The sequence below is a fragment of the Culex quinquefasciatus genome, chromosome 3, assembly GCF_015732765.1.
Source record: "Culex quinquefasciatus strain JHB chromosome 3, VPISU_Cqui_1.0_pri_paternal, whole genome shotgun sequence".
Classification (NCBI taxonomy): Eukaryota; Metazoa; Arthropoda; class Insecta; order Diptera; family Culicidae; genus Culex; species Culex quinquefasciatus.
In genome coordinates, this window is record NC_051863.1 from 126395268 (window position 1) to 126505171 (window position 109904).

Consider the following 109904-nt stretch of genomic DNA (forward strand, 5'->3'; position numbering starts at 1 on the left):
TCTCGACTCGAGACGAAATACGTATCTGTCAAGATATTAAAAATATATAGCGGAATTAAAAGGAACAACTCGTCTCTTTGTATTCACAGTTCCAAATGGGATATCACAGCAACCAACGCAGCCCATTGTAGATACTCGCAGGAAAGTCTGCGTATTTATAACGCAAATTGTTCACATCTGTCATCGCGGTGCAGCGTAGGATCGCAGCAGTTTCCCGATGTAGATCAGGCATAAAGAACGTCACGCTCTAGGGGGGTTTGTCCGTCCGTGTGGATCAATCGTACCGCGCAATGGACTCACCATCCAAAGGTCGCCGGTTCGAATCTCGCGGCGGACGCTCTAAAATTCTTTGTGTAAATATGGGTATTCAGCGCCCTCGCTCCGTGCCATATTTTTATACACTTAGGAGCCCAGAGCGGGGAAGTCCTTATAGACAAAAGGAAGAAACTAGTGGTTGGTACTAGCAATGGTGGCCGACCGCTATAAAGTCAACTTCGTTTCTATTCCAGCCCTTGATTCTAGCTTCCTTTTTTAAGATACAACACAGAAAAAAATCAATTCTCGAAACCGTGAAGTCAGTTAACGATTATGAGAACCACGAAGGAATATATTCACGTTTATGGTGCAAATGCACCATACTCATGAATAAATTCCTTCGTGGATCTCACATTCGTGAACTTAATTCACGATTACGGGAATTGATTTTTTACTGTGAACCTCAAAGCTCTGCTGAAAAAAAAATTCGCACTCGTATCAGGTAAAAAAAATACCGCGAGCGATGAGCAATTGCGCTCATAAAATATATGAGCAAACATGAGCACGAGGAAACGTGAGCTAGCTCGCGTAGCACTACTTCTCACTGCGCTTATGGCTTATTTACCGTCTGAGCAGTTCTCTACGAAATCGGTCTTTTTTTAGAATTTTAATTTTTTGTATTTTTTAATCCGGCTGAAACTTTTTTGGAGCCTTCGGTATGCCCAAAGAAGCCATTTTGCATCATTAGCTTGTCCATATAATTTTCCATACAAATTTGGCAGCTGTCCATACAAAAATGATATGTAAAGTAAATCTTTCCCAGTTCCTGAGGGGAACACCCTTGAAGAGTATCGGGGCCGGCATTTACAAAGCGGATTCAGTGGCAGTTTCTTTCTCAACTTAATGTTAACATGGTAAGGTTAATGTTAACATTCCATAGGTCGCCTCCCTAAGGTGTCGTGATAAGGTCCAGTGATATGTGTGTGAAGATTCAAAAATCTGCATCTTTTGAAGTAATTTTTTGATCGATTTAACTTTTTCTTACAAAACTTGATTTGCAAAAAAACTATTTTTAATTGAGGCATAAGCATAAGCATAGGTGCCCACCCGCAGTTGCTACTCCGTTATTGACCAGGACCTCCAGAAGTTACATCCACGAGCCGTGGAAGATAAGTGGGAGCTATCTTTCCTCGCTTCGCAACTTTTCAAAGGCCCCTATCATGCTGATCAATACCAGCGCCGGCCACGACCAGTGGTAGGGTCACGGGGAAGTGGATGGGAATGTTAGTCCGATACTTGAGTGATAGAGACCGCCCAATCGACTGCATCTCCGACAAAGTATCACATGAGTTTTGAGGGGGTTAGTAGATGGGTATGAGGTCAGGATTCACAAGTGGCAGTGATGTGACCATGAGCATTTTGTTTATCGGTTGAAAATGTCAAATCTTAGGCAGCCGGCTGCGGAAAGATAGATAATTGATTATTTAAAAAGTTTTTTTTTTATCGAACGCGTGCCAGCCGAGCAGTAGTGCTATGGGCTGGACTTATCAGTATATTTTTACTGTTTTTACAATTTAGAAAACGCGAGCAAATTTCAAAAATAGTAAATAAATGACGCTTTACTCTTCATAAAATCGATAGTTTGATGAGTTAATAACTGCCGGTTGGAATAAATTTTTACGATCATTTACGACGAAAATTATCGCGAAAAAACAGGACTGCGCATTCCCAGAAGCACTGCACTTATGATGTCATTATTCAATTATAATAACCAATCACCCCATGCACACAAACAGCGACACAAAAGAAATGAAAATAAGCATGCAAAAACAAGACAGCGCGTCCCCGTGGGCAGCGCACTAATCATTTGCAAAAAAACTATTTTTATTTTTTTTATTTTTTTATGTGTTTTAGAGGACATCAAATGGCAACTTTTCAGAAATTTCGAGAATGGGCAAAAAATCTGTGACCGAGTTATGTTTTTTTGAATCAATACAATTTTTTGGTAACTTTTTTCAATTTTTCTCAAAATAGTCGCAGTTATTGATTTTTTAAAAATAGTGCCCATGTTTGCCCACTTTTGAAAAAAATATTTGTGAAAAGCTGAGAATATTCTCTATATTTTGCTTATTCGGATTTTGTCGATACGACCCTTAGTTGCTGAGATATTGCCATGCAAAGGGTCAAAAACAAGAAAATTGATGATTTCTAAGTCTCACCCAAACAACCCACCATTTTCTAATGTCGATATCTCAGCAACTAATGGTCCGATTTACAATGTTAAAATATAAAACATTTGTGAAATTTTCCGTTCTTTTCCAAAAAATATTTTCAGGAATCAATCAAAAGGGCGTAAAATTGCATGTTTGGTCCTTTTGAAATGTTAGTCTTGATTTAAAATTTTAAATTAAAAATAAAAAAATCACCAATTTTTTTATTACCGTGTATCATTTTTTCAATGTAGTCTTTATCCATACTTGCAACTTTGCCGAAGACACCAAATCGATCAAAAACTTCCTTCAAAAGATACAGATTTTTGAATTTTCATACAGCATTTTTGTATGGACAGCTGCCAAATTTGTATGGAAAATTATATGGACAAACTAATGATGCAAAATGGCTTCTTTGGGCATACCGAAGGCACCAAAAAAGTTTCATCCGGATTAAAAAGTACGAAAAAATCTAATGATCGAAATTTTCAGAGAATTGCTCTGCCAAACAGAGAACTTTTTAAGTAGGGTAAAGTAGTCATCAATGAGACACTTTTGGTTTTTAACTTTCAACGATTTTTTATTTTTTTCATCATCATGTTTTAATGAGCTTTTTGTAGCATTTTCTTTCTATTAATGTGTTTTAACATTTACCAAAACATGAGATCGATCTGACGTCTACAGCCAGAGTTATTCTACTGTCTCATTGTAGACGCAGTTGACAGGAACAATGAGACAGCTGGGGAACAATGAGACACACTTCAAAAATCAATACTTTTCTAGTGAAACATCATGTTTTTATATTGCTCCATTGCAGGTGACTTTCTTTGACCATTTTCAAGCAATTTTGTCAATATTAAACAACTAACAAAAGTTATACTAAAAAGTATTTAAATTTCGTAAACTCCATATATTTTACCAAATAACTTTTATATTTTTGGTAAAATGAAGTTCAAACTCAATAATTATGCCACTTCCAATGCATATTTTAAAAGATTTTAATAGATTTTGAAAAGTTTAATGAAGAAAAATCAAAGTGACTCATTGTTACCCATGGGCCGAAAAGAGTGGGGAACACTGAGACAGCCCTGGATTCTGGGTATATTCTAAATTTTGGTCAAACCTAATAAAAGGAAATTGAAGACCCACTTATGCCCTGAAATTTGGAGAAATATTAGTTTTTGTGTTAATGGTAGCCTATGAGCAAAAATATGATTTTTAGTCAAAATTTACTTTTACACCCCAGAATCAAACATGTATGAATAACTTTGCAAGGGAGCGTCCATAACCAAAGTCACTATTATGGCAGACGTGTATCTAGTAGACACACCTTTCCCCCAAATATGAGCCTGATTGGTTGAAACTACGTCTTGTGAGATCCATTTTATCATTGTTCCCCGTGTCTCATTAATGACTACTCTACCCTATAGGCGTTTTTTTTTAAACATGCTTTGGAAAACTTGAGTTGGGGCTTCGTATTTTCGCAATTACAAACTCCTGATCAACTTAACATGATATCTGAACTCGACACTTTGCTCGTATTCAACAATACACAATAAGAATACTTTCACGTTACAGCATTTTATATTCAAACTGCTTTTTAAAACTCGAGTCGTGGAATGAATATGGCGGACCTTCCCGTGTCGCATTAGAAAAGTTAAAAATACATTTTGCTTCATTAACTGCGTTTGACGAAAAGTTTCCGCCAACTGCTGTTGTACTGTGAAGGTTTCTTTTACACATGATTTAAAAAAAAAATGCGATAACGTCAAGCAAGCACGACCACAACGTCAACTTCACGAAAAACGATGCCAACAATGTTTATCTCCTATGACTTTGAAGTGTTTTTCGTCGCTGTTGAATGGATGAATCAGAAGCTGTTTCTTTTGCTGCCACTACTACTCATTAGATAATTCCACCACCATCGAAATCTACTAAATTCGGGCATTTTTTTTGTTCACCACTTGTCTCTCTAACGCCTCGAGTCCTTCTCGCTGGTTGAGGTGAGTCGATCGCGGTCAGTTCGCGGCCAGCATTTGACCGCAAGTGTCGTCTACTAAGTCGGTCTAAGTCGTCCACCCAAAACGATGTTCCTCCAAAGTGTGCAAAGTTTGGCCTTGCTGGCGGCACTCGTTCTGGTGTGTTGTAGTGTTCTAGTTGTGGACGGTCGACCCCAGGAGAAGACATCGGCGACCTCGGATCAGATCGAACGGAGGCAGGACAATGAAGAGTTGACCCGAGCGACCAAGATTGGTGATTCGATGGTAAGGGGGCCGGTGCACTGATCGGCGTGTGGGCCAAAGAAGTGTGGCAAGTGCAACGAATGCAATTAAGGTTTTGAGGTGTATCAAAATAGAGATCAAACAGCGTGAACTGGCTAGCTACTCGGTTATGAGATTCGATGTTGCAATGTGTGCGTCGACAATAGAAAACGTTTTGGACAATCGGATTGAGATAATAGTTAAAAGAAAGTTTTTAAATAATGTAAATATAAAAAATAATGTTTGCTATAAGCATAAGAATAAAAGCCCACAATTGAAAAATAATGTTTGCCATACTAGGCAAACTTTTCATGCATCAAGCGTATTTACAGTATGCTTAGTACATGATTACTTGATAGAAGGTATTTATCACATTTCATTTAGCATTAAAAAAACATCAAGGGCAACCAAAATGTGATTTTGCGAAAAGCGTCGAAAAACGTTATTTTTTAGACCACCGTATTTCGGATAGCATCAGCCTAATCGCCAAGCAAACGAAAAAGCGAGTCTGAATTTTTTGGCCTTTCATGTTAAATGTGAGCTAATTTTGAGCACTTTTGACTGTTTGACATGGAATGGCAGTATAAACCTAGTCAAACAATTTATTAAGTCTTCATTTACATATTCGCCTAATATTGATTAGAATAAATCAGAAAGAAAAAGTTTCACTCTTAAAATTTAACTCTTTTAAAATTACCTTTTATACAAAATTAAAATTTCGCAAATTCATTTTTTTTTCAATTATTGCTTTGTTTGATTTCTTTTGAGCTGTTGATGAAAAAGAGTAGGGTCTGAGGTTATGAGGTTTGCATTTTTTTAAATTTTGTAATAATGTTTTGTTAATATTTCACAATTTGGAGGCCGTAACATGAAGTTGTTTTTGAGATATTGTCATGCAAGAGAATGTCGGTCAAATTTTTTTCTTTCCTATAGAAACACTCAAAACATAATCTTTTTAATTTGACCTCCTAGACCCAACATCATTTACAGACATGCCTCGGTTTTGATTCGTTCTGCTGCCTCGGTTAAACACGGTCCAGTGCTTGACTGAAGCACAGAGCTAGGGGTTTCCAGCATCGTTTCAGACTGGTCACTAATCCGGGATTAGGGTAGGGTAGTCATCAATGAGACACTTTTGGTTTTCAACTTTCAAAGATTTTTCTCATTTTTTCATCAGCATGTTTTAATGAGCTTTTTGTTGCATTTTCTTTCTTTTAATGTGTTCTAACATTGACCAAAATATGAGATCGATCCGACATCTACAGCCAGAGTTATTCAACTGTCTCATTGTAGACGCACTTGGCAGGAACAATGAGACAGCTGGGGAACAATGAGACACAATACGAAAATCAAGATTTTTCTAGTAAAACATCATGTTTTTGTATTGTTCCATTGCAGGTAACTTGCCTTGAACATTTTAGAGCAATTTTGCCATCATGAAACTTTAATTAACAAAAGTTATACTAAAAAGTATTTAAATTTTGTAAAATTCGTATATTTATACCAAATAACTTTGTATTTTTGGTTAAATGAAGTTGAAACTCTATAAATATGCCAAAAATCACTTTTAATTCATGTTTTGAAAGATTTCCATAGATATTGAAAAGTTTAATGAAGAAAAATCAAAGTGTCTCATTGTTACCCATGAGCTGAAATGAGTGGGGAACAATGAGACAGTCCTGGATACTGGGTATATTCTAAGTTTTGGCCAAACCTAATGAAAGGACATTGTAGCCCAACTCAATCCCTATGGGACGTCGAAAAAAATTTGAAGAAATATTAGTTTTGGTGTTAATGGCAGCCTACGAGCGAAAAAGTAATTTTTGTCCATAATTTACTTTTACACCCCAGAATCAAACATTTATGAATAACTGTTCAAGGGAGCGTCCATAACCAGAGCCACTATAATGGCAGACGTGTATCCAGTAGACACACCTTTCCCCCAAATATGAGCCTGATTGGTTGAAACTACGACTTGTGAGAGCCATTTTATCATTGTTCCCCGTGTCTCATTGATGACTACTCTACCCTACTTGGAATTTGAGCAAGTAATTCTTTAATTCCGCATTTACTGAGTAATTCCAGAGTAATCCTGGTAATTCCTAATAATCCCAGTAATCCTGGTAATTCCATGATTTTTTCTGTGAAAACATACTTCGGAAAATAATAAAATAATAGAAAATTACTGTTAAAAAGATAATTTCGATAAAACTTTTATGATTCTATTTAATGCCTATTAATTTTCATGTAAGAAACCATAGTTATAGCTAGTACATGATTATTCGGATTGTGAGTAAGTAATTCAGTAATTCCAGAATTACTTCTCAATTCTGCAGTAATTCCTTTAATTCTGGAATTACCTAGTAATTCCGTAGTAATTCGTGTAATTCCATAGTTACTCAAACGTCAAAATCAGTTGTTAAACTGATGTTGATATTTACCTCATTTTTCGATGATTTCCAAGTAGGGTGTCCAATTTTCCCGGGTTTTAAGTTTCCCGGAAAACGGAAAAAAAATATTCCCGGGAATTTTTTGAAAAAGTCATAAAATCTTTTCTTTATATTTATTATGTTTTTTATGCTTTAAATCATACTATTAGCTCAGTACTATTAATATCAATTTAAACAAGGATAGCACTTTTAGATAGCTGTAGTGATTTTTTGTTTGTTCTTTGATGTGCTTTTAATTTTAAATGCACTCAAACGCCAAAATCTGTTGTCAAACTGATGTTGATGTTTACCCAATTGTTCGATAATTTCCAAGCAGGACGTCAAATTTTCCCAGGTTTTGAGTTTCCGGGAAAACGGGAAAAATATTTATATATTCCTGGGAAGTTTTTGAAAAAGTCATAAAATCTATGTTTTCTTTATATTTGCTTTGTTTTTCAAGCTTCAAATGTATAGAATTAGCTCAATACTGATAATATCAATCTAAACAAGGGTAACATTTTTTAGATAGCTTATACAAATTTTTGTTGTGCTTTGAATTTTATATGCACCAAATTTCTAATTCAAATCAAATAAGTATCTTATACATATTTTTTTTATTTATTATTATATGACATGACTAAAACAGTTTAAAAATTAATTCAAGATGTCTATAAAAATGACAGCAAATAAAATGGTACCATTTTACGTAAAATTTTAGAAAATTTTAAACTTATAAATTGTAATACTAATGTTATTTCTAGGCCAAATAAAGATTTTTTGTTTTATTCCGGGAATTCCCTTAAAACATATAAAAATTCCGGGAATTTTGTGCCGGGAATTCTCGGGTTGGACGCAGTATTGCCAAGCACGTGGTTTTGTGCATTTGACAGCTGTCATTCGATCCAATTCCAAAGACTCAATATGCGGGAAACTAGACAGTAATTCCAAGTTATTTTTATAAATTTGAGCAATTCTGCGTGGTTTCTGTAAATCCCAAGTAATTCTGGGAAATCATAGTAATACGTGACATGTTGCCAGTAATCCTTGTAATTCCATTTAGACTGGCCAGTAATCCTTGATGCTGGAAACCCCTTGGCACAGAGCTTATGGGTTTTTGGCTATATGGGAGACATTGGTTTTTATCGTATGAAAAATTATGCAAAAATCAAAAAATTATAGTGTTTTGGAATCGAGATTATGTCAGCTATCCATTAAAATTATAATTTCATGAAAATTTTAACAACGTATTTTTCCTGTATTTTGAAAATGCAATGTTTCTCGAAAACATACTCAAAATTATTGTTATTGCAATATGGGTATCAAATGATTGGAATTTTTTCATACATTTCGAATGTAAAATAATTTTTTTGAAAACACTCAAAATTTTCACAAAACTACGTATTTTCGAAAAAAAAATTACTCAAAATTTTTATTTTTACAATATGGGTATCAAATGATCGGGATTTTTTCATACATTTCGAATGTAAAAAAAAAAAAAAATGATGAGCATTTTGGACAAAATTAAGTCAAGAACGCCATTTTGTGCAATCCTGAGATAACGTCATGATTCGAATTCCCGGACGCTTCGAATCCCGGACACTTCATCTTGTTTTATCAATTATTTGGATATAAGTTCGCATTATGAATGTCAAAACGGTGTTATTTGAACTTTCATTTAAAGTTTGTTTGAACGCTGTAGTTAATGCCAAAACAATTAAATACAATAAAATTATAAGTTTACCAAAAATGCGAAACATTTCACTCGAAATATTTCATAGGCGTTCGAAGCACGGGGAAGGCAAGTAGAAATTTATGGTTTCGATTTCCATAAATTCTGGCAAATTTTTATATAAGGCTGGTACAAATATTTTTAAAAGTTTTTGTCACCCCCCTTCAAAATTGTCCCGGAAAATCAGGGGGCAAAAAAATATTTTTACAATTAACTTCAAAATGAAATTTCAAGTGCAACCAACTGAAATCAAATTAAAATACATTCTCCTGCGTTTAAAATCATTTATGGCATGTTTGGGTTTATCAAAAAATCTTGAGATTTTTTGAAAATTTTCGATGCAAAATCTTTTTTTTTTGATACAATTTTTGTTTTTGTCAGATCTTAGATTTTTTGAAAACTAATGATTGCAAAACAACTGAACTAGTGTAAAATGCATTTTAAAACACTTTTTTCATTTAAATGTGAAGACTATGGCTCGTTATTAAAATTTTTATATTTTATTTATGGCTCGTTATTAAAATTTTTATATATTTTTATATATTTTTTATTTTTTTGCCCCCCCCCCTTGACCTCGGTCAAGGCTGAGGGACAAAAACTTTTTAAAATATTTGCATCGACCTAAACTATCGATTATTTTGATGTTAACAGCTTATTTGAGACCTAAAGAACGCCATGCACTAACATTTCAGTCCAAATTTGTGCGATTCATAAGTAAAATTGTGTCCGGAATTCGAAGGAAAAGTGTCCGGATTTCGAATCAGCTTTTATCAGTGTCCGGGATTCGAAGCACAACAAATCATTTTAATTTTAAAATTCTGATGAAAAGTTGTAAGAAAATATATATTTTGCATGCATTTTCTTGAAACTGACTGTTTATACTACATCCTGATGGTGTTCCTACATTTCCAACTTATTACATGATTTTTTGCCAGCTATAACAAAAATGATATGCTACTAAGTGTCCGGATTTCGAATCATGACGTTATTCGATAGACCAGAAAAAAACTCCGTGCATTGTTGTCACTCCCCTTATGAAAGAAGTATCAATCTTGTCGTGCTATCATGACACACTGTGGAAAGTGGTGTAGGTGCGACAACTTGCCAAAGGGATTACAGGTCAGAACACGTTTGACATACGTACATGCCCGACTACAGTAAATATTTGTAATTATAGCTCAGGACTTCGGCAACAAAGTTCAACCGAACTTCGGGACAATGCACATAATGACCAACCGAACAAAACGTTTTTTTTTTGTTTACATTGCGTGCTCTCGTTTTTGTTTATTCAAGTTAAAAAACATTAAGACGCATTTTTTTCGAAACGTCAAAAAGTGACGTGCGACAAAATAGCACGACAACGTCGGAATGGCCGAATCAGATCGACACAAAAGAAAAGCTGTGTAGAGGGTTGAGGGTAGAGGGTAGTGATCAGTACAATATCATTCCTTGCTTGTTAAAAATTGTTTCCGGATAGATTAATCATACGAACTATATTTGATCAAATGTGAGAAAGGCACAAACCACGTTAACGAATACTTTATGATTCAAGAGTCGATTGCGCGCAGCGGGGCCACGCAGTTGCTTGGCAGGAACGATCCTGTTTTCGACTTCCTTTTATCTCGTTAGCAGTGAGGAAATCAGTCCTATCTTTATCATCGTTGATTGAGAGGCACGCTTACGGTTTAGCTCGTTGAAGTTATTGTTTGAAAAAATAACTTGTAAATTTCAATGGATTGCGAGCAGTGAGCCACGTGGTCTTTTTTCGAGTGAATAAAGTTGAACTCGTGCAGCACAGCCACGCGGTTGCTTAGCAGGTTTAATTTTAAATTTAATCGTGATTCCGGGCTTACATTTTGTTTTATTTCTCCGGCATCATCAGACGAACGCAAGCAGCGGGTCGTGCAGTCGACTTGCATGTTTTTTTGATGATTTATAGGTTATTTATGTTTAAAAAGTTTTCGATAGAATGAGCCGAATTTGTTGAGACAAGCAAGTCGTTTTGCTCGATTAAGTCCTGCCTACTTCATCGATGATCGGGAGGCACGCCGACTAGTATGTGTTATCAAACTTAGCAAAATTTTGAGAAAGTGTTGGTGAGCTATTTAAGAACATTTTCCTATATTTTTTTATGAAATTTAAATTGTTTTTGATTCTTAAAAATAGCGAGAGGTGTAGACCCATAGTCACCCCTACTGACGATCCACTTTATAGTGTTTGTTAATCTTTTAACACTGGAACGCTCAACGCATGTTCAACTTACTTACAACTTAAATCAAATCGAGTTCTGCTAAGTTCTACAATCATCTAGACATCCTTACAAATCACTTTAAAAAAGAATCGTCCCGAGTATCAGCGAGTTGAAGTTACCATTCCAGCTCTTTTTCTTGTACAAATAAAACAAAACATTGCCCTTGTCTCAAGCGTGAAGTTAATTCTACCATTCCACTACTAATGATATTTATGGTTAACCCTTTAGTGCCAAAATTGAATAAATCATTATGCTTACTCAATGACTTCCAGGTGTACGGTTTAATCAACAACGATTCAGAAGACAAGGACGCCAAGCAGGAGAAGGAAGACTTTGACTCGAAAGTTCTGACACTTTTCGAGAACATTCAGCAGAAGATCGTCAAGGCGTTAAACGTAAGTGGTATCAAAAGAGAGAAAGATGACGAAAGTGGGTAATTAACACTGAAACTATCTACTTTTTATCTTGCAGCCCGGTGCAATCGTGGACAAGGCCACCCCAGAGGATTACGAGAAAAATCCCATCGAAGACTACGAGGCGTTCCGGCTGGGCATCGTCAGTGGGGTCGACTTTCTGGCCAAACAGTTGAACGCAGCGTTAGATGTGAGTGGGGTTTGATTGATTCTGGGGCAGTTCATGTGTGACGAAACGGTTTGTTTCCCGTTTTAGGTACCAAAGAAGATTGTTAAAAAGACGAACAAAACGTTCACGAAAGCGCTCAACGACATTGGTGCGAAGCTAGTTGGACTTGAATAAAAAAAACAACATTATTTATTTATTTAGTACTTTATATCGATGTTTTATTTTCACTGGTGTAAATACAACTGCTACTTTGGAATGTTGCTACGTTGGAATGGAACATTCCAGCTTTGATTTGGGAAGGGTAGCGCAGACGCTCTTGTTTTCATAAATAACTTAAAATTTGTTGCTTACGCACTAAAACTTGAAAGCACGATCTTCGATTCCACATCACTATTGCTTAATTTGGTGCTTATGTTGTTCGTTTTTTGTTGATCTCACCTTAAACTTATTTCGTATTTTGTATTTCATCAATTTTCTAACGAGTACGGATTTTAAAATTATCAATTATTGTGAATTAGTTTTTGGCACAGCTTCTCCTTAATCTAAGGATTCGATTTCATCACCATTTACAGTAAATTTTCACTACTTTTCTTGTAGTCAGCGTGGAAGATTCTTGAGTATTCCTACAACAAATTCAATATTCGTGGGTGCGTCTTGTTTTTCATCGTAGAACCCGAAACCCGGATATGCAGCTAATATCAATCGTCCAGATACGTCCCCGTGCTGTTTCGGTTCAGGGTCGTATCCACCGAAGGCGAGTAAGACTTGTACGTTTTCGATGATTTTCGTTTGTGCTTGACGGTGCAGAATATCAGCATCGAGGATATCAGACCAAATAGCTGAAAGGAGTTTAAAGTTGCATTATAGCATGATATGAACTTGTTCCGGGTAGCTGATTCGCTACAAACCTGTAGAAATGCTATGACTAGACCGACGATACCAACGACGTGTAGTCGCTGGATGAACCACATTTGGAGAATTTGGCCGCAACTTTTGTCCCACAGCAGCGAAGGATCACCGGATCTGGAAAGTAACGGTCGGTCAAATTGTCCTCCACGAAAAATTTGGGATTATAGACTTACTTGCGGCAATCGCCACCCGCCAGATCATCGCCGGAACCTTCCGTGTATACTGAACCGTACCGTGGGCGGCAGCATGATCGGGGAACCCAACGTTCGCCAGGCCAAGCACTAATGTCGTACCAGTCCTCGTACGAGCTCACTCCGCAGCATTGCAACTAAAATGAGGTAAATTCTTAAACGAAAATTGGCAACAATACTAGGGAAATAAAATGTTAAAGTTAATGTTTGTTTAGACTTGTTTCGAGCAGTAGTTTAGATACAACGGGTTGCATTTAGATTATTGGTACAAACTTTGTACTACAAAGCCAACCTCTCTGCTCAGCAATTCGTACTTTTCAAGTGACCTGGTGACCAAGACCCGGTTAAAGAACGAATCATTACGTTGTCCACCTTGGTGTGGTAGTTTCCCTAGAACGACTAAGGGGACTTCCATTATTGACCTCCGCGCACGTGTGTATAATGTGTATATTATTATTACTAAAATATTCATTGGTGATGGGAGGCTCGTGCAGGTTTACACAATTTTTTTTATAAATATTACCCCGGCGCGTATCAAAACAAACATAAGAATAAATAAGTGTGCTAAAATATATTTTTTATCCCTCACGTGCAGAGATTGTTTACCCAAGCCATGTAAACGGTTAACGGTTAAAACCAAAGTGATTCTTCAGTCAGACTGGCAAAATGACCTCACCAAGGTGGACAATAACGACGATCACGATCACAATCTACATCGCTGATTTGGTCGGATGTTCAAATCACAGCAACTTGATCATCTCCACAATCGAAAAGTTGGCTGCGCGGGAACCTGGCGTTCCGGAGCTTGTATTGTACGAGTTGGCTCTTAAAAAACGCTTCGAGGGTATATTCGGTGATATACTGCGCTCTTCAACACTGAAGCTCATCCCAAAATATGTCATCGACAGAAAAATTATGCTGAAGTATGGAGAAATACCAAGCGAACCGTTGATACTGTTGATTAATGCCAAAGATGTGCCATATACTGACAACAGCATTTTGCAGACTCTAAGGGCTTTCAATCCAAACACTAAAGTTGTAGTGGTAACTAAATTAGAGACTAGAAATTACGCTTACATAAAACGTATCTTGGAGTTGCTGTCGTTCTACAAAGTTACATTTCTAAACTGTGGACCACAAAACAACAATCAGCTGCTTGCATCGAACGTAGAAAGTTTGTTCTACAATTACATCAGACGGAAAATGGATGGGAAACCAATCAGATATTCCAGTAGAGATGAACTGGATCCTTTGAGGACTGAGTTACGATGGATTCAGGAAACTGCAATTTATTTAAACACAACATTGCAACAATCCAATCATTCGTGTTCAGCAAGCCATTATGAGTTGCAGGACGAATGCTATTTTTATCAGTTTGAAAGTAACAATGTGGACATTGATTGTTCTACCTACTCAATGTTAACATTAGACGCGAGTAATTTTTACTGTCTCTTATCGAATGTACCAGCCGTTAAAGTAATTGTGGTGCCCAGATTGCAACGAAATGTGGTCGAATTGTTATTGTTACCTTTCAACTTTGAGGTTTGGATATTGTTGGTAGTAATCTTCACAGCAGTGGAAGTTTTGGCTTTTCTTAGACCTACATATTTTCAAAATGATCCTATTCTACTCTCCATTTGTGGATTTGAAAGACGGAGTCTGCACCAGGTTAACCTCAGGGAAAGGACGATATTAATCACATTGATTCTGTTGATGTTCATCATGTCTTGCGCTTACGAGGCCAAGCTCCTTTCAATGCTAGTGTACAGACCAGTGAGACCAAAGATCAATTCGTTACAGAGCCTTGTAAAGTCTGGCATCAAGATCAAAACAAATACTCTTATGTGCCCAGATAACATAAGAGACAACATACTAGAAGGAATAGTAACAGCCAGTAATGTTACAATGTTTGGAATAGACATGGAGCACGCCTACATTTTTGATAAAGAAATCTCAAAAGTAATTATTTCAATGTACTACGACCCTAAAAAACGTATTCAAAGATACAGTGTAATGGACGAAACCCTTGGATCCTATGTTACAGCATATGTATTGTCACCAAGAAGTCCACTGATGGACGCATTCCGCCATACTCACAACACGTTTGTTGAGAGTGGTATCTGGAATGTTTGGGAATCGAAATTTTTATTTCATAACATAACTGCTTATAATTTTATTACTGACGAGATACTTTCTTTTTGGGACATGGTTCCAGCATGGCTAGCCTTTGGATTTGGATGTGCTCTAAGCTTACTGGCGTTACTTTATGAATTTATATTTGTTTATTTATTTAAAAAAAATGTTTCAACAACTAAACAACAAAGCACCAGCAAATCCGAATGGAAGGCTTTCTGAAATCTAAAAATATCTTAAAACCTGGGTGATGAATAGAGAGAATGCGTAACGTGATTTTCGAATGATCCCACTTTGTTTACATCTACAAAATAGGAGGCTGTTCAAGCACAAGCATGACTTTTTTCTTACTGGTAAATGAGCTGTTTTAAAATCAGTAGTATGTGTTTTATTTTGTCTAGTTTTAGACATTTTTTCCTAAGAAATTGTGTGTGTGTGTGTGTGAGCAATTAGAAGAGGTTTTTCTTTTTTATGGATGACGAAGAACTGCGGCGAGAGTGTCATTCTGCGATGTCGCAGATAAATTCCCTGGCTGATTTTGAAATCCTGCAGCCCTTTCTGTGCCAGCAAAAAAAAATGCTAATTCTCGCGAAGCTGATCCAACAAACAGAGAAAATTTTTCACTAAACCAGTAGCTTTTCAAACGGAATCAAACAATAATTTTAGACAGCTTCTGGATGGATACAACCGCATCGACTCCATAAAAATCTTCCATTCATAATTTAAAAAATGACTATCTAGCTTTTAAATTTCTTTAGATTTCTTGACTTCAACTCCATGTCTTCTAAAGCCACACATTTTTCAATCTTGCAAAAATAAAACAATTTTTAATTATCGATAACAATACTCTCTACTTTTGGCGAACAGTAAATTGGTTCCACTTTGACAGTTTGAAATTGAGGCCGTTTTGTGAACCACTATTCAGTAGGGTAGGTTAGTCATCAATGAGACACTTTTGGTTTTAAATTTTCAAATATTTTTCTCATTTTTTCATCAGCATGTTTGAATGAGCTTTTCGTTGCCTTTTCTTTCTTTTAATGTGTTCTAACATTGACCAAAATATGAGATCGATCCGACATCTACAGCCAGAGTTATTCAACTGTCTCATTGTAGACTTGGCACTTGGCAGGAACAATGAGACAGCTGGGGAACAATGAGACACAACAAAAATCAAGATTTTTCTAGTAAAACATCATGTTTTTGTATTGTTCCATTGCAGGTGACTTGCCTTGAACATTTTAGAGCGATTTGGCCAACATGAAACTTTAATTAACAAAAGTTATACTAAAAAGCATTTAAATTTTGTAAAATCCGTATATTTATACCAAATAACTTTGTATTTTTGGTTAAATGAAGTTAAAACTCTCTAAATATGCCAAAAGTCACCTTTAATTCATGTTTCGAAAGATTTCCATAGATTTTGAAAAGTTTAATGAAGAAAAATCAAAGTGTCTCATTGTTACCCATGAGCTGAAATGAGTGGGGAACAATGAGACAGTCCTGGATTCTGGGTATATTCTAAATTTTGGCCAAACCTAATGAAAGGACATTGTAGCCCAACTCAATCCCTATGGAACGTCGAAAGAAATTTAAATAAATATTAGTTTTGGTGTTAATGGCAGCCTACGAGCGAAAAAGTAATTTTTGTCCATAATTTACTTTTACACCCCAGAATCAAACATTTATGAATAACTTTTCAAGGGAGCGTCCATAACCAAAGCTAGTATAATGGCAGACGTGTAACCAGTAGACACACCTTTCCCCCAAATATGAACCTGATTGGCTGAAACTACGATTTGTGAGAGCCATTTTATCATTGTTCCCCGTGTCTCATTGATGACTACTCTACCCTAACTGAGTATTCTGCAACCTGCTGTAACCCAAATTTAAGAGATGTAACCTAGGAAGTAACAAAATCATTCATTTTTGTAGGGTGTACATGGCATGATCTCCTAGGTGTACTTTACACAAATACCACTGTGGAGTTTGAGTTACGACAAAGGCACATTCACGTGCTGAAGTGAAGTCAAAACTATATTAAATTTGAACCAAGTTTTTACCACATTCTGGTTAAAGCCACCTTAATAAGCAACAATCTTCCAGTAAACACATTAATAATTAATATTTCGACGCAGTCGTGCTAACTTGTCGCACGTGCATTTTGGGCCAAATTGAGTTAAGAACGCCATTTTGTTTAGACCTTCAAAGATCCCATGAATTCAATGTCAATCTTGAAATATTCAATAAAAATTTAAAAAGCTCTGTGCATTACTGTCACATTTCATATGAAAGAATTTTCAATCTTGTCATGTTTTCTTGACACATCCTTGAATTTGCTATAAGTGCGACAACTGGCCAAAGGGATTTCATGTCAGAACGCGTTTGACACACGTACGAGCTCGACTACCGTAAACAGTTGTAATTATAACTCGGGACTTCAGCAACCAAATTCAACTAAACTTCAGTGGTCAACCAAACGTGTTTGTTATTGTTGACATCTCGTTTTTGTTCATTAAAGGTCAAACATTAAAACGCGTTATTCTCGGAACGTCAAAAAGCGACGCACGACAGCGTTGATCTCTGAAAAAAAATCATCCTGAGGAGTGGTTTATCCTGGAGTATGGGTCATTCTGGGGAATGGAATTCTGTAATCTATATGTTATCGAATTTGTAAATATTTAAATGTTTCCAAAATCATCAACATTCTTTTTTCTTACGGATGTAAAGAAAAATCGACAAAAATATTTTCAAAATCGAAATTTTTTTTTGACGATTTTTAAAACAATTTAATTTGGAAACATATATTTACCGGATTGGCTTACAGGATTTATATTTTTGTATAGAACCATGAGTTGTTTTATAAACCACATAGAAATTACATCCCATAAACTAATTAGGTTCGTGGGAAAATCGTTGTACCCGATGTTTGTCAACCTGCTGCACGTGAGCTCCATTACCAAGAATTGTTTGCAATTGTTATCAATGGAAATTCCAAGAACCGTACGTTCAATTACCCACGTAAACCTACCTCTACCTGCAGCTTGTCCCAGATGGACGCGACCGACGGTGCCAGGATGCCTCCCCGGTCGGTCACGTTGTAGTGCTTCTCGATGCCGTACTTTAGCTCGTGCACCAACATCCGGCCGATTCCACCGCGGAATACGAACGCGAGTGAACCCAGCAGGAATTCACTGAGGAACAGCATCACCACCAGCATGAAGTACTAAAAAAACAAGCAGGTCATTTTAGAACGCGTGTCGAAAATTTAATTCAGTTGATGATACGACGTACTATGATGAGGAAACACCTGGACTCGAACCAGGAACCGCAACAGCCGAAGAAAGCGATGACAAAACTAATGGCACCAATGGCCATGAACACGTAGTCCGCACTGAGCCCGGCATGGTCCGGAAGCAACGTGGCATAGCCCGGGGCCGCGAATCGCAGCCACACGCCGATCGCCAGAAAGCCACCGCCGCAAATCTGTGGGAGGAGCAGAGGTAGAGCGATGAAAATGGGTCAAGTTCAGCGAACTAACGAGCGATATTTACCCATATCAGTACGTTAAACGAGCAAAACATCCGCCGTATGCACGTGTAGCCGGAATTTCCCATGGTTCTGGAAAGAGGACAAAGACAAAAATGTTTACTTGAAATCAGTCATACAAACTACAAAATGCAGTCTGATAAAATAACCAATTCTCTCGAAAATGATTTCGCCACCCTGTACTTGACCGAAAGATTAAAGGCTGCTGAAGGATGTTATCACCCCCAAATTCAAATTCGCTTGTTCACAAGTTTGATGCCAAAATAAATCCACGTCTGGAGAAGTCAACCCAGCATTAGTGTGGCGCTGGAGTGTTTCCAGTGTGTGGTTTGCGTCGGGCAAATAATGCCCCGTAATGATAACATCCGTTTCGTGGTCGTTTGACAAAGACGAAGTGAGATTATATGTTTATAGCCGAATTCTACCCTCGCTAAAAAAAAATCTTCATGAAAAATGGGAATTTCCATTCAAAATCGAATCAAATTTCATTGAAATTGTGAACCAAAAAGTTTTTGTGGCACCCCATAGATTTTTTTCACGTTTTGACAAACGTCGCCTTTTTAAATTAAATTAAGTGAAATCAAAATTATCAAAAACAAGTTTTTTGTGTGGAAATTGACCACGAGGGGGTAAAAAATAATCATTAAATACATTTTCTGAAGCCGATCAATAATTTTCAAAGAAAAAATATCATCACTCTAAACTGCATTGTTTTTAGTTTAATTTTATGAGTTTCTGCACCAAAACTTATCACCATAATATTATGTTGAATTCTTCTAGAAGGTACTGAAGAAACTCTTGATCTAAATTTATATAATTTTGTAGTCAACTGTACAACGAGGGAAAATCCGTTACCAAAAAAAATCAACACATGTGGGGAGTAACTTTATGAATCGTCGAGCAAAAACTCTTGGCAATGATGGTAGTCGCCACTTTAATTTTCTCCTGAAATTGAATTTAAATTATTAACCCTCTACAACCTAACCCCTCCTTTAGACGGGCTTCGATCTGAAAAAATAACAAAAATCAATTTTTCAACCAGCTTCTGATCTTCAAAAAGCATTGGAAAAAAGGAACTCTTAAATTTTTAGAAAATTTCAGGTTTGGAAGTTTAACTAGTTTAATGTGACTTTACCAATGTTTTTAAAAATGTCATATTTTCAGGGCTCAACTTTGGCTGTGTTTTCTACTAACATTTCCTATATTTTCAGTAAAAAGAAATATGTAGTAATATTTGTAGTGTCCCGGACTATGTCTCTAAGCATTTTTACAGTTTAAAAGATGATGGTGCCATTCTATAGCAGAACATGTGAAAAAACAAGCAAAAAATTGAAAAAGTTACTTTGAAACGTGAAAAAAATAGATAGGCAAAATGTAGTTGTATTAGGTGGTAGAATAGGCCAAACACTACTAAAATCAAACATAAACTAAACCAGATAAATGCAAATTAAAATATCTAAAAATAAAACGAAAAAAAACATAAACAAGAGAAGTAAAGTTTTTCGAAGAAGAGCAATTCTCTACGGAATCGTTCTTTTTTCTTTAATATTAATTTTTGTATTTTTTTAATTCGGCTGAAACTTTTTTGGTGCCTTCGGTATGCCCAAAGAAGCCATTTTGCATCATTAGTTTGTCCATATAATTTTTTATACAAATTTGGCAGCTGTTCATACAAAAATGATATGTGAAAATTAAAAAATCTGTATCTTTTGAATGAATTTTATGATCGATTTGGTGTCTTCGGGAAAGTTGTAGGTATGGATATGGACTACACTGAAAAAAAAGTATTACAAGATTAAATTTTTTTTGGTGATTTTTAATTTCACTTTTTGTCACTAAAACTTGATTTGCATAAAAAATTGTTTTGCGACCAATATTTCGATTTTTGAAAAAAATGTATTGATTCAAAAATTTATTACTCGGTCAAAGATTTTTAGCCCATTCTGGAAATTTATGAAAAAATGGCATTTGATGTCCTCTAAAACATATAAAAAAATAAAAAAATTAAAAATAGTTTTTTTTTTGCAAATCAAGTTTTAGTGACAAAAAGTGAAATTAAAAATCACCAATAATTTTTTTACCGTGTATATTTTTTTTCAGTGTAATCCAACTTTGCCTTTGCCTACAACTTTGCCGAAGACATCAAATCGATCAAAAATTCCTTCAAAAGATACAGATTTTTGAATTTTTACTTACATTTTTGCATGGACAGCTGCCAAATTTGTATGGAAAATTATATGGACAATCTAATGATGCAAAATGGCTTCATGGGGCATACCGAAGGCACCAAAAAAGTTTCAGCCGGATAAAAAAACAGAAAAAATCGAATGACCGAAATTTCAGAGAATTGCTCAGAACAAAAGTTGCTCAAAATGACCACACACACCACAATACGAAAAAAAAATCGAAAAAAAAATGTGGGCAGTAGAGGGTTAAATCACATAGTTACTCTGTGGAAAAATCCTGTAATACAACCCAAAACAGCAAAAATCTAACAAAATCCTGCAGTTTTTTTGATTCACAAAAATATCAGATATGGAAATTTTAATTGTTTATGTAACTTGCCAAAGTTATGAAAAAAAAAAAACATTTAAGTAGGGGTCGACTTTGGCTGTGTTTTATTAGAGCTGTTTCCCCATTTTGGAAAAAAAGATATCAGATTTGTATTAAGAAGATGCCATCTTTTGAGCTAGGGAGCGTTCTTTTATTACGCAACGCAAAATTTGGGATTTTTGACCCCCCCCCCCTCCCTCCCCCCCTTTGTAACAAATCGTAACAGATAAGCGATCCCCCATACCCCCCTATAACGAGAAAATTTTGCGATACGTAACAGAACTTTTCGTCACGTAATAAAAGAACGCTCCCCTACGCACAAGTTGGTAAAAAATCATTCGGCAGTGTTGTCTATTTTCCAAAAAAATGTATATTTTTTTAAAGCGTGGTAAAGAAGTTAATGTTTTTTTTTCTCCAATAAAATTTACAAATTCTCAAATTAAAAAAAATCCGAACATTCCGAATATGTAAAAATTTAGCCCAAAAATTGCCGTCTTGTTGGCCTACAGGGCAAAAGTAAGCGATGCTGAACTGCCCACCATTGAAAAAACGGCTAATATCCACTTTTGGCAAAAACGAGATATTAGCACCAGGTGGTAGAGGATGTTCCAACGCATCTTCTGGAACTTGAATTTTACTGAAATAGTGCTTAGACTTGACTGCCGATGCGAAAAACCAAACGGCTAATATGCCACTCTTATGAGAAATTGCCTTGACGGAGATTTTGCCACAAACACTAAAACGCGTTTTTCTCGGAATACTTGATTTGGCATAATAGCCGAATTTTCAATTATGGGCAGTGAAGTTTGTTATAGAAAAATCGTTAAATTATGAGAAAAACTGTGATTGGCCAACAAAATTTAAAGATAAATTATCATCAACACCAATAACTGCGAACAATTCAATTCGTTTAATTTGTCCTTTCTACCTGGTCCAGTTATCGCCCTAAGAAATAAGACATTTTCCATTCTTACATAGGTACCTCTACACAGCTCACTTTTCCCCCTTCTCCTCAAATAACGGACCCAAGAGGGGTCGTCCACTAGCACCTCTACATTGCGCGAGCATCACTTGGTCTCTTTTATTTTGTTTCAATTTTGTTTTATGCTGGCTGGGTGCCATTAAAATTTGATGTTGCTTCGTGGCATCTTTTCTCCCGGTCTAAATTACTTCTCTCAGTTTTACGAAGAACTACAGCGCAGCAATAAAACATGCTTTTAAGCTGAATTGAGCGAGTATTTAGGCATTTTTTTACGCGTTCAATTTTCATATGATGCGGTACTGCTTTTTTCACACCAGCCAGCAGAGCGGGTGCTGAAACTGGGCTGTGAATGGGTGGGAAAAGTGGGGTACGAGAAAAAAAAGTGTAAATAAAAGGGAAAACAAAAATGTATGCGTTTGTTCTCACACCTTTTGATTGAAAGATGCCGCTGCTGTGATGGGTGCAATATGATGATGATGAATGGAACGAGGAGTTTTCCCCCCCTTGGGGGTAAGTGTTTCACAAGTTTGAACTTTCTGAATGATGTAACGGCTAAGAAACAGCTGAATCACTGTTGGCTTTTAATTATTCTGGCGTCGCGACGTTACATATGGCCTCATCTCGTCATTATTATCTAGCCTAGGAACCGTTAAGTTTCACTTTTATTTGATTGTATCAGCGCAACATAAGTCAGCGATTTTCCTTGTGATTTTTGTTTCTTTAAAAATATGTAGGGGAGAGTGGGGAGACTTGATCCCCTTTTTTGTATCGCATATAACTCTGTCAATTTCTCACAAAACTATGATCTTTTTGCATGAATTGAAAGCTTAAACATTCAACTATGTTTGGCTAATAAGGGTATTTCATGAGATAAACTCTTCGAATCATGCCAAGCGATTTAAAAAAATATTTTAAACCGGCATTTTTAAAATGTTGGGGGTAATTTGATCCCCTTTCAACATTTTGAAGAAATCTTAAGCAAAATGTTTCTTATTCATCCAAACTTTTAATTTCCTATAAGTTACAGCAATTTCACATTGAACCTGTACGTTTGTGTTCAAAATATACCAAGTTTAACCTGCAAAAAATTAAAAACTTTAAATTTTCTTTTTTAGACTAAAATTGAGCATGTTTACAAAAGCTGGTAATTTTTATTTACAAAACTTTTGAAAAATGGTTCAAACTGCAGTAAGTTATGTACAACTATACTAAAGGAAACTATGTACAGTATGTAAAAAAAGTATTTACACCCCTTGGGCACTATGCACATTTTGTGATGAAACATGTAAAAAATTTAAAGTTTGACAGGAACCTAGTACTACGTTTTGTTCAGAAACTCATGCCAAACATTTTGCTATAAAAAGCTCATGAAAAGATGATTTCTATAAAAAGTTATATAACAAATGGGTAATTCTCCGCCAACTCACACAGCAGTTGCCCCGACCCCTCTTCGATTTGCGTGAAACTTTGTCCTAAGGGGTAACTTTTGTCCCTGATCACGAATCTGAGGTCCATTTTTTGATATCTCGTGACGGAGGGGCGGTACGACCCCTTCCATTTTTGCACATGCGAAAAAAGAGGTGTTTTTCAATAATTTGCAGCCTGAAACGGTGATGAGATAGAAATTTGGTGTCAAAGGGACTTTTATGTAAAATTAGACGCTCGATTTGATGGCGTACTCAGAATTCCGAAAAAACGTATTTTTCATCGAAAAAAACACTAAAAAAGTGTTAAAAATTCTCCCATTTTCCGTTACTCGACTGTAAAAAATTTTGGAACATGTCATTTTATGGGAAATTTAATGTACTTTTCGAATCTACATTGTCCCAGAAGGGTCATTTTTTCATTTAGAACAAAATTTTTCATTTTAAAATTTCGTGTTTTTTCTAACTTTGCAGGGTTATTTTTTAGAGTGTAACAGTGTTCTACAAAGTTGTAGAGCAGACAATTACAAAAATTTTGATATATATACATAAGGGGTTTGCTTATAAACATCACAAGTTATCACGATTTTACGAAAACCCGATTTAATCCCACCAGGGGTAAGATAGAGCCTTTCTTACTAAAGAATATAACATCTCTCAATTCACAACATCGACTTGATTCAAAAAATCTTATGATGAAAGCAAGGTATTATTAATGATGTGTTTTCTAAAAGAAATTGAAAACACAATTTTCACCTATCGAATATTTTTAATCGTACAAATTCTTAGCTTCCAATGCGCAAGTGACGACACACACCGCGGTTTTGGTTTTCTAGTTTTGGTACGAGCCCAAAAACCGAACAAAGCAGGCGCAAAGCAAAACCGAGTAAACCGCACAGTGGGAAGCTTGCCATTCAGCGTCTACGAAAGTGAGAGAGTCAGAGATAGATATTTTTACAACCGCACCACTACACACTCAATCGCAATACCTTAGGTAGATAGCCATTGGCGTAGCGAGCATTGAAAACTTTGAAAACGATATAAAGCTTAGAAGCTTCGAAAGCTCCTATTGGAATCCAATGAACTCTGTTTAATAAAACGACACGACAAATGAAGCCTACTTAAAGGCGATTTTAGGAGCACACGGAAACAAATTGATTGTACCCGGATGAATGTCCTATAAAAAAAGTTTTTGCATTAACATTGGACAGTAATGCAAAAACTGACAGAGCAAAAGAAACCGAAAAGCTACGATATCTTACATGTTGAAGGAAACATCGGTAGACAAGCTACTACGAACGAGTATAAGTCGAGCCGAAACATATGCGCCAGCATTCTCGCGCCAGTATTCGAAGCTCAACTTGACAACTTGTCGACTTGGCGACGAAGCGTCGAAGCGTCGAAGCGTCGAAGCGTCGAAGCGTCGAAAATCAATGCAGTGTGATTTTTTAGCGATTTTTCGGTTTAAAATTCATGCTGAATCGACATATTTACGAAGCTGGAAATGACGTCCTGGCTTAAAGTAAAACCTATACCTTTCTTTAGTAAGAAAGGCAAAAAGTAAATCGTTCTAAAAATTGATCGGGATTGCCGATCGATGTCAAATTTGTTTCAGATGCTCACTCATGGTCTGTACTATGAATGTAGCAAGAAATTTCGAATAAAATCAGAAATGAAAAATGTTGGCGAAGATCACCAGGTGGGCTTTTACCTTTTTAGGGATTTTGTTTCTTATGGTAGGTCAATCAAACGGCTCTAACTCCAGAACCATATTATGAATCTGGATGAAAATTTGGGAGGTTGTAGAGCTCGAAAAATGCAATTTTTGAGATAAATAAAAGATAAGAAAATGAAAAAATTGGACCATATTTTCATTTGGAAACTGTGTATTTTCTGGAAAAGTCTGGACACATCCAAAAACAGATGGATAATTCGAAATTTGCGCGGCAACTCGCCCAGGTTCAGCACACTAGCTTTCATCTGCATTTAGGAGAATCGAAATCGGATTTATGGGAGCTGAGAACGGCGCGACACAAAATTTTGCAAAATTTTACCACATACGAACATCACTCGACCTCCATGGAATTTATTTTCTCAAAATTCGAGGGTTCGAGATAGACGAGTTCTATCAAGGTGAATCGATAGAGCGTCAAAAATCGATGCAGTGTGATTTTTAGCGATTTTTCGGTTTAAAATTCATGCTGAATCGACATATTTACGAAGCTGGAAATGACGTCCTGGCTTAAAGTAAAACCTATACCTTTCTTTAGTAAGAAAGGCAAAAAGTTTTAAAAAGTTGGTCGTCATCGATCATGGCCGTTCATGGTCACCCGCGACAGACACGGACGACGAAACAAAGAGAAACGCAAAAAGTAACTTTTTCAAAACTTTTTTTCGTAAAATCGCGATAACTTGTGATGTTTATAAGCAAACCCCTTATGTCTATATATCAAAATTTTTGTAATTGTCTGTTCTACAACTTTGTAGAACATTGTTACACTCTAAAAAATAACCCTGCAAAGTTAGAAAAAACACGAAATTTTAAAATGAAAAATTTTGTTCTAAATGAAAAAATGACCCTTCTGGGACAATGTAGATTCGAAAAGTACATTAAATTTCCCATAAAATGACATGTTCCAAAATTTTTTACAGTCGAGTAACGGAAAATGGGAGAATTTTTAAAACTTTTTTAGTGTTTTTTTCGATGAAAAATACGTTTTTCGGAATTCTGAGTACGCCATCAAATCGGGCGTCTAATTTTACATAAAAGTCCCTTTGACACCAAATTTCTATCTCATCACCGTTTCAGGCTGCAAATTATTGAAAAACACCTCTTTTTTCGCATGTTCAAAAATGGAAGGGGTCGTACCGCCCCTCCGTCACGAGATATCAAAAAACGGACCTCGGATTCGTGATCAGGGACAAAAGTTACCCCTTAGGACAAAGTTTCACGCAAATCGAAGAGGGGTCGGGGCAACTTTTCCCGATTTCGTGTGAGTTGGTAGAGAATTACCCAAATACTATTACGAAAATAAAAAAGGTGCAAAAAAAGTTTGTACACCTTTCGAAAAATTAACATAAATAATGTTATTTGTTGACAAATCACCATTAATCCAGTCTCCCAACTCCAAATAGGCATCCTTGACTGATTTAAAAACTAATTTGGATTGAATATTAAGTTTACTAACTACTTAGTATAAAAGTTTATATAACTCTGGAAATTCTATATAAAACTTATCTAAACTTAATTTTGCAAACTTTTAATTCAACTAAGTGTCAATATATTACCATAGAATTGCTAAATAAACATTTTGGAGTGGGTATAACACCGTTTTGGGGGTATTTGTATCGATAGAATAGATTTTTCGTTGGAATTTCGTACCAACCCGGAATTACGTCGTCGGAAAATCCGCCGGCATCTGAACCGGTCCACAATTCACAAGTCGACCTATGTGGCATCAAAAAGGGCATAAAATTTCCGATCTTTTGATACCCATACATCCAGGTTTTCTATAAAACCCACGTTTTTAAATACCTAAGCAAAAACGTTGTTATGGTTTCGTTTGAGCAACCTGCCAAAAATGTATGGAATTTCGTAATTTTTGTTCTCGTGGATCAAACTTACTTTTTGCCCAGGTATTTAAAAACGTAGGTTTTAAAGAAAACCTAGATGTTTGGGTATCAAAAGATCGGAAATTTTATGCCCTTTCCGATTCCACATAGGTTGACTTGTGAATTGTGGACCGGTTCAGATGCCGGCGGATTTTCCGACGACCGGGTTGGTACGAAATTCCAACGAAAAATCTATTCTATCGATACAAATACTCCCAAAACGGTGTTATACCCACTCCAAAATGTTTATTTAGCAATTCTATGGTAATATATTGACATTTAGTTGAATTAAAAGTTTGCTAAATTAAGTTTAGATAAGTTTTATTTAGAATTTCCAGAGTTATATAAACTTTTATACTAAGTAGTTAGTAAACTTAATATTCAATCCAAATTATTTTTTTAATCAGTCAAGGATGCCTATTTGGAGTTGGGAGACTGGATTTATGGTGATTTGTCAACAAATAACATTATTTATGTTAATTTTTCGAAAGGTGTACAAACTTTTTTTGCCCCTTTTTTATTTTCGTAATAGTATTTGTTATATAACTTTTTATAGAAATAATCTTTTCATGAGCTTTTTGTAGCAAAATGTTTGGCATGAGTTTCTGAACAAAACGTAGTACTAGGTTCCTGTCAAACTTTACATTTTTACATGTTTCATCACAAAATGTGCATAGTGCCCAAGGGGTGTAAATACTTTTTTTACATACTGTACGAAAACCCAGCCCAATTATTTAATCTTGAGGCTGATTCCAGTGACTGTAAAAATGCAGGGATCAAGTCTCCCTAAACGCACTTTTTTAAACAATTGATTGTAAAAATAGTATGACGATAAATTTAACGTCAAATGCGTAAGGGTTTTGCAGTTGATATGTTTATCAAACAATGCATGCATACAAAATATTTTTTTGAATAATTTTTGAGTGTTTTCTATACTTATCAAACCAAAGAAAAAAGATTTCTTGGAAGTTTTTTGCAGCACTTCATAGAAAAATGTGTTTAACTCAATCTAACCATTTTTTAATTTTTTTCTTTGTTTTCTACAATGAGTTTTAGTCAATTTCGCACAACTTTCTAGAACAAAGCTAATTGTTTTACCCATATGCTGACGAGATACAGGCTTGGGATCAAGTCTCCCCGGGGATCAAGTCTCCCCACTCTCCCCTACTCTACCCCGCACGAAAACGCGGGAGCTCTTTTGCACTACATATTTTTGTCTAATACCAAAAAAATCGAAAATGAACCAACACCAAGAAGAATTTATTATTGTTGCTGCAGCTGCAAAAATCCGGCCTCCTGAGCCATTATACGGTTCAGCTTCCAACGCCAAATTGTTGGGGGAGGAAATAATTGAGACCGGAAGCGCGCCAGCCAAAACTTGGCGATCTTTGTGAGGTCACGAAATCTGGTGAGAATTCGTCTTAAACTAAATTCCATAAAACATTTAATACAGTATGAACCATACAATTATTTATTTTTTATATAATATTAATATGAATGCGTACAGTGTTTTAGGGACCATCCATAAACCACGTGGAAATTGGGGGGGGGGGGGATTGGAGGGTATGACGATTGTCCACGATCCATGCAAAAAAGTTTTTCCACGAGGGAGGGGGGAGTAACAGATTCTGAAAAAAGTGTCCACGTGGTTTATGGGTGGTCCCTTACTACAAATACCAATTTGTTTTAAATTTGCTACAGCCAAACGATGCGTAAACGTTACAAACCGTTCCAACTGTTTCATGCCTGTAACATTGGGAGCGTGGAACGATTGAGAGTGAAATGATTTGATTTTTGTTTTGCCTTCTCGGCACTTATGGCCCGGCCTCTTGGCAGCTGCTTTGTTTTTATTTTCATTGCCTATTTACTGCGTGCGTTGAGCGGGGATAATCAGCTTCGTCTTGCATAATAAACCGTTGCGCCGTACTAATTTCAAAACAAAAAATCCCAAAATAATGAATTTAACAGATTCCGAAACGAGATTGTTGCGGTGGTGACTGGCTATTTTTGCATGTTGTTTCTAAGCTGATCGGAACTTGTCTTGTTTCAGATTTATAACTCCAACACCTCAAACTAACTTGAAATTTCCCGAGGATTCCAAATATGTTAAAATTGAGACCAAAAAGTTTCGTCTTGTTGGCTTACAGGACAAAAGTTAACGTTGGTAAAGGTTTGTTATAGAAAAATCGTAAACCTATGATAAAAACTGCGCTTGGTCAAAAAGTTGAAACTGTATGCTTATAGTCCATAGATTTTTCTAACTTTTGACCTGTAAGAGTACGGATGTTGAAGGCTGTTGCAAAAAGATATTAAGGTTTTTTTTTAAATCCGTTTTTAACAATGATTTGCAAAAGCTATGAGAAAAATTCAAACCAACCAATGTTTATGGCACATTTTGATGTGCTTCATTATACCTTTCGAATGCAACTAAGAGAGTTGGAATTGATGAATTACGCAAATGCGAACAATTTCAAGATTTTTCGTAAATAATTTAAAGCTGCATCTTCAAAAGGAATTTTCTAGTCAATTTGGTATTTTGGACAATATTGTAGGTATTGACTTCCCCAAAATCCGTAGTACTTTGTTTATGAATTTGTGTTGTTTTTGTTTCAAATGGACAAATCCCCGAATCTTTTGAGGTATAGAGAAGTACAGTCACCTCACATATTCGGAAAAGTTTACAGATCGGCAAATGTTCAAAAAATCATAGAAAATCGATTATTAAACATAATGATTCTCGACTGACTTCATGTGAAAGCATTTATTGTGATCTATCGAAGTATGTACCAAATGCAAATTTTAAACGTTTATTTAATTTTTTTGAAGAAATTTTTTTGAACTCTTGAAGTCTACAAATTTGGAACACGTTTTTCTTACAGATGTAAACAAACCTTAGTTCTCTCCAGAAATGCATATTTTCAACAAAGTATTGACTACACAGTAAAAAAATGTGTAAATTTGGTAATTTTTGAAGGTTGAATGTTACCTCTTAAAAGATGTAATTTTTCCTCCATTTAGACTGAAAAATTGACATAACAACTGAAAAGTAAAGTAGATAAAATTACACATTTTTTCTGACATAAAAGATGCACCCCTTCCCGATGTTACATAACCATTAATTTTGTTCTACTGTGAACAAATGCTGCCAATAAATTAACAGGTTAGCTATAGTTTTGTAAATAGAATGATCATGTTTTTGGTGGAATTTCTGATACAATGAGGTGTTGTGGTGCTTTTTTTTCCTCAGGAACAGGCAGTATGGAAACAGTGTTTTGCTGCTCTTGATAAAATAGTCAAAAATACAGTATTCTGTCAACTTTCACTGGTCAAATAAAAGGAAAATGCCCACAAAAAGGTCATTATAATGAAAGGGTCGAAAGAAAAGTTGCATTTGGCATTTTATCGACGAGTTACCGCAAAATAGTTTCGAGTTTGAGGGTGTTCCGAATATGTGGGTTGACTACACAGATAAAAAATTTGCCACCGAGTTATAATTTTTAAAGACATGGAGTTTTTTTTGAAAAAAAAATAATGTTATACTTTTGTGAAGTAAGTTTTTAATGTTAAGTCAAATTTCCAATCTAACAGTTTTTTACAGATGGATTGTCGTAACTGCCATCGCGTCACTTTATTGATTTTTTTCTTCCTTGAGACAATCTCAATATCACGTTCATTAAAAATGTTGGTTTTGATCCAAAAAAATGTTCTCGAAGAGATCAGAAAATTCTGAATAACTTGAAAACGGGAAAAATAAACAAAGAACCATAACTTTACCTAACTTAAGTAACTTTCATGTCATACCCGTAACGGTAAAAACTCAGTTCAACTTCACCCAAACTTCAGCTGCTTTATGGTTCTTTGAACAAACAAGCGCAACTCATTTGCATATGAAGCGATGACGAGAGTCCACATAAAAAAGATGATCCATTTGAAAGCACACGTCTTGCTTTCAAGTGTAAGTCCACACGTACAACTTCCTCACACAACATACCTAAAACGACCCAAGAGAGCTTCTTCCGTCGACGGGGGTAACATTTCGGACGACTCAATAGCCTCAACACACCCCTACATGGTTGTTCAACATGCCGTTAAAATGCAACTTTTTGTAGCCGTGTATGTCACACGAACGGAATGTCAAATGCATGCACAGCCGGGGCAAATCCGGCCATAATAAACCAATTTAGCGGCCGTAAATTCAAGCCACTTCAACTCAACGGAGTGCGTCAACGATCTGCTGCTGCCGTTTGGAGCACGTTTGGATTGAGCTTGATTTAGCTGGATTAAATGATGGCTTAGATACTGAGGTGCACATTTTCCGAGAAATTCAAATCATCTGAGTGTAGTGGTAAGCGTGGTTGCTTCTCACCCCTGTTTGATTGGGTTCGATCCCAGACGGTCCCGGTGGCATTTTTTGAGACGAGATTTGTCTAATCAAGCCTTTCGTCGGACGGGGAAGTAAATGTTGGCCCCGGTCTAACCTAGAGGTTAGGTCGTTAGCTCAGTCCAGGTGAAGAAGTCATCTCCCTGGGCCTGCCTCGGTGAAGTCGCTGGTAGGCAGTAGGACTCACAATCCAAAGGTCGTCAGTTTGAATCCCGGTGTGGATGGAAGTTTAGGTGTAAAAAGAGGTTTTCAATCAACAATCGAGCCTTCGGACACCTAGTTTCGAGTAGGAATCTCGCAATCGAGAACGCCAATAGACGAGAAAATCGTGACGTCAGGAATGAACTCAAATCACTCAAAGTTCATTTTGTGAGTGACTTTAACATTTTGGCCTAGTTTGACAGCTACCTCGTTCCCAAGTTTTCTGTGGGAGAGAAAAGAAGCCAATACTTTATGAAAATCATACCTGTCAAAAGCCTAGCCTCAAAATTTTGTCGCGAGTTGCTTTTCTCCTCTATTTCCCGGGGCTACAAATTTCCCGGGAAACGGGAAATTTTGAACCAATTTCCCGGGAATTCCCGGGAAATTTAAATTTATTGAAAATTGTTTTAATCTTGGTTCTGCTGCAACTAAGTTGTTTAGAACTAGTGCGTCCATCCCGGGACAAAAATCCCGGGATTTTTCCAAAACCGGGAATTCAGGAATCCCGGGTTTTTTTTTATTATTTGTCGCGGGAATTCCCAAAATTGAAAAAAAAATCAAATTTTTTCCCGGAAATATTTTTTTTTTGTAGAAATACATAAATAGTTTAATACATAATTACATACAAGTAGAAAATGCGAAAAAAACTTATTACAGAAAATTTATTAAATCCACTTAAATGATGATCACTCCTGAAAGTTTCATGAAGATATTTCATTATTAAACAGAGTAAGAGACGATTTAAGCACAAAGTTTTGCCATGCGTAAAGCAAACTGTTAAACTTTGTGAACATATTTTTCTCAAGATAGGATGGATCAAATTGGCTGAAATTGGGGAGAAGACTTACAATACCTCCCGTGTGCATGACGATGCCCGATTTTTGAATTTTGCATATTTGAAAAATGCAAGAATCAAAAGTTCTCTAGCTTTTATATGAAAAACATAAAAATATTTTTATCGTATTTAAAAATAAACTTTGTTGAATATCGGATTCGTCTGGCACACAGAACCAGTTAAACGAGTGTTCACCAAAATTATGAGCCGATTTGGTCAAAGCAGTGTTGAGATATCGTGGCACCCATTTTTTAAAATTGTCAACTTCAAATTGTTATATCGACGTCGTCGTGCTATCTTGTCGCACCCGCCATTTCGACGTTCCGAGAAAAACGCGTTTTAATGTTTGACCTTGAATATTCAAAAACGAGAGCACGCAATGTAAACAATAACAAACACGTTTTGTTTGGCTCACCATTCTGTGCATTGTCCCAAAGTTTGGTTGAAGTTGGTTGCTGGGGTCCCGAGTTATAATTACAAATGTTTACGGTAGTCTAGCTTGTACGTGCGACAAACGCATCCGGACTTTCCTGGCCTGAAATCCCTTTGGCCTTTTGTCGCACTTACATCAATTTTCATGGAGTAACAAGATAGCACGACAAGATTGAAACTACTTTCATATGTCAAGTGACAAAAATGCACGGAGTTTTTTCGGTTTTTGTTGAATATCTCAGGATTGAAATCGAATTTTGGGGATCTGTGACGGTCAAAAGGTGAGGCATTGTGAGCTGCACAATATGGCGTTCTTAACTCAATTTGGCCCAAAATGCACGTACGACAAGTTAGCACGATGGCGACGATATCACGGCAATGGTACAAACAAAAGTTTTTTGTGGATAGATGAAAATATATATTTTAATGTCTTGAAAATAGATTTAAAAAAGTTTAAATGTGTTCTCATACCAACCTCTGACATTTATGCCAATTTACATTTATGTAACCCCTTAAGCTATTTAAAAGCTGTCATCCATGTTTAGATTGAAGTGTAGATTATCACCAATTAATATAATTGAGTTGATTGTATGATTTAAAGCTTGAAAATATAACAAATAAAATGAAAATATAGATTTCATGACTATTTAAAAAAATCCGGGATCCCGGGATTTCAAAAATATTTTTCCCGTTTCCCGGGAAATTCAAACCCCGGGAAAATTGGACGCCCTAAAGTTGTTTAGAACAGCAACTGAAAGGCTAAAATAAGTGTGAAGATCAATTAACAGCTTAACTGCATGTAAAAAATCATAAAACTGCAACAAAATGTTATCTTTTTCTTATTTTATAAGCTCCAATAGTACAATAAATCAAAAAATAATGTCATTTATTTTTTCATCAAGGTAATTAGACAGTGAGTAGTGGAGCAGCATCTAATTCCGTCGTACCTCTTATGTTGACAGGTCAGCACTTTGACGTTCAATTACAACTCATTGAAGGCGATATTAACTGTAATAGAGTGATAAATAGCTCAATAAGAAGTGAGCAAGCAAGTAACTTTCAAAAGTTTTGCAAAATTAGTTGTTTAAATAGAAAAAAATAGCAAATTGGATGGAGTTAGGAGCGAGTGCTTAACCTGCGAAACCTACGAGAATTTCCCCTAAAATGAATCCATACTTCACAATCATACAAATTATTTTCTTGCCTCTGTGACCAGTAAAAGAGAGCGTGGTTTGATACAAAAAGTTGGGAAAAAAAACATGCAGAAATTATGTTTTTCATGACAAATAACTTTTCTAAAAAAAGCCATATAGGTTTCAGTTCTTGGACAAAGTGGCAAAGCAAAAATCAAACTTCTCTTGTTTGTTTTACTTCAAACAACTCAATGTTTTCAAATATTTGGAATTAATATCATGTCACAATCAGTCTTACTTGTTATGATATTTAACCTTTTAACAGCCATTGTTACACCAGTGCTCCATTTTTCTTTTACTACATATTATAATTTCTTGTATACACCTGGTATTATTAACGAATTGAAATAATTCTTCTTGCACAAAACTTTTTTAAAAATGTTAAGATACCAATTTGATTTTCAACCCATTAGAAAAATTCTCAATTTAATATATATTTTAAGAAATAACTCCGAATATTCTTGAAAAAGCTTACTTAATTTTCCCGTAGCTTCAAAAAACAATATTATCATATATCAAAGTGTCTGATAATCTGATTAATTGTATATGAGCTATGAAATAAATTTAATTGAACAAAATCATCTTCATTTATTTTTCCCTGACCATCTAAAAAAATGGTTCCAAAAAGTATTGAAAATGTGTACTTTTGCTTAAATTTCGGAAATTCCCAGGAAATATACAAATTCCCCGGGAAACGGGAAATATATTTTTTCGGGAAATCCCGGGAATTCCCGGGAAATTTTTTCCCGGAACGGGAAATTGGACGCTCTAACTTAAACATTTTGGCCTAGTTTGACAGCTACATTGTCCTCAGTTTTTCGGTTAGAGAGAAAAGGAGGCGAATACTTTATGAAAATCATACCTGTAAAAATTCCTAGCCTCAAAATTTTGTCGCGAGTTGCTTTTCTCCTCTATGCTGTAGAACGAGCAATTTGATTTTTTTCTCAGATGCTGTATCTCAGGAATTCTCGGCTTGTTGTTTTTACATATGGGACGGACTAGATTAGAGCGGCAGTACAATGTTAGTGTGGTTTTATTGATGATGAAAACCTGAAATGCGTTTTTCATATGATTGAAAATTAAAAAAAATTGTGGGAAGGATAAACAATAGACAATCTGATAGCAAGAAACCAGTAAAAGGATCAGTTATTTTCCTATAAAACAATGCTTCTCAAATTATTGTACTCTAGGCAAACCAATTCTCCCATGGCTGAGCTTTTTTTTTAAATTAATTCAAGCTTTCATATAATCATTGGAAGATTTTCATTTAAAAATGCTTTTTACTTATCGCTCGTATACAAATATTTTCATTTGAAATTATTATTTTTCAACATTAAAATTCTTAAAATTTAAAAATTCAGCGTTATTTTAGAGATGATGAGGAATCCTCATTTTTTATGTTATTTTCATTCACAGGCTCAGTATCTCAGCCAATCGTCCAATCTTCAATATCTTTGAAGCAAATTTATGGAATTTTCTGATTTTATTATGAAATTTATTTCAAAGATGGTCGAGCTTGGCAAGGACTTTTACAGGTAAAAAATACACGTTATTTATCAACCAAAAATCAATTTTTAATGAGTATAACTCACAAATGGTGCATGAAAATCTAAATCATCTAAATCTAAAAACAAGTCAACATAACTTTTCGATTTTTTCCATGATTTTCAAGAATTATATTTATAAATTGAAAACACTGCCAAATGACCTTTTGCTTTCCTCACTGAGGTAAGGCTATAATCCTGCTCTAAAAATGAACTTCTCACAGAAAACTCGTAGACCCACCTTCATGTACACCTATTGACTCAGAATCGAAAACTTCACAAATGTATGTGTGTGTCTGGATGTATGTTCCAAAAATTGTCTCTCGTTTTTCTCAGCACTTGTAGATCCGATTTTGGTCAAACAGCTCGTATTTGACTTGGAACTTTCGATAAGTAGTTCAGAAGATATGTATACAATTTTTTTTTCGCATAAATCAGAATTTTCGATAAATGACTGAAAATCGTATAAAATATAATTATATTATAAATCGTTTTGAAGGTTTTCCAAACGAGTCCAAAACATTGTAGATCTGGCAACCCTGTCTTAAATGAAAATGGCTTTTTCGAAGCCGAATCTCACTTATCTGTATACAAACATCGTCCCGAATCTTTGTCCGGCCAGATGCTCACCTTTGAAAAAAGTCTAAAAGTTTTAAGATCTGGCAACCCTGTTTCAAGGTAGAACCACTTAAGTGATATTTATATGTTTTTTTTTCGAATCCAGATCTTTTGATTTTAGTTGGTTCCTTACCAAAAACCATGTTTGGATGTCACTTACGTCCTGATATTTTAAGTGACATTTTTTGGTAAGGAGTGAGTAAGGAACTAATAACATAAGTGAAATAAGTCAGTTTTTGTCATAGAAAACATATTCAAAAATTGTAAAAAAAAATCCATCGTTGGCTAAGTAAGATACCTTCATAATAAGACAAACACAACTTTTGCAGTCCGATTTTGCAATATGAGCAATATGAGAAAAGTGGCTTCAATAACGTTTTCTACATAAACATTTATTTTCATTGCGGTCGTCACCTTAAAACATGAAAAATATTGCGTACAAAGTTACTCAAAACGTCAGGTCATAAAAGAAAAGAAAAAAATTAACGTCCAAAAGTGGCCAACCCCACATCGACACAGACAATAAAGATGATAAATCTACGATCAATTGTCGCATTTTTCGATTTCCCACCGTATAAGACAGAGCGCGATAAGTATCTTTCCGGTGCCATCTATTTTGCTTTCCGGAGACCTCTGCAGCTAGCTGGTGAGATCACGTGGACAGGCCACGAACAGAAAATGACCAACGGACAAAAACTCCACTCTCTGGGGTCTCTTGCGAGTCTTTACACGAACGTTTGAATGCATGGGAAAAAAAGTAGAGTAAAGGTTTTTTATTGTTGTTTCGGCGCTATAAATGGCGATGAATGAAACTTTCCGTTTGCTGGAGCGCGCGCTAATCTTCGCTTTCCGTAGGCTGAAAAGTCTGCTGGACTACTTTTTAATGTCAACGGGCGGAGGTGTGATTGTCCGGAGATCCCATTAGGCAAAGGAAAAGTGTATGGTAAACCAAGATTATTTTTTTAATTTATTGGGTAAAATATTGTGTTTGTTTCGTTGTAATAGTTCAACAAACAAACATTGTACAGCAACAATATTTTTAAATTTTTAATTTTTTTTTTGTTGTGATTGTCAGTCAATATACAAATTTGCATTAATCACTGAATAAAAATGAAGAAATCCTCTGAAAACCCACTTATCAACAAGTTAGTTGTATATATTACGAAAATAGCACTTAGTAATTAGAAGTTTACCAAGTAATTGCGAAAAAAATATGTTGCTTCCAACCGATTGGTTTAACAACAGTACAAAAATCTCAAAATCCCACGACAAAGGTGAAGTACAAAAAAAGGCAACAAAACCAAGTGAGTGAGAATTTGCCCAATTGGGGACACTCTCACGCACCAGCACCAGCAGCTCAGTCTCTGAGTCCGCCGGCGAAAGTATAAGCAAGTAGCTTTCCTTTCCACCCGTTAAACCACGTGCCACAAACCGGCACTAGCGCGACGTGAGCACCTGATCCGAGGGTAGAGTCACACGGTCGCTGCGGGACTGTCTGAATGTTTACTCTCCGCGACTCATCCCAGCACAGCACAGTGTGATATACGATTTTGCGGGGTTTTTAAGCGTTAATGTTTGAGCAATGATAGCACTTATCAGTTCAAGGCACTGCGAGATGAGCGCAAACAGGTTAAATTAAACGTTGTGAAATCTGCTAGTACTACTGCAGTAGGAATTAAGTGTTCACATATTGCCCGGTTTATCAGAGAAGGGCAAAAGACTTTCTTCGTCATTACAAATGCAAATTATTTGCATGGCAGAGATGCACGACTCAAGTTCATCTCCAAGCAACTTCTTCAGTTGAGAGAGATCACATCGAACTAGTCTGCAACTGTTTTGAGATTCCTATCGAGCAAGATCAGACGTATTCTTAAGGTTACCACCTACACGCGCTCGCTTCCTTCTTTCTCGTTTCACTCCTGCATTCGTCCATTCTATGCCCACTAATTCATTTTCCGGCTTATTGGTTGAACGCGGCAAAACATAATCAAGATCGGTTTATGCATAGGGGAGAGAAGCCAGCCGCTACTGCACGTGTTTAACAAATTTTATATTTTCTGAAGTTTCCAATGTGCTTTTGATAGGAATAAATTCTTTTCGTACATGAGCAATAGGATGTAACAAAATCACACTTTTGCGGGCATTTCAGGGAATGATCCCCTAGGTGTACTGAGTCAGAATCCTAAATATGAGCCCGATTGGTTGCGACAGGACCTGGCGCTCCGGCTTCAAAGTTTAAATGGGATTTAACCCGTAAAATCCGTGCGTTTTGGTTTTTCAAAAACTTCATGAGCTTATAGTATGTGTTCCAGGGTACAACTTTGCCGAAGACTGCGAAGAGATTTGACATTTAGTACTGCTTGTACAATGATTTGAAAATAAAAAAACTTTTTGCCATTAATTGGTTTGATTAGTATTGGCAACACTTTCTTTGAACGCGCGCATCCTGGGCCAGGCGTCGTAAACTGGGTTGTAACTATAGCAACAAAAAACATCCAGCGTACAACAGTCAAAGTTTGACACATGGAAAGAAAACGCTTTATTTGGATGTTGTGCTTATGTTTTCGATGGTGCCGGAGGATTCGATCACCGGTGCTGCTATTTTAATCTGTCGTAGATTCCGGTATTCTATTTGGCAGTGAATCGCAGGTTTTAGTTTTTGCAAGCCCACCAGGTTCTGCTATTAATATGCCATCGACGCGACCAGTTCTGGTGCTAGGTATAAACTAGGGACATGTTAGCGAACCTATGTCCGAACATAGTGCAGATTGTGTCTAGTGAATTCGCAAACCTAGCCAAAGAACTCTGCTATATAAAAATATTATTTACTTATGATGTCAATTGAATACATTTATTTGTTTATGACCGATTGTATTGCCAAATTTCCATAACCCTTTGATTGATTACAAAGTGAGTGGAAACTCTCGCTAAAATGCGTGTCTCTCGAAATGTCTTCCGGAATGCCGAATATTCAAAATGCAAACAACATCCGAGCGTAAAACAGCAGCAAGGTTTAGAATCGGTTCTGTCTGGACAACCAACTCAACCTGAGGGTCGACCGAAGAGCTTATTGTGGTTCCACAAGAACTTTTGTTCTCAACAGTCATAACAACAAAAACAACAACACGACGCTGGACAAATACAATTTATTGAATACCGACGCGTCGCGACGCACCGTAGCATGCGTTGCATAGTTGGCCGAATGAGGTTTTGCAGCGCGACTGTGTTTCAAATGTAGGTGGCGCCAAAATGAGGTTACTTGCCAAAAATCGTATTCCTATTGAGGTTTTGCAGCGCGACTGTGTTTCAAATGTAGGTGGCGCCAAAATGAGGTTACTTGCCCAGAATCGTATTCCTTTCAGCTGGATTGAAGAACAAAATCGCTTATTTCTCATGATTCCCTGCATCAATCTTAATGAAACTGGTTGCAAAAGACGAGAAAAAAAATTTGCTTTAAAATAATGAACATCAATTTTTGGGCGCGCAAAAATTTGTGAACTTTTTCTTCAAAAAACATGTTTCAGAACACGAAAAAATTAGTTTCCCCATATATATCAAAGAAATAAACAGTAACATGGTTGATAACAGATGTGTTAACGTATATTTAACAATTTTTATTGATTTTTGACAGACTTTGTTGCCAAATAGTTCAAATAACTATCTTTTACTAAATTTACAAATTTCTCATAGAAAAATCAAACAAATAGTGGAAAGTTGTACACCAAATTGTTGGAAATAATTTTTCTCATCCGAATCCGGCATAAGTTTTATAAAAATATTGATTTTGAAGGTAAAAACACATTTTTTCGAAAAATCATAGGTTTACGCTATTTGTTCATAGGTGGCGACATGTGTCTTTTAGCTTTGCTGCAAATTTTCTATCTGCTAGATTGAAGAACAAAATCGCTTATTTCTCATGATTCCCTGCATCAATATTAATGAAACTGGTTGCAAAAGACGAGAAAAAATTTTTGCTTTAAAATAATGAACATCAACTTTTGGGCGTGCAAAAATTTGTGACCTTTTTCTTTAAAAAACTTGTTTTGGAACACGATAAAATGAGTTTCCCTGTATATATCAAGGAAAAAAACAGTTATATAGTTGATAACAGATGTGTTAACGTATATTCAACAATTTTTATTGATTTTTGACAGACTTTCTTGCCAAATAGTCCAAATTACTATCTTTTTCTAAATTTAAAGTTTTCTCATAGAAAAATCAAACAAATATTGGAAAGTTATACACCAAATTGTTGGAAATAATTTTTCTCATCCGAATCCGGCATAAGTTTTATAAAAATGTTGATTATGAAGGAAAAAACACATTTTTTCAAACAATCATAGGTTTACGCAATTTGTTCATAGGTGGCGACACGTGTCTTTTAGCTTTGCTGCAAATTCTCTAAAGCGCGCATCAAAAGCTAGTGTTGCCAGAACATCTTTCACGTTATCAGAAAAACACGAAAAAAGATTTTGTAAATTCTGTACCATTTTTCAGAGCAGTCAAATCTCTTCGCAGTCTTCGGCAAAGTTGTACCCTGGAACACAAACTATAAGCTCATGAGGTTTTTGAAAAATTTAAAAATCGTTGAAGGACTCAAAAATGGCAAAAACCGAAACGCACGGATTTTACGGGTTAAATCCCATTTAAACTTTGAAGCCGGAGCGCCAGGTCCTAGGGGATCATCTCCTGAAATGCCCGCAAAAAAGTGTGATTTTGTTACATCCTACACAGAAAAAAATCAATTCTCGAAACCGTGAAGTCAGTTCACGATTATGAGAACCACGAAGGAATATATTCACGTTTATGGTGCAAATGCACCATACTCATGAATAAATTCCTTCGTGGATCTCACATTCGTGAACTTAATTCACGATTACGGGAATTGTTTTTTTTCTGTGTAATGAGCAACCTCTAATGGCCGATTTCGACCATTTTTATTTGTTTGTATTTTTTGATTTGGCTCAAACTTTGTGGGGGTCTTTCCTATGACCAAAGACGCTATTTTGTGTCATAGGTTCACCCATACAAGTCTCCATACAATTTTGGCAGTTGTCCACACAAATATGGTACGTAAATATTCGAATTTGAATTTACAATCGAAAAGTACATCACAGATTTTTTGATAAAAGGCTCTGTTTTCAAGATATAGCCACCAAAAGTTTGATTTTAGCGAAATATTTTCAGTTTTTCGATTTTTTAAAAATAGTGACCATGAGTGACCATTTCAAAAAATATTTTTTTGAAAAGTTCAGAAAATTTGCTATAAAATTGTCCAAGAGACATTGAAGATTGGACCTCTGGTTGCTGAGATACAGCGGCTTAAACAAAAAGAAACACGATAATTGAAGTTTTCTAGGTCTCACCCAAACAGCCCACCATTTTCTAATTTTGATATCTCAGCAACTAATGGTCCGATTTTCAATGTTAAAACATGAAACATTCGTGAAATTTTCCGATCTCTTCGATTTTTTTAAAATAAATAAATCAAGACTTACATTTTAAATGGGTGTAATATTCAATGTTTTGCCCTTTTAAAATGTTAGTCATCATTTAAAAAATTTCGAAGTTGTTGTTGCATTGAAGGATGAGGCTTCCGTTCAGGTATTGAAGGATGAGGCTTCTGTTCAGGTACTGTAGGTACGACGTACGACTTCGGGATACCTTGAAACCGACCATCAAGATTATCGGCATGCCTGATGAGTTGGAGGAGGACGAACTGCGTGAGACGTTGATGGACCACATTGATTAGTTTGCCAGCCTGAAACACTTCAAACTGTGAAGGACTGTACAAAAATAAGCGTTTAATAATATAATCTCAATAGTTAACCAAATTTTGAAGGAGAAGGGGGACAAATACTTGAAATAAATTTTGCAATGGCCTTTTTGTAAAGAAACAGACTCTTGAAAAACATTCATTATTCATCTGTTATGAAATCATTGATTCAAAAACTTGTGATCCCAAAGTAGAATATGTTTGCATCAATAAACACACATCAGCTGGTAGCAGATTCCACCGCGCAAACCCGCCAAACTCTGAAACAAATGAAAACGGGAAAATTACCGGACACATTGTCATATATTTCTACCGACTTAACGAAGTATTTCCTATATCAAAACGGTGCGCTCTTCGGTCGCGGAATCGTGTTTGATTTGGCCCCGGTCTCTCGCGCTGGGGACTGCCATCGTGACCAGAGAGAGAGTAGCAAAAAAAAAAAAGCAAAATAAAAACTTGGGGGAGGGGATCAAATCCCATTCTGACAACTGTACACGGAGCAACATCTGTGCTGTGTATCTATTCGAGCAGAGACATCTGTAGATTAGAGATGCACAGCATCCATCATCAGCGGTGAACACTGAGTACACAGCCGAGCCGGGGCCAATCTGTGTCATAAAAATCTCGTAAATTATTGCGACTTTCGAGCGCGCGCTAGATTGCTCTCAATTATTATGGTAATTCTCGCCTCGATTTCAGCCGAAGTCAACCGTGCCCGAGCGCGAGCTATTGTTGTTGAACGGGGAACCCGGGAACTCTGAGCTCTCCAGGGGCAAAGCAAAGAGATTAGGGGATAACTTGCTTTAAGCGAAAAGTACAAATTGTACAAAAGTTTAAAACAAAAACGTACATACCAAACATATAAAAGAGAATACTAGTTTATGCAACAAGTTGAATAAAGAAAAAAAATCAGGACGATGATGATTGATTTCTTCAAACTACAAACACTGAACCCCCGATGGTTGATCACTTTTTCGTTTGACACTTTTAGGTTTTTACCCCTTTGGTTTTACAAAGTCAAACCAACAAGTGGTTAACTGTCACTTTTTACTCGGGATTCACACTTCGACGCTGTCGTGCTAACTTATCGTACGTCGCTTTTTGACATTTCGAGAAAAACGCGTTTTAATGTTTGACCTTGAATAAACAAAAACAAGAGCAAGCAATGTAAACAATTACTGACTAATTCTGTGCATTTCCCCGAAGTTTGGTTGAAGGGGAGCGGTCGTGGCTGAATGGTTACGATGTTCGCTTTATAAGCGAATGGTTCTGGGTTCGATACCCATCTGCTCCCAACGAGAAAGTTCTGGACTCATTAGATTTGGAATTAATGAAAAAACTTCAAGCTCACGGCGGGGTTCGATCCCCTGTCCTTAGGATTGGTAAACAAAATGCTTCCCACTTAACCGTGGAGCATTGGTAGCTTGAGGAGGAATCAGACTGGTATAGTTGAATCCAAGAATCGGACTTAGAATCGCATTGAATGCAAGTTGAACATCAGAACTCAAACAAGATTGCATGCAAGATTTGCAAGCGCAGTTGAAATTGAATCTAAAATACCTCGCTATAAATAGCCTGGACGACTGATAGAATTCATCCAATAAGAGATGAGAAGAATTGAAAGCATTCCCATTAGAAATGAGAACACACGAAGAATTCGAACAACAATGCAAACGGTCGTTACCACTCGCCTAGGGTGGCTCCTCAGACCATTCACCTTCCCAAAAACCGTCCAACTCCAAGCGAAACTTACTTGAAGATACCGTGGAGATTTTCCCTTAATACTCTTAAAAAAGTGGAGCATCAACACTTCCCGTCTTCCAATTCCCTTTCCTTGTCCCTGGTGCGCGGTGGAGATGGGAGCGGCCGGCAATGGACGGCTGCCATGGTGGTGAGAATCTGGTTCAGGTGGAATTGGTTCTATTCCCAATTATCGATTCCTAGGCAACTTGGGCTTAGACAATCATCACATCACATGGCGAAAATCCAGTCTGCAATCCGCTAAAATCACCGTCTCCTAGCGAAGCGAAGCATTTCCCCGAAGTTTGGTTGAATCTGGTTGCTAAAGTCCCGAGTTATAATTACAATTGTTTACGGTACACTCAACCCCCGGTGGTTGGTCACTTTTTCGTTTGACACTTTTTTAGTTTGTACCCCGTTGGTTGGTCAAAGTCAAACTAAAAAGTGACGAACTGTCACTTTTTACACGGCGCTCACGCACACTATCAAAACAAACGTTTGGTAGTGTGTGTGAACTCCGTGTAGAAGGGGTGTCAAACTAAAAAGTGACCCCGTTCGTTTGACAACAGTTGGTGTCAAACCATCGGGATTTGAGTGTAGTCGAGCTCGTACTTGTGTCAAACGCGTTCTGACCTGAAATCCTTTTGGCCAATTGTCGCACTTACATCAATTTTCAGGCTATGTCAAGATAGCACGACAACATCGAAACTTCTTTCATATAAAAAGTGACAAAAATGTGCGTAGTTTTTTCGATTTTAAGTTTATATCTCAAGATTGAAATCGATTTTTTGGGATCTGTGAAGGTCAAAAGGTATTGTTGTGAGCTGCACAAAATGGCGTTCTTAACTCAATTTGGTCCAAAATGCACGTGCGACAAGTTAGCATGACAGCGACGGACTTACTATCAAACCAAACATTTGATGGAGTGTGTAAGCTCTGTGTAAAGATAGTGTGAAACTGACAAGTGACCCCGTTCGCTTGACAGCAATTTGTGTCCAACTAATGGGGCTTTTAATAGTAGTTTATGCAACAAGTTGCAAAAAGAGGATTTTTTAGGCACGAGTCGTACATTTATCCAACGAGGTTCACCGAGTTGGATAAATACGAAGAGTGCTGAAAAAATCAAGTTTTGCAACGAGTTCCATACAACATTTTTTGCAATTCCAAAAAACACACACTGAGTGAAATTTTATGTCAAATTTTCATGTATTTTGTCAATAAATCGTTTAAATCAAAAAAAATATTGAAAAGTGTTACTTTTCGAAACAAGTGCTGAAAAGTTCAACTTTTTAGCACCCATTTGAGTGTTGAAAAGTAGAACTTTTCAGCATTTATTTTGAAAAGTGTTGCTATTCGATTCTGTTATTTTTGGTACAGAAAAGTAGGCTATTTCGTCGTTCAAGAATGACAGGAAAAGTAAGTCGTTTCACGACGGAATTGCAAAAAGTACTTTTTGCGATTCCGTTGTGAAACTACTTACTTTTCCTGTCATCCCGAATGATAACGTGGCCTTCGTTTCTCTACTAAAAATAACTAAATTGAAAAATGGGCAGAAAAAGTTCATCCAACTCAAAGAATCTCGTTGGACAAGAGTAGGACTCGTGCTGAAAAAAATTCTTTTTTTTTTTGCATAAACTTCTACAGACCTCTTTTTACGCGATAGCGTTACGCTCTGTATTTGAATACCCATTCGAGTGCTCAAAACATCAACTTTTCAGACAAAATCATTGGTCCGATTAATTGTAGTTTTATGTCTATTAATTTGTTTGTATCTTTAAATTTTATCGTTGACGTTAAACGTACGCGCCAGATAGCACAACGGCGACGATAAGTTTTATTTTCATTGCCAATTTTGGACCGCTTCCTCTCAAATCAATTTCCCTTTTTGGTTTCACCGCTATTTTTAACGCGTTTCGCGCCCATCCCAATCGCGGAATATCTGCATATACTTGAACGGTCAAAACAAAAACCAAACACAAATATCATTCGCCGCTTTCCATGGCGAATTCATTGGCGGCTTGGTCAATATTCGAATTGTGAATCACACACCATACAACTCACTTCTAGTGCCGGCCGTCGCCGCCGGATTTCTTTGCTGGGATGTAATGGGGGGTGGTCGCAAAAATTGGCCACTCTGGAACCTCTGGTTTCAACACTCGCTGAGCCCGCGGTCAACAACTCAACTCGCTGGCCCTCTTTCCGTACAGTTGATGTTGTACGTTCACAATTTCCTCATGATCTTTGCAATCTGGCGCGCGCGCGCTAAGAAGTAGAACACTGAGAGATATTCGTGACTTATGTCAAACTCCGCCAACTCCCTCTTCTGGAACTCTGCCTTTCTTCACCGTCGACAGCTACCCCTCTAATCCATCATAGCGCTAGAATTACGCCGCGCCACGATCACGTCACGTTTTATTTCGCACTTCAACACCACCGCAGCAAGATCGTTCTCAGAACATTGATTCTAGGCCCAGCAATCAATCACAACTTCTGTTGCGTCGTAGTCGTAGATCACAACACTGCACCGCCAACCGGCACACTTCTTGAACACCGTTTCGCACACCTTAATTCCACTTTCTACACATCACCAATGCCATGAACCAACCGATCCAGGCCCCCCGCTCCCAAGTGTGTTGAGTCCGGAGATCAAAGTGGATCAGTCTTCTTCCTCCGCGGAACTTCTCCCAAGAAGGTGAGAGATGATCGACTGGACTGAACCGGACCGCGCTAAGTCCAACACTGCAGTGTTGTGAGCTGATCCGCGAAGTCGGGAAGGTAGCTGGAGCTCGTCGCGACGCCAAAACTGAAATCAACGACGAGAGAGCGAGAGAGTACAGGGAGCACGCGCGCTAAAGAGAGCAGCGGAACGCAGCGGAAAATGGAACAGCACGTGCTGTCGGATGATCGCGGTATCGCAATTGATTTAAATAGAAAGGTTGGTTATTCCTATACACAGCTTTTGTTTTATTTGAAATTCATCTTAAAAATTACAATGCGAAAATCCCCACTTCCACAAATCATCTTTTACTTGCCAGTGCTCAAACACGTACCGAACGAATTCTGCACGCGGTTGATCGAGTCCTGGATGTCGGCTTGGACGAAGGTGGCGCAGCGTTGAACTCTGCTGTAGATCAGCCCAGTTTGTGACCAGCGGGCACTGTCGGCAAACATGACGTAGGTTGGGATCTGGCTCATATCGGAAAGGTACTGCGAAAGATAAAGAATTCATGTTTAACCAAAATGTTCTGTACCGCCCTATGATGAGACCCTTACCGCTTGGATGCACTGAGTTGAAGGAGTGTACGGCGAAGCTCCCGACGTGGTAAGTTGGGCCACCGTTGGGACGGTACAGATGCTGCTCAAGCTGAAGAGCGATTGGGCAAAGGTCGCTGATGAGGCGTACGCACTGGACACGTTCTGGGCAACGATCGCCAGCCGGGCGGTTTCATTCGTCAAACATTCTCCAAAGCGGCTGAGCGAGATTGGCTTCGCTGTAAGAGCGGGACCGTACTTGAGCAAACAGCTGGCAGAGAAGATTCCCAGGGGCTGCGATGTCATGTTTTGCACTGCCATAGTTAACTGGCTGATGGTTTGTTGAGCAGCGCTCTGGACTGTGGAGTTCAAGCTGGACAGCGAAGGATCCGTTGCCAATGGATTGTAGCTGACCGAGCCAAGAGTGCTCAGGACACTGGCAAGTCCGGACGAGCTGAGCGTGGGATAGCTCTGGAATCGGTTCTGGATCGCAACAACACCATTCTTCAAGGCCGAGTTCCAGCTGTTGAAGGCTTGTCTAACCTGAGAATCTCCGGCGGTGAGCGAGGTGTTGAACGTAAGGACGTTGGCGTTGAGCGTGTTGAGCTGAACGGTTATATTTCCGGTCACAAAGTCCAATAATGTGTCAGCAGCCTGGATTCCACTGACCAGACATGCCGTAGCAACGAGTACTGCAATGAACTTCATCTTCTTGAGAGGACACTGTTACGAGAAGGTACCAACTGATGTAGATTGTCTGAGAAGTTGAAGCTTTGGTAAAACCTATTTTTTGAAGATGATTAAACACAAAGCATTGAAAGAAATGGTAAAGGCATTTCCAAAGTTAACCCAGCTGATCAGTTGAGTGAATTGTTGCGAAAGTATGTTCTCACGAGTCCACTAACGATGTACAAATAAACTGGAAAATTTCTTCTTGTCTCGGTGTTGCTTCGTTGACTAGTGGGATAGGTAATGTCTTTGAAATGACATTCAGGACAGTATAAAAGATTTATCCGAAACGCTCTGCAGCATCAGTTGTTTTCTGCAGTTTGAAAACGAAGAACCCGAACGGAATAGCAATGAATCGTTGGCTGACCGTAGTTTTCCTGGTGGCTTCCGTTGGAGGAGCCTTATCGCTGTACACTGCCGTTTCGGTAGGTTCCGGAGGACTAGCCAGCGTAGCTACTAATCTGAAATCGTTGTCTGTCGTACTAAACAACTATTACACCGCCCTCAACACTGGAAGAACATTGGTGAACGCTACTCTGAACGATCTGGGGTATTATGTGGATGTAACCTATGCTGGATTGAACAAAGCCTACGGAGCTAGCCAAATGAGCTTGTCAGGATTTTTGTCGACTGTTCAGTACTTCAACCAGTCCTTGCAAACCGGAGAACAGATGGTCAACATGCAGATATCTACGGACCTGTCCCAACTTACCAGCACGCTCCAGCAGGCAATTGACACGATCATCCAAACCTACTCATCCTCGTTGTACACGCTGAGCTCTTCCATGAACGGAGTGTTCAACATGGACATTTGTGTTGCCAAAAATGTGACTCAGATGATCAACATTCCCAGCTCTATCGGCAAATTGGGTTCATGCCTTCAACAAGAGGTCAACACCGCCAAAGCAATCACCCCAATCATTGTGTCTACCATCAAAATGTTCAAGAATGATCTTAAGGCACTCAATGCTCAGCTGCAAATCTGCCAGCCCACATCCAACTCGTGTATCGATCAGGTTAGTGCTAGTTACCGTTTGTAGCAAACTCAATACAATACTTATCCTTTATTTTTTGCAGTACTTTATGAACATTTACTCGGAAATGAGCACGATTCAGAGTGCTTTGAGCATGGTGCAACAATTTATCAGTTCTGCCCAACAAGACGCTTCAACGCGTAACCGAATCTGCTCTGATCTGGTCACCGGTGACATTCAGGACGCGATTCAGAACATTCAATCGGCGGTGAGCAGCTGTTCATACCCAATGTATTAAATTTGAGGCGCTTGAAATGGAAGATGTTCGTGTTAGTTTTAGATGTTATACTGGCAAAACAATAAAATAAAAATCCTATACACAGTAATTTTGAAGTTTTTATACATTAAAGTGAAAGCGAAAAATTCTCAAAAACCGTTTAGAACTCACGATTTGTTGGTATAAAAATCAAATCATTCGCTCTACAGCATTGCATATGCGTTCTCGTCGATAGAGAGATTTTGATTGTTGAGGCAATTGCAAACCTCTTTTAACACCTTACCTTAGCTTCCATCCACCCCGGGATTTGAACTGACGACCTTTGGATTGTTGATCCAACTGCCTACCAGCGACTCCACCGAGAGAGGACCCAGGGAGACGACTCCTACACCTGGACTGAGCTAACGACCTAACCTTCAGGTTAGACCGGGGCCAACATTTACTTCCCCGTCCGACGGAAGGCGTGATCAGACAAATCTCGTCTCGAAAAATGTCACCGGGACCTCCTGGGATCGAACCCAGGTCGACTGGGTGAGAGGCAACCACGCTTACCCTACACCACGGGTTCCGGTCTGTTTTAATAAAAAAAAATATCATATTTTGTTCTAAAACCTTGCAAAATGCGTTCAAGTTGTCCCGTATTTCACTTTAAATTATAGTTAGGAGTCCTGCCAATAATGTTCAGTATTGCCATAATTAAAAACATGGAAAAATGATTTGTTTTGCCTTAAATTTTATCCAATTTCTCTCAAAAAACCATCTTTAAATTTTTTTGAGTCAAAACCAACCAATGAAAAAATAAAACGTATGTTTATATTTTAAATATAAATGCTATTTCTATCAAAATCTTTATTAAAACAGACCGGAACCCGTGGTGTAGGGTAAGCGTGGTTGCCTCTCACCCAGTCGACCTGGGTTCGATCCCAGGAGGTCCCGGTGACATTTTTTCAAATCCCGGGGTGGATGGAAGCTAAGGTAAGGTGTTAAAAGAGGTTTGCAATTGCCTCAACAATCAAAATCTCTCTATCGACGAGAACGCATATGCAATGCTGTAGAGCGAATGATTTGATTTTTATACCAACAAATCGTGAGTTCTAAACGGTTTTTGAGAATTTTTCGCTTTCACTTTAATGTATAAAAACTTCAAAATTACTGTGTATAGGATTTTTTTATTTTATTGTTTTGCCAGTATAACATCTAAAACTAACACGAACATCTTCCATTTCAAGCGCCTCAAATTTAATACATTGGGTATGAACAGCTGCTCACCGCCGATTGAATGTTCTGAATCGCGTCCTGAATGTCACCGGTGACCAGATCAGAGCAGATTCGGTTACGCGTTGAAGCGTCTTGTTGGGCAGAACTGATAAATTGTTGCACCATGCTCAAAGCACTCTGAATCGTGCTCATTTCCGAGTAAATGTTCATAAAGTACTGCAAAAATAAAGGATAAGTATTGTATTGAGTTTGCTACAAACGGTAACTAGCACTAACCTGATCGATACACGAGTTGGATGTGGGCTGGCAGATTTGCAGCTGAGCATTGAGTGCCTTAAGATCATTCTTGAACATTTTGATGGTAGACACAATGATTGGGGTGATTTCATTGGCGGTGTTGACCTCTTGTTGAAGGCATGAACCCAATTTGCCGATAGAGCTGGGAATGTTGATCATCTGAGTCACATTTTTGGCAACACAAATGTCCATGTTGAACACTCCGTTCATGGAAGAGCTCAGCGTGTACAACGAGGATGAGTAGGTTTGGATGATCGTGTCAATTGCCTGCTGGAGCGTGCTGGTAAGTTGGGACAGGTCCGTAGATATCTGCATGTTGACCATCTGTTCTCCGGTTTGCAAGGACTGGTTGAAGTACTGAACAGTCGACAAAAATCCTGACAAGCTCATTTGGCTAGCTCCGTAGGCTTTGTTCAATCCAGCATAGGTTACATCCACATAATACCCCAGATCGTTCAGAGTAGCGTTCACCAATGTTCTTCCAGTGTTGAGGGCGGTGTAATAGTTGTTTAGTACGACAGACAACGATTTCAGATTAGTAGCTACGCTGGCTAGTCCTCCGGAACCTACCGAAACGGCAGTGTACAGCGATAAGGCTCCTCCAACGGAAGCCACCAGGAAAACTACGGTCAGCCAACGATTCATTGCTATTCCGTTCGGGTTCTTCGTTTTCAAACTGCAGAAAACAACTGATGCTGCAGAGCGTTTCGGATAAATCTTTTATACTGTCCTGAATGTCATTTCAAAGACATTACCTATCCCACTAGTCAACGAAGCAACACCGAGACAAGAAGAAATTTTCCAGTTTATTTGTACATCGTTAGTGGACTCGTGAGAACATACTTTCGCAACAATTCACTCAACTGATCAGCTGGGTTAACTTTGGAAATGCCTTTACCATTTCTTTCAATGCTTTGTGTTTAATCATCTTCAAAAAATAGGTTTTACCAAAATCGATTACAAATTATGCTGTGTGCTACCAGAAAAGAACAGCTGTTCATTACTAAAGCAAAGGAATTATCTACGACTATAAAAGCTTCAACTTCTCAGACAATCTACATCAGTTGGTACCTTCTCGTAACAGTGTCCTCTCAAGAAGATGAAGTTCATTGCAGTACTCGTTGCTACGGCATGTCTGGTCAGTGGAATCCAGGCTGCTGACACATTATTGGACTTTGTGACCGGAAATATAACCGTTCAGCTCAACACGCTCAACGCCAACGTCCTCACGTTCAACACCTCGCTCACCGCCGGAGATTCTCAGGTTAGACAAGCCTTCAACAGCTGGAACTCGGCCTTGAAGAATGGTGTTGTTGCGATCCAGAACCGATTCCAGAGCTATCCCACGCTCAGCTCGTCCGGACTTGCCAGTGTCCTGAGCACTCTTGGCTCGGTCAGCTACAATCCATTGGCAACGGATCCTTCGCTGTCCAGCTTGAACTCCACAGTCCAGAGCGCTGCTCAACAAACCATCAGCCAGTTAACTATGGCAGTGCAAAACATGACATCGCAGCCCCTGGGAATCTTCTCTGCCAGCTGTTTGCTCAAGTACGGTCCCGCTCTTACAGCGAAGCCAATCTCGCTCAGCCGCTTTGGAGAATGTTTGACGAATGAAACCGCCCGGCTGGCGATCGTTGCCCAGAACGTGTCCAGTGCGTACGCCTCATCAGCGACTTTTGCGCAATCGCTCTTCAGCTTGAGCAGCATCTGTACCGTCCCAACGGTGGCCCAACTTACCCCGTCGGGAGCTTCGCCGTACACTCCTTCAACTCAGTGCATCCAAGCGGTAAGGGTCTCATCATAGGGCGGTACAGAACATTTTGGTTAAACATGAATTCTTTATCTTTCGCAGTACCTTTCCGATATGAGCCAGATCCCAACCTACGTCATGTTTGCCGACAGTGCCCGCTGGTCACAAACTGGGCTGATCTACAGCAGAGTTCAACGCTGCGCCACCTTCGTCCAAGCCGACATACAGGACTCGATCAACCGCGTGCAGAATTCTTTCGGTACGTGTTTGACCACTGGCAAGTAGGTTAGGTATTGTTCTGTCGAAAACAGTATTGTTTCGTAGCAATTTATGAACATTTGAAATAAAATTACAACTGTGTAAAGGAACTACGTTTTTTTTCATAAATTTTTATAAAATTATAAGTTGGGAAGGACAAGTTCGTCTGATACTTTATTGTTATACGATGAAGTTTTAGCCTCGGATAATATTAAAGTACGATCACCTGATTAATGCATTGCACAAAAAAACATGCTCGGAACGAAACTGCAGTTCTTCAAGCTCGACCAACAGTGACGGGAGCAGGATTTGCACAGCTGGACACCGCAGACTGCAAGTTGGAAATTGCATCCTGAATATCACTTTTCACCATTTCCGAACAGATTTTGTTCCTTGCGTAGGCATCTTGTTGGGCACTGCTTACATATTGCTGCACCATGTAAAGCGCATTCCAAAGCTGGCCGAAATCGTTTGAGGCCATCGTGAAGAACTGAAATAATCGGATCGATTGTTAACACTTTTGTAGAATGTTGGTGCAGTTAATAATCACCTGATCGAAGCATGAGCTAGATGTTGGTTGGCAGATTTGCAGTAGGTTGATGTACGCCGTCAGATCCTTCTTGAATAGTTGGATAGTTGAAATGATGGTTGGGGTGATAACGTTTGCAGTGTTAACTTCTTGTTGTAGACACGGACCAAGCTTGCTCAACGAGTTGGGTATTTGAGACATTTGGGTCAGGTTTTTGGCAACACAATTATCTTGAACGTACGATTGATCGTATGAGCTCATCGAGTAAAGCGCCATCTGAAAACTCTGGAAGATGTTATCGATTGCTGCCTGAAGGTTCCAGGTCAAGGTGCTCAGATCTGATGTGATTAGAGAGTTGACGTATGATTCTCCATAACCAAGAGATTGATTGAAGTATGATGCAGTTGACACCATCGACGCGAAGCTTGGTTGCGAAGCTCCGTATGTTTTATTCAACGTAGAAACAGTCACATTGACAAAATATCCCAAATCGTTAAGAGATGCGTTCACCAAGACACGGTTAGCGTCGAACGCGGTGTAATAGTTGTTCATCACGACCGACAGCGACTGCAGGTTGACGGCCATGTTTGCGAGGCCCAAGGAGCCAACCGAAATGGCTGAATACAACGAAAATGTTCCTCCGATGGAAGCCCCCAGGAAGACCACTGTTAACCAACGATTCATGGTTCTGTTTAGATGTCACCCGTTCAAACTGCAATGAACAACTGATGGCATAAAGAACCGCTGAGGAATCTTTTATACTAGCTGAATATGTTACAAATAAACAAATAAATTGAAACTATCACATTCATTCATATTTTGAAAATCCAACACGAAGCGCACATGTTACTCTGACAAAAATAAAAACACATAATGCAACTAGTTGAGTCGGTCGCGTGTCCTTCATCGTTTCAGTAGAAACATTCTGTTAATTCACCTGAATACACAATTGCTTAACCAACGTTAATACTTTCCATTCGCTATCATCAAAAACATTATCGATCGTTGGTATCAAGCATTTTTTTTACAAAATGTCCATCCGATAATTCCAAATGTATATAGAAAATTAACTATTATTGCATCAAGCCATCAAATTTTCCAAAAATAAACGATATAAAAATCACCAATTCGAAAATCCACAAATTCACTCGTTGCAAAAAAAAACAACTTGTGTACTGTTGTGTAGGAAGAATTTTATTGAATTCGTTTCATACTAAACTATAACAATATCCAATGACTGCACCATCGACTTGAGCTCTGCATTGTACCATAAATACACTTGAAATTTTTAGATCTGAGGATACGAGCATCTTTGCACGGTTGATTGCAAGTTCATAATTTGATCCTGAATGTCGGCTCTGACCAAGTCTCCACAAACGCGGTTACGGTTAGCGGCATCCATTTGAATATACATGACATATTGCTGCACGGTATACAGTGCAGTTTGTAAGGTACTCCAATCCATCGAGAGATACGTGAAGAACTGCAATAAGTATTATTAATGTTAAGGAGAAATGGTTTATCAAATCTACTGACCTGATCAAGACATGTTTTAGACGTTGGCTGGCAAATTTTCATTAGGCTAAAGTACGCAATCAGATCGTTCTTTACTTGTTTAATAGTTGCCACAATGGTTGGAGTGATGGCGTTTGCAGTGTTGACCTCTTGCTGCAGACACGGACCCAGCTTGCCCACAGAGTTGGGAATTTGAGACATTTGTGTCATGTTTTTGGCAATGCACTTATCTTCAGTATACGACTGATCGTACGAGCTCATCGTGTACAGCGACATTGAGAAGCTCTGGAAAATGCTGTCAATCAGCTGCTGGACATTACTGGACACTTGAGATAAATCTGACGAAATCATGGAATTAACGGTAAGCTCTCCCATTGAAAGAGTTGAGTTGAACATCGGTGCCATCGACATTATCATTGAAAGCGGTGGTTGCGTAGCTCCATAAGTTTTGTTCAACGCAGAAACAGTCACGTTGACATAATATCCCAAATCGTTCAAAGATGCGTTCACCAAAGTCCGGTCAGTGTTGAGGGCGTTGTAGTAGTTGTTCACCACGACCGAGAGCGACTGCAGGTTGGTGGCCATGTTGGCGAGGCCCGTGGAACCAACCGAAATGGCCGAGTATAACGAGAATGCTCCTCCGGCGGAAGCCACCAGGAAGGCCACTGTAAGCCAACGATTCATGGTTTCGGCGTTCGGGTACTTCGTGTTCAAACAGCAGAAAACAACTGATGATTGGGAAGTGCTATTTTGATCATTTTTATATCAATTCGTGAGATGATACCTCGTTTGCAGACTTTTGCGAATTTCCTACAATGGAATTTACTCAAAATATATGAAGAACTCTTTTTGTTTAAAAACCCCATTTGAAATGAGTTGACAACATTATAACATTATAGCTTATCAAAGTGCACCCAAAGGAAAAATATATCTCAAAATCTGCAACAGTGGATTTGTTGCAGAAAATGTCATATTTTATAACATTTTTTGCAGCAAGCCCCTAGATCATTTTTGCCCGCGTGTAAACATTTCAGCGATCTGCAGTTCTCACCAACACATACAGGGTGTTTGGTTCATGGATGCGGATACTTGCTGGTCCCCTAGAGGACCCCGAAACATGAAAAAAAGTCTTCTACGGCATGGTCGAATTCTCATCCTAAACCGAGTTAAATAGAATTTACTGTTTTGAGGAGTTTCTACACTAAAATCGATTTATCTCATGATTGTGATCACGAAAAGCTTCGCTTCTGAATTCATGCGAAAGCTGAGAAAATTTCACGATAAAAATGATTTTGAAATTTTTAAACTTTACTTAAGTCTGCCTACAGAGCCTTTACATTTTTTTCTTGCCCTGGTGTTGTTAGTTTTTTGCATTTATTTTGCGTAAATGGCAGGTAAATGGTTTGTTTTATGTATCAAAACGATGCTCCTAGATCCCCTCTACAAATCTCTCTAAATAACCATTTCCCGATTTCTTTTCCTAAAGCCGCTATTTTAATTTTATTGGTGAAAAAAATCGAAGCCAGAAAACCTGAAATGGTATCTTAATAAATCAAACCGACGCCTGTCAGAGCATCGCGCAAAGCATACTTGATCGACGCGCGCGCCGCATGTTTGCTGGAAGGAGGGTGACAGTAAGAAAACAAACCACGTGTGCCCATTGCATTGTGGAAAAAGTTCGTTTTGAATTGTTTCATTACCGGAGGTATTTTGTCTCGCGTTCTTTTGGCAAACAGGTAAAAACAAAAGTTAAGGGACGACTATTTAAAGGAAAGAAGGTGTTAGTTATTAAAATGAGTTAAGATGCAATAATGGCGGCATATGATCTCGTTGAAGGATTTCACTGTTGTTCAGTGTGCTGATCGTTTGACCCACAATAAATAATTAAGCTGATTAAATCAAACATTTAAAACAAGCCCATTGACAATGCAAGTAAAAGTTTAGTTAGCAGGAAGAAGATACTTTGCTTTTAGAGTTCTACTTTTTTTACATTACAAAAGGATAAGTTGAATTGTTTAAATCCAAGATGTATCTAAGTTATTTCTTGTGTACATAGGATAATAGCATACATTTCCATCAAGCACCAAATGTTGGCATATCAACACCCTTTTGTTTATTTAAAACTTTTGAAAAGCATTTTGATTGAATAGCTCAATCAAGACCTAATTCGGAATGTGATCATAATTTGATAAAAATGTAAAATCAGCCAATTTAATAGAAAGAGTTTCTTACCTCTGTGCTCTAATCATAACATGTTAAAAATCGTTTTATGATGGATTTTTGTTTATTAACGTGAATTGATATTTTCGATCATTTTCAAACATTGCAATTCGTTTTGAAGTACATAAAAAAATGCACGCTTAGAATAACAAAACTTCTTAAGAAACCTGAAAAACTTTTGCTAGAATAAACACTGATTTAGTTATTTAAGGAAGTGTTTATTTATTTAATTTATTCATGATAAACTAGCATGCATGAATTCTTATCGAATTAAAAATTCTTGCACTAAAATCTATTGTATCCAATAGGTGGATTTGAAATGTTTTTGGTAAATAAAAATAAATCTTCCTCGGTTTCCTTGTAGGGAACTCCATTGAAGAATATCAGAGCAGACATTCACAAAAAAACCAACTACCGTCATCTGGGGTGACATCCGAGCATGGGTAAATAAAAAGGAAATGCCTAACTATACCTTTCTCTGTTATCAATACCAAATTTTGGTATTCCTGAATTTTTCTTTAGATCATACAAGAGCACAATTTGGTATCATACCAATTTAAGGTATTGTTTTGATATTGCAAAATTGCAGAATTTTCAATGACCGAAAACCACATTTTGTTATTATTTTGGTATTTACGTATTTTATCAATTTCTTCTGAAAATATGGGAAAATGTTGACCAATTTTGACGTGGTCATTAATTTTGCTTTAAAGATGTCTCAAATCGAAAACCGAAAAAAAAGGAAAATTGCAAACTTGATTTTAAATTTTTTTAGAATACCCCCTAAAGAAATGACCTGAAATTGTGAAAAAAAATTCTTAGTCAGGATACCACATTTTGGTATTATTTTGGTATTACAGATTTTTATCAATTTCTTCAGAAACTATGGAAAAATTTTGATCAATTTTAACAATGTCTAAAGGTGCGCTAACATGACTTGAAAACCAAAATGTTAAAAATGATTTTGAATTTTTGAAGATTGAACCATTTATCAAAATAGAAATCATTGAAATGTATCTAAGTCGGGATAAAAATACTCAACTCAATAATCAACGAGTCAATCGATTTTATTATTGAATTTTGGTGACTGGAATCCAATTTCATTTTAATAACATTCATTAATCAATCTTGTTATTTCTCAGAAGCTTCAAGAGCTTCAAGGATAATCCGTTCATCAATGACAAATGTATTCGATTTGGCGAAGAATATCACTGAGAACAACATGGAATCATCAGGCGAGTAGATTTTGCTGTTGCATGTGGAGCATTTGATATCATTTCCGTTTGCAACTGTTGCACTAAAATTACATGAAAATACCAAATTTTGGTATTACTTTTGCAAATTACAGCGACCAAAATGTGCCCTTGGTAGCCCAGTAATAGATGGTAAAATACCATGAAATCATGTGTGTGAAAGACCACAAGAATACCAAATCTGATGTTCCATGGGCGAGGAATACCAACAATTTTTATTCCAAGTAATACCAAAATTTGGTATTCCTGTGTTATTACCTCTGCTAGAGATGGGTCTGAGGGTGAGATTGGGTCATACAAATTTCTGCATTTTTGTATGATCCAATTCCTTCATCAGACCCAATGTCACCCTGATGACGGAAATGATATCACATTGCTCCACATGCAACAGCAAAATCTTCCCACCTGATGATTCCATGTTTTCTTAGTGATATTCTTCACCACATCGAATACATTTGTCATTGATGAACGGCTTATCCTTGAAGTTCATGAAGCTTCTGAAAATAACAAGTTTGAAAAATAAGTGTTATTAAATGAAACTGAATTCAAGTTCACCAAATTGATAAAAGTATCAATTGACTCGTTAATCAAAAAATGTCTATTCCAAAAATAATAATAAAAGTAAAAATCATAATAATAAAATAAAAATTAATCAAAACAGAAAATAAAAACCCATGCCATTTTTCTATACGCAACTTTACAAAAAAATCACAATTTATCGTGATTTCACAAAATAGTTGCCTCTCCGTCACGAGTTACTGAAAATGTACCTCGGATTCGTGATACCTAAAAGATGATTAAATGATTAAATGATTAAATGATTAAATGATTAAATGATTAAATGATTAAATGATTAAATGATTAAATGATTAAATGATTAAATGATTAAATGATTAAATGATCAAATGATTAAATGATTAAATGATTAAATGATTAAATGATTAAATGATTAAATGATTAAATGATTAAATGATTAAATGATTAAATGATTAAATGATTAAATGATTAAATGATTAAATGATTAAATGATTAAATGATTAAATGATTAAATGATTAAATAATTAAATGATTAAATGATTAAATGATTAAATGATTAAATGATTAAATGATTAAATGATTAAATGATTAAATGATTAAATGATTAAATGATTAAATGATTAAATGATTAAATGATTAAATGATTAAATGATTAAATGATTAAATGATTAAATGATTAAATGATTAAATGATTAAATGATTAAATGATTAAATGATTAAATGATTAAATGATTTAATGATTAAATGATTAAATGATTAAATGATTAAATGATAAAATGATAAAATGATCAAATGATTAAATGATTAAATGATTAAATGATTAAATAATTAAATGATTAAATGATTAAATGATTAAATGATTAAATGATTAAATGATTAAATGAATAAATGCTTAAATGATTAAATGATTAAATGATTAAATGATTAAATGATTAAATGATTAAATGATTAAATGATTAAATGATTAAATGATTAAATGATTAAATTCTTAAATTCTTAAATTCTTAAATTCTTAAATTCTTAAATTCTTTAATTCTTAAATTCTTAAATTCTTAAATTCTTAAATTCTTAAATTCTTAAATTCTTAAATTCTTAAATTCTTAAATTCTTAAATTCTTAAATTCTTAAATTCTTAAATTCTTAAATTCTTAAATTCTTAAATTCTTAAATTCTTAAATTCTTAAATTCTTAAATTCTTAAATTCTTAATTCTTAAATTCTTAAATTCTTAAATTCTTAAATTCTTAAATTCTTAAATTCTTAATTCTTAAATTCTTAAATTCTTAAATTCTTAAATTCTTAAATTCTTAAATTCTTAATTCTTAAATTCTTAAATTAAATTCTTAATTCTTAAATTCTTAAATTCTTAAATTCTTAAATTAAATTCTTAAATTCTTAAATTCTTAATTCTTAAATTCTTAAATTCTTAAATTCTTAAATTCTTAAATTCTTAATTCTTAAATTCTTAAATTCTTAAATTCTTAAATTCTTAAATTCTTAAATTCTTAAATTCTTAAATTCTTAAATTCTTAAATTCTTAAATTCTTAAATTCTTAATTCTTAATTCTTAAATTCTTAAATTCTTAAATTCAAGATTCTAAGAATCTTAAGATTCTTAAGATTCTTAGAATTCTAAGAATCTTAAGAATTCTTAGAATTCTTAAATTCTTAGAATTCTTAGAATTTTAGAATTCTTAGAATTTAAGAATTCTAAGAATTTAAGAATTTAAGAATTTAAGAATTTAAGAATTTAAGAATTTAAGAATTTAAGAATTTAAGAATTTAAAATTTAAGAATTTAAGAATTTAAGAATTTAAGAATTTAAGAATTTAAGAATTTAAGAATTTAAGAATTTAAGAATTTAAGAATTTAAGAATTTAAGAATTTAAGAATTTAAGAATTTAAGAATTTAAGAATTTAAGAATTTAAGAATTTAAGAATTTAAGAATTTAAGAATTTAAGAATTTAGAATTTAAGAATTTAAGAATTTAAGAATTTAAGAATTTAAGAATTTAAGAATTTAAGAATTTAAGAATTTAAGAATTTAAGAATTTAAGAATTTAAGAATTTAAGAATTTAAGAATTTAAGAATTTAAGAATTTAAGAATTTAAGAATTTAAGAATTTAAGAATTTAAGAATTTAAGAATTTAAGAATTTAATCATTTAATCATTTAATCATTTAATCATTTAATCATTTAATCATTTAATCATTTAATCATTTAATCATTTAATCATTTAATCATTTAATCATTTAAGCATTTATTCATTTAATCATTTAATCATTTAATCATTTAATCATTTAATCATTTAATTATTTAATCATTTAATCATTTAATCATTTAATCATTTGATCATTTTATCATTTTATCATTTAATCATTTAATCATTTAATCATTTAATCATTAAATCATTTAATCATTTAATCATTTAATCATTTAATCATTTAATCATTTAATCATTTAATCATTTAATCATTTAATCATTTAATCATTTAATCATTTAATCATTTAATCATTTAATCATTTAATCATTTAATCATTTAATCATTTAATCATTTAATCATTTAATCATTTAATCATTTAATCATTTAATCATTTAATCATTTAATTATTTAATCATTTAATCATTTAATCATTTAATCATTTAATCATTTAATCATTTAATCATTTAATCATTTAATCATTTAATCATTTAATCATTTAATCATTTAATCATTTAATCATTTAATCATTTAATCATTTAATCATTTAATCATTTAATCATTTAATCATTTGATCATTTAATCATTTAATCATTTAATCATTTAATCATTTAATCATTTAATCATTTAATCATTTAATCATTTAATCATTTAATCATTTAATCATTTAATCATTTAATCATTTAATCATCTTTTAGGTATCACGAATCCGAGGTACATTTTCAGTAACTCGTGACGGAGAGGCAACTATTTTTGTGAAATCACGATAAATTGTGATTTTTTTGTAAAGTTGCGTATAGAAAAATGGCATGGGTTTTTATTTTCTGTTTTGATTAATTTTTATTTTTATTATTATGATTTTTACTTTATTATTATTTTTTGGAATAGACATTTTTTTGATTAACGAGTCAATTGATACTTTTATCAATTTGGTGAACTTGAATTCAGTTTCATTTTAATAACACTTATTTTTCAAACTTGTTATTTTCAGAAGCTTCATGAACTTCAAGGATAAGCCGTTCATCAATGACAAATGTATTCGATGTGGTGAAGAATATCACTAAGAAAACATGGAATCATCAGGTGGGAAGATTTTGCTGTTGCATGTGGAGCAATGTGATATCATTTCCGTCATCAGGGGTGACATTGGGTCTGGATGAAGGAATTGGATCATACAAAAATGCAGAAATTTGTATGACCCAATCTCACCCTCAGACCCAATCTCTAGCAGAGGTAAATAACACAGGAATACCAAATTTTGGTATTACTTGGAATAAAAATTGTTGGTATTCCTCGCCCATGGAACATCAGATTTTGGTATTCTTGTGGTCTTTCACACACATGATTTCATGGTATTTTACCATCTATTACTGGGCTACCAAGGGCACATTTTGGTCGCTGTAATTTGCAAAAGTAATACCAAAATTTGGTATTTTCATGTAATTTTAGTGCAACAGTTGCAAACGGAAATGATATCAAATGCTCCACATGCAACAGCAAAATCTACTCGCCTGATGATTCCATGTTGTTCTCAGTGATATTCTTCGCCAAATCGAATACATTTGTCATTGATGAACGGATTATCCTTGAAGCTCTTGAAGCTTCTGAGAAATAACAAGATTGATTAATGAATGTTATTAAAATGAAATTGGATTCCAGTCACCAAAAATTCAATAATAAAATCGATTGACTCGTTGATTATTGAGTTGAGTATTTTTTTTTATCCCGACTTAGATACATTTCAATGATTTCTATTTTGATAAATGGTTCAATCTTCAAAAAATTCAAAAATCATTTTTAACATTTTTGGTTTTCAAGTCATGTTAGCGCACCTTTTAGACATTGTTAAAATTGATCAAAATTTTTCCATAGTTTCTGAAGAAATTGATAAAAATCTGTAATACCAAAATAATACCAAAATGTGGTATCCTGACTAAGAATTTTTTTTCACAATTTCAGGTCATTTCTTTAGGGGGTATTCTAAAAAAAATTAAAATCAAGTTTGCAATTTTCCTTTTTTTTCGGTTTTCGATTTGAGACATCTTTTTAAAGCAAAATTAATGACCACGTCAAAATTGGTCAACATTTTCCCATATTTTCAGAAGAAATTGATAAAATACGTAAATACCAAAATAATAACAAAATGTGGTTTTCGGTCATTGAAAAATTCTGCAATTTTGCAATATCAAAACAATACCTTAAATTGGTATGATACCAAATTGTGCTCTTGTATGATCTAAAGAAAAAAATTCAGGAATACCAAAATTTGGTATTGATAACAGAGAAAGGTATAGTTAGGCATTTCCTTTTTTTATTTACCCATGCTCGGGATGTCACCCCAGATGACGGTAGTTGGTTTTTTTTTGTGAATGTCTGCTCTGATATTCTTCAATGGAGTTCCCTACAAGGAAACCGAGGAAGATTTATTTTTATTTACCAAAAACATTTCAAATCCACCTATTGGATACAATAGATTTTAGTGCAAGAATTTTTAATTCGATAAGAATTCATGCATGCTAGTTTATCATGAATAAATTAAATAAATAAACACTTCCTTAAATAACTAAATCAGTGTTTATTCTAGCAAAAGTTTTTCAGGTTTCTTAAGAAGTTTTGTTATTCTAAGCGTGCATTTTTTTATGTACTTCAAAACGAATTGCAATGTTTGAAAATGATCGAAAATATCAATTCACGTTAATAAACAAAAATCCATCATAAAACGATTTTTAACATGTTATGATTAGAGCACAGAGGTAAGAAACTCTTTCTATTAAATTGGCTGATTTTACATTTTTATCAAATTATGATCACATTCCGAATTAGGTCTTGATTGAGCTATTCAATCAAAAATGCTTTTCAAAAGTTTTAAATAAACAAAAGGGTGTTGATATGCCAACATTTGGTGCTTGATGGAAATGTATGCTATTATCCTATGTACACAAGAAATAACTTAGATACATCTTGGATTTAAACAATTCAACTTATCCTTTTGTAATGTAAAAAAAGTAGAACTCTAAAAAGCAAAGTATCTTCTTCCTGCTAACTAAACTTTTACTTGCATTGTCAATGGGCTTGTTTTAAATGTTTGATTTAATCAGCTTAATTATTTATTGTGGGTCAAACGATCAGCACACTGAACAACAGTGGAAATCCTTCAACGAGATCATATGCCGCCATTATTGCATCTTAACTCATTTTAATAACTAACACCTTCTTTCCTTTAAATAGTCGTCCCTTAACTTTTGTTTTTACCTGTTTGCCAAAAGAACGCGAGACAAAATACCTCCGGTAATGAAACAATTCAAAAACGAACTTTTTCCACAATGCAATGGGCACACGTGGTTTGTTTTCTTACTGTCACCCTCCTTCCAGCAAACATGCGGCGCGCGCGTCGATCAAGTATGCTTTGCGCGATGCTCTGACAGGCGTCGGTTTGATTTATTAAGATACCATTTCAGGTTTTCTGGCTTCGATTTTTTCACCAATAAAATTAAAATAGCGGCTTTAGAAAAGAAATCGGGAAATGGTTATTTAGAGATTTGTAGAGGGGATCTAGGAGCATCGTTTTGATACATAAAACAAACCATTTACCTGCCATTTACGCAAAATAAATGCAAAAACTAACAACACCAGGGCAAGAAAAAATGTAAAGGCTCTGTAGGCAGACTTAAGTAAAGTTTAAAAATTTCAAAATCATTTTTATCGTGAAATTTTCTCAGCTTTCGCATGAATTCAGAAGCGAAGCTTTTCGTGATCACAATCATGAGATAAATCGATTTTAGTGTAGAAACTCCTCAAAACAGTAAATTCTATTTAACTCGGTTTAGGATGAGAATTCGACCATGCCGTAGAAGACTTTTTTTCATGTTTCGGGGTCCTCTAGGGGACCAGCAAGTATCCGCATCCATGAACCAAACACCCTGTATAACGCTAGCCCGTCTCCGAGCAACACTCCAAATAGAAGCATATGTTGGTGATCTTTCACTTACTTTTCATCAAGCGTCCATGGCGCGGTGGTAGCGTGTCGGATCAATAACCAAGAAGTTAGTGGTTCAATCCTCGTTCTGTTAAGGGTTTTTTTTTGAAAAATACAACCAAAAAGCCGTCGGTAATGTCGATAATTGTCGGTAACGGGCAAAAATGTCATACCCCTATATGGCAAAAAATGCATGAGGACAGTTTTCATGCAGATTCTGATATACTTTCATGCCGCCATGCATCACAATCATGCGACTGCCAGTTGGGTGTGTTAATTGTTCTAGAATAGATTCAGAAAATGGATGTGCATGAGGATAAAATTACCTACCGTACACTCAGCAATTCTCTACCAAAACCGGAAATTGATTTTATTTGTAATTTTTGATTTGGCTCAAACTTTGTGGGGGCCTTCCCTATGACCAAAGAAGCCATTTTGCATCATTAGTTTGTCCATACAAATTTGGCAGCTGTTCATACAAAAATGGTACGTAAATATTAGAAAATCTGTAACTTTTGAAGGAATTTTTTGATCAATTTGGTGTCTTCGGCAAAGTTGTAGTTATTGTTAAGGACTATTTAGAAAAAAATAGGTACACGGAAAAAAAATTCCCGATTTTTTTGTTAACTTTTTTTCACAAAAACTCAAATTCCCAAAATACGTATTTTTTGATTTTCGAGATTTTTTGATATGTTTTAGGGGACAAAAATCCGCAACTTTTGAGCTATACAGAAACATGTATGTATGTATGTATGTATGATCCCCATACCCGCAGGCAACTTGGTCCTGGAACACATGTGAGCGCTAGGTGAACAATTCGATCATCTTTTACTCCGTAATCTGTACACCCACGTGCATAAATTTTTTTGCATGAATTTTAGTGCTACAAATACCGGCGCATAGAACAAAATGGTTTCCCTCTTCCCTCCCCAAGTGCCGGAAATCTGTAGCGGGTGTAGGGACACTTCGCATAGACGCCCTTGCTCCCATCACGTCACTGAGGGTATGGAGCGACGAGAAATTAATAAGCATGCCCCCCCAGTCGAACCTTCATTAGAGAAGATGGCAATCCACAACTCACAGCGAACGACCAAGGGAACACCCTACCGCGTATATAGTAAATTGGCGTGGTTAGTCTTAAATGGAATGTATGAATGTTAGAATGAGTGACAGTGTATTTTGATATAAGAAAAGGAGCGATCTCACCAAATCGGGAATCTTCAACTCCGGCATCATCGGTCTTGAAATGTCACTTGAATCTTCTTGGAATTCTGTTATTTGCTGAACTACCGGCAACCAAATTGGTACGGAACCAAAACAGCAAGCAACTTCCTGGATTCCGGTGAAATCTTGAGGGACAAGTCAGGTGTTGGTGAAAGTAACCTATCCTGGCCTGGCTGATAATCTTGAAAATCAGGACTGGAACCACACGACGTTTTAACCGATGGTAACTTAGTGGTGTGCACCAGCTGCTGCTTATCCGCCGATATTGTCCACAATCGCCATCTCCTGGGCGTCACGAGCAGGGATGGTATTTTCTCGTTTCCTCGCCGATGGCGAGGGCTTTTAGATATCGTCCCTCGCTCAAATCATCAAATTTTCGGCGTTCTTCCAAAACTGCATCAAGAGAGCGAAGCGAAAACGACGCCGATGAAATAGCGAGCAACGAACAAACCGATGCGTAAGACGGAAAAAAATCTCTCACACAGCCAGTCCCCTCGCTCAAAAGCAAGAGAAAGAGCAATCGTGAAATTCTCTCGCCCGTAAGCCCTGTAGAAATGAGTTCATTTGTGTGCGTGAGCTCCAGTGTATGTATACAGCAATTTCGTGTGCGTGCCTCTCCGGTTGGAACGATAGTTCCATCGGAGCCAGCGAGAGTGTATTTCTCGTCGATGTGATGGGCTTTCGATATTCGCGATAGCAAGTCGACCATCACTCGGCTGCGAAAGAGAAGAGAAATTTTAAGAGACGAGGAACGCACCGAAATATGCATCAATGATAGTTCGATGATGATGGTTTACCTACCCTGGTCACGAGGATCTTCCACTGCTATCGCTATCACTGGCTACCAGCAGTATTACCGGCTAAATATCCTTATTTTCTCTAACTTTGTATTTTTAATCCAATATTTTTGGACCTCTGGTTGTTGAGATAAAACGGCTTAAAGAAAAAGAAACACGAAACCACCCAAACAGCCCACGATTTTCTAATGACGATATCTCCGCAATTAATGGTTCAATTTTCAATGCTAATACATGAAACATTCGTGAAATTTTCCGATCTTTTCGAAAAAAATATTTTGAAAAAAATTAAATCAAGACTAACATTTTAAAAGGGCCAGACATTGAATATTACGCCCATTTAAAATGCTAGTCTTGATTTAAAAATTTTCAAGATATTTTTTTCGAAAAGATCGGAAAATTTCACGAATGTTTCATGTACTAACATTGAAAATCGGACCATTAGTTGCTGAGATATTGACATTAGAAAATGGAGTGTTGTTTGGGTGAGAATTAGAAAATTTCAATTTTCTTGTTTCTTTTTTTTTAAGCCGCTGTATCTCAGCAACCAGAGGTCCAATCTTCGATGTCTCTTAGACAATTTTATAGCAAATTTTCTGAACTTTTCAAAAAAAAAATATTTTCAGAAAAGATCACTCATGGTCACTATTTTTAAAAATCGAAAAACTGCAAATATTTCGCTGAAATCAATCTTTCGGTGGCTATATATTGAAAACGGGGCCCTTTATAAAAAAAATCTGTAAAGTAATTTTCGATTGCAAATTCAATTTTGCTTAAAAAAGTTAGGTTAAACAAATTTTATGTATGAAATTTCGATTTTTTCCAAAAATCACCGGATTTTTGTCCTCTAAAACATATCAAAAAATCTCGAAAATCAAAAAATACGTATTTTTGGGAATTTGAGTTTTTGTGAAAAAAAAGTTAATAAAAAAATCGGGAAATTTTTTTTCCCGTGTACCTATTTTTTTTCTAAATAGTCCTTAACAATACCTACAACTTTGCCGAAGACACCAAATTGATCAAAAAATTCCTTCAAAAGTTACAGATTTTCGAATATTTACGTACCATTTTTGTATGAACAGCTGCCAAATTTGTATGGAAATTTATATGGACAAACTAATGATGCAAAATGGCTTCTTTGGTCATAGGGAAGGCCCCCACAAAGTTTGAGCCAAATCAAAAAATACAAAAAATACAAATGGTCGAAATCGGCCGGTTTTGTAGAGAATTGCTCACACTGTAATAATTTTACAGCAATTTTAAAAACATGGTTTTGCTCCAAATGGAATCAGATTTAGGGATTCCAAGGATGAAATATTTAGACTTCTTATTTTTAACTGACGATTAGCCCGAGTAAACGTCATTATTTTCATAAAGGAGAATGGGCGGATTTGGTCCAAGGATGTACACGAACGGGAGAAACTTTATTCGAAAGATCTCGCCGAGACATAAAAAAAGTCTTGTCGACGAACTCTCTAAACCCCGGGGTTCAAAAGTTACAAGTTTTTGAAGTTTGAGTATTTTGGGTTGAAATGTACAAAAAATCTTATTTTTGCTATTTCTAAAATCACTCATAAAATCTTTATTTTATTATGGATTTCGATCATTTTGATTTCATTCGACGCGTATCACCAAAAACTATAAGTTCTGATATGTTTTAGCATGATTGAAACATGACTTCTCTTGTCTTTACATACACTCAAAGTAAAAAGTATCCTTTTTTCAAGTTCACCCGTCGTCACCCTTTAAAAGGGTATCGAAAATGTACTGAATTTGACATACCCTTTTAAAAGGGTGATGCCGGGTGAACTTTAAAAAAGGATAGAAAGTATCCTTTTTGAGGATTGAAAGTACCCTTTTGAGGGATACTTCTGACTTTGAGTGTACGTTTGAACCGTTTGTGCAATAGGCTTACCATAGAAACAAGTCGAAACTTGAAGATTTTGAAAACGGATCCTACCCAGACTGCTTCAGTTAGCATGGAAGGCTTCAGTGCATTGTTGTAACAACTTATTGAAATGTTCTGGGTCGTCCAAGAACTCCTTGGAGTTAAGACCGGTGGGTCTACCGCCGTAACAAGCAAGAGGTCAGTGATTTGTTACTACTGATAATAACCGCATAGCTTCAGTGAGTATGGTAAACTACTTTGTTAATGTTTGGAAATGTCCAGGATCATACTAGTACACTCTGTAGTTAAGATCTGTGGGTCTACTACCGTAACTAGCAAGATATCGACCGATATTGCCTACGAATCATACCCGCATAGCTTCAGAGTAGGTTAGACTACTTTGTAAATCTGGATGTAAATCTGGGTTATCTGGAATCACCTAAGGACTCCCTGGAGTTATAATCTGTGGCTGTTAACTCCAGTGAGTCCTGGGATGACCCAAGACATTGAAAAAGCAGTCTACCACACTCACTGAAGCTATGCGGTTATAATCAGTGGTAAAAATCACTGACCTCTTGCTTGATACGGCGGTAGACCCACCGGTCTTAACTCCAAGGAGTTTTGAATGACCCAGAACATCTCAATAAGTTGTTACAATAATGCACTGAAGCCTTCCATACTAACCGAAGCAGTCTGGGTAGGATCCGTTTTCAAAATCTTCAAGTTTCGACTTGTTTCTATGGTAAGCCTATTGCACAAACGGTTCAAACGTATAAAGACAAGGGATGTCATGTTTCAATCATGCTAAAACATATCAGGACTTATAGTTTTTGCTGATACACGTCGAATGAAGTCAAGATGATCGAAATCCATAATAAAATAAGGATTTTATGAGTTTATAGTGCATATAGATTTTATAGTGCATGTTACACTGAAAACCCAACCATGGTAGTTGCTACCATATTGTAGGGTTAAATTGAGAACACGCACCGACGTATTTTTGCTAAAAACATTCCGTGCTTGGATTGACTGATTAACGCAGTCAGTTTTACTATGTCGAGAGCGGTATGGTAATTTTAACCCTCGATTATGGAGAGAATGATAATGATTTCGTATTTGCTACCATGCAATTTTGTGGAAGCATGGTACATTTTACCATATTTGCGTTTACTTTCACCAAAAAGCCACAGTTAATTTAATAAGCACCATTTTTAGCAAATTTTCTTAAAACTACCATGGTCGGGCTTTCAATGTATAAACACACACAAGGCGCTTCACTTCCACTGAGATTCGATACAAAGCATTTCACATGAAAGTCCCAAAAATAACACTGACCTGCAATAAAAAAAATCGACATCAGGGTTACCTTCTGACTCGATTCCTTTGGCAAAAATAATTATCTGTGCGAATCGGTTAGGTTAAAGCGTCGTTAAAGTTTTTATGAGGAAAATCGCAAAAATGTATGCAGAAGAACATGGTCTCCGTATTTTTCCGCCAAGTGTGCCAGGTGTGTGGGTCACGCCCAAAATTGTCCAAGTGTGAGAATTTTGTAGAAAATTCAATTCCCTACAACTTTGCTGAAGGGTGCAAAGCGATCCGAGTTGATACTAATTTTTGGTGATTTTCTGGAAAAAAAAATATGTTGGAGCTCTAACGTCTCTAGTGTTCCACGGTGTAATTTCTAATGGTACGTTCGTTTGAACAGTCAGTGCGGCACTGAGTGCCACACTCGTCGGTGCCAGTTTTGGTTCAAACGAACATTCTTTTTCAGTGTGTATGGAACTCGCATGAAATTGAAAAAATATCGAGTGCGGCACTAGAGTTTCAGTTCCAAGATGGCGGCGAAACTCTTGCGGAACTAGCGCGAGTTTCTTCAAACAAACACTTTGACAGCTCTGAGTGTGGCACTCAGTGCGGAACTAGCCCTCAAACGAACGTACCATAAGTAAACAAAGCACCCCTCGCCAAATCAGTGTGGTGAACAACTTATAGAGCTGTCTACGTGCGCATGTATTGCGTGTACGTACACGATGGATTTTTAGGTTAAAATTTGTGGTCGCCAGCAAAAACAAATGGAAAGCTAGTGTGCGTGAGATCGGGCTTAGATAACTCTATTGTCACCACACTCAAACCAAAAACAACGTAGGGAAGTTTTGTTATTTTTTATGATTTAATCTGTGATAATTAACCTGTAACCAAAAGTGAAAATAAACGCTCTCTTCGAATCCAACCTCCGAGAAGGCAAGTTGCCTCTCTCGGAGCACCTGAAACCCAGGAGTTTTACTTACCCGAAGTCTGGTCCGCCGCTACTTACCGTCCGCTGGAGTTGTCCGCTGCTGCATCGATGGGGTCCTAGTACCTGAAAAGAAACGGTGGGTCGCCCGCAGCTTTCTGAGTCAGCCCCCTGGCCGAACAATATATTCTTATAAACACAGCAAAAAATCCGATGGTAAATTCGCATGCAAAAGCGTGCACATCACCTTTGTGAGAAAAAGCATGTAATATTGTATGAGAAAACGTGAACACAAAAAGCATGTACCAACATGCGAAACATGATATTTGGGGTCCCCTTGGTCGGTGTTACCAGAAAAATAACCCACAAAGTCTTGCGGCAGCCGAGACACAGATTGCCATAAACCTAGGGGAAGTTCTCATTTGTTTGAAACGTTTAGGATTCCTTCTTTTTTTCCAAAATGAATAAAAAAAACACAAGCTTAGGTACTGTTGTGTAGGAAGAATGTGTAATGAATTTAATTCAAACTAACTTAAAGCTACATCCACTGATTGCACCATTGATTCTGGCACTGCACTGTACCATTAATTCACATGAAATCATGACATCTGAGGATACGAGCAGCTTTGCACGGCAGATTGTGTAGGGATTATGGGTTGCAGGATTGAATATGTAATAAATTATTAAATGAGTACTTATTATAAGATTGATATAATTAATAAATAAGAGTTAAGAGCGCAACAAAAAGTGCGCACCTTCATGAATATTGCCTTGTTAGCTGATTGTGGATTGAGTGCGAGAGCGCGCTAGCGAGCTGCGAGAGAGAACAACGAGCGAGAAAACAACGAGATGCGTGCGGCCGGCGAAAGAGAAAATGAAGATTGTCAAATCAGTTTTGTGGTTAATTTCTGTGGAATAAGACGTGTTGTTTGTTAATTGCAAAATATCTGTGTTTTTATTATAAAAGAAAGTCCCCGATCACGACAATGGCACAGTCCGGTAAGTCGAACCTTTTGATTCATGAAAGATCATTTGTTTTGCTTGAATTGTTGTGTTGTGAAATCCAACAGTTTTGTTTACCTGCCAGGATGCAGGTCCAAAGTTTCGCTTTGTTGTTTTGCCTGTGTTTTGAAACAGGTAGATTTTTGCTTGAACTTGTTATTTGAAATTGATAAAAGGCATAAAACTGTCTGCGATAATTGACGGTCTTAAATTTAATGAATGATTTGCTTGTTGTTGTGATTTTGGGAATGAATGTTTTGTTTTGAAGTAGTAAGTTTGGCTTTTCGTTGTGATGTTTTATTCTAAGTTTATGGTGGAATTTGAAGGCAAATAATTTGCTCGAAATTTGATTGTTTTTGTACAATCACATTTTGCTTTAGATTTGATTGTTGTTGTTTTGATTGACGACCAATGTTTTGTTTTTAATTTGATGCAATGTTTAATTGTTGTTGTGGAAATTGAACTCCAATGTTTTGTTACGAATTAGACTTCAAGTTTTTTTCTTATTTTTGTGATTGATAAAAATCAATATTTTGTTTATAATTTTACAAAAGATTTGACAAGATTGTGGAAATTGAAAATCAATATTTCGTTTTGAATTTGATGGAGGATTGGTTTGCGATTGAAGGTAGATAATTTGTTTTTAATTTAGTTGTTGTTTTGGTAATTGAAATCAAATTTGTTGTTTGAATTTTATTGTTGTTATTATAATTGACGACCAATGTTTTGTTTTGAATTTGATGCAAAATTTGATTGTTATGGATTGTTGTTATTATTGATGATCATTATTTTTATTTTTATTTTGGATTGGATGCTGGTTATTTTGGTAATTGAAGACCAATGTTTATTTTTGAATAAGATAAATATTTGCTTCTTGTTAGTTTTGTTTTAAATTTAATGAAAGATATGCTTGTTGTGGCAATGACTTGATGCAAAGTCCAATAAAATCACAAATTACAAAATTTACAGGTTTAATTTTGATTGAAAGATTTGATTGTTGATGAGGGAATTAAAGACCAATGTTTTTATGGTAAGATGACAAATTTGCTCATTTTTGCGATAAATGAAAACCAATATTTTGTTTCGAGTAAGATACGAGGTTTGATTGATATTGTGGTAATCGAAAACCAGTTATTATTTTGAATATGATGATAGAGTTGCTTTTTGTTGTGGCAATCGAAGGCCAAGATTTGTTTTCTGAATTTGAGTTTTGTTATTATAGATCAGTATTTTTTTCGGTTTTAAATTTCATGCAATATTTGATTGTGGTTTTATGATGGGCAATTTTGAGTTTAAAATTTGACGCAATATTTGATTGTTTATATGGTAATTGATGACCAATGTTTTGTTTTGAAGTTGATACAAAATTTGATTATTAATTTTATGGTTCTCATTTGAATGAAGATTTGATTGTTGTTATTTTTGACGATAAATTTTTACTGTGAATTTGATGCAATATTAGATTGTTACTTGATGCTGTGGAAATTGAAAACTATCGTTTTAGAATTCTAATTAAAATTTTATAGATTTATGCAGAAATTGACAATCAATGTTTGGCTTTGAAATTTGATTTGAGCAACGTTTTTTGCCATTATAATTGATTAGTCATAATTAATTTTGAAGTCTCTTCTGTGTTGGAGACTGACAAACCTCTGTGATGGTAGTCAGAAAAAAAGTCTCCTCTGTGTTGGAGCCTGACAGACCTCTGCGATGGTAGTCAGAAAAAAGTCTCCTCTGTGTTGGAGCCTGACAGACCTCTGCGATGGTAGTCAGAAAAAGTCTCCTCTGTGTTGGAGCCTGACAGACCTCTGCGATGGTAGTCAGAAAAAAGTCTCCTCTGTGTTGGAGCCTGACAGACCTCTGCGATGGTAGTCAGAAAAAAGTCTCCTCTGTGTTGGAGCCTGACAGACCTCTGCGATGGTAGTCAGAAAAAAGTCTCCTCTGTGTTGGAGCCTGACAGACCTCTGCGATGGTAGTCAGAAAAAGTCTCCTCTGTATTGGAGCCTGACAGACCTCTGCGATGGTAGTCAGAAAAAAGTCTCCTCTGTGTTAGAGCCTGACAGACCTCTGTGATGGTAGTCAGATTTAAAAATGAATAATCTGTGCTGGAGCTCTTTGCAAAAGCAGTCAGATAACAATCTCCTCGATAAAGGAACCCGACCGACTTTTGTGATGATTTTTTTTAAATATCTTCGCAGAAGGAGCCTTATGGATTTTAAAAATATATTGTTCAGCAAATCTTTTCATTCAATTAAGGGCCGTCTTTGACATCACAAAAGAAATTGACCTAAGAAAATGAATAAATAAATTTAAATGTGAAAGTGAGCACTTTTTGGTATCCACAGACAAAGCAATATGTATTTTGGCGTTATGTCTGTGAACCACATAAAAAAAATTATTTTAAATTCATCGAATAGGACTAAAACGGTTGTCACTATAACTAACACTGGAGTTGTCCTCTCTTGAAAGATAAACCTCTAAATTGAAAGACGTTAATGATTAAATATTCCATATTGATAGTTGTTATTGTTAATTGTTACTTTAATCGATCTACTCAGCAGTGAAAAAAAAAATTCTTGAAACTCAACATTATTTCACAGGGACGTAAAAATTTATGTAATTATTAGTTAAAAAAAGGTAAAATAATTCACTTAATAATAAATTTGATGTATTTTTAAATAATAAATAAAGGAATGATTAATCATCAGAAATGCTTAAAATATAACTTAAATTGTGAGAGCGTTGCGTCACAAGAGAAAATAATACAAATATTTAAATATTTATTTTGAATTGAGCAACGGAAAAAAAACATAATTTTAAAAAAACTCGGAAATATTTATATTAATTATATTTATTTTTACTTTTCAATGCAATATCTGTGATTTGTATCAAAATAGTTCAAAATCATTCATTAATTTCGATAGAATTTTATTTTAACAATGTATCATTTTATTGAGTTTAAAAAAAACTTTCAGAATTTTAGTAAAGTAAATATATAAAAATTTAATTAAGGAAACATTATTTTGAAATAAATTAAAGTAACTTTGGGGTTCTTTAATCGATTGTACTTAATTATGAAACCAAACTGTTTCAAATTACATAACAGGAGTTTATCAGCAATGAAAAAGTAAAAATTTTAAATAAGAAAAGAAACCATTGACAGGGATTGTAAAGATCGTGATTAAAAAAATAAGTTTCTGTGAACAATCTACTGATGTAATATATCAAAGTTGCTTGGAACCCATTTTACATTACGAGAAAAATAAAACAAAATATTTAAAATAAAACATTAAAAAATCTTTCAGCTGTTTTTAGATAAGCAAGATACGTTTTGAAGGAATTTATGGTTAGGATATTGTCTCCTCCGTGTTGGAGCCTGACAGACCTCTGCGGTGGTAGTTTGGAAAATGTTTCGCCTGAGCTGGAACCCTTTGAGAAAGTAGTTAGATTGCAATCTATACATCTATGCATTACAAGAATAATTGAATAAATTTTTTTGTTGTTGTTATCTGATAAGCACAGTACATTTTGATGGTATTTATAAATAAAATGACCTTAAACATTGTTTTGATCATGATTAAATGTAACATTGAATAATCTAATCTACGGTAATATCAAAAGTGTTTGAATCCATACCTTTAGCTACAATAAATGCAATTTGAAGAGAAAATTAATTTGACATATAATAGAAATCGAATATAGCGGAATGGCATTTATTTCAGTTTATATATTTTATTTTTATTGCAACAATTTACCACATGATTTTGTTTTATTCATTAGAATAATATTTTCTGAACTATGTTTTGTTTCAAGATAAACAAAAATATTATTAAGTAGACACAACAGAGAAAAAAAATATTCGGTAAAAACTATCGTTTGTTTGGTTAAAAGATCGCGTAAGTGAATATTAATAGAAAGTTCAAAATTTTTAATATAAAAGTTGAAAAATGTTGATACTACCATGCATTTACAGAACAAAATCGTTAAATCGGTTAAAATATTTTTTCAGAAAGCTTTTGTGACAAGAATTAACAACATTTGATTTTATTTTTATAAAAAAATGTATTTTGTGCAACAAAGCAAAAATGTATTTTGTTGAGCAAAGTACATTTTGAGCATTAATTGAATTATTTATATTATTTTTGCAATTTGCTTCATTTATTGAGATTGCTTTTCAAGATATCACCTTAAACTGAAATATGGACTTTTTTTATTTTATAAATGTGTTGTTTTGTTTTTAATACAATGTTAAGCGGTGTATGCACATCGGAAGGAACCGGTCGAGACAAAATACAAATGGGCAGCAGTTGAAGCGAAAGCAAGCCAGATAGGGTGAAGAAAAGCCCCAAGAAAACGCTCCCTCTCCTTTGTTCTGCTGTTCGTAAAGCTGTTTCTTGACCCCTTTTCCTTCCGATCTCCATACTAGCCTTTATTTAAAAAATGTTGTTTGTTTTAGCTGTACAGCTTGGTTGGGAATAAATTACAGAAAAGTATAGATAAAAATATTGAAAATGAGGAAGGAATAAGCTTGCTTGTAGATCTATTTTGGGTGTTTTGGGTATTAATTACAAACATACACTTTTCGTCACGTCTGCATTTAATATTAAAATCAGTTTATGTTTACCTTCAAGTCCCGTCTGGTGGATCAATCGGACGTGGCACTGGGCTTGGGCTCATAATCCATAGATCGGTTTGAACTCCGTGGCGGGCGCACATAAATTCAAAGTGTAAATTTGAGTAAAAACAATATCTGTGCCTGTCATAGTTTTTGTTTCCGATTTTTTTAAATAAGTTGAATAAATTACCACATTATATATATGTTTAGAAATGTTTATTCTTTGTTTTTAAGGTACACATAAATTTAAAACTTTAAAAACGCCAGAATTATGCTTCATTTGTTATTTAAGTCAGCAACATGTTAGATTTTTGAATATAGAACACATTGTTTTATATTTCATATTCACAAAATGATAATAAATAAAAATAATGTGATTCCATTTAATTCGAAATGTTTAAAAAATAAAAATTGCTTTTGAATTTGAATTATTATTTTTAAATCGTGTTATGTGGTTTAAGCAAAATTTGTAAAATTTGCTTTCTAATTTTAAATTACATAAAATTTAAAGAAAATCAAGTAAACAATCACTAATCTCGTATTGCATAAAGAATGATAAACCTGCGTTTGTGTGAGAAATATTTGTGGTTTTTGTTTTCCTCCTCGTTTTTCTTTTTCTTATATTTTCAGGTGTTTTAAATTTTCAACCTCATCAGCGCATTCCATTTTCTACAACTCCTGCGATCGGATGTCAGTCTCTTGGACAACATAGATGAAACATTTCGAAGACTGCGCTTTCGTATTTAGGTCAGCATGAAAACAAAGTCGAGGAACCCGACGAAAATCTTTTAGAAAATTTAAAAAAAAAACATTGATTGATTTAGCATTCATGCAATTTTTCTGTTAGGAATTATGATTGATATTCGTCATCTTGAGAGTAGAAAAGAGGAGAATGTAGGGATTATGGGTTGCAGGATTGAATATGTAATAAATTATTAAATGAGTACTTATTATAAGATTGATATAATTAATAAATAAGAGTTAAGAGCGCAACAAAAGTGCGCACCTTCATGAATATTGCCTTGTTAGCTGATTGTGGATTGAGTGCGAGAGCGCGCTAGCGAGCTGCGAGAGAGAACAACGAGCGAGAAAACAACGAGATGCGTGCGGCCGGCGAAAGAGAAAATGAAGATTGTCAAATCAGTTTTGTGGTTAATTTCTGTGGAATAAGACGTGTTGTTTGTTAATTGCAAAATATCTGTGTTTTTATTATAAAAGAAAGTCCCCGATCACGACAGATTGCAAGTTCATAATTTGATCCTGCACTTCGGCTCTGACCAGCTCGCCACAGATGCGATTACGAGTGTAGGCATCTTGCTGGATACCATTGACGTATTGTTGCACAAAATGCAGCGCCATTTGCACGTTGCTCAAGTCCATCGAGAGACCCGAGAAAAACTGTTACCAATATAAGAATATCAGATATTGAGGAGAAATGGTTTCTTATAACTGTTTACCTGTTCAAGACATGTGGTTGATGTCGGCTGGCAAATTTTGAGGAGGTTGTTATACGCCATGAAATCGGCCTTGAGCAGTTTAATAGTTGCGACAATTGTTGGAGTGATGGCGTTTGCCGTGTTGACCTCTTGCTGCAGACACGGACCCAGCTTGCCCAAATTGTTGGGAATTTGAGACATTTGTGTCATGTTTTTGGCAACGCACTTATCTTCAGTATACGACTGATCGTACGAGCTCATCGTGTACAGCGACATTGAGAAGCTCTGAAAAATGCTATCAATCGTCTGCTGGAGATTCATAGCCACTTGAGATAAATCTGACGAAATTTGTGAATTGACGGAAGATTCTCCGTATCCTAAGGTTTGGTTAAAGTACGAAATCGTCGGCATCAGCAAAACCAAGTTTGGCTGCGTTGCTCCGTACGTTTTATTCATTGCCGCATACGTCACGTTGAGATAGTATCCAAAGTCGTTCAAAGATGCGTTCACCAAAGTCCGGTCAGTGTTGAGGGCGTTGTAGTAGTTGTTCACCACGACCGAGAGCGACTGCAGGTTGGTGGCCATGTTGGCGAGGCCCGTGGAACCAACCGAAATGGCCGAGTACAACGAGAATGCTCCTCCGGCGGAAGCCACCAGGAAGGCCACTGTAAGCCAACGATTCATGGTTTCGGCGTTCGGGTACTTCGTATTCAAACAACAGAAAACAACTGATGATTTGGAAGTGGTATGTGGTCTCTTTTATATCAATTGGTGAGATGATATCACGTTGGCAAACTTCCGAGAATTTCCTATAATGGAATTGGGTCCTAAAATCAAGCTTAGATTGCTGATATTATTGTTTACAGCGATAAAGCTTATTTTTCTGAGTACAATGACCCTTTGTACGACCACAAAGTGTTTAAAATGGATTTTAAATCAACTTTGAAAAATTAACCTCGCGGTCCTTCTTGACAGAAAAGCTCCTACTTGACAGCTCGTTCCAAGGCGACCATAGTGGATCCATCGAAAAAATGTTGTCTTGTCATTTTTTTTTTTTTTGCATTAAAATTAAACAAAGTGATCAGAAATGGTTTTTAATCGTGTTTTTTACCGATGTACATAAAAATTGACACAGGGCTTTAGTACCCAATTCACTCAAAATGGATGAAGAACTCTTTTTGTTCAAAAACCACATTTGAAATGAGTTTACAAGAAATTATAGCTTATCAAAGTTTCAATTGTTCTAGAATAGATTAAGAAAATGGATGTGCCTAGGGATAACAACAACAACCGTCACCTGGGGTGAAACAGGACTTATAAGGCGAATTTAGATAGTCATTCTGTGCATTGTCCTGATGTTGGGTGAATTTGGTTGCTGTAGTCCCGAGTCCGGTAGTCCCGGTAGTTGAGCTCGTACTTGTGTTTGGCCAGTCTCGCACTTACATCAATTTTCAGGCAAGATTGAAACTTCTTCCATATGAAAAGTCACAAAAATGCACGGAGTTTTTTCGGTTTTTATTGAAATCGTATTTTGGGGATCCGTCAAGGTCAAAAGGTGAGGACTTGTGTAATCAGATTTTGGGATTCCATGGGTGAAATATTTAGACTTCTTATTTTTTTTAGCTGAAGATTAGGCCGAGTAAACTGCCTTTGGTATCAAAAAAAAGTAATTTTCATAAAAGTCACGCTTTCACAATTAAAATGACTCTTCGTCAGTTTTGTGCTTTTGTTTTCAGTACATTACATGTTTGAAACAAATAAGATTATTGCAAATAATAATTTTAAGAGATTTTACAATTTGATCAAATCTGGAATTACTACGATCAAAAATGTAGTTTTAAGTTTGTTTTTCGCTGCTTGTCTCCGAGCGGATTTTTTTCACTAGGAGTGCTAATAAATCTCTCAAAATACTATGATAAAATTGGTTCTGATAGATAAATCGTGTACATCGATCACAAACAATGCACACTGGGAAAAAAGGGACCCGTAGCCCCATGAATTAGATGCCGCTGAAATTTTAACTTGGAAATATATGTTTATTATGTAAAAAAATCCAGGGAATCGAATGGTAATGGTTTCGTCTGCCGGAGATAATGGGAAAGGGTCCATTTTGCCCAAATATCCCCTAAAATGCAACCTTTTTATATTATATGCTACATTACGAGAAATACCGCAGGTTTTTAGACTTCAAAATAAGTGAACTTTATGTAAAAAACTATGGTCTTATTTTGCCTCAATTAACCCTATATTCAATTTTCCATGTAATTTGCTCCACATCGTAAAGTGCCGCAGTTTTTCAGACTTCAAAATAGGTGAACTTTATGTAAAAAACTATGACAAATCGATTGGTGAAGGTTTCACGTGCCGGAGACACCGAGAAAGGTCTTATTTTGCCCCAATTAACCCTATATTCGATTTTTCATGTAATTTGCTCCACATCGTAAAGTGCCGCAGTTTTTCAGACTTCAAAATAGATGAACTTTATGTAAAAAACTATGACAAATCGATTGGTGAAGGTTTCACGTGCCGGAGATAATGGGAAAGGGTCCATTTTGCCCCAATTATCCGTATATTCGATTTTTTCATGTAATTTGCTCCACATCGTAAAGTGCCGCAGTTTTTTAGACTTCAAAATAAGTGAACTTTATGTAAAAAACCATGACAAATCGATTGGTGAAAGTTTTTATGCACCGGAGACACCAGAAATAGGTCCGTTTGCCCCAAATGTCCCTTATATGGAAAAATGTGCATTTCCTAACATTATTCATCAATAAAGAAATCGATGGTGTTCGAACGAAAGTTGGTATCGGACATTTTGGGTCCGACCAGGTCAGCGATAGCCTCATTATGTCCAATAAATTGGCTTCAGGAGTCGTTTTACGAGCGAGGTGAGTCCGAGCTTGTTTGTAACGTTCGTGTGTATGCTCGCCTGGTTGCTCATCATAGAAGCACAACGGGTAAGGCTGCAATGTTTAATATTTTTAGAATAAGTGATTTTTTCAAACTACATAACACTTGCAAATTAGATTAAAAAATCGAATATAGGGTTATTTGGGGCAAAATGAGACCTTTCCCGGTGTCTCCGGCACGCGAAACCTTCACCAATCGATTTGTCATGGTTTTTTACATAAATTTCACTTATTTTGAAGCCTGAAAAACTGCTGCACTTTACGATGTGGAGCAAATTACATGGAAAATTGAATATAGGGTTAATTGAGGCAAAATAAGACCTTTCTCGGTGTCTCCGACACGTGAAACCTTCACCGATCGATTTGTCATGGTTTTTTACATAAAGTTCACTTATTTTGAAGTCTGAAAAACTGCAGCACTTTACGATGTGAAGCAAATTACATGAAAAAATCGAATATAGGGTTAATTGGGGCAAAATGAGACCTTTCTCGGTGTCTCCGGCACGTGAAACCTTCACCAATCGATTTGTCATAGTTTTTTACATAAAGTTCACTTATTTTGAAGTCTGAAAAACTGCGGCACTTTACGATGTGGAGCAAATTACATGAAAAATCGAATATAGGGTTAATTGGGGCAAAATAAGACCTTTCTCGGTGTCTCCGGCACGTGAAACCTTCACCAATCGATTTGTCATGGTTTTTTACATAAAGTTCACTTATTTTGAAGTCTGAAAAACTGCGGCACTTTACGATGTGGAGCAAATTACATGAAAAATCAAATATAGGGTTAATTGGGGCAAAATGAGACCTTTCTCGGTGTCTCCGGCACGTGAAACCTTCACCAATCGATTTGTCATAGTTTTTTACATAAAGTTCACTTATTTTGAAGTCTAAAAACCTGCGGTATTTCTCGTAATGTAGCATATAATATAAAAAGGTTGCATTTTAGGGGATATTTGGGCAAAATGGACCCTTTCCCATTATCTCCGGCAGACGAAACTATCACCATTCGATTCCCCGGATTTTTTTACATAATAAACATATATTTCCAAGTTAAAATTTCAGCGGCATCTAATTCATGGGGCTACAGGTCCCTTTTTTCCCAGTGTGCAATGTATGATCACACCTTCCGTCGGACGGGGAAGTAAATGTTGGCCCCGGTCTAACCTAAAGGTTAGGTCGTTAGCTCAGTCCAGGTGTAGAAGTCGTCTCTCTGGGTCCTGCCTCGGTGGAGTCGCTGGTAGGCAGTTGGACTCACAATCCAAAGGTCGTCGGTTCGAATCCCGGGGTGGATGGAAGCTAAGGTGTAAAAGAGGTTTCAATTGCCTCAACAATCAAGCCTTCGGACACCTAGTTTCAAGTTGGAATCTCGCAATCGAGAACGCCAAGGCGAATTTGAATAACAGTGCATGTTATAAGCATAGCATAGCATAGAATTACTTCTCCATCCGATGGAAGGTTGGAGCAGATGGGAATCGAACCCATTATCATCCGCTTACAAAGCGGATAGCGTTAACATTTGACCACGCCAACTGCCACAATGGTCAATAAATTATTCTTAGACAATTTGATTCCGGTGCAATAAAAAATATTTGAGAACTTAAATTTCTACACTGTGCTCCAAGGCCACGTCCACACAGTCCCGGAGGGATTTGGGACGGATTGTTTTTTTTGTTCACTAGGGGCAACCCACGCGACTTTTTAAAGTGAACGGATGTTGTTGGTTGGTTTGGATAGGGTAGAGGAATCTCATTGGGCCATTGAAATATGGTTAAGTTGAGTTTTCCATAAATTATTCAATATAAACAAATTTTCAGACCTGCCATGCTTTATGCTGTGCCGATCTGGACAAGCTGTTTCTTAACCAGGAAGAAAAAACTTCAGAGGATTCAGAACAAAATTCTGAAAATGATTCTGAAACTTCCTCCCTGGTTCAGCACCAGTGAACTTCATCAATTAGCCGAAGTTGACACTTTGGATGTTATGTCCAATAAGATAATTGATGCATTTCGACAAAAATCATTGCAGTCTTCAGCTGCATTGATCCGCTTTTTATATAGTTTATAAGTTATTTTTAATGTATCCCTTTTCCCTTTTGTACATGTAGGACCTCCTACATTTGAAATCACTGAATAGCGAAAGCAACAATATTTCATGAATCAATGAAAATTGCTAGTATTAATAATTGAGCTGAAAAGTCATCGATTGTGATTGGACACTCAATAATATTTTAACTGAATGAATGTACATGGAAAAGAAACTCTAAATAAATATGAATTTAAAAAAAAAACATAAATTGTTCATTTGTGTGGGTCTTTAGCGAATTGTTCAATATAGTTAGTAATTAAATAGTTATCAATATAAACGTAATAAAATGGATTGATCTTACCAAATTAGACACTAGTTGCTCCACTTTCCGGCCTCGATTCTTCTCGTTTCAAAGATATCAGCAGCTCACTTCTCTAGAATGTAGCTTGGAATATTATCCGCCAACTCACACAGCAGTTGCCCCGACCCCTCTTCGATTATGTCCCTGATCACGAATTCGAGGTCCGTTTTTTGATATCTCGTGACGGAGGGGCGGTACGATTCCTTCCATTTTTGAACATGCGAAAAAAGAGGTGTTTTTTCAATAATTTGCAGCTTGAAACGGCGATAACATAGAAATTTGGTGTTAAGGGACTTTTATGTAAAATTAGACTCCCAATTTGATGGCGTACTCATTTTCATCGACACTAAAAAAGTTTTAAAAACGTTGCCATTTTTCGTAACTGTCATTTAAAGGGAAATTTTATGTACTTTTCGATTCTACACCCAAAGGAAAAGACTATATCTAAATCTGCAACAATGGATTTGCTGCAGAAAATGTTATATTTTATAACAGTTTTTGCAGCAAGCTCATAGCTCATTTTTGCTCGCGTAGTAAACATGTCAGCGATCTTCAGTTCTCACCAACACATATAATGCTGGCGCGTCCCCTAGCAACACTCATGAGAGAAGAATGTGTTGGTGCTCTGTCCCTTTCAATTCAATAAGCGTCCATGGCGCGGTGGTAGCGTGTCGGATCAACATCCAAGAAGTTGATGGTTCCATCCTCATTCTATTAAGATTTATTTTCTGCAATACAACCAAACAGCTGCAGTCGGCAATGTCGATAATTGTCGGTAAAATTGTCATACCCCTATAGCGCAAAAAATGATTGAGGACAGATTTCATGCAGATTCTGATAAAATTTCATGCCGCCATGCATCACAATCATGCGAACGCCGGTTGGGTGTACATTAACCCAGAAAGGTTTTTTTTTTCATTTAGAACAAAACTTTTCATTTTAAAATTTCGTGTTTTTTCTAACTTTGCATGGTTATTTTTCAGAGTGTAACAATGTTGTACAAAGAGTTGTAGAGCAGATAATTACAAAAAAATGATATAAAACATAAGGGGTTTGCTAATAAACATCAAGAGTTATCGCGATTTTACGATAAAAAAACTTTTGAAAAAATTGGTCGTCGTTGACCATGGCCGTTCACGGTCACACGGACGACGAAACAAAGAGAAATGCAAAAAAAGTACCGTACCGCTGTTTTGTAGGAAGAATTGTTAATAAATTTATTTCAAACTAACTTAAAGCTACATCCGCTGATTGTTCCATCGATTTTAGCTCTGCATTGTACCATAAACACACTTGAAATTTTTACATCTGAGGATACGAGCATCTTTGCACGGTTGATTGCAAGTTCGTAATTTGATCCTGAATTTCGGCTCGGACCAGCTCGCCACAGATGCGGTTACGACTAGAGGCATCCATTTGAATATAACTGACATATTGCTGCACGAAAGACAGCGCCATTTGCACATTGCTCAAGTCCATCGAGAGACCCGTGAAGAACTGCAATAAAAATAAGAAACTGAAATATGTTGGAGAAATGGTTTATCAAATCTACTGACCTGTTCAAGACACGTGGTTGATGTCGGCTGGCAAATTTTGAGGAGGTTGTTATACGCAATGAGATCGGACTTAAGCAGTTTAATAGTAGCGACAATTGTTGGAGTGATGGCGTTTGCAGTGTTGACCTCTTGCTGCAGACACGGACCCAGCTTGCCCAAATTGTTGGGAATTTGAGACATTTGTGTCATGTTTTTGGCAATGCACTTATCTTCAGTATACGACTGATCGTACGAGCTCATCGTGTACAGCGACATTGAGAAGCTCTGGAAAATGCTATCAATCAGCTGCTGGAGATTCATAGCCACTTGAGATAAATCTGACGAAATCATGGAATGAACTGATTGTTCTCCATATCCAAGAGTTTGATTAAAGTATGCAATAGTCTGCATCATCGAAACCAGGTTCGGTTGAGTGGCTCCGTAAGTTTTGTTCATTGCAGCATATGTCACGTTGACATAGTATCCCAAATCGTTCAAAGATGCGTTCACCAAAGTCCGGTCAGTGTTGAGGGCGTTGTAGTAGTTTTTCACCACGACCGAGAGCGACTGCAGGTTGGTGGCCATGTTGGCGAGGCCCGTGGAGCCAACCGAAATGGCCGAGTACAACGAGAATGCTCCTCCGGCGGAAGCCACCAGGAAGGCCACTGTAAGCCAACGATTCATGGTTTCGGCGTTCGGGTACTTCGTATTCAAACAGTAGAACACAACTGATGATTGGGAAGTTAGATTTTGTGCTTTTTTATACCCATGGGATAATTTTGCGAATTTTGGATCTAAATGAAATTGAATTCGCTAGAATGAACTCTTTATTCATTTAACAATCATTTACTGAACACATTTTGCACATTTTCTTTAGTCAAAGTACGGTGTTTTGCCTCACCTTCATGAATGCAAAAAGCAGTTCCCAGTTTCTGAGTGGAACAATGCTCCCTTTTAAGAGGATTGGGATCACATGTACATGTACAATGTACCCTCTGAGAAATGTAACGCCCCGATCAGTCTGATGGTTGAATAAAATCAGGCTGACGAAGGCCGATCGGGTCGTTAAATTTCTCAGTGGGTAGCTGCTTGTGTCCATGCACTATTACAGGACATACCGTAACAGCAGGTAGCATGCTGAGATACAACTACTAGTGTTTTCTTGGTTGAATGTGAACCGTAGTTCTTTTATATCAGATTATCTAAAAACCCGTTTGATTTTAGAATGTTTTACAATGGTACACTACCAACATGCAAAATGAAAAATAATGTTAATGGCACTCATCTGGAATCATTGATCAGAGGAATCGAGCATAAGCATAAGGGTGTACCAAAAATAGCTATTTCAAATGGGATCTAACCCGTTTTTTAATATCCATTTTTGAGACACATTTGCCACTAAAGAATTTATTTTCAACAACACTAGTATTTGCGCAAGTCTTGGTATAAATAACATTGAATTTTTGATCACTTTAGAGCTTGATACAGGCTTCAAATTATGACTTTTTCAAAACCAGCAGACAATATTTGACCTCCAATAAAAAAATGAACCTAATGTACATGATTTTTAGCATTTTTTAAACAAACAAACGTTCTAATTGAAAACCCCAATACGACCGAATTGAGCTCTTTTCTTTGTACAATTTGTCATGAAAAAACATCAACAAATTGCCAGGATACAAATTTAAGCATAAAAAAATTGCTAAACTTAGTGTATTTCATTAAAAACCTATTGATTACCCAAAAGGTTTCCAACATTATTTTTTCAATCCTCTTCCATTTAACACCATGACATTTTAAAACATTTTCGAATCAAACAATGTGTTAGGGTGCTCCAAAAAATACAAAACTGCGTTTTCAAAAAAACATAACTCCGTGCCATTTTAACCGATTTCAGCTGTCTTGGACGCAAATGTATGGTGATAAGTTGGCTTTTAAAAATTTTCAGCATACCTCCCCTCCGCAGCTTTCGTAACATTTCGTTATAGAACCCGACCGTCCTATCCCCACCCCCACCCTTAACTGCGTTGCGTAATAAAAACAACGGAGAAAAAGTGAAAAATTACTATCCCAGTAAATAAATCCTATTATTACTGTTGTGTAGGAAGAATCTTAAATGCTTTATTTCAAACTACCTCAGAAACTGATGTTTTGCTCTACATTGTACCCCTATTACGAATTAAATCGCTACATTTGAGGATATGAACAGCTAGATACTGCCGACATCAAGTTCTGTTGAGCATCCTGAATATCGGCCTTGACCAGTTCTCCACAAACTGTATTGCGTCTGGATGCATCGTACTGGATGAAACTGACATATTGTTGAACGATACTTAACGAACTTTGAATGATACCCAGATCATTGAGAGCTCCCGAAAAGTACTGCAATAAGAAAAAAAATAACAAAATAATTTCAAAATTTAATTTACTGTTGGCAATATTCACCGCTTCAATACAAGAAGTAGATGTGGGCTGGCAAATGTTCAGAAGATTGTTGAAGGCAATAATATCGTTCTTGAGCAGTTTAATAGTTGCAACAATTATTGGGGTGATGGCGTTGGCAGTGTTGACCTCCTGTTGAAGACACGGTCCCAGCTTACCCAGAGAATTGGGAATGTTCACCATTTGGGTGACGTTTTTGGCAAGGCATTTGTCCTGAACATACGTTTGATCGTATGAACTCATGGTGGTCGTCGTATAGGTAAAACTATTGAAAATGCTGTCAATAGCCTGCTGGAGGGTGTAGGACAGTTGATTCAGATCTGACGCAATCTGGGAATTAACGGATAACTCTCCGTATCCGAGGGTTTGGTTAAAGTATGAAACCATCATCATCAGTGACTCCATGTTTCGTTGTTGCGTAATTCCGTATGTTTTGTTTAATTTAGCATAGGTCACGTTAACAAAATATGCCAAATCTTTCAAAGTAGCATTCACCACGGTCCGGTCAGTGTTGAGGGCGTTGTAGTAGTTGTTCATCACGACGGACAGTGACTGCAGGTTGGTAGCCATTTTGGCAAGTCCTCCGGAACCAACCGAAATGGCCGAGTACAGCGAGAATGCTCCTCCGGCGGAGGCCACCAGGAAGGCCACAGTTAACCAACGATTCATGGTTTCGACTTTGTATGAAAACAGCAGAAATCAACTGATACTGATGGAGGAATTTCCAAGGTCTTTTATACAATTATTTGAGTTAAAAAAGCACCCGTAGCAAGTCCGCAATTTCTGAATGCAGCTTATTGTTTTTATAGAGTGCCAATGCGGAAATTTATTTTAAAAATGCTTTGTCACGATTCGGGAACATAAAGTAACAGAATTATTGTTCTGGTAAAATTGGCTATGCCATTTGTTTTCCTTTAACATATTTTATATTGCCAAATACATGTTTATAACAATATTGCAAGTCACAAAAAAAGAACAAATATATTTATTAGGGTGGGTACGTTTTTCAAAAAGTTTTCCGATCAAGTTTTAGTATTGTTCCCCTTGTAGGGCATGCCCATAGGGACTTTCATGCCAGATATCAGCTCATTTGGTTGTAAACTGGCTGCGCGCATCAGGGAATTAGGGGAAATCTACCCATTTTAATCCTAATAAGCGGTCGTGTTTGAATGATGCTGGATAATCTAGAGTCTCCCTTGAATTTTACTAAAACCAAGTACACCAACGAGTAGAGCAAGTTTTTGTGAACATTTCTGTTTATTTTCACTTTCACTAAAAGTTATTCTATTTCTTTACCAAGCATGTAACAAAAAAAAATCCCAAGGGTATTCTAATCTAGGCGAATGCATTGGGCCACGCCCATTTTTCTAATATCGGCTTAGTTCTTTTTTCTTCCAACACTCTGTCGAGTGTTGCCATTTGCGCTGACAGTTCAAACGAACACTCACGAAAAGTGGCATTTATAGGGAAAGTTTCCTGGCATCGCTGGCTGTGCTGCTGGTGGTGTTGACGACCAGCCTTTGTTCTTTTGCCTTCGTCTCTCGCTCGGTTTTCTTCAGCCTTCGATTGGAATGCAAAGTGAAAATTGAAACGTCAAACGACTTGGCGCGTTTGTTTTTTGATGGCGCTTGCTAATTTATTACATTTTTCGGGATTATTCTTCAAGTGAGTGCCTTACTAATGATCAAAAGAACATGTTGCCGGTAGTTGGAAGCAATTTCATATCTTAAGCGCCGTGAAAAAGTAAGCGAAAGTGAAAAGTTAATTTTGGCGATATTCATTAAGCGTTTGAGGGATTCTCGTGTGTGTCACTGTGTGTGCCAACAAAATGATGAGAAGTGGTCTCGCAAAATACAAATTATGATCAAAAGTGCATTAAATGTGATCTTTTTGGCCAGTAAGTGGCATACATTTACGTGCTTACTCGAGGCGGTGCTGTTGCTGGTAAGTTTATAGCCCAAATAGTATTTTTGGAGCTTTAATCGAGCATCAAACTCTCCATATGACGAAGATAAGTGTTTGATTGGAAAGGGTAGATTTCCCCTACTATGGGAAATTAGAACTTTTTGTTCAAACGCTCCTACAGGTCTGGGAAAATCACGCGCCAACTTCTGGTATGGGCAGGCCTATGGGGAATGGTCTGGAGAACACTTTTCCCGAAGAGAGCATATGGATTCGTTGTCCCTAGACCTGGCGCATCGGCAAACAATCCGATGTCTCCGGAATCAACGGTTTTCCCTTAAAAAAGCATCAAATTGGGTCCTAAAATTAAGCATTGATTGCTGATATTATTGTTTACAGCGATAAAGCTTATTTTTCTGAGTACAATGACCCTGTGTACGACCACAAAGAGTTTAAAATGGATTTTTAAATAAATTTTGAAAAATTAACCTCGCGATCCTTCTTGACAGAAAAGCTCCTACTTGACAGCTCGTTCCAAGGGGACCATAGTTGATCCATCGAAAAAATGTTATCTTGTCAAAAAAAAATTGCATTAAAATGAAAAAAGTGATCAGAAATGGGTTTTAATTGTGTTTTTAACCGTTGTACATAAAATTTGACATAGGGCTTTAGTACCCAATTTTCCTTAGCATGCTATGAAAGCTTGATGCACACCGCGACGCCGTATGTCAGACAGCTACCACGTGGGTGAGAAACGGCTGGAAATTCAATTGCAAACCTTCTTTTATAGAAATGATCATTTCGAGCAATCCTGATATTTTTAGTCGAATTCAGAATCTTTGCAGAGCAAATTTGTGTTTTGCTGATAATATTTTAACCACGTGGTAGCTGACTGACATATGGCGTCGCGGTGTGCATCAAGCTTTCATAGCATGCTAAGGAAAATTTGATGCTTTTTCAGGGGAACCTGTTGATTCCGGAGACATCGGATTGTTTGCCGATGCGCCATCAAGACAGAACATAATGAACATCAAGACTGATTCTAACACCAATAAGGTATCCTCTTGGATTGAGGAAAACTTTATATTAAAAATCAATATTTGTTTTTAGAAAATAAGCAGTTTACCGTTGTATAGGAAGAACATAATTTGGTTTATTATTTATTAAATAACGACCACTGAATTACAGAAGTATCACTATCCCCGCATAGATGATGTGCTTTGCATTGTTCCAACAAAATTAAATCAAATAATTGCATTTAAGACATTATGCAACTAGTTACCGTCGCCAGCAAGTTTTGGATATTGTCCATTACCTCGGCATTCACCAAAGCTGCACATCCTTGGTTGCGCGTGTTGGCATCATACTGGACATATCCAATGTATTCGAAAACCATATTCAACGAGGTTATAACACTGAAAAGGTCAGTCACCGCATCCGAAAAGAACTGCAATTCAAAGATTTAGATAACTTGTTTGCAAAAAAAAGCTCAAGATATTATACTTACCGCGTCAAGGCACGTGGTAGACGTAGGCTGACAAATGTTCAGAAGATCGTTAAACGCAGCCAGATCGTTTTTCAATAGTTTGATAGTTGCAACTATTGTTGGGGTGATGGCGCTAACAGTGTTGATCTCCTGTTGAAGACACGGTCCTAGCTTGCTCAAAGAACTGGGAACGGCGATCATTTGGGTCATGTTCTTGGCAGCGCACTTATCCCGAGCAAACGACTGATCGTACGCAATTATGGTTTGTGTCGATATTTGGAAGAACTCAAAAATGGTATCGATCGTCTTCTGAAGACTGTAGGACATTTGATTGAGGTCCTCTCTAATCACGCCACTGGTCATCTTCTCTCCGTTCCAAACGGCTTCGTTAAAGTATGGAACCGCCATCAACAGTGTCTCCAAGTTTTGTTTCTGCGTTATTCCGTAAGTTTTGTTCATTGCAGTATATGTCTTGTTGATGTAATTTCCAAAATCGTTGAAGGTGGCGTTCACTAAGGGTCGGTTTGCGTTGAGGGCGTTGTAATAGTTGTTCACCACGGCGCCAAGTAACTGAAGCTGAGTTCCCATGTTGATAAGACCAGAGGAACCAACCGAAATGGCTGAATACAACGAGAATATTCCTCCGATGGATGCCACCAGGAAGATCAGTGTGAGCCAACGATTCATCTTTTCAAAGTTTATGTACCCCGTATGCTAACTCTTCGAAAACTACTGATACTGAAGGATCGATCCATGACGTTTTATACAAATTGCTTTCAACCTTTCTTATATCTGCTACTAAACCACTAAACTGTAGCTAAAACATCTTAGGTAGTGTCTAAAAAATGCCAGTCATTATTTGAGAAAGTATAATGAAAGGATCGTTATTCAAGTGAATTTGCTTAGTCATCGAGTTTGTCATGCGTAGCATACGTGACCTCAAGGGTTTACATACATGTAAATCGTCAAAAATAACAGAGGTTTGTATGAGCACACATTTTAATTTTTTTTATCTGTTTTCAGGGTATTGAAATATACATTTTAACAAAATAAATTTGAAGACATCTGGTGAAATCATTGCTGAGATATAGCTATTTGAAGTTAGCAGTTTCAAAAAACGGGTGCCACGATATCTCAACACTGCGTTGACCAAATCGGCTCAAAATTTTGGTGAAGACTCGTTGAACTAGTCTTGTGCGCATGACGGAGGCCGATTTTTAAAAAACTTTATGCAAAAAAAAGATAATTTTTTTTTATGTTTTTCATAAAAAAATGTCAGTTTTTGATATTTGTATTTTTTTAAAGCAAAATTTAAAAATCATGCTTCGGCTTGCACAACGCGATATGTCTTGAGAGTCTTCACTCCAAATTTCAGCAAATTTGGTCCATCCCATCTCGAGATATCACCCTTAATCAACTCGGTGTTTCGAGAAAAACGATCAGAAAGTTTGACAGTCCGCTTTGCGCATGGCAAAATTTCGAGTTTAAATCGTCTCTAACTCAGTTTAATCATGAAATATCTTCTTGAAACTTTCAGCAGTGATTAATGATAACCTTTTAAGCGAATTTTTTTTTTGTCTTATGAAATTTTGTGACACATGTATGTAACACCTTAAGATATTAATGCAACATTATAAATACCAAAAACAAACCACCGCCAAAGCTTTGGTGAGAGAGATTTTTGGGTAAAAAACCTGATTGAAAATTGAAAAAAAAACTTAACTCGATGTGTAGGATAAATATACCCATTTTAAGCCTAATAAGCGGTCGAGTTTGAGTGATGCTAGATAACCTGGAGTGTTCCTTGAAATTTTCTAAAACCAAGTACACCAATGAGTAGAGCAACTTTTTGTGAACATTTCTGTTTATTTTCACTTTTACTAAAAGTTATGCTATTCCTTTTACAAGCATTTAAAAAAAATATTTCCCGAATGCATTCTAATCAGTCAAGTGCATTGGGCCACGCCCATTTTCCTATTTTCAGCTTAGTTCTTGTTTTTTTTCTTCCAGCGCTTTTGGGTCTGCTTTGGGCTGCCAAAATTGATGAAATTTTAAACGTACACTCACGAAAAGTAGCATTTATAGAGAAAATTTCCTGGCAACACTAGCTCACACCAACAGGCGCTGCTAGTGGTGTTGGTGGCCACCCTTTGTTCTTTATTTGCCTTCGCTTCTCGCTCGGTTTTCTTCAGCCTTCGATTGGAATGGGTAATCAAAAGTCAAACGTCAAAAGACTTGGCGCGTTGGTTTTTTTGATGGCGATTGCTAATTATTTACATGTTTCGGGATTATTTTTCAAGTGAATGACAAACTAATGTGCAAAAGAACATGGTGCCGGTAGTTGGAAGCAATTTTATATCTTAAGCGCTTTGAAATCGTTAACGCAAGTGAAAAGATATTGATGGCGACTTTCGTTAAGCAGTTAACCTCGGATCTTGCGTGTGGATGTGTGTGCCACCAAAATGATGAGAAATGGTCTCGCAAAATTGAAATTATGATCAAAAGTGCATTAAATTTGATCTTTTTGGCCAGTAAATGGCATAAATTTGCGTGCTTACGTGAGGCGGTGCTGTTGCTGGTAAGTTTAAAGCCTAAATAGTATTTTTGGAGCTTAAATCAAGCATCAAACTCTTCATATGACGAAGATAGATGTTTGATTAGAAAGAGTATTTTTCCCTTACTTCCGCTGTTATGAACAATTTTATATGATCATTGCATTCATTTTGTTTTTATCAGTTAATAGGGAACAGGGACGAATAGGGACAGATGTTTAGCCTAGTTACTGCACAATATTTGGATATTTTTCTAAAAGTTTCGGACAGAACAGAGACAAAACAATAAAAATGCTCATCGTTATCCAAATTTCAAGCTTTTCAGTGCTTTTAAAACTGCAGACTGCAGTCCCGATTCGCCCTAGTTGACGGTAATAATCGTTGTCTGTACTCACAATGATATGCATTTTTTTATAACACTGCTCTCAACCGAATTTGTCTCTAGGATTAAGTATAATAATAAATGAAAATGATTGTCCTCAAAAACAAAAACCAAAATGTTTCATATTTCGCTACTTCCAGCTGCCCAACTGTGAAAACAAATTGTTTAAAGGATCTTTTGCGTCATACAAGAAACGAGGGGTTCACACAAAGAAACGCGGTTCATTACATTTTATTGTGCCCCTATTGAGATCTGTTTTTAGGGCATTTCTGTATTTATGACCTTGGTGCAATATTTTATGTGAATCCCCTCAAATGAATAACCTAACAGTGCAGTAGTTTTATCTTTGATTTGTAAAAATAAATATTGAAAATAACAATAATGAAAATGTTAATCAAATAAATGGGTTAGTTTGCGCTATAGTATAAATGTTGATTATACTTTTTTGCTACGAAGTTTAATCTTAAAACTTGTTTCACATTTGACACCAATGTGGCCCCTCCTAAAGAACCAAAGAAGTCATTTTGCATTTTGGATTCGTTAAAATTTGTATGAATGTAATAAGAAAACATTCCTACCACAAAATAATTCTATATATTTTTTATGTATTCCAAACTACGTTTTAAGTACCATCATCTGGGGTGAATCGGGACTACAGTCTGAATAGGGACAGTAGTTTTAGGAGGACTTAAAGGTTTTAAATTTGGAAATGGAAATCTATTCTATCTGAAACCAACCAAAAAAATCTAAATAGTGTGCTCTAACATGGTTAAAACTGTTGTCCCAACTCGCCCCATGTGTCCCAATTCGCCCCAGTTGACGGTATTTTTTGTGTGAAATAAAATCAAACTTTGAGACTTTATATATTTTTAACTAATTAAACAACAATAGTCAACAAATGGAAATATAAATGATAAAAATAGATACCTATGAAAACAAATGAAACATTTAGAGAAAAACTTTACTTAATCCACCTTAAGGTGGTTGGTGCCTTCCTCACATTCATGTTTTATTTTAGGTTGTATTTTCAAATTAATTTATGTGTTTTTAATTTTTTTTTTTTTTTTTTTTTTTTTCATTAATTTTTTGTGGGTCTCGTGGCGCAGGGTAGCGGCTTCGGCTGCCGATCCCGATGATGCTATGAGACGCGGGTTCGATTCCCGCCTTATCCACTGAGCTTCTATCGGATGGTGAAGTAAAACGTCGGTCCCGGTTTCTCCTGTCTCGTCAGAGGCGCTGGAGCAGAAATCCCACGTTAGAGGAAGGCCATGCCCCGGGGGGCGTAGTGCCAATAGTTTCGTTTTCATTAATTTTTTTATAATTATTGTTTTTACCAGAACAGCAATTTTCAATTCTTTTTTAACCAAATCTCTAAAATAAAGGAGAAAGGAGGCTGTAATTGAATTTAAAAGTGCTGATATGCCAACATTAGGTGCACAATGGAATTGCATGCTGTCTCCCTGATCTTGGTAAACAATGTCTTAGGAGTTGTATATTTCAGTAAAAAGTACGTGTAAATCTTGGTGGAGACAAAATGATGTATTCAGCAACATAATTAACATTCCAACGCCCAAGTCTCCAAAAAAGTTGGAACGGTAACTTCAACTCAATGGTTCTCGGGCATAACTCAACCAATCAAGATGATTCTTCTTTCCAGTGATTTGTTAGGATGTCTAGATGATTCTAGACCTTTGCAGAACTTAATTTGATCAAATCTGTAATTTTTGCGATCAAAAACATCGTTCCAACTTTTTTTTTCGCGTGTAAAAAAAAAATCGCCGAAAATTCCGCGGAGGCAGTCGTTTAAAAAAAATTGGAACGATGTTTTCGGTCGCAGAAATTACAGATTTGTCCAAATCAAGTTCTGCTAAATTTTAGGATCATCTAGACATTCTTACAAATCACTGGGAACAAGAATCGTCCCGATTGGTTGAGTTATGCCCGAGAACGGGAGTGTTGAAGTTACCGTTCCAACTTTTTTGGGAGGCTTGGGCGTCCGTGTAAGTTGGACATTAGGGTGGTTCATGGATATATGAAAAAGACAAAAGTGTTCTATTTCGTTTGCATCAACCGGAATTTCAAAGTTCTATGACCCCAGAAGCTAGCCTGAAAATTTGAGCTCATTTGGTTAAGGTTTAGTTGCTCCAGTTTTGATCTGAAGTTAGTATGGAACTTGATTCAATTTAATATGGAGAATTGTAACTTTTTACATGTTCTTATAGAAAATTTCCCAAAACCCTATCAAATTTTCCTATTCATAAATTTCTTATGGGTTTTGATCCGGGGAACAACTTTGTAGAACATCGCAAAGTGCTAAGAATTGATCCTGGAAAGATACAGGATGTTTTTTAGAGTTTACTTTTTTCGGCAAAATTTCAAAATATGCTAAAAAAAAAATCTGTATCTTTTCGGGATCATTTCCTAGCGCTTTGCGATGTTCTACAAAGTTGTTCCCCGAATCAAAACCTATAAGAAAACTCTTACATGATAAAGTTTTATCGGGTTGAGGAAAACTTTCTAGAAGAAGAGTTAAAAAGTGAAAAATAAATCAATTAAATTTATTGAAATTCCATTCGAACTTCATATCAAAACTGGAGCAACTAAACCATAACCAAATAAGCTAAAATTTTCAGGCTAGCTTTTTGGGTCATAGTACTTCAAAATTCCGGTTGATGCAAACGAAATTGAACACTTTTGTCTTTTTCATATATCCGTGAACCACGCTATTGGACATGCGTTGGGCGTTCCAGTGTTAATACAGACTTTTTCCAGAAGAAACGCAGACACTGTTTAAGCAATGTGGCAACCGGGCGATATGCATGCTGCGTGACGCAAAAATCACTCTTTTTAGTAGCAACAAAAAAAAACTTTTTCATGGCATAACTTTAAAAGTACTTCACTAAACAGAATAAAATTTAATAGGGTCTTAGGGGACCTCAAAAGGAACAGAATAAGGCGGATCCGGCCAAAATCGGTTCAGCCAGTTCTGAGATAATCGTGTGAAAAAAAATCATGTCTACACACATCCCCACAGACATTTGTTCAGAATTTGAGTCGATAGGTATACGTGAAGGTATATCTAGAAGGTGTATTTAAGAAGTTCATTTTTCGAGTGATTTTATAGCCTTGGTTCAGTGAGGTGAGCAAGGCAAAAACATTTGATTTTGTGTAATAAACTTTTGATCAGGATGTTGAAAAATGAAGTGTTTTGGTACCACGTAATTTTCAAATGATGATAACTCGGATTAGTTTTCAAAAAGCCGTAAGAGCCATTGGTAAACAAAGTCCTTTTTGCATCGGTATTCGACCTACTTACGAAAAACCAATATCAAAAATGCTCGAGATTGTTCATCTACACGTCCTTCAAGTGACCCATACTTGAAATAAATGAAATTTTGTTTCATTTTCGAGAAAAACGAAAATTTGTGTCAGAGGTCACAGTGGCTCTTACGGCTTTTTGAAAACTCACCCGAGATATTATCTCTATAAATTACCATTCATCAGTTTTAAATGTTATCAAAAAATCTTGCGTAAAACTTCTGGATCTCTCTATTGATAACATCCTGTTATATCCTAGACTAACATTTCAAAAAATGCATAATTTCGCAATATAAGCCATATATGCCATGTGATGAACACAACTTTTTAAAAGTTTTATTTTGTGGCACTAAACAACAGTTTCCTTCTGTTTTTCTAGAAGCAAAGCAAATATGAGGCTTGTATCTGCTATCAATTGATTTCATATCTTAATATCGAATGCGGAAAAACATTTTCGATTACAAAAAAACAGACGAATTTTTAAATAGAAAGAAACAATGGCTCTCATTGATAGGAGTATCAAAATTAAGCTGTATAAAAACAGTCCAAATCCGCTTCACATTCATCAGTCGGTTCTTTCCTGCAACAGTGCCCATATCGATACGATGAAACACTTTGTTGTCGCACTCATCGGCGCCATATGCCTGGTTGGCGGAATCCAAGCCGCCGGCACAGTCGTGGACAACGTGGCCGGAAACCTCACCATTGGAATCAACACTTTCAATGCTAATGTCCTCGCGTTCAACGCCACGATCACCGCTGGTGACGCTCGGATTAGACAAGCCTTCAACAACTGGAACGCAACCATGTTGAAGAACGTGACCGCCATTCAGCAACGGTTCCAGCCCTATACCATGCTCTCCACCAACGGAATCACCAGTATCCTGAGCAATCTCGCCATGGTTAACATTATGCCTCTGGCGTCCGACCCGACCCTCCAGAGTGTGAATACTACGGTTCAATCCCAGATCCAACAAGTTGCCACCGCGTTGAACATGGCCGCGCTCAACATCACGGCTCAGGTGAACTGCACCAACACCTTCTCGATCAACTGCATGATCAAGTACGGTGCCCAGCTGACCCAGAAGCCGATCCTGGTCAGCCGTTTCGGAGAATGTTTCACCAACGAAACCGCCCGTCTGGCGATCGTTGCCCAGAACATCTCTACTTCGATCAACACCACCCTGGCTTTCACCCAAACTCTGTTCAACCTGAGCAACATCTGTACCATCCCAACCGTTGCCCAGCTTACCCCGCCGGCCAACTCGGTGAATTTCAATACACCTTCGACCCAGTGTATCAACCAGGTAAGAGACCTTATTAGCCAGCAAATTCATAACCACCAATTTTACCAAAACAAAAAATCCCATTTTCCCCCATTGCGCAGTACCTGTCCGGCCTGTCCCAGATTCCGACCTACTTCAGCTTCGCCGACACTGCCCGCTGGACGCAGGTCAATCTGATCACCCAAAGAATCCAGCGCTGTGCCACCCTCGTCCAGTACGACATCACGGATTCGATCAACCGCGTGCAGAACTCGTTCGGCACCTGTTTGAAAACGGGAGTGTAAGGATGCTCGGGATAGAACACGTTCGATTGAAAGAAGAAGAAGCTAACATTATCGCGCGCCACTGATGCTATGCATTGTACCATCTAAGTTTGTCTGAATAAATATAACTGTTGTGTTTAAGGTAGGAAGAATATAAAATCCCCGGTTTGTTTTGGTTACATTTATGAGAAACGACCTTTGGTGGTGATCAAATCAAAGATTTGAACAAAGATTTTTATGCCTATTGCCCCTCAAATTTGGAACCGATTGATTGCGTCCCACTTTGTGCATTTCATTTTATAATTTTTTTTTCTGTCAAAAGATACAGCGTTTTCAAAACATTGTTTTTGCTCGAAAATCGCGTATTAGTTCAGGAGGGAGCGGTTGTGGCTGAATGGTTACGATGTTCTCGCCCAACGAGAAAGTTATGGACTCATTAAAATTTGAATTAAATGAAAAGCTTACGGCGGGGTTCGATCCCTGTCCTTAGGATTGGCAAGCAAAAATGCTTTCCACATAACCGTAGAGCATCGATAGCTTGAGGAGGACTGAGACTGATATAGTTGAATCCAAGAATCGGACAAAGAATCAAATTGAACGCAAGATGAATATCAGAACTCAAACAAGATTGCATGCAAGATTGCAAGCGCAGTTGAAATTGAATTTACAAATCCCTCGCTAAAAAATAGCCTGGGCGACTGATAGAATTCATCCAATAAGAGATGAGCAGAATTGAAAGCTTGTAACCTGACCACGATCTTCATCTGCTCAGGTTTGACAATCGTCGACCGCTTATCCCACAGAGAACCGTGAAGGCAAATCTTTACAGTCTGTAGGCTTATGTATTGCACTACACTTGCACAACAGAACAACACCACAAACCTCACCACGACTGATCGTACGCTATCACGATCGTTTGCACCAGATGTCCGTACACTGCCCAATACCACCTCGCGTACGCACTATCCGCGAGTTGAACCTACTGTTCGCTCACTGAGGGTATCTGCACCAATGTTTACCCCAATCATCATCAGCATTTGCGATTACCTGAAAGTGCACACCTGTGCATGGAATGACCACGAGGAAGACTACATCAACTACCTGTGTGACAGTCAACACGGAGATCAACATTAACATCCACGATCACCGCATAATCTCAATTAATCTCCTTCAACCAACCAGTCCAGAACCGGAGGACCGGTCTGATGACCCTGAGGGCTGACCTCACTTCGCTCACGTTGCTCTCTCGCTCACAAACGATAAGCCCGAGGATGACCCCGAAGATGACCATCGAACTGATAAAACCTACCACATGCTCTAATACCACCATCAGTTGGCAGTTAACCATAAAGCAGGTCACCTCGCTAAACCAATTTCGCGTCTGCAAGAGGAACAAAACAGTGTGAAGAAGATCTACAAGTTGGATATTTGTGCCGTGGGTTCATCGACCTGACTGCTGTAAGCAGTGTCCCGGGAAAATGGTGGATTAGTTCTAACTTAATTGTTTTATCTAGAACGCAGCTTTGAGGCTGAGGATCGGGACGGAGTGATTTCGCGGTGAACCAAATTGAACGCGATCACAATAGGTGCGAAGTGGTTCTAACCTAGCGCTGCTGATTACTAAATTAAGCGCTTATTTCTTTAGAGCAATTGGTCATCTTTTGGCCGGACTGTGGTCTGCGCCTCACCTAAGCGCCAAAGCTTTATTAACATGGCTTGTGCGCGTGCATCGATGCAGTAAGCAGGAGTATTGATTGAGATCGGTAAGATTCGTGAGGGTGTCTGCAGAGTGGACTTTTTGGGGAAAATTGGTAGAATATCGCCATTCTAAGGACTTCTCGTTGGACTTCTGTCCAGGCCCTATTCTTCTCTTCCAAACATGTACTACAACTACAAAATGGCGGCGGCTGGAACGAACGCTGGTCCACTGGAGTGGATCTACGCCGCGCTTGACTGGGCCGCTGGTGTGCCCGGAGAACCGGCTAGGAGTCGGTGGCGAGTGGTGTTACGACGGGCAGCTGGTATGACGGCGGGTCAGGAGACCAAGCCGACGAACGAGGGCGTGAGAACGCCGTACCACAGACAGCAGCGTCGAGGATTTACACTTTTACACTGACACATTTACACTTAGGTTAATTCACTAATATAGGTTTAGTATGACCATCTTGTCCGTACGTTTAAAACGGCCTGATGAAGGCGCCTCTTTGAGTGCGATAAAATGGATCCAATCATGATAAATTCTTGTGTATTTCTGAATTTTTCCGCCCTTTTTGGGCCAAATAAAACTTGAAAAATTATAACTAATGATTTTATTGTGCACTGCAAATATTCTACTTTTTCGGTTCTGGGTGTGGAGACGGGGAGAGGATCTTAGGAATTTCTGCTCAGCGGACGCGAACCTCAACAACTGGACTTCGTGGTGCGGGAAACAGCGTTTCTGGTGAGTTGTGAACTTTTGTTATCCAAGTCTCATACATGTCTGGTTAGCTGGTGACAAAATGGCGCCCAACGTAAAAAATGTCTGCTGGATTTTCTTCTTCGATTTTTCTCCTCAACATTCACCATCTTCGAATGAGTGTTTTGTTGCTATTTGCCTTTAAAAATCTTCATTTTGCTATTGCAATGATATTTTTCTGATTTGCATCCCCTTTTGATCATGTTTGCTTCCATATTTGGACATTTTTTCTTATAATTAATCAAATTTAGCCTAAAAATTAGTTGACTTCGTCATTTGAAGAAATTTTAGAATAACGAAAGTGTGGAAAAAGAATAGGGTCGATTCTCAAATCAAATTTATATGAAATTTTACACGTGTGTTACAAGCGATTAAAAGTGATTACTAGCGAATAAAAGATGGCGTCGTTAGATGATGAGCCGAAGATGCATCTCCGGGAGATGAACCGAAAGGAAATTAAGCGTTTAACTTTGAACCCGAATTTTTGCAGTAGGTTGAATGAAATTATGGCTACAAAAGTAGTGCAATATGGTGAAGAAGAAGAAAAAAGACTCAGTGTTGGTGATAAAAGCAAAAATACTGGCACAGTGCCCAAGAAAAAGCAGAACAATCCATTTTTGGACAGTGAAGAAGAACAAATAAGTGATAATGCTCACGTGAGCAACAATAGGGTCACCTCACAAAATTCTGGTCAAAACCAACAACAAAACAGTGACAATTTGAAACAAATCAGTGATATTAATGAGAAAAAAATATTTGATCGAATTCGTGAGGAAGTTCAGAAAGAAGTAGGAGGAAAAAGCTTATCTGCGGAAATTTTGAACAAAGTGAGACAAGAAATAGTTGACCAAATTGGAAATAATAGGGTTTACTCAAATAATGATAACTTAATGAGTGTGAAGAAAAACAGTGCAAATTCTAATCAATTAAATGTGAGAAATATCAGTAATAAAAATACCGGTGAAATTAGGGACATTCCCCCATGTCCTTTCCCAACACAGTTGTTGGCTAGGATTCGTGATGAAGTTGCTAAGCAAATCGGTGAAAATAGGGTCACTTCCCCAAATTCTTACCCAGCTCCGCTGCTGGATAGAAATCGTCCTAACATTACAAACAATTCGAAGTTTAAGCAACCCAATTTGAACCCAAATCCACAGTGCAATCCAAATCAAAACAGTGATCAAATTAGTCGTGTGAAACAAAATTCAGTGCTTGATTCGGAAATCATCGCCAGCATAGTGCAAAGAGTGTTAAGTGAAAACAAGAGTTCAGGTGAAACTAGTGAAATTGAGTTCTTTAACAATGAATTTGGAAACATGAATGATTTTTCAGGACAAAATGATTTAGATTTACTAGATTTGAATCAAGATAGGGACAATTTATCAGAAATACTACCGCCAGGGTACAATATACCTGAGGGTGATGATTTTTCGGGTTTTTCTAGAAATCCTTTGTTTTACAACATTGACATGCAACAACATAAGCGCAAATCTTTGCCCATTTCTCAATGGCCCATAAAATATGCGGGCAATGATAATGGTATAAGCCTTAATTTGTTCCTAAGGCAGGTTGAATTTTTTGCTACATCTGAACATATTACCAAATCAGAACTTTTTCAGTCCATTCACCATTTACTAGTTGGACAAGCAAGTACTTGGTTCGTTACCAAATGGCCTGTACTAAGATCGAAAAATTGGGACTATTTTGTATCAGCTTTGCGCAAACAATTTTTACCTGGCAATATTGATCATTATGTAAAAGTCAAATCTGCGTCCATGTCTCAAGCTCGTAATGAATCTTTTTCAAACTTTTTAGTTAGAATTGAGCAATTTTTCCTATGCAGAACCATACCATTTACTGAGCAGGAGAAATTTGAAATAATTTGGTACACTATGCGCTCCGATTACCGGGACAGGTTATCTTTAATAACAGTTGAGAATTTGCGTCATTTGGAAGATTTATGTGATAGGATTGATGCTAATGATGAAAATTTGATGAATAAATTTAATTTTGCATTTGACTCAAAAAAGATTAATGAAGTTAACATTCCAATTACTCCAACAGCAATTGAACATAAACAAGATTCTAGACAATTTACCTTTTCTAATTCCAACTTTAACAACAATTCAAACAATAGACAAAATTACAGCAACCAGAATAGATACAACAATAGGAATCAACAAATTCAAAACAATAGGTCAATTTATTCAAATCGAAATCAAAATAACAATAGAAATCAATACCACCAACAAAACAGCTTGAACCAACCTTATGAGGGTAAGAACAACACTAATACCAATCGCAACAACAATAGTTTAACAAATAATAATCGGAACAGTAACACAAATCTTGATAGTAATTGGAGAAATGTTAGCAAGGAAAATATTTTAAAATACTACAGAATTCCAGATCAAAAAGTTTGTTTAAATTGCAGAAAATTTGGCCATCACTTCACGACATGCTTTTTCAAACGTCAAGTATTTTGCTGCGTTTGTGGTTTACCAGATTTTCACTATGAAGAATGTCCTTTCTGCGAGGCGAAAAACTCGAGGAGGGAAAATTAATGGGGGAAATTTTCCCAGATTCTATTGAAACCCCAGTTTTAAATGATAGACAAACTATTGATAATTTTTTACAAATCATTGACAGTGAAATAAATTGTGACGATGTCCAAAACTGTTGTGATATTTCTACAAATTCAAATTCGAACACAAATTTCAAAGGTTATTTTCATGATGTAAACTCCGTGTTGATCAATGTAGAAGGAGATGAAAGATTTTTTATCAAATTCAAAATTCTTGGCTTGGAATTGATGGGTCTGCTAGATAGTGGCAGTCAGGTGTCAATTGTTGGCACAGAATTTGGAAATATTACACAGTTCTTCAATGTTCAACCACTTGACAAACCAATTAAACTTTCTTCCGCTAGCGGTGATTCATTGAGCATTCAGGGATATGTGGACATACCATTCACGTGGAACAATGTGACCAAAATCCTTCCTTGCTTACTAGTCCCACAACTACGGGAGAAATGTTTACTTGGAGTTGACTTTTTCAAACTTTTGACGTCAAGTTAACAGTAGACAACAATTGTGATAATTTACAAGTATTTACAGTAGACAGTGCAAATGATATTTTTCAATCGCAAAACAATAATTATTCTTTTGATATTAACATTAATCATGAACTTAGTTCTTCACAATCAGCTGAGTTAGAGGATGTAAAATCTACATTAAAATGTTCTGCACCAGAAACTTTGGACATTTGTAATGTAATGGAGCATGAAATTATTTTAGACGATACCAAACCAATTCACTTAAATCCACATCCTTGGGCTCCAGGTATTCAGCGTAAAATTAATACAGAAATTGATAGACTTTTAAAATTAGATATTATAGAACCTTCAAATTCTGATTGGTCACTTCATGTGGTCCCTGTCACGAAAGCGAATGGAGATATGAGACTTTGCTTAGATGCACGAAAATTAAATGCTAAAACTATCAAGGATGCTTATCCCCTTGCAAACACGATGAGAATTTTAAGCAATTTAGGCAAAAATCTTTATTTTACAGTTATTGATCTGAAGGATTCTTTCCTACAAGTCAAGCTTAAAGAAAATTCAAAAAAATATACTAGTTTCAAAATTATTGGTCGAGGACTTTTTCAATATAAAAGATTACCTTTTGGTTTAATTAACTCTAGTGCAACATTGTCAAGAATTCTAGATAAAGTGCTTAAAGATGGAAAATACGAGCCGTTCATTTTTGCATATCTTGATGATATTATTGTTGCGACAACAACTTTTGAGGATCATATTAAATATTTGCGTATAGTAGCTGATTGTTTAAGAGAGGCTAATTTATCTGTAAACATTGACAAGTGTAAATTTTGTGTCAAACGTATTAAATATTTAGGTTTTATATTATCTCAAAATGGTTTTCAGCCCAACCCTGAACGTGTTGCAGCAATTTCAAAATTTGCCAGACCGACCACCCCTAAGGAAGTCCGAAGATTTCTTGGAATGGCTGGTTATTATAGGAACTTTATTCAAAATTTTAGTGGAATAGCTTCGCCAATCTCAGACCTCCTTCGAGGAAAACCAAAGAAAATTATTTGGACACCTGAAGCTGAAAAAGCATTTATTAAGCTCAAGGAATGTTTGATGGCAGAGCCGGTTCTTGCGAACCCGGACTGGTCAAAAGAATTTATTGTACAAACTGATGCAAGTGATCTAGCAATTGCTGGAATTTTAACACAAAATTTAGATGATGGTGAACATATTATTGCGTATTTTTCAAGAAAATTGTCAGCTGCTGAGAAGAAATATGGACCAACTGATAAGGAGGGACTTGCTGCTCTCGAGTCGATTGAGCATTTCCGTTCATATCTGGAAGGTTCACATTTTGACCTCATCACGGACTGTTCAGCGATAACCTTTATTCGTAATTCAAAATGGCGGCCGAGCTCGAGATTATCTCGCTGGTCTGTAAAATTTCAAGAATATGATATGACTCCAAAACATCGAAAAGGAAAGAAAATGTTGTGTGCGATACGCTCAGCAGAGCGGTGTGTGCAATTTTCCAGATACAACTTCACATTGGTATACTCATTTAAAAACTAAAATTGAGCATGAACCTGATAAATATCCAAATTTCAAAATAGAAAATGATTCAATTTACAAATTAATTTCTACGCGTTCACAAATCCATGATGGACGTTTTGAGTGGAAAATTTTAGTTCCTCCAGATAAAATTAATCAAATAGTAAAACAAGAACACGAACAACTAATGCATTTAGGGTTTGATAAAACTTTTGATAGAATTAGGCTTAGATATTATTGGCCGAAAATGAAGATTGATATTAAAAATATATTATCCAAATGTTCAAATTGTAAACAATGTAAATTCCCAACAGTTGCAACAGTGCCTTTAATGGGCCAGCAGAAGAATGTTTGTAGGCCATTTCAAATGATAGCTATAGATTTTATTAGTGGATTTATTAGAAGTAAAAAAGGGAATACTGATTTATTAGTAGTTCTTGATATATTTTCCAAATTTGTACGATTATTCCCAGTACGTAACATAAGTGCAAATGTTTGTAGTCAAATTTTGAGAGAAGAGTGGTTCTTGAAATATGGTGCTCCAGAAGTACTCATTTCTGATAATGCTGTGTCTTTCACATCTAATGCAATCAAAAATTTACTAAATGAATTTGATGTTTATCACTTTTGAACAGTCGCCGCCATTGTCAGAACAATCCGGTCGAAAGAGTAAATAGAGTTATTTTGTCATGTATACGAACTTATTCTAAAGACGATCACAAAATTTGGGACAGCAAAATTAGTGAAATTGAATTTTCGCTGAATAATTCTGTCCATTCTTCAACTGGTTTCACGCCATATTTCGTAATTCACGGTTTTGAAATGGCAGTGAACGGTAACGATCATAAACAAGAACGTAATACAGAACAACCATCAGAAGAACGATTCATTGAACAAAGACGCAACATAATTGGACCACTTTATGAAAAAGTAATAAATAACAACAAGAAACAGTACGAAAAATACAGAAAATCATACGACAATAAACACAAAACATATCCTCAAGTGTTCGAAATAGGACAGTGTGTGTACAAGAAGAACTTCAAGTTATCAAATGCTGCAGAAAATTACTCGGCCAAGGTCGGACCTGTGTATGTGCCATGCAAAATTCTCGCGCGTCGTGGTGTCTCAACATACGAGTTGATTGATGAGGAAGGTCGCAATATTGGGCTTTTTGCGGCGCAAGATTTGATTCCGGGTTAAATTTTCTGAGAATAGGGTGAAAGCTGTATGTTTCTGAGTATAGGTCATGATTTGGCATAACAAGTGTAGTTATTTTTTCAATTAGACGAATTTAACTAATTTAGGTACCTAACATTTTTTTCAAAAAAAGATTCCAGATCGAAAAGACACTTCTGAACAATTGCGACGGCGATTGTGGCATGTCAAAGATCAGTTCGAACCAGCACGAACACATTCTTACACTATTCGCGATTTTCTAACATGATCATTTTTCTCTTAGAAACTGCCCAACAAATTCACCAGCATTACTACATATGTATAAAATTTTGATAACTAAAGCTAAACGACAACAAACAGTGTCAATAAATAAGCAAAAACCACAGTTTTAGATTATTTATTGCCATTGGTCTAGGGTGTTGTAACCTGACCACGATCTTCATCTGCTCAGGTTTGACAATCGTCGACCGCTTATCCCACAGAGAACCGTGAAGGCAAATCTTTACAGTCTGTAGGCTTATGTATTGCACTACACTTGCACAACAGAACAACACCACAAACCTCACCACGACTGATCGTACGCTATCACGATCGTTTGCACCAGATGTCCGTACACTGCCCAATACCACCTCGCGTACGCACTATCCGCGAGTTGAACCTACTGTTCGCTCACTGAGGGTATCTGCACCAATGTTTACCCCAATCATCATCAGCATTTGCGATTACCTGAAAGTGCACACCTGTGCATGGAATGACCACGAGGAAGACTACATCAACTACCTGTGTGACAGTCAACACGGAGATCAACATTAACATCCACGATCACCGCATAATCTCAATTAATCTCCTTCAACCAACCAGTCCAGAACCGGAGGACCGGTCTGATGACCCTGAGGGCTGACCTCACTTCGCTCACGTTGCTCTCTCGCTCACAAACGATAAGCCCGAGGATGACCCCGAAGATGACCATCGAACTGATAAAACCTACCACATGCTCTAATACCACCATCAGTTGGCAGTTAACCATAAAGCAGGTCACCTCGCTAAACCAATTTCGCGTCTGCAAGAGGAACAAAACAGTGTGAAGAAGATCTACAAGTTGGATATTTGTGCCGTGGGTTCATCGACCTGACTGCTGTAAGCAGTGTCCCGGGAAAATGGTGGATTAGTTCTAACTTAATTGTTTTATCTAGAACGCAGCTTTGAGGCTGAGGATCGGGACGGAGTGATTTCGCGGTGAACCAAATTGAACGCGATCACAATAGGTGCGAAGTGGTTCTAACCTAGCGCTGCTGATTACTAAATTAAGCGCTTATTTCTTTAGAGCAATTGGTCATCTTTTGGCCGGACTGTGGTCTGCGCCTCACCTAAGCGCCAAAGCTTTATTAACATGGCTTGTGCGCGTGCATCGATGCAGTAAGCAGGAGTATTGATTGAGATCGGTAAGATTCGTGAGGGTGTCTGCAGAGTGGACTTTTTGGGAAAATTGGTAGAATATCGCCATTCTAAGGACTTCTCGTTGGACTTCTGTCCAGGCCCTATTCTTCTCTTCCAAACATGTACTACAACTACAAAATGGCGGCGGCTGGAACGAACGCTGGTCCACTGGAGTGGATCTACGCCGCGCTTGACTGGGCCGCTGGTGTGCCCGGAGAACCGGCTAGGAGTCGGTGGCGAGTGGTGTTACGACGGGCAGCTGGTATGACGGCGGGTCAGGAGACCAAGCCGACGAACGAGGGCGTGAGAACGCCGTACCACAGACAGCAGCGTCGAGGATTTACACTTTTACACTGACACATTTACACTTAGGTTAATTCACTAATATAGGTTTAGTATGACCATCTTGTCCGTACGTTTAAAACGGCCTGATGAAGGCGCCTCTTTGAGTGCGATAAAATGGATCCAATCATGATAAATTCTTGTGTATTTCTGAATTTTTCCGCCTTTTTGGGCCAAATAAAACTTGAAAAATTATAACTAATGATTTTATTGTGCACTGCAAATATTCTACTTTTTCGGTTCTGGGTGTGGAGACGGGGAGAGGATCTTAGGAATTTCTGCTCAGCGGACGCGAACCTCAACAACTGGACTTCGTGGTGCGGGAAACAGCGTTTCTGGTGAGTTGTGAACTTTTGTTATCCAAGTCTCATACATGTCTGGTTAGCTGGTGACAAGCTTTCCCATTAAAAATGAGAACACACGAAGAATTCGAACAACAATGCAAAGCGGTCGTTACCACTCGCCTAGGACCATTCACCTGCTCAAAAACCGTCCAACTCCAAGCGAAACTTACTTGAGGATACCGTGGAGATTTTCCCCTAATGCTCTTAAAAAGTGGAGCATCCCTTTCCTTGTCCCTGGTGCGCGGTGGAGATGGGAGCGGCCGGCAATGGACGGCAGCCATGGTGGTGAGAATCTAGTTCAGGTAGAATTGGTTCTATTCCCAATTATCGATTCCTAGGCAACTTGGGCTTAAACAATCCTCACATCACATGGCGAAAATCCAGTCTGCAATACGCTAAAATCACCGTCTCCTAGCGAACAAGATACATAGCACCATAGTTATTCGGGATAATGTTTTAGAAAATTTTCTCAATGGAGCACTTCTATTCGAGCAGTTTTTGCTTTTTTCTACATTGTATTCCTGTCATTTAAGGTGTCATCCATAAAGTATGTCACGCTAAAATCGGCCAAAATTAACCCCCCTCCCCTCCCCCCTATGTCACGTTAGATCCACCCCCCCCCCCCTTCGAAAAGTACGTCACATTCTGTTGACTCCCCCCCTCCCCCCGACCATATTGATTTTTTGAATAATTATTACATGATTTATAAATAGTATTATTTAAAAATTCGGAGTTCAATCTAGAAAGTTTTTAATTTAACAGGTGGTGTTCCAGTTTTTTTTTTATTTTGTTGAATGTTGTAGTGATAGAAATCACCATAAACATAAACAGTTTTTTTGAAAATCTAATGATTTAAGCATATTAAATCTATCATCGAAAACTCTTTTTCTTAAAGCCTTGTGTCGTGTTTGATTTTTTTTATCAAAAACCTTTTTTTAGATATATACCTACTTTGACTGAATTTTCAGTATTCAGGAAAAATTCTAGCGTGACGTCACGGTCTCATGGACCCCCCCCCCTCTCCTCCTTGTCACAGTTTGTCACGCTTGCGACCACCTCCCCCCCCTTCCCCTCCCTAGAGCGTGACGTACTTTATGGATGACGCCTTTCTACCACT

General features: G+C 36.8%; 12 protein-coding genes and 2 long non-coding RNA genes across 14 annotated transcripts; 5 read left to right on the forward strand and 9 right to left on the reverse strand.

Annotated features, from left to right (window-relative positions):
- Positions 1-4472: 4472 nt before the first annotated feature.
- Positions 4473-11893, forward strand: LOC6043342. The gene is made up of 4 exons (XM_038263332.1): positions 4473-4729; positions 11408-11530; positions 11607-11738; positions 11805-11893. The coding sequence occupies exons 1-4, from the start codon at positions 4553-4555 to the stop codon at positions 11889-11891; spliced, it is 519 nt and encodes a 172-aa protein (XP_038119260.1). The 5' UTR covers positions 4473-4552; the 3' UTR covers positions 11892-11893.
- A 12-nt stretch (positions 11894-11905) lies between these two features.
- Positions 11906-46550, reverse strand: LOC6043343 (tetraspanin-9). Its single transcript, XM_001870906.2, has 7 exons — positions 45849-46550; positions 18502-18568; positions 18242-18433; positions 17979-18173; positions 12800-12954; positions 12626-12740; positions 11906-12556 (listed from the first exon to the last, which is right to left on the reverse strand). The coding sequence occupies exons 2-7, from the start codon at positions 18562-18564 to the stop codon at positions 12416-12418; spliced, it is 861 nt and encodes a 286-aa protein (XP_001870941.1). The 5' UTR covers positions 18565-18568; positions 45849-46550; the 3' UTR covers positions 11906-12415.
- A 177-nt stretch (positions 46551-46727) lies between these two features.
- LOC6043344 lies at positions 46728-47747 on the reverse strand. The gene is made up of 2 exons (XM_038261166.1): positions 47061-47747; positions 46728-46994 (listed from the first exon to the last, which is right to left on the reverse strand). The coding sequence occupies exons 1-2, from the start codon at positions 47745-47747 to the stop codon at positions 46812-46814; spliced, it is 870 nt and encodes a 289-aa protein (XP_038117094.1). The 3' UTR covers positions 46728-46811.
- A 356-nt stretch (positions 47748-48103) lies between these two features.
- Positions 48104-49040, forward strand: LOC6043347. The gene is made up of 2 exons (XM_001870910.2): positions 48104-48784; positions 48846-49040. Exons 1-2 carry the CDS (start codon positions 48119-48121, stop codon positions 49038-49040), a joined length of 861 nt encoding a protein of 286 aa, XP_001870945.2. The 5' UTR covers positions 48104-48118.
- Positions 49041-50258: 1218 nt separating this feature from the next.
- LOC6043345 lies at positions 50259-51194 on the reverse strand. The gene is made up of 2 exons (XM_038265209.1): positions 50514-51194; positions 50259-50453 (listed from the first exon to the last, which is right to left on the reverse strand). The coding sequence occupies exons 1-2, from the start codon at positions 51177-51179 to the stop codon at positions 50259-50261; spliced, it is 861 nt and encodes a 286-aa protein (XP_038121137.1). The 5' UTR covers positions 51180-51194.
- A 1514-nt stretch (positions 51195-52708) lies between these two features.
- Positions 52709-53448, reverse strand: LOC6043349. Its single transcript, XM_001870912.2, has 2 exons — positions 53093-53448; positions 52709-53032 (listed from the first exon to the last, which is right to left on the reverse strand). Exons 1-2 carry the CDS (start codon positions 53345-53347, stop codon positions 52820-52822), a joined length of 468 nt encoding a protein of 155 aa, XP_001870947.2. The 5' UTR covers positions 53348-53448; the 3' UTR covers positions 52709-52819.
- Positions 53449-54291: 843 nt separating this feature from the next.
- On the reverse strand, positions 54292-55303 carry LOC119769808. The gene is made up of 2 exons (XM_038263471.1): positions 54608-55303; positions 54292-54554 (listed from the first exon to the last, which is right to left on the reverse strand). The coding sequence occupies exons 1-2, from the start codon at positions 55268-55270 to the stop codon at positions 54360-54362; spliced, it is 858 nt and encodes a 285-aa protein (XP_038119399.1). The 5' UTR covers positions 55271-55303; the 3' UTR covers positions 54292-54359.
- Positions 55304-71400: 16097 nt separating this feature from the next.
- On the reverse strand, positions 71401-78694 carry LOC6043350. The gene is made up of 3 exons (XM_038265591.1): positions 77989-78694; positions 77770-77929; positions 71401-71551 (listed from the first exon to the last, which is right to left on the reverse strand). The coding sequence occupies exons 1-3, from the start codon at positions 78649-78651 to the stop codon at positions 71514-71516; spliced, it is 861 nt and encodes a 286-aa protein (XP_038121519.1). The 5' UTR covers positions 78652-78694; the 3' UTR covers positions 71401-71513.
- Positions 78695-84452: 5758 nt separating this feature from the next.
- Positions 84453-85530, reverse strand: LOC6043351. Its single transcript, XM_001870914.2, has 2 exons — positions 84822-85530; positions 84453-84762 (listed from the first exon to the last, which is right to left on the reverse strand). The coding sequence occupies exons 1-2, from the start codon at positions 85482-85484 to the stop codon at positions 84568-84570; spliced, it is 858 nt and encodes a 285-aa protein (XP_001870949.2). The 5' UTR covers positions 85485-85530; the 3' UTR covers positions 84453-84567.
- A 1360-nt stretch (positions 85531-86890) lies between these two features.
- LOC6043352 lies at positions 86891-87931 on the reverse strand. Its single transcript, XM_001870915.2, has 2 exons — positions 87246-87931; positions 86891-87182 (listed from the first exon to the last, which is right to left on the reverse strand). The coding sequence occupies exons 1-2, from the start codon at positions 87909-87911 to the stop codon at positions 86988-86990; spliced, it is 861 nt and encodes a 286-aa protein (XP_001870950.2). The 5' UTR covers positions 87912-87931; the 3' UTR covers positions 86891-86987.
- Positions 87932-90633: 2702 nt separating this feature from the next.
- On the reverse strand, positions 90634-91317 carry LOC6043353. Its single transcript, XM_001870916.2, has one exon. It carries the CDS (start codon positions 91315-91317, stop codon positions 90634-90636), a length of 684 nt encoding a protein of 227 aa, XP_001870951.2.
- A 6116-nt stretch (positions 91318-97433) lies between these two features.
- On the forward strand, positions 97434-98592 carry LOC6043354. The gene is made up of 2 exons (XM_001870917.2): positions 97434-98189; positions 98270-98592. The coding sequence occupies exons 1-2, from the start codon at positions 97488-97490 to the stop codon at positions 98450-98452; spliced, it is 885 nt and encodes a 294-aa protein (XP_001870952.2). The 5' UTR covers positions 97434-97487; the 3' UTR covers positions 98453-98592.
- Positions 98593-99759: 1167 nt separating this feature from the next.
- LOC119770481 lies at positions 99760-100425 on the forward strand. The gene is made up of 4 exons (XR_005278850.1): positions 99760-99889; positions 99946-100017; positions 100077-100194; positions 100289-100425. It is a non-coding gene; the product is annotated as an uncharacterized LOC119770481 (long non-coding RNA).
- Positions 100426-107671: 7246 nt separating this feature from the next.
- Positions 107672-108336, forward strand: LOC119770270. Its single transcript, XR_005278742.1, has 4 exons — positions 107672-107801; positions 107858-107929; positions 107989-108106; positions 108200-108336. It is a non-coding gene; the product is annotated as an uncharacterized LOC119770270 (long non-coding RNA).
- The last annotated feature ends 1568 nt before the right edge of the window (positions 108337-109904 follow it).

Excerpts from the sequence above, each read along its gene's own strand:
- LOC6043342 (XM_038263332.1), top strand. The coding sequence starts at position 4,553 with ATGTTCCTCCAAAGTGTGCAAAGTTTGGCCTTGCTGGCGGCACTCGTT. Across the intron at positions 4,730-11,407 it reads CCAAGATTGGTGATTCGATG|GTGTACGGTTTAATCAACAA; the intron begins GTAAGGGGGCCG and ends AATGACTTCCAG. Across the intron at positions 11,531-11,606 it reads AGATCGTCAAGGCGTTAAAC|CCCGGTGCAATCGTGGACAA; the intron begins GTAAGTGGTATC and ends TTTATCTTGCAG.
- LOC6043343 (XM_001870906.2), bottom strand. The coding sequence starts at position 18,564 with ATGGGAAATTCCGGCTACACGTGCATACGGCGGATGTTTTGCTCGTTT. Across the intron at positions 18,434-18,501 it reads CGTTTAACGTACTGATATGG|ATTTGCGGCGGTGGCTTTCT; the intron begins GTAAATATCGCT and ends CTCCTCCCACAG. Across the intron at positions 12,557-12,625 it reads TAGTCATAGCATTTCTACAG|CTATTTGGTCTGATATCCTC; the intron begins GTTTGTAGCGAA and ends AACTCCTTTCAG.
- LOC6043344 (XM_038261166.1), bottom strand. The coding sequence starts at position 47,747 with ATGAAGTTCATTGCAGTACTCGTTGCTACGGCATGTCTGGTCAGTGGA. Across the intron at positions 46,995-47,060 it reads CAACTCAGTGCATCCAAGCG|TACCTTTCCGATATGAGCCA; the intron begins GTAAGGGTCTCA and ends TATCTTTCGCAG.
- LOC6043347 (XM_001870910.2), top strand. The coding sequence starts at position 48,119 with ATGAATCGTTGGCTGACCGTAGTTTTCCTGGTGGCTTCCGTTGGAGGA. Across the intron at positions 48,785-48,845 it reads CCAACTCGTGTATCGATCAG|TACTTTATGAACATTTACTC; the intron begins GTTAGTGCTAGT and ends TATTTTTTGCAG.
- LOC6043345 (XM_038265209.1), bottom strand. The coding sequence starts at position 51,179 with ATGAATCGTTGGCTGACCGTAGTTTTCCTGGTGGCTTCCGTTGGAGGA. Across the intron at positions 50,454-50,513 it reads CCAACTCGTGTATCGATCAG|TACTTTATGAACATTTACTC; the intron begins GTTAGTGCTAGT and ends TTATTTTTGCAG.
- LOC6043349 (XM_001870912.2), bottom strand. The coding sequence starts at position 53,347 with ATGGCGCTTTACTCGATGAGCTCATACGATCAATCGTACGTTCAAGAT. Across the intron at positions 53,033-53,092 it reads CTAGCTCATGCTTCGATCAG|TTCTTCACGATGGCCTCAAA; the intron begins GTGATTATTAAC and ends CGATTATTTCAG.
- LOC119769808 (XM_038263471.1), bottom strand. The coding sequence starts at position 55,270 with ATGAATCGTTGGCTTACAGTGGCCTTCCTGGTGGCTTCCGCCGGAGGA. Across the intron at positions 54,555-54,607 it reads CTAAAACATGTCTTGATCAG|TTCTTCACGTATCTCTCGAT; the intron begins GTCAGTAGATTT and ends TACTTATTGCAG.
- LOC6043350 (XM_038265591.1), bottom strand. The coding sequence starts at position 78,651 with ATGAATCGTTGGCTTACAGTGGCCTTCCTGGTGGCTTCCGCCGGAGGA. Across the intron at positions 77,930-77,988 it reads CAACCACATGTCTTGAACAG|TTTTTCTCGGGTCTCTCGAT; the intron begins GTAAACAGTTAT and ends TATTGGTAACAG. Across the intron at positions 71,552-77,769 it reads TCAAATTATGAACTTGCAAT|CTGCCGTGCAAAGCTGCTCG; the intron begins CTGTCGTGATCG and ends TCCCTACACAAT.
- LOC6043351 (XM_001870914.2), bottom strand. The coding sequence starts at position 85,484 with ATGAATCGTTGGCTTACAGTGGCCTTCCTGGTGGCTTCCGCCGGAGGA. Across the intron at positions 84,763-84,821 it reads CAACCACGTGTCTTGAACAG|TTCTTCACGGGTCTCTCGAT; the intron begins GTCAGTAGATTT and ends TTTTTATTGCAG.
- LOC6043352 (XM_001870915.2), bottom strand. The coding sequence starts at position 87,911 with ATGAATCGTTGGTTAACTGTGGCCTTCCTGGTGGCCTCCGCCGGAGGA. Across the intron at positions 87,183-87,245 it reads CTACTTCTTGTATTGAAGCG|TACTTTTCGGGAGCTCTCAA; the intron begins GTGAATATTGCC and ends TTCTTATTGCAG.
- LOC6043353 (XM_001870916.2), bottom strand. The coding sequence starts at position 91,317 with ATGAATCGTTGGCTCACACTGATCTTCCTGGTGGCATCCATCGGAGGA.
- LOC6043354 (XM_001870917.2), top strand. The coding sequence starts at position 97,488 with ATGAAACACTTTGTTGTCGCACTCATCGGCGCCATATGCCTGGTTGGC. Across the intron at positions 98,190-98,269 it reads CGACCCAGTGTATCAACCAG|TACCTGTCCGGCCTGTCCCA; the intron begins GTAAGAGACCTT and ends CCCATTGCGCAG.